Genomic DNA, 137,559 nt, shown 5'->3' with positions numbered 1-137,559 from the left:
CTGAATCTGAGGTGAGAACCATGCAGGGGGCCAGTTAATCACAGTACTGATACCATTTAATGCTTACTCAAAGGTAAGCCATCAAAGCAGCCAGACAGGTGGGGGGCCACACAGAGGGGGGTCGCGGGCCGCATGTTGGACAGCACTGAGCTAGGTGAAAGTTGATTGCCTAGAGTTTCAGTCTTTCTAGTGACAAATTTATACCCATTGTTTAGGACTTGTCTTAAGACTGGATCAGTCTTTAGAATAGTTACATTATTATTAATGATGTTTTCAATCATTTTTTGTTGAGGGCTGTGAGTTAAAATACAGGTCAGGAGTTGATTGTCATTTTTATGAACTCTTTCCTTTTCTTTAGATTGTGTAGAATTATACGTTTTGTATCGATTGAAGAGGCTGGATCTATCAAGAGATGCAGCCCTTTCAAAGGCTTTTTGAATGATGTTGATTGGGTAGCCTCTTTCAAGTAGTCTATGGAAGAGATCATTAGATTTAGAGATGAATTCGGATTCCTCAGAGCAAATATGTTTAATGCGTATAAATTGACTATATGGGATATTGTGAACAGAGTGCTTTGGGTGACAAGAAGTTGCATCTAATAGTGTATTTGCTGAACAATCTTTTCTAAAGATGGTGCTTGTAACAGATTGCTAGGGAGCCTTAAGACTAAAGGTTGCAGAAAGTGATCAATATATTCACAAAAGTTTTCTCCCAGAGAGCCAATACCAGCTATGATTGGCCGTCCTACTGGTGGTCTTTCCTTTTTATGAATTTTTGGTAAATGATGAAAAATGGCTGTTTTTGGAGTGTCATTTTTAATAAAAGAAATTAGTCTCTCATCTATAATGTTAAAGTTCAGAGCTTCCTGTAATAGTGTGTCTAGTTCTAGTGAATAGGAGGTTACTGGATTTTTTGCCAAGAGTGTATAAGTTTCTATGTCAGAAAGTTGTCTATAAGCTTCTGTAACATAGGTACAGGTAATCTTTTTAGTTTTTTTTATTGTTTTTTTTTTTTAAATCACTGACCCCAGGCAACCAATAAGCATTTTTAGCTGAATGCTGAAAAGATGCAATAAGGAAGGCTAATAATTTGGCAAAGCTTTGACCTCTTTAACAAAATGGATATCGGAAATGTTTTGCAATGTTTCAGGGAACTCATTTACAGAAAAAAAACTCTTAATCAAGAACAAATTCCAGGATATGGTACAAATCTTGGAGACTGTATTCCATAAAAATGTACATAAGCAAATCAAGAAATGATAATGGATCGAATTTATGACAACCCTGAACAGATGTGCGGAAGCACTAAGTGGTGCCCCCAGGGTCTAGCTGCATTCTGCACCTTGCACCAGTGATGCAGATTGTGTCACTGCACTTGGGGATGGGTGGGTACACCTATGCGCCTTTCCTTACCCAGCTTCTCTTAAATACAGAACTGTCAAACACAGCACGAATATTGCACTGCTGTACTCAAGCCAATATGCAGATAAAGGTGCCGCTGTACTTTGCTTTATACAGAACTGCCAAATGCAGCCACATGCTACAAGAGTATGCAGAGCTGTATAGCCTTGCAATGTACAACAGTATACATAGTGAGGACTTGCATTGTAATAAATACAATGAATAAGTATACATACACAGGTTGAGTGTCATGTGGTTTGAGACACAGTAGAAAGGAGGTCCCTGGTCCATATAGCCTACAATCTAATCTATGCAACAAAGTGGAAAGTAGGATGCAAAAAATGGCAGATGATGCCCTTAAGATAGATTTGTAGTTTTATACAAAAAGAGAACTTAGTTAGACTTAAATAACCAATGTGCATTTGCCAAAATCTGAACAAATTACAACACTTACCCTCATATGTAATAAATAGTGCAATAACACATAGCAATCAATGAGATATTTGCTTTTAAAATAATAACCAGTACATGCTACCTGTTAATAGTTTGCTTTTGGTGCTTAGACCTGTATTGTATTATGAAATGTAGGAAAAAGCCCTACTTTATCAAAGCAAGCTGAGGGGGCACACAGGCACTTTCTGCAAGTTGCTAGGAACATGTATGGGCTCAAAACCTTTTTGTAAATCTTGCCAGCATGGGCTCACTAACACACTTCTGCATGGAGGTTCATCTCTTACAGGTGGTGAGAGGTGAACTAAGGTGTTTTGTCTGCCACTGTTTAAAACTGAATGGCTAGATGTGCCATTTGCCTTAAACTATGGACTTTTTAACAATGTAATCATCCCACAAGTCACACACCATGTCCCTTCTGTAATCTAGACACCCTCACTCTCAAAACTGAATCACGTTTGTCTACCTAGGATACCCTTTTCATGGTTTGTAAATGTTTTTCACCATTGGCATTCAAAATGTACAGAAATACTGTAAACCAAAAATGATAAAAAGGAAAATAATTTGAAAACCATACAAATTAAACAATGAATATCAACTGAAAAGTTCTTAGAATAGTTCCATCTATAACATACTGACAGTAAATTTAAAGGTTTTAGAAATAAAACACACTATGTTAGAATCGTAACTGTTAAAGCCTGTGCATGATAATTAGTTGCTTCTGTTTCTCATAATGCACAACATTATTTCATATGCAATGCAGTGATTTAATAGTTATGTTGCTTTTGATAAGTAAAGGGAGAGTAAAGCATGAATGGTAAGAAAAGGAGTGGGTGTAGAAAGTAAGACCAAAAGAAAGAAGTAAGAATGAAAACATGGGGAAGGGGGGAGAGAAAATGGGGAAATGAGACAAAACAAAACTTTGTAACTTATAGGTTGCAAAAAAGACTTCCTTCATCTGTTGTTCCTCCTTAGCAGAGGCCAGTCTGGATGTCAGGGTGCCATGAAACAGATATTTTGTCAGGTTAAGGGTTACTCAGGACAAGGTAAGACTGGTAGTAAGGCAGAAATAGTCCAGACCCATACAAACATGTAAGGAAGTCAAAGACTGATGTGTTGGGCTGGGGCAAGTGCAGTTATAACTCCTTATGCCTTATGCAGATAGATAGAGGAGATAGTATATTATATCTATGTGTATTGAGAAGCCAGGAACTAACAAATAACAAGGTGGCAGGACTGGGATGGCACAGCACAGATTAGTAATCTAATAATCAGAAGCCTCAACACCCCACCTATTGTTTATAAGGTAAAATATAATAGTCAAAGACTCCATAAAATCCCTTGTTTTTATATGTTTTGTCCAAAATATATTCATCTTACTGAAACCTAGTATTCATATGAGCATTGGGTTCTAATACAAAACAATCCAACTAAATTGCTTTAACATTGTCAACAGGCCTGCTGCATTCCAGCTGGAAAAGCATAAAGGCCTCTTTCCCACCTTTAATTTTCAGTCCATCTGGCTAGTATTTATGTTTTCCACACCATTTTGGCATACAATTTAACATAAATAAGCAGAGTTTGATGCCTTTTCAGCATAACTCCCAGTCCTTATTACATATTACTTATTTATTTTGCCTTACGAAACAGCCTTTTATGTTGTCATAGCTAACTTTGTCAAGTGTAGCTTCAAAAATATGAATTTTTTAAAAATAAATAACACAGCTGGTTCTGATGCAATAATCATTGCCAGAAGGTAGAATTTTCATTTTCATGATGTTTTCAGTTATTTTAATCCTGTGCTAATGGAAATAATATTTTCTTAAAATGGAAATAACTTTGATCCTATAATATTGAAAAAAGATTAAAATATAAAAAATCGCAATATTTACTTTGAAAATAGACAACAGTCCATCAATCTCAACCCCTCAAAATGATAATGAGTCTGCATATAGATATATAGACAGATGATAGATAGGCCTAATATAATTGTTTTGGTATCATGTTTAATTATGATCAAGTAAAAAGCTAAATTGTAAGCTCTTTTAGGCAGGGCCATCATTAACTTTTGTACTGGCTATTTGTTGTATTGTATGTACAAAGCTGGGGAATATGTTGGGAAGTATGAACAAGCAAAGGGGGACCATGGTACAAGGTCAAATAGTATTGCACTGGGAACCAATACTACTTGTCCTGGCTCTGCAGTCTAGATTTATGTGGGCTCCCTTTATATATTTTAGAAATCACACACAGTTTGCTGGATGTGAAAATGGACACCAATTTTTCTCCCACATTACACAAATTTCTGCATTCTGGAAAATTAATTGGTGATTTGTGCTGGTTTTTGCCTCTTTTAATAAATTGGCCTATAATTTAAATTGTGTTTTGATGTCAGCTCAAAGTTTTGCAAGTTAAGGTATCCAAATAAATATTTGGCCAGCTCCTTGTTGTAGCTCCCATCATTCCCTGCTACAATCAAGTGATCCCAATGGTGGCCAATAAACAGAAACCATTTGAGAGCTTGAACCTAAAGCAAGCAAATTGCAGGTAAAACTCGGTCCCTGTGTAAAATGTATGTTGAAGCAGTAGAATTCTTAATGAATTACTTAAATGGGGAGCATTTTTTTTTATAGTTAAATGCATAGAATGTCTAAATGTTGCCACCTTTCTGGTTTTGACCAAGGCAGCCTGGTTTTCGGAAGGGCTGTCCGGGTCAAAACCTCCTGCCCAGTTTTCCAAATTAGAACAACCGGGCAGTACTCATTGAGATAGCCCCAGCCAGTGATACCATGGCCCTGCCTTTTCCCAGCCCCATGATTTCATGCCCCCTCCTCTTCTTCGCCCCCGTGACATCACGGCTGCCCCCTGACTGGCAACAAACACCGGCAGGGGTGGCAACCCTAGCTTAATGTCCTATATATATTGATAACAAGTGAGTGCAAAGGACCTATTGTTTCTGCCTGTATGAATTTTGTGGTCACAACCTCATTGCACCCCCTTAATGGTTAAAAATGTACTAGTGAGCACAACTTTTGCTTTTTTGCCATAGCAATACAGAGAACCCACAGGAAAACCATGCAAAAGAGAATGTAGAAACTTCTTGTGTAAAAGATCATTGATTACTACAATTTGTTTTTAGACCAGTGCTGTTTCTATGTTTATTTTTTAAAAAAAAACACTTCCATAGCCCCCAAACCCACTCTCTCCATCTCTCTTTAGAGAGAGAGGAAAACTGATTTTTTGGAATGTGTTTTATTAGCAAAGGAAGTTAAGGCAATCATTTACACACTACATGGCAGCTGTGTCTAACGTCAAAACAAGTAAATCAAACCCTCACTCACACAAAAAGTGCAGAACTCACATTTCTTTCCTTTACATTCCACATTGTATTAGCTTGCCTTAAAAAACAACTATTTGGTCAACAGCATCTGTTTCAGGCATCAGGGATAAGCTATATTTGGATTTTACAGAATTAACTTCAGTTCTTTCAAAGTGACTAAAATGTCCTCAAACTGTGTTATAATATTTAGGTAGGGGGAATTATGTCACTCAAATTGTGCAGTAAATCCACATACTATAATTAAAATGAAACCCCTGACTAGATCTAATGGTTTAAGATGTTTCTTTATTTTAAAGTATCACATTTCTAGTAATTATCTTAAAAAGAGTACTTGATCTGCTTGCCCTTCTTCACTTTTAGTGGCACCCTCTAGCTATCCTGCTTAAATTTTATGAGAACAACTTAAAAGACCATGGCTCATTTTTAAGGAGTCTTGTTTCTCAATACAAAAACTATCATCTTCCTGCCTTTGAGGCTGCCCTGCATGATTGTATGACTAATACATTGTTTAGAAAAGGACAGGCATATACACTATATTGTTTAACACAAGGCTTCATTTACTTATAATAACTTTTGGTACATTCCCATCTGCAAAATATTCTTAACAGAACATAATAGTGGTGACTGGATACTAAAGGAATGAGGATTTTGCATACAAAGCAAGGTATGCTGCTCCAGTATATACATAATAATTGTACAAAACATTTTCTCATTTCCACATAATGTGCAATGTAATATTTTGTAGCATCTGTTGTAATGCAATGTCATTGTTTGACTTAAGGGCCATTTCAGCTAGCTCACTTGTGATCCTTTAGGCATATAATTGTATTTCTGACTAATTGTGTTACTTTGAAGCATCGATTTCCAAATATTCATCAGGGACTGCTCAGATCCCAGGGGTTGTCCTGCGGGCTGTCTAAACAAAGGTTATTTAATAAGAAGATTGATTGATTTAAATAAATCTGTGTTTAAAAGAGAAAACCTGGCATTCTGATTTGTAAGTGGTACCTGAGGACAATTCCGTCAATCCATGGGTTTTTTCATTACTATTAAATGGCTTTCTTGCTTTAACAGTTAAATAATGTTATAATCAATGTATTTAATCAGCTAGTAACTTTACAATGTACTATTATCCTTGACTTACAGAGCCAACATATTCTACAGACTTTAACAACAATTATACATCATTTCACCAGTAGAGCTTACAATCTAAAGTCCCTATGTCAGTTTACTGAATGTTTTTGGAGTGTGGGAAGAAACCAGAGCACCTCTAGGAATCTCACAAAAGGATGGGGAGAACATACAAACTTCTTGTGAATAGTGTCCTGGCTGGAATCAGACCTAAGAACTCAGCGCTGTAAAGCGAACAATTGGGTCACTATGGGGCTGATTTACTAAGACACGAAAACAAACATTTTGCGACTTTTTCGTATTTTTTGCGATTTTTTCGGCGCCTTTACGACTTTTCGGAAATTTTCGCGACTTTTTCGTTACCAATACGATTTTCGCGAAAAAACGCGACTTTTTCGTAGCCATTACGATTCGCTCGTATCTTGTCGCGACTTTTTCGTATTGAGCGCTCGTAAGCGGTGGGCGAAACTTTCAGACTTTGCATGATTTTGGAAGCCTCCCATAGGACTCAATGGCACCCTGCAGCTCCAACCTGGCCCAAGAAAAGTCACCATACTGAAGCTTGAATGAATCCGAACGCTACGAAAAAAGCGGAACATTTTGCACAACTTTCGGAATGGCTACGAAAAAGGCCCGACTTTTCGCGCAAGTTTTAACGCTACGAAAAAATTGCCAGATTTTGCGCAACATTCGGAATGGCAACGAAAAAGTCGCGATAATTTTCTGAAAAAAACACCAAATACCGATCATTACGAAAAAAACGCAATCGGACGCATTCGGCCGGTTCGTGAGTAAGTAAATGGGCCCTTATGTATTTATTTATAGCAAAAGGGAAAGTTTTGCCTGCAACCAAAGTTGCAGATTCTACTCCTAACAATACCAATCTACCATCTTTAGTGGCTTCCCATTCCAATGGCCATTTTGGCTGCCCAGGACTGCGCACAAGTGCAGTATAATAGAACTTCAAATTTTAGCTATATTGCAAATAATCACAAGCAGCTATACTGAAAATTCATACTGTCCCAGACAGCGAAACGGGCAAGTGGGACTTGGCCAAAGATAGTGGTGTGTCTACATTAGAAGTATACCCAGCATCAATTCATTTTTCAGGAAAGAAGGACACTGTTCTGATGGTCATGTTTGTAAAATCAAGGATTGGTTTAATAAGGTATATCATTTTCTAGTACATACACCCGCAAGGTTCCCTGGGGTTAAGAGTAGTAATAAGGACCCAATGACCACCTCTTCCTAAAGATTTAAGGGGTAGTTCACCTTTTAAGTTTACTTTTAATATGTTATAGAATGGCCAATTGTAAGCATCTTTTCAACTGGTTTTCCTTTTTTATTTTTAATCATTTTTAATGATTTTCTTTCCTCTTCTTACTCTTTCCAGCATTTAAAAGGGAGTCACTGACCCCAGCAGTGATGGAGACACTGATGACAGGTAAGTTCTAAAAGGGACACCTGAGTACAGGTTCGGACTTAGATTTAAATTAGGCTTTGGTATTATAAGTATACAATGCCCCAAAGGGCCTACACCAGTCTAGACTGGCTTAAGACCCCCATAGGTGTCACCTGAAAGACAACCTAAGGCAGGTGAGATATATTGGGATACATAATACACAAATATATATATTAAATAATATACAAGTGTTGCATAGATGATATATACATAAACTATTCTGTGTTAGAGCATAAGGTGTACAAAACAAGATATGACTTAGCTTGCAGTTTTAGTTCAAGGTGTTAATGATGTCCATGCAGGATGTCTTTGGGTGGGCTAGTTTTGACCTATAGGATTCCTTGGGTGGGTTAGAATTAACCTATGAGATTCTCACAAATGACTTGGTACTTATGAATGCTAAATAAGTTGGTTCTAAAAAAGGTATGACTTCTAAAACTATTCTGAAGCCTTTTTGTGACACTTGTTATTCTGTGTGACTGAACGCTTCCAACAAGATCCCAACAGCCTTTTTCGGCTAAACTACCTTATCTCAGAGACTTGTTTTTAAGATAAGGTTTTGGTATGTAAAAATACCAACATACTGTATTTCTTGCCACAAACTTATTGATCCTTGAGGCTGCAATCTCACTGTCTCACTGTTTTACTCTTTTTTTTTACATATTTTTCTATTAAGACCCACTCCTATTCATATTAGTTTCTCATTCAAACAATTGGCTGGTTACTAGGGTAATCTGGAGCTTAGCAATCATATAGCTGCTACAATTCTAAACTGAAGAGTTGCAGAATAAAATGCTAATAATTAAAAAAATAATTAATAATGAAAAAAACACAAATAAAAAATTAAGACCAATTGCAAATTGTTTCACAATAGCACTTTCTACAAAATACTAAAAGTTAAGTAAAAGGTGAACAACCCCTTTAAAGAATGGGCAGGGGGAACAGTTCTATCCCAACTCAAACATGTTCTCGATGGGCGCCAAGTTATGTTAGATTATTGACTGACCCTTAATCTTAGTCTGCAAGCTGTCTAAGAGAGCAGGTGAAATCTAAAAGGTGCAGACATACTTATAGAGGGCTCTAAACACATCCCACATCATTTGTATTAGAGGAAGGTCTCATATAAAGTGCAATGTTAATATATAACCCTATATGTAATAAAAGGCACTAAGGGGCCCATTTACTTACTCACGAACGGGCCGAATGCGTCCGATTGCGTTTTTTTCGTAATGATCGGTATTTTGCGATTTTTTCGGAAAATTATCGCGACTTTTTCGTTACCAATACGATTTTTGCAGAAAAACGCGAGTTTTTCGTAGCCATTCCGAAAGTTGAGATTTTTTCGTAGCGTTAAAACTTGCGCAAAAAGTTGCGATTTTTTTCGTAGTGTTAAAACTTGCGCAAAACATCGCGCCTTTTAAGTTTTAACGCTACGAAAAAAAGCGCAACTTTTCGCGCAAGTTTTAACGCTACGAAAAAATCGCAACTTTCGGAATGGCTACGAAAAACTCGCGTTTTTTCGCGCAAATCGTATTGGTAACGAAAAAGTCGCGATAATTTCCGAAAAGTCGTAAGGCGCCGAAAAAATCGCAAAAAATATGAAAAAGTCGCAAAATGTTCGTTTTCCAATCGGAATTTTTCCAATTCGGATTCGAATTCGTGGGTTAGTAAATCAGCCCCTTAGTGTGCCCAGGAGCAGTAACCCATAGCAACCAATAAGATGTTTACTTTCAAACAGGTCACAAGTAAATTCTACCTGTTGATGTGTTGCTATGGGTTACTGCTCCTGGGCACACATAGTGCATCTTATTAAAAAATCCCAATAATGTATTTAAAGCAGAAGACTTTGAATAAATAACAGATGCTAACTGCATATTAGTTATAAATAAATTGATTTTCACATTTTACTATTATAAAAAAAAATAGTATTAAAAAATATGTTTTAAACAAAGTTTTCTTCATTATAAAGCTCTAATGTATCCTTGTTTTATTTGTACCCTGAGTACCTTCCACACCATCTAGAATTCATTTAATAAGAAATATTCTGTATGAATAGGCCCTACCTGCCCATAGGTGCTGCCTGTGTCTCCAAATTCCAAATACAGGTAAAGGACCCATTATCCAGAATGCTCGGGGCCAAGGGTATTCCTGGATAAGGGGTCTTTCCGTAATTTGGATCTTCATACCTTAAATCTACTAAAAAATCAATAAAACATTAATTAAACCCAGTAGGATTGTTTTGCATCCAATAAGGATTAATTATATCTTAGTTGGGATCAATTACAAGGTACAGGTATAGGACCCATTATCCAGAATGCTAGGGACCAAGGGTATTCCGGATAAGGGGTCTTTCCGTAATTTGGATCTTAATACCTTAAGTCCACTAAAAAATCAATAAAACATTAATTAAACCCAATAGGATTGTTTTGCATCCAATAAGGATTATTTATATCTTAGTTGGGATCAATTACAAGGTACTGTTTTATTTCTACATAGAAAATCAGTTTTAAAATTCTGAATTATTTGATTAAAATGGAGTCTATGGGAGACAGCCTTTCCGTAATTCGGAGCTTTCTGGATAACGGGTTTGCGGATAAGGGGTCTGATACCTGTACTGTTTTATTACTACAGAGAAAAAGGAAATCAGTTTTAAAATTCTGGATTATTTTATTAAAATGGAGTCTATGGGAGACAGGCTTTCTGTAATTCGGAGCTTTCTGGATAATGGGTTTCCGGATAAGGGATCCCATACCTGTAAATAGTTTTTAGTAAAGGACAGTTTGCATGTCAATCGCAAGCCATATATATGGAATACATGCTAAATATAGGTGTATCTTGATACCTTTAAAATGGAGTTTACAGACTCTGATAAGACATAGCAATATAACTGTAATTTTACCTTTCCATTTACTCCAATAAATTTTGCAGAAATGTTGCTTTTTTGTACACTATTCTATGGTTTCACAGATTATTCACACTAGTGAAATACGGCAGTTTCTCACACCACTAGTCAGTCACAATCCTTGTTAATACATTGTGTTCACTTGAATGTGTGCAAAAACGAATTATAAATACAATGTGATCAGACACACGTCGAGGCAGATTTACTAGAACTCAAATTTTTCTAAACTGAAAAAGCACATAAGGGAAAAAGTAACAGAAAAGTATCGATGACTGCAACTTTTTCGCTTTGTCTCACAATAACCGCAACTTTTTTGCAGTGTTTCACAAAAGCCAGCATCAAAAATTCTAAAACCTCTAAATATGGAAGCAAAGAATGATCTTCCAGGTTCAGGGAAAGGACATTTGCCATTGACATCCACACAATCTCGACAGGTTTTAGATGGAGTATTTTTGAATACTGAATTGTCTCAGTTTTGACACATAATAAATCTCAGAAAAGTTGCAACTTTTTTCATGACTTTTTTTTAGTTTTAGCGCAAAAAAGCAGAATCATGTGAAAAAAAAAAATTCTGCAAAAAAGTCACCACGAAAACACTCATGGGCTCCAATGTATTCTGTGCAAAACAAGTTACACAAAACATTCCCACAGGACTTCAAAGAGTCTGTTGATTATTCACAAAAGCCCCTGCCCCAGTGAAGCTTACAATCTTCTTCTATATCACATTCATGCATTACACATTGTCAGTTTCATCAGGAGTCAATTATCTTGAAAGATCCAATGAACTGTTGATATATTAAAGAAAATAAAAAAACAACTCCACATATTTTTTTCTTATAACAATATCCCCTGCTAGCAGGTTAAACATGTTATTTTATTATTGCAGTTTATTATTTCTTGTATTTCATGTTTTTACCATTACAGTTCTAGTATTCCATATTTATTAAGAAGCTATTTCCTTTGACTCTAAATTACTTTTTGTGAATGATCCTTGATGATATAAAGTAAATGTAAAGATTTTAAATGTGTAGTTGGACACTTCATGTATGAGTGTGCTAATTATATTAGACAGGAGTGGAATCATGTTATCTTAAGCCATGAGCTCTTTCCGTTCCTTTGATGTGGAACAGGCTAAGTAAAAGCATTATACGCTCATTGTTGTAATAATGCAAACGGCTTTTCATTTATAGTGCATTAATCTTAACAGAGAAGATAACCTGCTTGACTGCAGGGCATCCAAGATATTAAGCAGTTCAGAGAACTGTGAAGTGCTGAGAGTGATCATGCAGAGAACAGGCCACAGGAATGCAAACCATCCGCAAAGCCAAAAGTGGAACTAGCAGGTGGCCTCACTATTCAATTGATGTCAACACACTGCTAGATCAAGACCTTTTAACATCTCTGTGGGCCTGCTAGAGCTTTTAATTAAATGTAATGTAGTTGTTGAATGTCCTTAAATATGAAAAACCACACTACTAAAAGCGCACATATCTTTTGCTCACTACGGTTTGCCATAGTTATATAAATAAATAGCACAGTTTAAATTAGATTGTAAAGTTGTATATGTTTCAGATGGTTTCCATACGCTATTCACTGTTCAACACTGAGGAACCCTTTGAAATCCTTATGACTGACTATATTTCCTTGGAAAATATTCTGTTTCGTATAAAGAGCTTATACATTCAAATATATATATTAGACAACTGCTGTTTCAAATATTTTCCTCTTCAATGAACAAAGACATATTTGTTCACATATTAAGTTTAAAGGCTAGAAAAGTACCTGTTTAATCTAAATGTCATGGAAACTGTAACAAAACATTATAAAAAATATACTTTCTGCTTTCATTCCATAGTAGGAGCAAACAGACAGAAACCATTATATTTTGACCATTAATTTGATTTTTTTTGTAAAAATACAGACGAATAAACAAAATTTAGATTTATATCATGCCTATTAACATGGGTGGTCTTTACTATGTCAAACCAGAGCATTCCAGAAACCCTATTCCTTTCTACTATTACACTCCAGTATTTGAAATTGGTATACAGTATGTATGTATCATGTATGTATCATGCACTTATTTTGTCAGACACATGGTCCAGTCCATACTTTGTCTATTGTTAGCCCAGCGTACCATACAGCTTCTGGATACAGCAGTATCCGCAGCAACATACTTCTAAGTAGGTCTTCCTGTGCATCATTATGGAGGTGGGTGTACTATATCACTTCTGGCACCCCACTTTCCCACTGGCACCAGGGTTTTTATCTTGTTCTTGATATCTGCATTATCTTGTTCTTGTCTGCTATGTTTATACTTAAAAAATGTATGGATCCATCTTGGGCAGAATGGAAACTATTTTGGAGGCTCTTATCAAGCAACTAGAGAAAGATAAAGCTCATTGGATGTATCTATAACAGACACTTTGCACACTACCATCTAGATTCACTTCTAGTTGATCAGCATTCTCTCAAGTCTTGCCCTAAAAGGCCAGAAAACTTCAGAACCTAGGACAATATGTAAGTCAAGCACATTATTTCATATACTAAATCTGATACAAAATTGGATTAGAAAACAACCAATATCCAAGGCTAGATGAAAAAGGGAGGAGGTTTCATTCTGATCTATAATTTTCTAAAAATTCTTCACATGAAGATGAGGCTATCCAGTCTCCTGGAACTGTTTTACAAAGCATATCCTTTAATAATGTATGTGAAATAAGTACTTACACTAAAGGAGAACTAAATCCTAATATGGGTAAAATGTTTTACAGTATATATTCTAGAGCTCATGGATAACTATTTAACTAGTGATGAGTGAATATGTCCCAAAAATTTGCAAAAAGTATTGACGTAAATTGACTTTTTTCTTGTGGTTTTTTTTGCACCAAATATGTTCATGCCAACATTTTGTTGTTGTTTCACAGAAATATTTCCTGATTGCGAAACGTGGAATTTCACTCATCACTACTGTTTACTTTTATACCATGTATTCATTGGGGAAAAAATAAGATGAGATCCAAAACGTTTCATCTTCAGTTTCATATATAAAATATAAAAAAAAAATTATCTAAAAATTGAACCCCATTGGACACTGCTAGTGTGAGGCTTCGTTTTTTTTTTTAATTTCTTTTGAGGGTATCTGTAGTGCTACCAACTAGTCTTCAGTTATTACTTTAGCTTTGCACTATAAATTAGATCAGGGCTGTCCAACTTCTGTGGTACAAAGGGCTGGAATTTTTCTGGCCTACATGGTGGAGGGCCACTAAAGGAAGCTGCTTTTGACCACTCCCCTTTTTAAAACCACACTCACTTCAAACCACACCAATGTTATCACAAGAGCTTTTAAGACCATACCCACATTAATGGCAGCAAAAACCCAAATGGCTGATGGTCACTGTAGGGCTATCACACTTCATTCATATGTGGAAGAATTATATTATGTGATATTAAGACACACCCTTAAATTCATATGCCTCTTCCTCCCCTATGGATTGGTCTAATTGGTAACAATGTGAGCATTTCTGACCAGTAGTGGATCCAGTGCTGCAACCTTGCTTGAAGGCAATATAAGCAGACGGCTGCGGTCATTAGTTTTTGACCCCATAGTCGGAGGATGACTTTTGTGTTTGGGGAGGCTAAAGATGGCCCATACACAGACTGACCTACAGCTAATGTGACACTTAGTGGATTTGCTGCTGGCGTAAAAAGTTAACCTCCCAACTACCTCTTGCCGTTCCCACTGACTCCCAGGGATACTGTGCAAAAGTGCGGGTGGGGGTGCTTTTTTTTTTTACCCTAAAATGTTTAGTATGTAAAAGTATTCATACGCGCACTTCTGTTAGGGGATCTGCAAACATTTGTGTGTGGGATCAGTTAGCTTAAAGGGGTAGTTCGCATTCGAATTCACTTTTATTTTTAATGGTTTTTCAGTTATTTAGCTTTTTGTTCAGCAGCTCTCCATTTGGTATTTCAGCAGCTATCTGGTTGCTAGGGTCTTATTTACCCTAGCAACCAGGTAGTGGTTTAAACAAGAGATGGGAATATGAATAGTTAAGGGGCCTACTTGGAAAAATAAGTAATACAAAATTATAATAATAATAAAATTGTAGCCTCACAGAGCAATATTTTTTGGCCCCCATTTGAAATCTGTATAGAAGCAGAAGAGAAAGGCAAATTATTCAAAAAAATTAATTAGGAAGACCAATTGCAAAGTTGCTAGGAATAGGCCATTTTATAACATACTAAAGGTTAACTTAAAAGTGAACCACCCCTTTAGATGTGTTTATGTTAGTTTTATAGCAAGAAAGGCAGTGGATACTGACTCCCCATTATATACAGTGAGACGCAGTCCGTATTTACAAAACCAGCACATTATATACAGTGAAACACAGTGGGTACGGATGGCAGATATTCAGGCCCTGGCACTATAACACTGGCACTGATACACAACATTGGCCCCACTGTAACTTACTATAAATGAACAAAACAATGACAAAAAAAAAATAGTAAGTGCAAAAAACAACAACAAATATATAAACACACAATGAGCTTTTTCAGAGGGAAAGAGTTAACTTACCCTCCATGTGTTAGGGTAGGGGATAGATTATAAATTATTATAGATGTCAGGTCAGGCAAAAAACAATTTAATGTCAGCTAGTGATTCTTTAGAACTGTATAGTACCTGTGGGATGAAAACTGCAGCAAAAGTTGAGAGTTGGTTCTTAGGTAAAGTTACAGCTGCAGATTCTTCTTTTCAGTCTTCATTTCTGTTTCCAGTTTGCAAAATCTCCCGATCCCTGTGTGCATCTGTGCTCTGATTGGTCAATTTTACTGTCTGTCAAGGAAGCTGTGCTCTGATTGGAGAATCCACAAGAAGAAAGATCCAATCGGAGCACAGCAAAGCGGGCTTGAGGAACTCATTTCCAGGACAGTGCAGAAACGGAGTAAGGTTTTTTTTTGTTTTGTTTTGTTTTTTTTTAATGTGCCAAGCAGGTTTGGGGAGGCTTAGCCTCCTCTAGCCTTATGGAAAATCCGCCTATGTTTGACCCCCTAATATAAGCTTGTGATGCCCAAAAGTATTCCTTTTAAGGGTGTTTCAAATAGGGGGGCCACTGACTCCGGCAGCCAGAAATGATTTTTCTGTAATTTTATTGTAATTGTTACCTTTTAATACTAATATTTGTATGCAGGCCCTCTCCTTTTTATAATCCTGGCTCTTGTTCAACTGCTTGGTTGCTAGGGTAACAAATACCCTAGCAACAAGACATCTGCTAAATACCAAACTGAAAAGCTGCTGAGCAAAAAGTTAAATGAAGACCAATTACAGATTATCTCAAAGTATCAATGTCTACATTATACTATAAGGCACTTACAAGGCATGGATCCATCACTGTTCTAGCCCTTGTAATAAGTGACCCCTATGTATGATCTTAGCCACTTATCCTGCTGTAATCCTGGTGTCAGCCCATACCTCCTTTTTTTGCTGTTTTGTTAACTGCATTGACCTTGACCAATCAAACTTTCAGTCCATCTTGAGCATTTGTTTAAGAAATAATGAAAATAGTGTCATAATTTAAATAAATACTAATACTTGTATGAATAAAAGCTCAGGCTCCCACCAATTTCTCCTCCAGTCTGTTACCAAAACTACTGATGGGTGGACGATGTGAACCTGGGCCCCCATGCTGAGATGAGAGGTGACTTGACACCTAGGGGTGTGACAGTTGGTTCAGTCCGTTGCCTGGCACTGTGTTGAGAGCTAAGAGCACACAGAGATTTTATGCCAAATAATCCTCATTTTATCTTAAAAAAGGAGAAAATAGTAGGATACTGCCCCCAGACTAGCGGATTTTTATTCTTTGATTTTAGTGAATTTGCAGAATCTTCCCCTAAAATGGCCTTTAGAGATGTCTTTAATCTTAATCTGTCATGTGATGAGAGGTGACTTCACAGCTAGGGGTGTGACAGTTGGTTCAGTCCGTTGGTTGTCACTGTGTTGAGAGGTAAGAGCACATCCCTTCTGAGAGATTTTATACCACATAATCCTCATTTTATCTTAAAAAAGGAGAAAATAGTAGGATACTGCCCCCAGACTAGCGGATTTTTATTCTTTGATTTTAGTGAATTTGCAGAATCTTCCCCTAAAATGGCCTTTAGAGATGTCTGTAATCTTAATCTGTCATGTGATGAGAGGTGACTTCACAGCTAGGGGTGTGACAGTTGGTTCAGTCCGTTGGTTGTCACTGTATTGAGAGGTAAGAGCACACCCCTTCTAAGATTTTTTTGTCAAATAACTCTCATTTTAGCTAAAAAAAAAGGGTGTAAATAGTAGGATGCTGCCCCCCCCAGACTAGTGGATGTTGTTCCTTATACTGATTTTAGTGAATTTGGAGAATTTTCCTCTAAAATTGACTTTAGAGATGTCTTTAATCTTAGTGCTGTCATGTGATGAGAGGTGACTTCACAGCTAGGGGTGTGACAGTTGGTTCAGTCTGTTGGCTGGCACTGTGTTGAGAGGTAAGAGCACTCTCCTTCTGAGAGGTTTTATGCCAAATAACCCTCATTTTAGCTTAAAAAAAATGAGTAAATAGTAGGATGCTGCCCCCCCAGACTAGTGGATGTTGTTCCTTATACTGATTTTAGTGAAATTGGAGAATTTTCCTCTAAAATTGACTTTAGAGATGTCTTTAATCTTAGTGCTGTCATGTGATGAGAGGTGACTTCACAGCTAGGGGTGTGACAGTTGGTTCAGTCTGTTGGCTGGCACTGTGTTGAGAGGTAAGAGCACTCTCCTTCTGAGAGGTTTTATGCCAAATAACCCTCATTTTAGCTTAAAAAAAATGAGTAAATAGTAGGATGCTGCCCCCCCAGACTAGAGGATGTTGTTCCTTTTACTGATTTTAGTGAATTTGCAGAATCTTCCCCTAAAATGGACTTTAGAGATGTCTTTAATCTTAGTACTGTCATGTAATGAGAAGTGACTTCACAGCTAGGGGTGTGACAGTTGGTTTAGTCCGTTGGTTGTCACTGTGTTGACAGGTAAGAGCACACTCCTTCTAAGATTTTTTTTGTCAAATAACCCTCATTTTAGCTAAAAAAAAAAAGGGTGTAAATAGTAGGATGCTGCCCCCCCCAGACTAGCGGATGTTGTTCCTTTTACTGATTTTAGTGAATCTGGAGAATTTTCCTCTAAAAATGACTTTAGAGATGTCTTTAATCTTAGTGCTGTCATGTGATGAGAGGTGACTTCACAGCTAGGGGTGTGACAGTTGGTTTAGTCCGTTGGTTGTCACTATGTTGAGAGGTAAGAGCACATTCCTTCTGAGAGGTTTTATGCCAAATAACCCTCATTTTAGCTTAACAAAAATGGGTAAATAGTAGGATGCTGCCCCCCAGCCTAGAGGATGTTGTTCCTTTTACTGATTTTAGTGAATTTTCCCCTAAAATGGACTTTAGAGATGCCTTTAATCTTAGTGCTGGTTGGTAGGGCTGGATTTTTAATCTGGTTGGGAGACACAGACCCAGGATTTGGCAGCTTCTGTATGCAGGGCTGCCAGCAAATATACACCGTTTCCCACTGGAAATCCCCATAAAGTGCGTTAATTTTTATCCCACGCTTTTTTGCGTTAAACAAGATGCGACAATTAGCGCGCGACAACAATATTATCGCATGCGTTAATTAGCATGATTCACAAACACTTAGACGCGCTAAATATCGCATTAGACTATGCGAAAATGAACACCTACTTGAGGCAGGCGGTAATTATAGAAAAGTACAGTTAATGAGCTTTTGGCAATAAAATATGGACTTTGCAGTGTGATTTATTCAAGTCTGTGTTGGCCCCAGAGTGACGCAGCCTCCAGTTTGCCGCATATAAATAGTGCATATAAATAGTAGCCACATATAAATATTTATATGCTACTATTTATATGCACTATTTATATGTGGCTACTATTTATACGTGGCGACTATTAGCGCACATAATAATAGGCGTTAATTAGTGTGCATGCGGTAAATGGCGCATGCAATATCGTGCGTAAATTAGCGCAAGCATACTTATAGTGAATCATGCGTTAAATGGCGAAAATTTTAGACGCAATAAAATTTTTATCGCACGCTATAAATAGCGCAAGTTTTAACTCACTTTAGTAAATCAGCCCTAATATGTGCAAAACCATAAAATACCTTCTTTTTGTTCCCAGTTTTGACAGGCTTCATAGAATTTTGCCCCTCTGTCCCCAGGTACCTGCCCTGCTCTTATTTACCAACCTTAACATGTAACTGACTGTAACGGAATAAATACCAATACTCTGGGCTGTTTGTTTCTGTCCTTGCCCTGCATTAAATGTTTCCTATGGCAGGGGGGCAATTATCAACGGTGGGCAGTAATGCTTGGTGACTAGTAAATATGTATAGTTCTACATTCTGCCCAGGGGCAATCATGCCCAATGTTGATAAATGAACCCAACTGTATTTTCCATTTCTGCCTCAATCAGTGGATAAGAAATTATGGTGATGGCCCTTAAAGGACTGATTAAAGCTAAGTGCTGATTTGTTGCTACTAGCAAAATCACTTTTACATTACGGTGTCTATGATGCATAATATAAAATATTAACTGGTTGCTATAGTCATTAGCCCCGGCAACATCAAACCAAGCTTTATTATCTGGCAAATTAATGTTAATGTTAGAATGGTTTCTTCCTAAGAGAATAACACCAATGCACTATAGATGGGTGAGCCATGTCCTGTCCTCATTTTAATTGTACCAATGCTCAGTTCTGATTGGCAACTGTGAGCAAACTTACAGTATGGTATAAACTGAGTTCTAATGCTTTAATGTTACAGAAACAACTGGAAGAGCAGGAGAGGATTTATCTTATCCAGGACAGCAAAGCGCCTCTGTGTCCAGTAGTAGGTTATTAAAGGTAAGTGACCAAAATATAAAGTGCAGCAAGAGGATTTACCCATTAAGGTAAGTGACCAAAATGTAAAGTGCAGCAAGAGGATTTACCCATTAAGGTAAGTGACCAAAATGTAAAGTGCAGCAAGAGGATTTACCCATTAAGGTAAGTGACCAAAATGTAAAGTGCAGCAAGAGGACAGAAGATTTACCCAATGCCTTACAGACACACGCACCCACCTACACACACCCCCACACACACATTCACCGACCCTCCTACCCACCCTCCAACGCACTCACCACCATTCCACGAACACACACCCCCACCCACAAACGCAAACACACCAACCAATGCACAAATCTTCCCAAAAACGCACCCACACACACTCACCCACCCACACAGGCACTCAAACACCCACACACGCACCCACCCTCCCATTCAACCACCTAACACACACCCACCCTCCAACCCACACAAGCACCCCCACATGCAACCAACACACAAACCCACCCACGCACCCACCACCACCATTCCACCCCCACATGTATCAACCCTGCCACCCACACACGCACCAACAAACACACGCATCCCACCCACCCTCCCAACCTCACACGCACCCACCCACCCTCCCAACCTCACACGCACCCACCCTCCCAACCTCACACGCACCCGCCCACCCTCCCAACCTCACACGCACCCACCCTCCCAACCTCACACGCACCCACCCACCCTCCCAACCTCACACGCACCCACCCACCCTCCCAACCTCACACGCACCCACCCTCCCAACCTCACACGCACCCTCCCAACCTCACACGCACCCACCCACCATCCCAACCTCACACGCACCCACCCACCCTCCCACGCACCCACCCACCTTCCCAACCTCACCCACCCTCCCAACCTCACACGCACCCACCCACCCTCACACACGCACCCACCCTCCCAACCTCACACACGCACCCACCCTCCCAACCTCACACGCACCCACCCACCCTCCCAACCTCACACGCACCCACCCACCCTCCCAACCTCACACGCACCCACCCACCCTCCCAACCTCACACGCACCACCCTCCCAACCTCAACCGCACCCACCCACCCTCCCAACCTCACACGCACCCACTCTCCCAACCTCACACGCACCCACCCACCCTCCCAACCTCACACGCACCCACCCACCCTCCCAACCTCACACGCACCCACCCTCCCAACCTCACACGCACCCACCCTCCAACCTCACACGCACCCACCCACCCACCCACCCAACCTCACACGCACCCACCCAACCTCACACGCACCCACCCACCCACCCAACCTCACACGCACCCACCCACCCACCCAACCTCACACGCACCCACCCACCCACCCACCCAACCTCACACGCACCCACCCACCCAACCTCACACGCACCCACCCACCCAACCTCACACGCACCCACCCACCCACCCAACCTCACACGCACCCACCCACCCAACCTCACACGCACCCACCCACCCAACCACCCAACCTGAAACGCACCCACCCACCCAACCTCACACGTACCCACCCACCCAACCTCACACGCACCCACCCACCCAACCTCACACGCACCCACCCACCCACCCAACCTCACACGCACCCACCCACCCACCCAACCTCACACGCACCCACCCACCCACCCAACCTCACACGCACCCACCCACCCATCCTCACACGCACCCACCAACCTCACACGCACCCACCCAACCTCACACGCACCCACCCACCCAACCTCACACGCACCCACCCACCCAACCTCACACGCACCCACCCACCCAAACTCACACGCACCCACCCACCCACCCAAACTCACACGCACCCACCCACCCACCCAGACTCACACGCACCCACCCACCCACCCAAACTCACACGCACCCACCCACCCACCCAACCTCACACGCACCCACCCACCCAAACTCACACGCACCCACCCACCCAACCTCACACGCACCCACCCAACCTCACACGCACCCACCCAACCTCACACGCACCCACCCACCCAACCTCACACGCACCCACCCACCCACCTAACCTCACACGCACCCACCCACCCAACCTCACACGCACGCACCCACCCACCCTCACACGCACCCACCCACCCAACCTCACACGCACCCACCCACCCAACCTCACACGCACCCACCCACCCACCCAACCTCACACGCACCCACCCACCCACCCAACCTCACACGCACCCACCCACCCAACCTCACACGCACCCACCCAACCTCACACGCACCCACCCACCCAACCTCACACGCACCCAACCTCACACGCATCCACCCACCCAACCTCACACGCACCCACCCAACCTCACACGCACCCACCCAACCTCACACGCACCCACCCACCCAACCTCACACGCACCCACCCACCCAACCTCACACGCACCCACCCACCCACCCAACCTCACACGCACCCACCCAACCTCACACGCACCCACCCAACCTCACACGCACCCACCCTCACACCCTCCCAACCTCACACGCACCCAACCTCACACGCACCCAACCTCACACGCACCCACCCAACCTCACACGCAACCCACCCACCCAACCTCACACGCACCCACCCACCCAACCTCACACGCACCCACCCACCCAACCTCACACGCAACCACCCACCCACCCAACCTCACACGCACCCACCCACCTCACACACACCCACCCACCATCCCAACCAAACACGCACCCACCCTCCCAACCTCACACACCCACCCTCCCAACCTCACACGCACCCACCCACCCTCCCAACCTCACACGCACCCACCCACCCTCCCAACCTCACACGCACCCACCCACCCTCCCAACCTCACACGCACCCACCCTCCCAACCTCACACGCACCCACCCACATGCACCCACCCAACCTCCCATGCACCCAACCTCACACGCACCCACCCTCCCACGCACCCACCCTCCCAACCTCACACGCAACCACCCACCCTCCCAACCTCACACGCACCCACCCACCCTCCCAACCTCACACGCACCCACCCACCCTCCCAACCTCACGCACCCACCCTCCCAACCTCACGCACCCACCCAACCTCACACGCACCCACCCAACCTCACACGCACCCTCCCAACCTCACACGCACCCTCCCAACCTCACACGCACCCTCCCAACCTCACACGCACCCTCCCACCCTCACACGCACCCACCCTCCCAACCTCACACGCACCCACCCACACATGCACCCACCTTTCTACCAAACACCCACCAAAACAGGCACTTTAACACAACACACGCAACCCTCACACACAACCACTCACAGACATATGCACCATCCCTCTCACAGACACATGCACCCACCCTCCCAGCCACTCACAGACACATGCACCCACCCTCCCACTCACAGACACATGCTCCCACCCACTCACAGATACATGCACCCACCCTCCCACCCACTCACAGACACATGCACCCACCCTCCCACCCACTCACAGACACATGCACCCACCCTCCCACCCACTCACAGACACATGCACCCACCCTCCCACCCACTCACAGACACATGCACCCTCCCACCCACTCACAGACACATGCACCTACCCACCCTCCCACAGACACATGCACCCACCCACCCACCCACCCACTCACAGACACATGCACCCACCCTCCCACCCACTCACAGACACATGCATCCACCCTCCCACCCACTCACAGACACATGCACCCACCCTCCCACCCACTCACAGACACATGCACCCACCCTCCCACCCACTCACAGACACATGCACCCACCCTCCCACCCACTCACAGACACATGCACCCACCCACCCTCCCACCCACTCACAGACACATGCATCCACCACCCTCCCACCCACTCACAGACGCACGTGTGTGCGTGTGTGGGAGTGGGTGGATGGGTGCGTGTGTTGGTGTGTGAGTGGATGGGTTGTGTGGGAGAGTGTGGGTGTGTGTGTGGGAGGGTGTGTGTGTGGGGGGGAGGGTGCGTTTATGGGTGGGAGTGTGTGTGTTGCATGTGTGTGGGAGGGTGGGTGCATGTGTGGTTGCACCCTCACACGCACCCACCCTCCCAACCTCACACGCACCCACCCACACATGCACCCACCTTTCTACCAAACACCCACCAAAACAGGCACTTTAACACAACACACGCAACCCTCACACACAACCACTCACAGACATATGCACCATCCCTCTCACAGACACATGCACCCACCCTCCCAGCCACTCACAGACACATGCACCCACCCTCCCAGCCACTCACAGACACATGCACCCACCCTCCCAGCCACTCACAGACACATGCACCCACCCTCCCACTCACAGACACATGCTCCCACCCACTCACAGATACATGCACCCACCCTCCCACCCACTCACAGACACATGCACCCACCCTCCCAACCTCACACGCACCCACCCACCCTCCCAACCTCACGCACCCACCCTCCCAACCTCACGCACCCACCCAACCTCACACGCACCCACCCAACCTCACACGCACCCTCCCAACCTCACACGCACCCTCCCAACCTCACACGCACCCTCCCAACCTCACACGCACCCTCCCACCCTCACACGCACCCACCCTCCCAACCTCACACGCACCCACCCACACATGCACCCACCTTTCTACCAAACACCCACCAAAACAGGCACTTTAACACAACACACGCAACCCTCACACACAACCACTCACAGACATATGCACCATCCCTCTCACAGACACATGCACCCACCCTCCCAGCCACTCACAGACACATGCACCCACCCTCCCACTCACAGACACATGCTCCCACCCACTCACAGATACATGCACCCACCCTCCCACCCACTCACAGACACATGCACCCACCCTCCCACCCACTCACAGACACATGCACCCACCCTCCCACCCACTCACAGACACATGCACCCACCCTCCCACCCACTCACAGACATATGCACCCACCCTCCCACCCACTCACAGACACATGCACCCACCCTCCCACCCACTCACAGACACATGCACCCACCCTCCCACCCACTCACAGACACATGCACCCACCCTCCCACCCACTCACAGACACATGCACCCTCCCACCCACTCACAGACACATGCACCTACCCACCCTCCCACAGACACATGCACCCACCCACCCACTCACAGACACATGCACCCACCCTCCCACCCACTCACAGACACATGCATCCACCCTCCCACCCACTCACAGACACATGCACCCACCCTCCCACCCACTCACAGACACATGCACCCACCCTCCCACCCACTCACAGACACATGCACCCACCCTCCCACCCACTCACAGACACATGCACCCACCCTCCCACCCACTCACAGACACATGCACCCACCCTCCCACCCACTCACAGACACATGCACCCACCCACCCTCCCACCCACTCACAGACACATGCATCCACCACCCTCCCACCCACTCACAGACGCACGTGTGTGCGTGTGTGGGAGTGGGTGGATGGGTGCGTGTGTTGGTGTGTGAGTGGATGGGTTGTGTGGGAGAGTGTGGGTGTGTGTGTGGGAGGGTGTGTGTGTGGGGGGGAGGGTGCGTTTATGGGTGGGAGTGTGTGTGTTGCATGTGTGTGGGAGGGTGGGTGCATGTGTGGTTGCACCCTCACACGCACCCACCCTCCCAACCTCACACGCACCCACCCACACATGCACCCACCTTTCTACCAAACACCCACCAAAACAGGCACTTTAACACAACACACGCAACCCTCACACACAACCACTCACAGACATATGCACCATCCCTCTCACAGACACATGCACTCACCCTCCCAGCCACTCACAGACACATGCACCCACCCTCCCAGCCACTCACAGACACATGCACCCACCCTCCCAGCCACTCACAGACACATGCACCCACCCTCCCACTCACAGACACATGCTCCCACCCACTCACAGATACATGCACCCACCCTCCCACCCACTCACAGACACATGCACCCACCCTCCCACCCACTCACAGACACATGCACCCACCCTCCCACCTACTCACAGACACATGCACCCACCCTCCCACCCACTCACAGACACATGCACCCTCCCACCCACTCACAGACACATGCACCTACCCACCCTCCCACAGACACATGCACCCACCCACCCACTCACAGACACATGCACCCACCCTCCCACCCACTCACAGACACATGCACCCACCCTCCCACCCACTCACAGACACATGCACCCACCCTCCCACCCACTCACAGACACATGCACCCACCCTCCCACCCACTCACAGACACATGCACCCACCCTCCCACCCACTCACAGACACATGCACCCACCCACCCTCCCACCCACTCACAGACACATGCATCCACCACCCTCCCACCCACTCACAGACACATGCACCCACCCACCCTCCCACCCACTCACAGACACATGCACCCACCCTCCCACCCACTCACAGACACATGCACCCACCCACCCTCCCACCCACTCACAGACACATGCACCCACCCACCCACCTACTCACAAACACACGCACCCAACCACCCTCCCACCAACTCACAGACACACCCACGCACCCTCCCACCCACAGACACACCCGTCCACCCACTCACAGACACACGCGCCCACCCACGTGTGTGCGTGTGTGGGAGTGGGTGGATGGGTGCGTGTGTTGGTGTGTGAGTGGATGGGTTGTGTGGGAGAGTGTGGGTGTGTGTGTGGGAGGGTGTGTGTGTGGGGGGGAGGGTGCGTTTATGGGTGGGAGTGTGTGTGTTGCATGTGTGTGGGAGGGTGGGTGCATGTGTGGTTGGGGTGGTGAGTGCATGTGTGGGTGGGAAGGTGGGTGGGTGTGTGGGGGGATGGGTGCGTGAGTTTGTGTTCGAGTGTGTGTGTGTTGCGTGTTTGGGAGGATGGGTGCATGTGTTGGTGGGAGGGTGGGTACGTGTGTGGGTGGGTGCATGAGTTGGTGGGAGGTTGCGTGTGTGGGTGAGAGGGTGGATGCATGTGGGAAGGTGAGTGAGTGTGTGGGTGGGAGGCTGTTTGTGGATGGGAGGGTGTGTGTAGGAGGGTGGGTGGGAGGATGGGTGCGTGTGTTTGTTTGCGAGTGTGTGGATGGGAGGGTGTGTGTGTGTTGGGTGTGTGTGTTGCGTGTTTGGGAGGGTAGGTGCGTGTGTGGGTGGGTGCGTGGATAGGTGGAAGGCTGCGTGTGTGGGAGGGTGGACTCGTGTGTGGGTGGGATGGTGGGTGCATGTGTGGGAGTGGGTGTGCGTATGGATGGGTGTGTGTGTTGGTGTGTGAATGGATGGGTTGCGTGGGAGAGTGTGTGTGTGGGAAGTGTGTGTTTGTGGGAGGGTGCGTGTGTGGGAGGGTGCATGTGTAAGGGAGGGTGCATGTGTGGGTGGGAAGGAGGGTGTGTGTTTGGGTGGGAGGGCAAGTGCGTGTGTGGGTAGGAGTGTGTGTGTATATGGGTGGATGGGTGCGTGTATTGGTGTGTGAGTGGATGGGTTGCGTGGAAGAGTGTGTGTGGGAGGTAGGGTGTGTGTTGGGTATGTGTGTTGAGCGTGTGGGAGAGTGGGTGTGCGTGGGAGGGTGCATCTGTTTGGGAGGGTGCGTCTGTTTGGGAGGGTGGGTGGGAGGGAAGGTGTGTGCATGTGTGGGTGGGTGCGTCTGTGCGGGTGCATGTGTGGGTGGGAGGGCTGGTGCATGTGTGGGTGGGAGGGCTGGTGCATGTGTGGGTGGGAGGGCGGGTGCATGTGTGGGTGGGAGGGCGGGTGCATGTGTGGGTGGGAGGGCGGGTGCATGTGTGGGTGGGAGGGCGGGTGCATGTGTGGGTGGGAGGGCGGGTGCATGTGTGGGTGGGAGGGCGGGTGCATGTGTGGGTGGGAGGGCGGGTGCATGTGTGGGTGGGAGGGCGGGTGCATGTGTGGGTGGGAGGGCGGGTGCATGTGTGGGATTGTGGGAGGGCGGGTGCATGTGTGGGATTGTGGGAGGGCGGGTGCATGTGTGGGATTGTGGGAGGGCGGGTGCATGTGTGGGATTGTGGGAGGGCGGGTGCATGTGTGGGATTGTGGGAGGGCGGGTGCATGTGTGGGATTGTGGGAGGGCGGGTGCATGTGTGGGATTGTGGGAGGGCGGGTGCATCTGTGGGATTGTGGGTGGGTGTGTTGGTGGGATTGTGGGTGGGATTGTAGGTGGGTAGGTGCGTGTGTGGGTGGTTAGGGGCGTGGGAGGGTGGTTGTGTGTGGGAGGGTGGTTGTGTGTAGGTGGGTGCGTGTGTGGGTTGGTTGTGTGGGAGAGTGTGTGTGTGGGAGGCCATGTGTAGGTGGGAGTGTGTGTGTGGGTTGGAGGGTGGGAGTATGTGGGTGGAAGCGTGGGTGCGTGTGTGGGTGGGAAGTTGCGTGTAGGTGGAAGGCTGCATGTGTTGGAGGGTGGACTCGTGTGTGGCTGGGATGGTGGGGGGGTGGGTGTGAGGGTGGGAGTGTGGGTGGATGGGTGCGTGTGGGTGTGTATGTGTGTGTGTGGGTGCGTGTCTTGGTGTGTGAGTGGATGGGTTGCGTGGGAGAGTGTGTGTGTGGGAGGGTGTGTGTGTTGGGTGTGTGCTTGTGTAAGGGAGGGTGCATGTGTGAGTGGGAAGGAGGGTGTAAGTTTGGGTGGGAAGGAGGGTGTGTGTTTGGGTGGGAGGGTGCGTGTGTGGGAGGGTGTGTATGTGGGAGGGTGCGTGTGGGTTGGAGGGTGGGTGTATGTGGGTGGGAGGGTGTGTGAGTGGGTTGCATGGGAGAGTGCTTGTGTGGGTGGGAGGGTGGATGCGTGTGTGGTTGGGAGCGTGGGTGCATGTGTGGGTGAATGTGTGGGTAGGAGGGTGTGCGTTTGGGTGGGAGGGAGGGAGGGTGCGTGTGTGTGTAGGTGGATGGGTGTGTGTGTGGGTGGGAGGGTGTGTGTGCTGAGTGTGTGGGAGGGTGTGTGTGTGTGGGAGGGTGCGTGTATGGGTGGGAGTGTGTGTGTTGCTTGTGTGTGGGAGGGTGGGTGCATGTGTGGTTGGGGAGGTGAGTGCGTGTGTGTCGATGCGTCTGCGAGTGGGAAAGAGGGTGGGTGTATGGGAGGATGGGTGCGTGTGTTTGTGTTCGTGTTTGAGTGTGTGTGTGTTGGGTGTGTGTGTTGCATGTTTGGGAGGGTGGGTGCATGTGTTGGTGGGAGGGTGGGTACGTGTGTGGGTGGGTGCATGTGTGGGTGAGAGGGTGGATGCGTGTGCTGGTGGGAAGGTTGGTGCGTGTGTTGGTGGGAGGCTGTTTGTGGATGGGAGGGTGGGTGTGTGTAGGAGGGTGGGTGGGAGGATGGGTACGTGTGTTTGTTTGTGATTGTGTGGGTGGGTGGGTGTGTGTGTTGCGTGTTTGGGAGGGTGGGTGCATGGGTAGGTGGAAGACTGCGTGTGTGGGAGGGTGGACTCGTGTGTGGGTGGGTGCGTGTGTGGGTGGGAGGGTGCGTGTGTGTATGTGGGAAGGAGGGTGTAAGTTTGGGTGGGAAGGAGGGTGCATGTGTGGGTGGGAGGGTGTGTATGTGGGAGGGTGCGTGTGGGTTGGAGGGTGGGTGTATGTGGGTGGGTGTGTGGGTGGGTTGCATGGGAGAGTGCTTGTGTGGGTGGGAGGGTGGATGCGTGTGCGGTTGGGAGCATGGGTGCGTGTGTGGGTAATTGTGTGGGTGGGAGGTTGCGTGTGTAGGTGGAAGGCTGTGTGTGTGGGTGGAAGGGTGTGTGTGTGGGTGGATGGGTGTGTTGGTGTGTGAGTGAATGGTTGCGTGGGAGGGTGTGTGTGTTGAGTGTGTGGGAGGGTGTGTGGGAGGGTGGGAGTGTGTGTGTTGCATGTGTGTGGGAGGGTGGGTGCATATGTGGTTGGGGAGGTGAGTGCGTGTGTGTGGGGGTGGATGCGTGTGCGAGTGGGAAGGTGGGTGGGTGTGTGGGAGGATGGGTGCGTGTGTTTGAGTGTGTGTGTTGCATGTTTGGGAGGGTGGGTACGTGTGTGGGTGTGTGTGGGTGCGTGTGGTGGTGGGAGGTTCCTTGTGTGGGTGAGAGGGTGGATGCGTGTGCGGGTGGGAAGGTGGGTGCATGTGTGGGTGGGAGGCTGTTTGTGGATGGGAGGGTGGGTGGGAGGATGGGTGTGTGTGTTTGTTTGCGAGTGTGTGGGTGTGTGGGTGGGAGGATGTGTGTGTGTTGCGTGTGTGGGTGCGTGGGTAGGTGGAAGACTGCGTGTGTGGGAGGGTGTGTGTGTTGGGTGTGTGTTTGTGGGAGGGTGCATGTGTAAGGGAGGGTGCGTGTGTGAGTGGGAAGGAGGGTGTGCGTTTGGGTGGGAGGGAGGGTGCGTGTGTGGGTGGATGAATGCGTGTGTGGGAGGGTGCGTATGTGGGTAGGAGGGTGCGTATGTGGGTGGGTAGGAGGGTGCGTATGTGGGTGGATAGGAGGGTGTGCGTTTGGGTGGGAGGGAGGGAGGGTGCGTGTGTGTGTGGGTGGATGGGTGTGTGTGCTGAGTGTGTGGGAGGGTGTGTGTGTGTGGGAGGGTGCGTGTATGGGTGGGATTGTGTGTGTTGCTTGTGTGTGGGAGGGTGGGTGCATGTGTGGTTGTGGAGGTGAGTGCGTGTGTGTAGATGCGTGTGCGAGTGGGAAGGAGGGTGGGTGTGTGGGAGGATGGGTGCGTGTGTTTGTGGGAGGCTGTTTGTGGATGGGAGGGTGGGTGTGTGTAGGAGGGTGGGAGGATGGGTGCGTGTGTTTGTTTGTGATTGTGTGGGTGGGAGGGTGTGTGTGTTGCGTGTTTGGGAGGTTGGGTGCGTGGGTAGGTGGAAGACTGCGTGTGTGGGAGGGTGGACTCTTGTGTGGGTGGGATGGTGGGTGCGTGTGTGTATGTGTGTGTGTGGGAAGGAGGGTGTAAGTTTGGGTGGAAAGGAGGGTGTAAGTTTGGGTGGGAAGGAGGGCGTAAGTTTGGGTGGGAAGGAGGGTGTGTTTTGGGGTGGGAGGGAGGGTGCATGTGTGGGTGGGAGGGTGTGTATGTGGGAGGGTGCGTGTGGGTTGGAGGGTGGGTGTATGTGGGTGGGTGTGTGGGTGGGTTGCATGGGAGAGTGCTTGTGTGGGTGGGAGGGTGGATGCGTGTGTGGTTGGGAGTGTGGGTGCGTGCGTGGGTGAATGTGTGGGTGGGAGGTTGCGTGTGTAGGTGGAAGGCTGCGTGTGTGGGAGGGTGGACTCGTGTGTGGCTGGGATGGTGGGTGGGTGTGTGTGTGGGAGGGAGTGTGTTGAGTGTGTAAGAGGGTGTGTGAGAGGGTGCATGTATGGGTGGGAGTGTGTGTGTTGCATGTGTGTGGGAGGGTGGGTGCATATGTGGTTGGGGAGGTGAGTGCGTGTGTGTGGGGGTGGATGCGTGTGCGAGTGGGAAGGTGGGTGGGTGTGTGGGAGGATGGGTGCGTGTGTTTGAGTGTGTGTGTTGGGTGTGTGTGTTGCATGTTTGGGAGGGTGGGTGCATGTGTTGGTGGGAGGGTGGGTACGTGTGTGGGTGCGTGTGGTGGTGGGAGGTTGCTTGTGTGGGTGAGAGGGTGGATGCGTGTGCGGGTGGGAACATGGGTGCATGTGTGGGTGGGAGGCTGTTTGTGGATGGGAGGGTGGGTGGGAGGATGGGTGTGTGTGTTTGTTTGCGAGTGTGTGGGTGGGAGGATGTGTGTGTGTTGGGTGTGTGTTGCGTGTGTGGGTACGTGGGTAGGTGGAAGACTGCGTGTGTGGGAGGGTGTGTGTGTGGGAAGGAGGGTGTGCGTTTGGGTGGGAGGGAGGGTGCGTGTGTGGGTGGATGAGTGCGTGTGTGGGAGGGTGCGTATGTGGGTGGGTAGGAGGGTGCGTATGTGGGTGGGTAGGAGGGTGCGTATGTGGGTGGATAGGAGGGTGTGCGTTTGGGTGGGAGGGAGGGTGTGCGTTTGGGTGGGAGGGAGGGTGTGCGTTTGGGTGGGAGGGAGGGTGCGTGTGTGTGTGGGTGGATGGGTGTGTGGGAGGGTGTGTGTGTGTGGGAGGGTGCGTGTATGGGTGGGAGTGTGTGTGTTGCTTGTGTGTGGGAGGGTGGGTGCATGTGTGGTTGGGGAGGTGAGTGCGTGTGTGTAGATGCGTGTGCGAGTGGGAAGGAGGGTGGGTGTGTGGGAGGATGGGTGCGTGTGTTTGTGGGAGGCTGTTTGTGGATGGGAGGGTGGGTGTGTGTAGGAGGGTGGGAGGATGGGTGCGTGTGTTTGTTTGTGATTGTGTGGGTGGGAGGGTGTGTGTGTTGCGTGTTTGGGAGGGTGGGTGCGTGGGTAGGTGGAAGACTGCGTGTGTGGGTGGACTCGTGTGTGGCTGGGATGGTGGGTGGGTGCGTGTGTGGGTGGGAGGGTGTGTGTGTGGGAGGGTGGGAGTGTGGGTGGATGGGTGTGTGTGTTGGTGTGTGAGTGAATGGTTGCGTGGGAGAGTGTGTGTGTGGGAGGGAGTGTGTTGAGTGTGTGGGAGGGTGTGTGAGAGGGTGCATGTATGGGTGGGAGTGTGTGTGTTGCATGTGTGTGGGAGGGTGGGTGCATATGTGGTTGGGGAGGTGAGTGCGTGTGTGTGGGGGTGGATGCGTGTGCAAGTGGGAAGGTGGGTGGGTGTGTGGGAGGATGGGTGCGTGTGTTTGAGTGTGTGTGTTGGGTGTGTGTGTTGCATGTTTGGGAAGGTGGGTGCATGTGTTGGTGGGAGGGTGGGTACGTGTGTGGGTGCGTGTGGTGGTGGGAGGTTGCTTGTGTGGGTGAGAGGGTGGATGCGTGTGCGGGTGGAAACGTGGGTGCATGTGTGGGTGGGAGGCTGTTTGTGGATGGGAGGGTGGGTGTGTGTAGGAGGGTGGGTGGGAGGATGGGTGCGTGTGTTTGTTTGCGAGTGTGTGGGTGGGAGGATGTGTTGCGTGTTTGGGAGGGTGGGTGCGTGGGTAGGTGGAAGACTGCGTGTCTGGGAGGGTGTGTGTGTTGGGTGTGTGGGAGGGTGTGTGTTTGTGGGAGGGTGCATGTGTAAGGGAGGGTTCGTGTGTGAGTGGGAAGGAGGGTGTGCGTTTGGATGGGAGGGAGGGTGTGTGTGTGGGTGGATAGGTGCGTGTGTGGGAGGGTGCGTATGTGGGTGGGTAGGAGGGTGTGCATTTGGGTGGGAGGGAGGGTGCGTGTGTGTGGATGGGTGTGTGTGTGGGTGGGAGGGTGTGTGTGTGGGAGGGTGTGTGGGAGGGTCTGTGTGTGTGGGAGGGTGCGTGTATGGGTGGGAGTGTGTGTGTTGCTTGTGTGTGGGAGGGTGGGTGCATGTGTGGTTGGGGAGGTGAGTGCGTGTGTGTCGATGCGTGTGCGAAGGAGGGTGGGTGTGTGGGAGTATGGGTGCGTGTGTTTGTGTTTGAGTGTGTGTTGGGTGTGTGTGTTGCATGTTTGGGAGGGTGGGTGCATGTGTTGGTGGGAGGGTGGGTACGTGTGTGGGTGGGTGCATGTGTTGGTGGGAGGTTGCATGTGTGGGTGAGAGGGTGGATGCGTGTGTGGGTGGGAAGGTGGGTGCGTGTGTTGGTGGGAGGCTGTTTGTGGATGGAAGGGTGGGTGTGTGTAGGAGGGTGGGTGTGTGTAGGAGGGTGGGTGGGAGGATGGGTGCGTGTGTTTGTGATTGTGTGGGTGGGAGGGTGTGTGTGTTGTGTGTTTGGGAGGGTGGGTGCGTGGGTAGGTGGAAGACTGCGTATGTGGGAGGGTGGACTCGTGTGTGGGTGGGATGGTGGGTGCGTGTGTGGGTGGGAGGGTGCGTGTGTGGGTGTGTATGTGTGTGTGTGGGAAGGAGGGTGTAAGTTTGGGTGGGAAGGAGGGTGTGTGTTGGAGTGGGAGGGAGGGTGCATGTGTGGGTGGGAGGGTGTGTATGTGGGAGGGTGCGTGTGGGTTGGAGGGCGGGTGTATGTGGGTGGGTGTGTGGGTTGCATGGGAGAGTGCTTGTGTGGGTGGGAGGGTGGATGCGTGTGTGGTTGGGAGTGTGGGTGCGTGTGTGGGTGAATGTGTGGGTGGAAGGCTGCGTGTGTGGGAGGGTGGACTCGTGTGTGGCTGGGATGGTGGGTGGGTGCGTGTGTGGGTGGGTGTGTGTGTGGGAGGGTGGGAGTGTGGGTGGATGGGTGTGTGTGTTGGTGTGTGAGTGAATGGTTGCGTGGGAGTGTGAGAGGGTGCATGTATGGGTGGGAGTGTGTGTGTTGCATGTGTGTGGGAGGGTGCATATGTGGTTGGGGAGGTGAGTGCGTGTGTGTGGGGGTGGATGCGTGTGCGAGTGGGAAGGTGGGTGGGTGTGTGGGAGGATGGGTGCGTGTGTTTGAGTGTGTGTGTTGGGTGTGTGTGTTGCATGTTTGGGAGGGTGGGTACGTGGGTGCGTGTGTGGGTGCGTGTGGTGGTGGGAGGTTGCTTGTGTGGGTGAGAGGGTGGATGCGTGTGCGGGTGGGAAGGTGGGTGCATGTGTGGGTGGGAGGCTGTTTGTGGATGGGAGGGTGGGTGGGAGGATGGGTGTGTGTTGGGTGTGTGTTGCATGTTTGGGAGGGTGGGTGCGTGTGTGGGTGCATGTGTTGGTGGGAGGTTGCATGTGTGGGTGAGAGGGTGGATGCGTGTGTGGGTGGGAAGGTGGGTGCGTGTGTTGGTGGGAGGCTGTTTGTGGATGGGAGGGTGGGTGTGTGTAGGAGGGTGGGTGGGAGGATGAGTGCGTGTGTTTGTTTGTGATTGTGTGGGTGGGAGGGTGTGTGTGTTGCGTGTTTGGGAGGGTGGATGAGTAGGTGGAAGACTGCGTGTGTGGGAGGGTGGACTCGTGTGTGGGTGGGATGGTGGGTGCGTGTGTGGGTGGGAGGGTGCGTGTGTTGGTGTTTTGGGTGCGTGTGTTGGTGTGTGAGTGGATGGAGTGTGTGGGAGGGTGTGTGTGTTGGGTGTGTGCTTGTGTAAGGGAGGGTGCGTGTGTGAGTGGGAAGGAGGGTGTAAGTTTGGGTGGGAAGAAGGGTGTGTGTTTAGGAGGGAGGGAGGGTGCGTGTGGGAGGGTGTGTATGTGGGAGGGTGCGTGTGTGGGTAGGGGTGTGTGTGTGTGTATGGGTGCGTGTGTTGGTGTGTGACTGGATGGGTTGCGTGGAAGAGTGTGTGTGGGTGGTAGGGTGGGTGTGTGGGAGGGAGGGTGTGTGCGTGGGAGGGTGCATGTGTGGGAGGTTGCGTTGGTGGGTGCGTTTGTGGGAGGGTGTGTGTGGATGGGAAGGTGGGTGTGTTGGTGGGAGGATGGGTGCGTGTGTGCGAGTGTGTGGGAGGGTGTGTTAGGTGTGTGTGTTGAGCGTGTGGGAAGGTGGGTGTGCGTGGGAGGGTGGGTGTGCGTGGGAGGGTGCGTCTGTTTGGGAGGGTGTGTGCATGTGTGGGTGCGTGTGTGGGTGGGAGGCTGGGCGCGTTTGTGGGAGGGTGTGTGTGGATGGGATGGTGGGTGTGTGTAGGAGGGTGGGTGGGAGGATGGGTGCATGTGTTTGTTTGTGATTGTGTGGGTGGGAGTGTGTGTGTGTTGGGTGTGTTGCGTGTTTGGGAGGGTGGGTGCGTTGTGTGGGAGGTTGTGTGCGTGTGTGGGTGGGTGGGAGGCTGGGTGCATTTGTGGGAGGGTGTGTGTGGAGGGTGTGGATGGGAGGGTGGGTGTGTGTGGGAGGGTGGGTGGGAGGATGGATGTGTGTGTTTGTGATTGTGTGGGAGGGTGTGTGTGTTGCGTGTTTGGGAGGGTGGGTGCGTGGGTAGGTGGAAGACTGCGTGTGTGGGAGGGTGGACTCGTGTGTGGGTGGGATGGTGGGTACGTGTGTGGGTGGGATGGTGGGTGCGTGTGGGTGTGTTGGTGTGTGAGTGGATGGGTTGCGTGGGAGAGTGTGTGTGTGGGAGGGTGTGTGTGTTGGGTGCGTGGGAGGGTGTGTGTTTGTGGGAGGGTGCATGTGTAAGGGAGGGTGCGTGTGTGAAGGAGGCTGCGTGTGTGGGAGGGTGGGTAGATTCGTGTGTGGGTGGGTGCATGTGTGGGAGGGCGATTGCGTATGTGGGTGGGAAGGTGGGTGCGTGTGTGTTGCGTGTATGTTGCACGTGTGTGTTGGTGCCTGCATGGTTGGGTGTTTGGGTGAATGTCCTCTTGCTGCACTTTACATTTTGATCACTTACCTTAATGAGTAAATCCTCTTGCTGCACTTTACATTTTTGTCACTTACCTTAATGGGTAAATCCTCTTGCTGCACTTTACATTTTGATCACTTACCTTAATGAGTAAATCCTCTTGCTGCACTTTACATTTTGGTCACTTACCTTAATGGTTAAATCCTCTTGCTGCACTTTACATTTTTGTCACTTACCTTTAATAACCTACTACTGGACACAGAGGCGCTTTGCTGTCCTGGATAAGATAAATCCCCTCCTGCTCTTCCAGTTGTTCCTGTAACATTAAAGCATTAGAACTCAGTTTATACCATACTGTAAGTTTGCTCACAGTTGCCAATCAGAATTGAGCATTGGTACAATTAAAATGAGGACAGGACATAGCCCACCCATCTATAGTGCATTGGTGTTATTCTTGTAGGAAAAAAACATTAGGCCCTGTGTCTATAAGTAAAAGTGCCTGAGGCAGAAAGGGAAAATACATTTGGGCTCATTTATCAACACTGGGCATGATTGCCCCTGGGCAGAATGTAGACCTATACAAATTTACTAGTCACAAAGCATTACTGCCCAGTGTTGATAATTGCCCCCCTGCCATAGGAAACATTTAATGCAGGGCAAGGACAGAAACAAACAGCCCAAAGTATTGGTATTTATTCCGTTACAGTCAGTTACATGTTAAGGTTGGTAAATAAGAGCAGGGCAGGTACCTGGGGACAGAGGGGCAAAATTCTATGAAGCATGTCAAAACTGGGAACAAAAATAAAGTGTTTTATGGTTTTGCCCATATTAGGGTTGATTCCCTAAAGTGCGTTAAAACGTGTGCTATTTATAGCGTGCGATAAAAATTTTATCACTATGTCTAAATTTTCGCCACTTAACGCACGATTCACTATAAGCATACTTGCGCTAATTTACGCGCGATATTGCATGTGGCATTTACCGCATGCGCGCTAATTAACGCCTATTTATATGCAATATTTATATGTGGCTACTATTTATATGCACTATTTATATGTCACTTCTATTTATATGCGGCTACTATTTATATGCGGCTACTATTTATATGCTACTATTTATATGCACTATTTATATGTGGCTTCTATTTATATGCTACTATTTATATGTGGCTACTATTTATATGCACTATTTATATGTCACTTCTATTTATATGCGGCTACTATTTATATGCGGCTACTATTTATATGCTACTATTTATATGCTACTATTTATATGCACTATTTATATGTGGCTTCTATTTATATGCTACTATTTATATGTGGCTACTATTTATATGCACTATTTATATGTGGCTTCTATTTATATGCACTATTTATATGTGGCTTCTATTTATATGCTACTATTTATATGCACTATTTATATGTGGCTTCTATTTATATGCTACTATTTATATGCTACTATTTATATGCACTATTTATATGTGGCTACTATTTATATGCTACTATTTATATGCACTATTTATATATGGCTTCTATTTATATATGGCTTCTATTTATATGCTACTATTTATATTCTACTATTTATATGTGGCTACTATTTATATGCACTATTTATATGCTACTATTTATTTGCTACTATTTATATGCGGCTACTATTTATATGCGGCTACTATGTATATGCTACTATTTATATGCTACTATTTATATGCACTATTTATATGTGGCTTCTATTTATATGCTACTATTTATATGTGGCTACTATTTATATGCACTATTTATATGTCACTTCTATTTATATGCGGCTACTATTTATATGCGGCTACTATTTATATGCTACTATTTATATGCTACTATTTATATGCACTATTTATATGTGGCTTCTATTTATATGCTACTATTTATATGTGGCTACTATTTATATGCACTATTTATATGTGGCTTCTATTTATATGCACTATTTATATGTGGCTTCTATTTATATGCTACTATTTATATGCACTATTTATATGTGGCTTCTATTTATATGCTACTATTTATATGCACTATTTATATGTGGCTACTATTTATATGCTACTATTTATATGCACTATTTATATATGGCTTCTATTTATATGTGGCTTCTATTTATATGCTACTATTTATATTCTACTATTTATATGTGGCTACTATTTATATGCACTATTTATATGCTACTATTTATTTGCTACTATTTATATGCGGCTACTATTTATATGCGGCTACTATGTATATGCTACTATTTATATGCACTATTTATATGTGGCTTCTATTTATATGCTACTATTTATATGCGGCAAACTGAAGGCTGCGTCACTCTGGGGCCAACACAGACTTGAATAAATAACACTGCAAAGTCCATATTTTATTGCCAAAAGCTCATTAACTGTACTTTTCTATAATTACCACCTGCCTCAAGTAGGTGTTCATTTTCGCATAGTCTAATGCGATATTTAGCGCATCTAAGTGTTTGTGAATCATGCGTTAGTATTCTTTTCTGCGCGCTAATTAAAGCATTCGTTAACATTACCGCATGTGGTTGCACGCAAATTAACACATGCGATAATACTGTAGTGAATCACGCGCTAATTGTCGCATCTTTTTTAACGCAAAAAAGCGTTTTAACGCAAAAAAGCGTGCGATAAAAATTAACGCACTTTAGTGAATCAACCCTATTGTCTTTTTATGGGGATTTCCAGTGGGAAACGGTGTATATTTGCTACCAAATCCTGGGTCTGTGTCTCCCAACCAGATTTAAAATCCAGCCCTGCCAACCAGCACTAAGATTAAAGGCATCTCCAAAGCCCATTTTAGGGGAAAATTCTTTAAATTCACTAAAATCAGTAAAAGGAAAAAAATCTGCTGGTCTGGGGGGTGCTATTTACTGGGGGGTACTATTAACCCCTTTTTTAACCTAAAATGAGGGTTATTTGACAAAAAAATTCTTAAGAACACATAAAGAGTATAGATCTAAGCAGTTGTAGGTAGAGATGTAGCGAACTGTTAGCCGGCGAACGAATTCGCGCGAACATCGGGTGTTCACGAGTTCGGAAGTTCGCGAACTTTTCGCGTATGTTCGCAATTTGGGTTCGCGTGGCGTTTTTCCGCTGCGTTTTTTCTCGGCCTAAAAACGCCGCACAAGCCACACATGGCGTTTTTCAGCAAATCCTGTTTCCATGGTGCTAATAGTGCGAAATAGCAAAAAATGCAGCGTATTTCCGCTAGGTCTGCCAGCTGCCTTTGCGGTTTTACGCAACGCTGTGTCAACAAAGTATTTTTCAGATAAATTTTTGCCCTTGATCCCCCTCCTGCATGCCACTGTCCAGGTCGTGGCACCCTTTACACAACTTTAAAATCAGTTTTCTGGCCAGAAATAGCTTTTCTAGGTTTTAAAGTTCGCCTTCCCATTGAAGTCTATGGGGTTCGCGAATATTCGCACATTTTGGCGTAAGTTCGCGAACGCGTTCGCGAACCTGTTTTTTTGAGGTTTGCTACATCCCTAGTTGTAGGGGAAGAAAAGCTTACCCGTTGTTCAGGTTTGGTCCGGGTGCTCATGCCCCAGACCCTCAGCATAGGGGAGCCATATAGGAAGCAGATTAGTGAGATAGGCAGGCACTCCAGAAATCCATAAAAACTACTTGAAGTAAGATCAATAAGTGCTTTATTAAATAATACACATATATATGCTCTAAGCCTTATGCGTTTCGTACCATTCTGGGTACTTAATCATAGGCTGGATGGCATCCTATAAGCATTGAGTATTTAAAGTCAGACTGACCAATCACACAGTGGCAGTACTGACCAATCATTACATAACATACAATTAGAATCATAAGTTCGAACCAATAGTAAAAACTATGTAATTAAGGAGTAATTACAGGAATCAAGGTAAAAGAAAAAAAAGAGCAATCTATGTGTAAGCGTTATTGCAGTAGAAGAGAAAACAAGTAAATTATATTGAAAATTCACATATGTGCTAATCAAAATCTTAAGCATGTATAAATACAGTTATATATAAATACATAAAAAAAATTGTACATATACAAGTAGAAAAACAATTATGTACATTTGTTAGTTATTATAGTCTGTCTACTGTGTATGTATAATTCTTTAGCTAAAGCTTAAAGATAAGTAGGTTAAACATAGCAGGAAAATTCATAATAGTAATTCAATCCTTCAGGTTGTCTAGTGTGTAGATAAAAGATCCATTTAGTTTCTTTTTTTGTAAGGACATTAATGATATTACCTCCTCGGGGGTCTGGATACACTTTATCAATGCCGATAACAGAAGGGTTAGAAAGGGTTCTATTAGAGCAATCAGAGAAATGTCTTTTAACAGTAGTGTTACTATTTACATCAGTGATATTCAAAATGTGTTCTCTGATGCGTTCTTTTCATTTCCTGCTGGTTTGGCCGATATATTGTATTCCACATTTTTTACACATAAGCAGGTGTATAATGTACTTAGTATTGCAGTTAATATAGGGAGCAATATTATATGTTCTATATGTAACAGTAGAAGTGAAGGATTGGGTTTTCTGTATATAATTACAGGTAATGTGTGCCTTTAGTTGATAACCATGTGCTTGAAGCTTTATTAGACTGGATTAGGCTCAGAGATAATCTATTACCTATAGTTTCTGTTTTTCTTGTTACATAATTACGACCATTGTCTAAGATCCATCTAAGAATGGGATCAGATTTTAGGATACTCAAATTTCTATCTATAATATTAAAAAATTCTTAGATGTGCTCTTACCTCTCAACACAGTGACAACCAACGGACTAAACCAACTGTCACACCCCTAGCTGTGAAGTCACCTCTCATCACATGACAGCACTAAGATTAAAGGCATCTCTAAAGTCCATTTTAGGGGAACATTCTCCAAATTCACTAAAATCAGTATAAGGAACAACATCCACTAGTGACAACCAATGGACTTAACAAACTGTCACACCCCTAGCTGTGAAGTCACCTCTCATCACATAACAGCACTAAGATTAAAGACATCTCTAAAGTCCATTTTAGGGTAAAATTCTCCAAATTCACTAAAATCAGTATAAGGAACAACATCCACTAGTGACAACCAATGGACTTAACCAACTGTCACACCCCTAGCTGTGAAGTCACCTCTCATCACATAACAGCACTAAGATTAAAGACATCTCTAAAGTCCATTTTAGGGTAAAATTCTCCAAATTCACTAAAATCAGTATAAGGAACAACATCCTCTAGTCTGGGGGGGCAGCATCCTACTATTTAACCCCTGTTTTTTAGCTAAAATGAGGGTTATCTGACAAAAAAATTCTTGGAAGGGGTGTGCTCTTACCTCTCAACACAGTGACAACCAACGGACTGAACCAACTGTCACACCCCTAGCTGTGAAGTCACCTTTCATCACATGACAGCACTAAGATTAAAGACATCTCTAAAGCCCATTTTAGGGGAAAATTCTCCCAATTCACTAAAATCAATATAAGGAACAACATCCACTAGTCTGGGGGGGCAGCATCCTACTATTTACCCCCTGTTTTTTAGCTAAAATGAGGGTTATCTGACAATAAAATTCTTAGAAGGAGTGTGCTCTTACCTCTCAACACAGTGACAACCAACGGACTGAACCAACTGTCACACCCCTAGCTGTGAAGTCACCTCTCATCACATGACAGCACTAAGGTTAAAGACATCTCTAAAGTCCATTTTAGGGGCAAATTCTCCAAATTCACTAAAATCAGTATAAGGAACAACATCCACTAGTCTGGGGGGGGCAGCATCCTACTATTTACCCCCTGTTTTTTAGCTAAAATGAGGGTTATCTGACAAAAAAATTCTTAGAAGGAGTGTGCTCTTACCTCTCAACACAGTGACAACCAACGGACTGAACCAACTGTCACACCCCTAGCTGTGAAGTCACCTCTCGTCACATGACAGGTGCTGCTATTTAAGGCATCTCCAAAGGCCATTTTAGGGGAAAATTCTCCAAATTCACTAAAATCAGTCAAAGAATAAAAATCAGCTTGTGCAGCATCCAACTATTTTTTCCTTTTCTAAGCTAAAATGAGGGTTATTTGACATAAAATCTCTCAGAAGGGATGTGCTCTTACCTCTCAATACAGTGCCAGCCAACGGACTGAACCAACTGTCACACCCCTAGGTGTCAAGTCACCTCTCAAGTGCTGCTAAAGGGGAAGTGTACCCTGATGAGTCAGGTGTACATGGCATTTATGTACAGTACACACATAGCTTATTCTGCACACAGATCATTGCTTTGAAGGTGTGGCCTATTGAGCAAGTGCAGTTACTGTGCTCTTGGCAAGATCTGCTCATTCATCAGCCATAGTTTCACTCAGTGCTGCTGTTGCTAAGTCTGGTGAAAACAAGAGGGTCCTTAGCTTGTAGGGTGTCCCTTCCTTAGCCTGAATAGTGGGTAGAGATGGGAGTTACACTCAGCCCCTTAATTGGGGAAATGCTTTATACAAGGTATGTATTGTGGGCAAGTAGTAAGGCAGCAGATGGGTGGGACAAGCTGTACAAATCATTCATTACTCTGGCAGGGACCGGGCTGCTTGGCTGTTGGGCCTGAAACTATTCTCCAAGTAGAAGCTGTTGCATCTTGGGAAACAGGAAGTGATCCTGCATCCACCCTGATGTCAGTAACACAAAATGCCATACATATTACAGAAACCTCCATAAATCAGGGCTTTGCCTTTTATAGGCATTCACGTGGGAGGGGTAAGGAGTCACTTGCCATCCCCCCGAGTTCTCCCCACAAGGAGAGCACAAACAGGTGCCCCAGTCTCCATAATACAATAGTGATTCTCTGCCTCTCTCTCCTGATAACATTGCAGCTATAACTGAAAGCTGCTGCAGCCCCCATACTTGTTTCTTTTTACCTGGGCTAACTCACAGCATGGTCACTTGATGCTGTGTGTGAGAAGAAGAGTGTTGTACAATATGGCTCTGCCTTAGCGTGGACAAATGGCTATTTGTGCTTGTGTATATTTTAATCCAGTGGCAAAAGTACTGGAGGTATAGTCGATGCGATTGCACCAGGACCCACAGGAGACGTGATTGGGGATGTAATTGTATAGTATGATAGTATAATGTAGGCATTAATATTTTGAGACAGTCTGTAATTGGTCTTCATTTAACTTTTTGCTCAGCAGCTTTTCAGTTTGGTATGTCAGCAAATGTCTGTTTGCTAGTGTCATTTTTACCATAGCAACCAAGCAGTGGTTTGAACAAGAGGCAGGAATATAAATAGGAGAGGGCTTGCATACAAATATTAGTATTAAAAGGTATCAATAACAATAAAGTTATAGCCTTTAAAAGGAATACTTTTGGGCATCACAGGCATGCAGTAGGGGGTCAAAAACTAATGACTGCAGCCTTCTGCTTATATTGCCCACTAGCAAGGTTGCAGCACTGGATCCACAACTGGTCAGAAATGCTCACATTGTTACCAATTAGGTCATGCATGTGGCTGGCCAAATTGTACTGATATGTATGTATGTATGTATGTATGTATGTATGTATGTATGTATGTATAACTGTATAAAGCACCACAAGGGTACGCAGGGCTGTACAATCTTACAATATACACAATTACACACAGGGAGGACAAGTGTCATAATTAATAAATACAATAAATATATATAAATGCACAGGGAATAAGTGCCATTTGGTATGAGACACAGTAGGAAGGAGGTCCCTGCCCTGTAGAGCTTACAATCTAAGTGGTTGGGTAACATACAGGCACAAATTGGGAGGTAAGAGTGCACTACGTATGGACATTTGCCCTTAAGAGCAGGACTAAGCAAAATAATGTTTTAGTGCTCCAGAAGGTAACAGCTGAGCTTTTTCTTAAAGAGAGTTAATAAGTGTTCCCTACGGAGGGATTCAGAGATAGAGTTCCAGAGGTAAGGAGCAGCAAGATAAAAAGGTTTAAGACAAAAGAGCACAGTGGGTGTGAATCATGTAAAAAGACGGAGGCTCTGAGAGGAGTGGAGGAGATGACCAGGAAGATGCAGAGACACCAGTGAAAAAAATGTAGTGATATGACTATTCAGCATGTTAGCCACTCCTTATGCAGTGGTATAAGGATAGCAGGCAGCATTTTTCCCATTCACCGGAATGTAACATTGGCCTAAGGCAGTGCTGTCCAACTGTCGGCCCGTGGTCCACATCCGGCCCATGGCCCACCTCTGTGTGGACCCCACCTGTCTGGCTGCTGTGACTGCTTACCTTTGTGTAAGCTTTAAATGGTATCAGTACTGAGATTAACTGGCCCCCTGCATTGTTCACACTGCTGATTTGGGCTGTATTATTTAAACATGTATTCCCTGTACTGTTCACACCTTTTAGTCCCTGCACTGTTCACACCAGACTATAAGACCCACTTTTTGCACCTGTTTATATTTTAGAAAGACTGTAGGAGCCATGCCAGCATTGTGTCACTACATGTACTGCCTGTCCTATGCTGCATGTGTGTATGGCACATACAGGCAGCATAGGGCAGAGCATGGCACACACAGACAGCATAGGGCAGGCAGAGTATCCATTTAAAGCTTACACAAAGGTAAGCAGTCACAGCAGCCAGACACATGGGGTGCCACACAGATGGGGGCCGTGGGCTGCCAGTTGGACAGCACTGGGTTAAAGGATTTGTTTAAAGTAATTTATGGAATTATACACCTGAAAAATAAACACCATAGTTAGGGTCTGCAATTGGTTGTACAAAGAAACCACTTTAAAAGTCAGCCACGAGGAACAAAACTGCGATATGTATCAGCCAGCAAAGACATCTAGATTTTACAATACATGTGAGAAGACTGAACCCTTTTGAATTTCAAAGAAACCTGGAAATGTGAAATGATAGAACTTTTATGTTTGCATCATATATTCTATGTCGCATGGCATGTACAAAAGTAGTTGATGGGACAAGTTGGTTTAAGCTTGTTGTTTTCAATATTTATCCTAACTATATAGGGATGAGCAGATCACATTACAGATTCCTCAGTGTATTAGGGTATTATTTTAGAAATGACAATTAAATCTTAATTTCATATCATGGAAGTAAGAAACTTTCAAAATATCAGCTTAAAATGCTGTACTGTTTCTACAATAATCAAGTTCCATTTCACTATCCCCCTCAACTCTCTCTTAATGGCCTGTGTCGGAGTCAGTTGTTTTGAAATACATTTAGCTCTGATACATTGTCTAGGCCAAGGTAGTACATGCCAATGCATTTGACCTAAGTGTCAATCAAAATATGATTCCTGCATATAGAAATATAAATTGCAGAGAGGTATAATACTTTTGGTCGTTCATGGCCATTCCCTAAAAGTATATGACATTAAGGATTCACAGCAAAACTCTGCATTTCACCTTTGGCAAATATTTTTGCATAACTGCCACAAAAAAATGTTGTGACAAAATGCCAGTAGACCACAATATATTGCAGCAAGAAAATGCTCATAGTCTCCAATGTATTCTGCATGGAAGTCTTGCCATGGGAAATAATGGGATGTGGTCTAAGAGAAATTTGCATAATCAAGGCATATAGTAAAGAAGGCCATTTCTTTTAAGACGTTAAGTGGACATCTTTAATAATAGTGTTGAAGGAAAATTTAGGAGATTTAATTTAAGCCAAAAATATCTGGAGGAAAATATTTTTACCTTGTGTACCTTATTTTTCTGAATTATTCAGTTGACCTTTAAGGTATTATATTTTTAATGTTCTAGTTTATTTCCTCTAAACATCTAAAATGTTTAAATTGAATGTGCTGCATATTGCAGCTGTCATTGAAAGACAAACTGTCTAATAGTTAAATGGACACTTCTTTTGCAGCCTATAGAAATAATGGTGATATTCTATCATGTGACAAAGGTTTGGAGCAAGAGACAGACACTGGTTGTCTAACTTCCTTCTAAAAGCCAGAAGGTTCAGAAATTCATCTTGAATTGTAAAATTGCTAAAAACATATTTTAGAGTATATCAATCTTTTAATTCCCCCCCCCCACCCCTGCATTAAAAGTATTTGCATTGACAAGGAAGTATAGAAGCGTGTACTCCTGTATATCTCTTGGATCCTGATGCCGTTGCATTTGCTGTACCTCTTGTTTATATACAGTAGTAAATAATGTAGCCCACTATTGTAATATATAAGGATATTAAAAGTCACAGAGGAGTTTTCATGACCATATAAAGGCATGAGACTAAAGGTCAAGTGCATTTATACAGGTCATGGAATGCCGAGGTGACTTTTGATATCCTCATATTTCACAACAGGGGGTACAGAATTTATCATAATACACAAATTTGAGCAATTCATGTGACAGAAATTACATCACTAAGCTCCGTTTACAGGATATTCATGGCTCTTGTGTATTATATATTTATATATGCAGGTACAACACAATATTACTAGTATTAATAGTACTGCCATGTCAATACTATTTGTGACATTAATATAATCACCTATAGTTCAAAAACGATTCATTTTTATTCCAATTAAATCATTTCTTGCCCCAGTGAGCATTTTGTCTGATTTTATTATCTTTGTAATTGGTCATATACTTTTTCAAATCTTTATAGACAATGAAAGCTTTGAAATGCTCTTATCAGTCACATCCTTGGATTACAAAACCGACCACATAAATAACCCAAACCCAGCAGTATAAATACTCAAAATGTGCACAATTCCGATTCCCTGATGAAAATCTTACTTTGCTTTCCTGATGTGTTTTTAAAACAGTGACCAACGTAAAGTGCAGTTATGTACACACTGAACAAAGGGTTCCCTTTAATGGCATTGCTTTCTTTTGGTATCCTCAATATCACAGAGCACATGCGTTTCAACAGGCTAAAACAGACTATATTGTTTGAAGAGATCTAAGGATGAAAATACTATGAAATAAAGAGCTGTAATTGAACCTCCTATCTAAAATCAGAGGTGCTGAAGGAAAGGAAGGTGGGTGGATAATTAACAAGAATAGCTTGAAACTAGGCTTTGTTAAAGAGTAAAATTAGCCCGCTGAGAACCTTGACTTTAACATAAGTTTTTTAATGAAGAATTTGTTTACATATTGCTTTCATAGAGATCTAGCCACATGGAGGCAATAGACAGCAGCCCTAGCTGTTTTAAAAAAGTTTTAAAAGTAAATTGAACACTACTGTAATTAAGGCAGCGCCTTTTTATTGCTTTATAAATGAACAAAACTCTTCCTCCTTTAATATTACATTGTTCTTTAACGTCATAATTCCTAGTGTATATCATTCTCATTACGATTTTTAGTTTCAGAACACATTATTGTCACTGTAATGTGTCATCACTGTAATGAAATGCATAAAGATAAATATGCTTTAGAATTATTATTAATATTATTTGGCAAATGTACATTATTTATAACATTATTGTTCATATAGAATTGGAAAGTATACATCACTGTTATCATTTCATTTTTCTAAAAACCATAATCAGTTTTAAAATGTTTAGTTGGTCAGTGTAATGCCCTTTTATATTGAATGCATTGCATATACATAACAGTAACAGTGTGAATCTTTTCAAAGAGTGATTTTTCCTAACTTCCTTGGAAATGCACTGAATTACTTTAAGTGCCCATAAATAAATATTACAGGATGCTAAATAAGTGAATCTTTGGGCAAATTAGGCAAAGAAGTGCTAGGCCAAATTGAGCTAATAAAACTACTGGATCACAAGATGTATATCAGGAGCCATGGCCACAGACCACATACTACGTTATTATAGTTTTATATTGTAAATAGTTCACAGTGTATATTTAAAATGTACATGTATAGGATCCCTTTTCTAGAAACTTATTATCCAGAAATCTGTATTATGGAACCATGATGGGGCCATCTTCCACAGAATCCATTTTAAAACAGTAGCTTTTACTTCATCTTAACTAAGCTGCATAAATTCATATTCCTAGCAAATGGCAATAAAATCATTTGGGCTTATTTAAAGTTAAAAAATTTTTTAGTAGACTATGGGGCCCATTTATCAAAGTATGATTGTACCATTTCGGGATTCGAACTCTTACTTTGATGAATCAGCCCCTTAATATATGGTGATCCAAATTATGGAAAGACACCTAACTGAGCAAATCTGTCCCATTTCGCTTTTCTGAAAAATTTGTGAATCTTTCAAATGATTCTAGAAATGGCGGAAATGTTGCACATCAAAAAAAAAAATTGTCTTGACTTGGATGACAAAAAAACAATACTCCAATGCCGAAACACGGAAATTCGACGCAAATCCATGCCTGCCAAATTATTTCGCCCATCACTATTTACTATAGTCAGCTTAAAATAAGAGAGCATAAGAAACATTTAGTGGCATAAGTAGAATTGAATTTTTCTGTACCATTTAGAAAATTCTATGCTCACTATACCAACAATTTTTGTGGGAATGTATATTAGTTTTGTCCAAATCATTGAAGTGTTGGAGATCAGCTGCCTGAAAATACAGACCCAAGATCTCTTGGAATACCAAAAGCCAGGTAGTAAGTAGTAAGTTGACTTCCGGTTCTATGTAAGTTGTCGTGTCTGTGCTGTTCTAAGTACATGAACCACTAAAATAGTGCAGCAGTAGTTTCCACAATGCCTTTTCACATTTGTGTAAATCTTTTTCTTTTCTTAATATCAAAACAAGCAAGCCACATGGAAACTGGAGTCTTGACTGGAGGACTGATGACTATACTATATACAATGATACATGTATTTTGCTGCTAAATTGTATTGGTCTCAAGTAAAACTAATAAAAATATAGCTGCAAAGTACTGCATTTTGTGTTGCTCTTTTCATACTTTTGCTATATTGTCTATTATGGTGAGACCTAGTGAAGGTTGAGCATTAAGTTAATATTTTTAGGTGGTGTTAGGTATTTATTGGAATTCAATATCATGTGTCTGGAAAAGAAAATAGAAATAATGTTGAAAAAAACACTAAACAGTTCTAGTGAATGTATGTTGGAAAGTTGGTTAGAATTATAGTTTCTTTAATTATACAAGCATTTTTTAAATTATGTTTTGATTGTAGATATAATTTATGAACACATTACCAGCACTGTATAACATCCTCACGCTCCTCTTAATCTTATTATATGTGATGTATTACTATGATAAAAAAAAAATGACAAAATCATAGGCAATTCTAATAGGAAGGGTAGAAAATGGGGCAGACAGATACTGCTTTTGATAGCTATAAAGTCTTCAACTACACTCAGACTTGAGCATTATTTTTATGCATAGAGGTCCATTTGTCACCACTCCCTGTGTGTCAGCCAGGGTACTTGTCATTAAAGAGCATTAAGAGCGGTGACATGAGGTGAGTTGCATTTTGACCACCACAATCCTGTGCATGAGGGTTATGTTGATCAAAATGCCTCTAGCCAAGTTGCATTTCTGAATTTTTTTCAAAGGTAAAGGCTCCACAAATTTGAGAAGGAGACAAGGTGCCATATTAAGACAATGACAAGTTTATCCAAGACTTGACGTTCAAGCTGACCCAGTAATACCTGCATAAATGTTAGAGGAGGAAACGCCAAAAGAAAATATTATACATTTACCTTAGCATTTCTGTTAGACAAATGCAAACAAAAATGTATTGTTTTTCACTAAACAGTCTTTTTGAATTCATAAAAAAAATGAATGCATTAAATCAAATAAGATCGATCACCCACCTATTACAGAACTTATTTATTATTGCTATGCTAGATGCCAAGATGGTGCTTAATTGCACCCTTTCAAACTGTCCTTCAGGTGTCCCTTTATACTTTAGCGGTGAGCATTGTCTGTAGAATAAGATGAAAAGTGTAAGGTGTTCTACCACAGGAGCCTGCACAAATGACGTTATTGATAGCACAACCTCAGAAGCAGGCACGCCTTTATTCATTTGCAGGAAGCAACTTTTTCTACATTGTTGACTACCAGGCACAAAAAATGTTCTGTGCAATATATTACAGCAAGTGCAATTTCACTGTTGCACTAAGGATAAAAGCATGGACAATTGTGCTGATTTGTATATAGCAGCAGTTTACTAAATAAGCTCTTTTGTGTTAAATATCAGTGTACTTTCTAGTTGATATTATAACTCAATTAATGTGATCACTCTATTTATTATAATAATAAACATAGCTGTTTGTTCCAAGACACCAGCTTCCTTGGGTTGTATTCCGATGGCAGACTTTTTGTAATGTAGCTGTGCAATAATCGTGGTGCCTTTGTTCTTTTGCTGTCCTTTGTTCTTTAACTCTGGGAAATTCTAGAACAATTTGTATTCTCTGTTGCTTTAGTTACTAATAAATGGTTTTTCCGCAGACTCACCTTCAGTAAGAAAGCAACAGTCCCATTACTCCAAATAATTGTTTCTTCATTTTCTGATTTAAAAAATTATCTTCTTGAAGGAACTTTGAAAAGAAATGCCTACAAAATTAAAAGCCCCTTAATAAATTCCACCGGTGTCTGAAAATGACTAAATTAATTTTCACAAGCACTTATTGTATCCAGAAGACAAATAAAATAGCAAAAACTTTAAATAGTTTTAAAATGGTTGAATATAGAAATATACCAGTGGTTATGTTGATTTGGATTCCTATTTAGAAGGACAGATAGACAGCAAAATCATTTCTAATAAGAAGCACCAATAGCAATGCGCAACATTCAATAAAAACTCATTTGAAAAAAAAGAAAACTTCCACTTGTCCAGAACAGACAATAAAATACATGATATGATATCTATAGAGTGCAAGGTGAATAAACAAAAGGCTATTTTAGTAAAGGGGCCTTTAGTAATGTTTTATTTCTTTTTTCACAATTTGTGGGGTTTTTTTGCACCAGAAAACCATTTTATCACAGCAAATAAACACAATTTTTTGCAGTTTATTATGCAGCAAAACCATGACAAACATTTTGTGCCCACTCGGCACTGACTCCTGAATCAATGTTGCAAGCCAGCTGACTAACAGACCAGAAAACATAAAGGGATACACAAACACTGCTTTTCAATGGTTTTAAATATATTTATAAATGTAATTCAAACGAGGGTGTGCCCCTGGACACCTTGAGACAGCCCATTGGATGCCGTCAGCCATGCACCTGTGTTTACCTTTCCAAGCTTCAGAGTGGGATAGGGGGCGCAGTCTGCGCTAAAAAAAATTTACAATTTACAATTTAAAAATCTAAATTTTGGACCAGGAGTGGCTTTTTGCCACCCTTGGTAACTAGCGGAGCATTGCTGCCTAAGGCAAGGTTTTCACTTTGCTTCATGGTAGTAGTGCCCCTGGTTTCAAATATATTTCATTCACACATAACTTTAAAACCATTTATATTTAGTCAAGCAATTTATATTAGAAGGTTGTTTAGAATTACATTTTCTTTCATTATGCAAAAATAAGTAGAGGACCCCTTAACCAAATAAGGAGTACCTTAGTGTTATGTATATGGATTGTAGTAATGCCTGCTTTTATCTCATTTTTTTGCTTTTATTCTTTAAAGAAATAATTGTCAGACAGTGGGTTCCTTGATTCCATCATTCTATTCATTAGGCTTTCACAATGCCATTCAAATAATAGCTGCCATAGCAATTCTGTAATATTGATTGTGGTGCATGAGTGATGCACTCAGGTTTCATTGTGGATACTGTTTCATGTGAAACATCCACAAACGCTTTCTTAATGCTTGTCCTATACACCTTGTAATTTCAGAATTTCTGTTACTAATACTGATATTCAAGTGGATCCTTTTTCTTTGATATTTCCCAATAGGCAGCTACCCAGAGGGGCCAGATTTGAGTTGTTGCACTCTTTTTTCTAATATCTACTCAGCAGCTACAGTCTAGAATGCTTTCCTAGACATATTATTTACTGTATATATATAATCTGTCTGGTAAATTCAACTTAAACTTGAATAACAGAGACATTTTATAGTCCAAAAGACAAAACTTATCAGGATGGGCTTAGAAATCTTAATATTTATAGCTTGGAAGGGAGGATGCAGAGGTAAGATATGACTGACTTAAACGAAAATATCATAAGGAAACATTTTTTTCCTGAGTATGAATAGAAATAAAATAAGGGGTCATGTTCCAAAGATGAAAAACAGAAGACTCAGGAGTAATGCTAGAAGTACTTAAGGGGTGACAGGCTCTTGGAAAAGCTTGTAAATGACATAAACTGTGAATGAAATAACGACCTGCAATAAAATTTCAAGCAAAGAAGAAAAGGGTCAGTGGGTGAGAGTTGTCATATTCTGTTTCTATACAAATTTGTACTGACTTCCCTCTGCTGGTATCATAGAAACCAGTACAGTATTCCGATGCAGTGGTAGAATGAGTTGACATAGTATTGTACTGTACATGTTCGCCAATATGTTATTTGTTGCAATAAAAGGTGCAAAGTTTGCTACTGGTTTAGCCACCTAAAGGAACCAGTTACCAGGAGAAGGAAAGGCTAATAAAGAGTTAATCTCAAGCTGCAAGCATACCTTCAGTTCTCTCAATAGTGCCTTTAAGTCTCCCCATATTTCTCCCCTTTCACATGATTAGAAACCTCATAGGAAAAAAAACCCCCTGAGCTCTGTAAAGAAAGTTCTCATAATGCCTCGCCAAGACCCCTGTACATGCCCAGTTTGTAAGACTATGAGGAAGCTTCCTGCTGATTGGCTCAGATCACACAATCCTAAGGGAGGGAGGGAGTTCTTAGCATTCTTGAGGGAGGGGGGAGCAGGAGAGTAGAGAGAGGAGAGAGCTGCGTGTCTCTGGCACAGGAAAACAAACAGACAAGAAATCCTGTTTCTTTGACACAGCGTTTCTGTGAGTGCTTATGGCTGTATTTACATAGACCTTTCTGATAAAGCTTACTTAGTTTTTACCTTTCCTTTAAAGCAAATATATGATTGGTTGCTCTGGGTCACTAAGCTTTGCACCCTATATTATGTTACCCCAAAAGAGTTTTAATGTATACTTGTCAGAAATCTTTTGCCATTTAGGTGAATCCTTACAATATACAGTTAAAAGTGAAAATTTAGACAAACTTGCCAAATGTCTTATTTTAATTTTGAATCAGTGTGTTAAAAAAGAACATATTTGCAAATGTGAATGCACAGTTACATTTTATTTCATGAACTTTAACATATATGATAATAGTAATAATATAGTAATATTAGTACAGGTATGGGATCCCTTATCTGGAAACTCGTTATCCAGAAAGTTCAAAATTATGGAAAGGCCATCTCCCATAGACTCAAATTTAATCAATTAATTCAGATTTTTAAGACTGATTTCCTTTTTCTCTGTAATAATAAAACAGTACCTTGTACTTGATCCCAGTTAACATATAATGAATCCTTATTGGGGGCAAAACAACACTATTGGGTTTATTTAATGCTTAAATGATTTTTTAGTAGACTTAAGGTTTGTAGATCCAAATAACAGAAAGATCCCTTATCCAGAAAATCCCAGGTGCCAAACAATCTGGATAACCATACTTGTAATAATATAGATAATATTAATTGTGACATGTACAAAAGTTTGGAAAACTTTCCAGTTGTCCAGTGATAAACACTGTTGTCACAAGGTGCCTGACCCTAATTAAATAATTAGGTCTTTCAGGGGTTGTTCACCTTTAAATTAACTTTTAGTATGGTATAGAGAGTGATATTCTGAGGCAATTTGCAATTGGTCTTTATTTTTTATTATTTGTAGTTTTTGAATTATATAGCTTTTTATGTAGCAGCTCTACAGTATATACAATATAATTATATCATAGCTGGGATCAAGTACAAGGCTCTGTTTTAGTATTGCATAGAAAAGTTTGAATCATTTAATTTAAATGGAGTCTATAGAAGATGGCCGTCCTGTAATTCTAAACATTCTGAATAATTGGTTTCGGGGTAATTGATCCCCGATTTAGTGCATAATGCATAGCACTGCTATGCACTTTCCTTGCACTACAATGCATTTATAATACGTATTTAGACAGGATGTGCAAGGGTCAACCAGCATGCATTTGTATAAGCAGGTTCCTGGGTTTGTATGTAGATGGTAGTATTTTGCCCTGCAATATGTATTGATTATGCTTACCAGGTTTAAAAGGAATGTATACACCTAAAAGACCATTGTCCATCAAGTTTAACCCATCCGAGTAAACCCAGCACACAACCTATACTAACCAATCTATACACTCACATACATAAACTATATATATACAACCAGTAATACTAACTGTAGATATTAGTATCACAATAGCCTTGGATATTCTGCTTGTTCAAAAACACAGAATCTGCCATTACCACATCACTAGGAAGGGCATTCCACAGCCTCACTGCCCTCACCGTGAAAAACCACCTACGCTGCTTCAAATGGAAGCTCTGTTCCTCTAATCTAAAGGGGTGGCCTCTGGTGCGTTGATTGTTTTTATGGGAAAAAAGAACATCCCCCAACTGCCTATAATCCCCTCTAAAGTGACTTGTCCCTATAAATTATTTGCACATGTGACTAAGAGTATGCAATAAGTGTCTTTCATGCTTGCCTGTCTATATTATGCAACAAACAATGTGTATATTGTATTAATTAGGACATGTTTATATATAAATTGGTGTGTATGTTTTCTGAAGATTCATTTATGTTTTAGTAAGTAGTTCAAAATTGGAGTGAAATCCATTGTGAAATATATGATAGTGTCACCATTTAGAGTTTAATGCATGTGTGTCCTTATATCCTGGTCTGCCTGTACACATTATAATAAACCATTGTATAATATATATTAAATTAAATAATATAATGATCATGAGAACTATGTGCCCCAAGTGATTCTGTCCCTTACATTTATATAAATGACAGAAACTGCATTGTAGCTGTACAATTATGATGAACAAACTGTACTGCATAATCACTCCTAATTCTGTGTTGTAAACCTCTAAATCTCCAACACTAATAATAATAATGACCAAAACATGGTGTTTAGAACTTATTTATGGTCTAGTTATTCTTCTCCTGTGCACTGATGGATTGGGGTTTATTTACAACATTGCAAAGCCTCATGAATGCTACAATTCATTAATGGCTACAACTGATCCTATGTCAGCAGATTCTGAGTTAGCCATAAATGCGTAGATAAATTCCTACCCACACCAGTCTTTTCTGGCACCTCAGCCCTTTGGACCCTGTTTTCACCACCTTGAAAACTAGATACCATAAGATTCACGTGTATCACAAGGGGAACAGAATTAAATCACCATTAAAATAGAACCAAAATAGACAACATGGAGATTAATGATAGAATATTTACCATTAAAGTGTTTTTAAAAAAGGATACAGGCTTGCTAAAGCCGTAATAATATAACTGGAGCTCACTTCACTGGTTGTAAAGATTATTTATTTTGCTGCATTTGGCCTTTAGATTGTATTGAGGCACTAAGTTTGTTGTTGTAAGGGGGTGATGAATCACTTTCATGTGTGTGTTAATGAGCTGGGGCTTAAAAGCTCCCTGCTTTTCCACTAGAGCCTTTTTGAGCTAAAGGTAGGTGCAATAGGTCTTAATACTCAGTCACATTGTTTTCTGGGGGACTTTATTTTAATTGCATCACAGACTCAAAGTCATTAGACAGTGTAGGACTCACGTACAATGAGGGGCCTTGACGTGGCACGTGAGCTTACATATTTTGGCCAAAGTGTGGTACTAACACCTCATTTTTTGTAAAAATTATTTTTTAAAGGCAAACTAAGCGCTGGCAAACTTTCTTTCTCTTTGTGTATAATTAATGGCTTTTTATTGTTTATAGCAGCTGGTCAACTCCAGATTGTGGGTTAGACCGAGCGCTGGCACAATAGTGTGTTTCTAGCAGCTGGTCAACGCTACAGCGTGGGTTAGACCGAGCGCTGGCGATTTCTTTCTGTGTTTTGTGTACAATTTGTAGCCAAATTTTGCTTCTAGCTGCTATGTAGCTTTTAAACCAATGAATCACTTTCATGTGTGTGCTAATGAGCTGGGGCTTAAAAGCTCCCTGCTTTTCCACTGGAGCCTTTTTGAGCTAAAGGTAGGTGCAATAGGTCTTAATACTCAGTCACATTGTTTTCTGGGGGACTTTATTTTAATTGCATCACAGACTCAAAGTCATTAGACAGTGTAGGACTCACGTACAATGAGGGGCCTTGACGTGGCACGTGAGCTAACATATTTTGGCCAAAGTGTGGTACTAACACCTCATTTTTTGTAAAAATTATTTTTAAAGGCAAACTAAGCGCGGGCAAACTTTCTTTCTCTTTGTGTATAATTAATGGCTTTTTATCGTTTATAGCAGCTGGTCAACTCCAGATTGTGGGTTAGACCGAGCACTGGCACAATAGTGTGTTTCTAGCAGCTGGTCAACACTACAGCATGGGTTAGACCGAGCGCTGGCGATTTCTTTCTGTGTTTTGTGTACAAGGGGGTGATGTGCCTGGCCAAAATGGCCACGTCTGCATGTGCATTTCATCCCACATTGAACACTGAGCGATGTTGAGCGCAACTATAAAGAGGTGAAAGAAGCACATTTTGACGCAAGTACCTTTAATGAAAGTAGTCTTACATGCAACTGACTGCAGGAATAGCTAAATGTATTCACTGTAAAATACTTTGGGGAAATATTTCCCAAATTAAGAAGCAAACACCATATTAAATGCCCCAAAATGGTATTACATATAAAAACATGGCAAGGACAAGAAAAGTAGTTGTAAAAAAAAGATTTTATCAAATGTTTCTAAATAAGATTATATTATGTTCTGTAGCATATATTTCAAAACAAAGGTGTCATGTTGGTTTTATGCACACAGGAATTTAGGAACCATGCCCAATTTGGAAATACTGAGCTTTTTGATTTTCAGTTACCATCAATGCTAATGCAGTGTAATTGTTGTATTAGCTATCAAGATAAATAAGAAACATTCCCTTATCATTATATTACTTTTTCCACCAAATGTCAATATTGACTCATTCTGTTTCCTTCTTTCTTTTGTTCCTTTATTCGGGCACGAGGGTTATTTCACTAACTAAATATGCATGTAAGTGTTTTGATGTTTTTCTTTTCAGGTGATGCTTTCTACCTTGATGGACCTCAAAAGAGGCTGTTGAAGCATGAAGTTATAGCAAATGAGGACATTGCTCTTTCAATTCTGTGGATCTCCACTTGCTGGAAGAGCCTGAGATGCGGGTAGGCCACTGTGTAATAGCTCACTTTAGAAGTGAAAGATAGAATCAGGGTAGTTAGTAGAGCAGCCAGAGGCTCCAACAATGAGACCAGAAGGTTAGTATTATGCATAGGGACTCAATTGATTGGGATCAGACAAAGAAGATGCCTAGTATTGGGACAAGTTCACTCATAAGTGAATACTACCTCTGAGGTGTTGCTAATTCCATCCCTATGTAAGTATACCTTCCAAGGAATGAGAGAGTCTGAAGCAACTGTGAAGTGACTGGTTCTTGTACCATCTGAACATCTGAACCTAAGAGATCTTGTAACATCCAGCAAATAAAGAGTTTATTATTTGTTGCAAGAAGAACTGATTCTGTGAGTGTAATTCAGTGTGAAAAAACCTGTGGAAAAGACACAAAAAAACACAACTTTTTTTGTTTCTCAAAAGAGCCAGCTTAAAAAAAAAGAGCCAGTATAACTACTAATACCATGAAACAAAGAAAGATCTTCCAGCTGTAAAAGGGACATCTGCCATTGACTTCATCTGAACAAATTTTAGGGTGAACCACCCCTTTAATTTGCAAAGCAAATAACATTCTGATATCTTTTATATCTGTGTTCCTTAAGTTTATATATATTTTATTGCTTCATTAAACAACATGGGAGGTATTTAACAAATATAATCCTAGTCTGGACACCGTGGTATCATTATTAGGGGTCCCTTGTTTGAGAAAAAAAAAAGATAACCTTTATAATCATAGAAAATAATTACTAGTTAAATACCAGACAGGATTCATTTCCACTTCATTCTCAAAAAGATACACAGCTGGAAATGTGCTGTTCTCCCAGGCTGCATCCTGTAAAGTCTTTTAACAGGGTTTATATCATTCATGGCATTAATTTATCATTGTCTAAATGTTGTGCTTTGAAAATTTGTGTAAAACATTTTCAGAATTTGAAACAATAACAAAGATGGCAGAAAAGTCTGGAGCACAAAAGCAGAAAACTCCCAGCTGTGAACTTGTAGCAAAAGACTGCTCTGTATCAGGCACAGAGAATAAAATGTGCTCATACTTTATTTTGGCTTGAAAAGTTTTATAAATAATCCCTTTTCGTGCTCAGCCCCCCAATCCGAATGAGGTTTAAGTTTAAAATGAGGAAAAAATAAGCAAAATATGACACACAAAATGTGAGCCTGTTATAAAAAGAAACAGAAGGATATTTTTCGAGGAATGATTACATAGTAATATTGAAGGCAAAGGAAAAGCTACAGATAAAGTTAATATAAGACATAAAGGGTCATTTACTTTACCCTAGAGCACAAGTGAAAGAGTTCTAAGAGGCACAAAGTGCTCACTTACAAAGCACTTGAACCACCGGAAACACTGCCAGGAGGTTCAGCTATCTCTGTCCTTACTGATAGTCTTTGGCCTGGTGCCTCCCCCTGACCACCCCTCTTAGATCAAGTCCTACCTAATGCATACAGCACTTAATCCAAGAGGCATGCCATAGGTTTCTGCCTTCTGAAGATGTGCGTAGAGGCCTGTAGCTAATTACACAATGCAGGATGCAGTGGGCAAAAAGCCTTTTTGTGTGCCTTTGAACCCTCGAATTATTAGTAGGTCCAACCTCATGGTAATGCTATAGTTCCCTCGCCAGTAAGTGCAAGTGGGCATAACTCATCAGAACAGGTGTTGATGAGGTGCATGGGTAAAATTATCTTTATGAACAGCATTGATGCACGCTCACTTTTGCATCTATTATTTCACCTTGCACATTCAACCTAATGAGACCTTTTTTAAGGCTTATGTACTTGCCCAAGGTGACCACGGTTCTTTTGCAGGGAAGATCTGTGACTTGAAAGATTCATCCAGTAGCTCTCCATCTTTTCTTCTACAACATTTGCAATATAACAATATACTGTATATATAATATAAAAGTGCCCATATAAGGCCAGTTTGTAAAATATGGCAGCTCAGAAATCAGTGCATTCTGCAACAGAATGTGGTAAACAACCCTGTAGCATCAGCTTTTATGACTGGTGAACCTCCTATGCTTGAAAATTTCCAACAATCCCAAAACTTACCTTCTCAGCAGCAGTCAAGAGCATCCTGAGCATGTACAATGTCACTGACACTGAAAGGATGGACTAAACAAGATCCAAGATAAGGAACTTCTTGTGTAGTGATGAGCGAATCTGTCCTGTTCCACTAGAAAAAGTTTTACGAAATGCGGCTTCCATCCACTTTTTTTGACGTGTGCAACTTTTTTTTTCTATGCATGCAACTGTTTTTGACACAACTGCGACTTTTTTGCAATACAGTGACACACACCACTGATGTCAACAGCTACCAAGCCGCCTAAGCCTGGTCCTACCCCCCCCTTTTCTATCTCTATTGATGGCACCCTCATCAACTGGGGGTGATCTTTGACTCCAGTCTCTCCTTCTCTGACCAAATTAACACCACTGTCAAAACCTGTCACTTTTTCTTATGCAATATTGCCAAAATCCGACCCTTTCTTTCTACTGCAACAGCTAGGCTGCTCATGCATGCTCTCATCCTATCCCGACTTGACTACTGTAACCTGCTACTAACCGGCCTCCCTAACTCCAGTCTCTCCCCCCTACAGTCTATATTAAATACTGCTGCCAGAATTCTCCTCCTCTCATCCAGGAGAGTTCAGGCCCTTCCCCTGCTAAAGTCCTTCTCGTGGCTTCCTATTAAACAAAGAATATCTTACAAACTCCTTCTCTTAACCTTCAAAGCCCTCCATTCCTCTGCTCCTCCCTACATCTCTTCTCTTGTGTCTCCGTATGTTCCTGGCCGACTCCTTCGTTCCTCGCAGAGCAATCGATTGGTTGCGCCCCCACTACTACTGCTGTTTCCCACCTTAAACCTTGCTGCCCCTTACATTTGGAATGCACTCCCTGATTTCCTCTGAAGAGAATCCTCCCCCAGTCTTTTTAAAACTAAACCTAAAGACTACCTTTTGGAGCACTCACCCAGCACCTGATCTGGAAATCAGCACTTATATTGTAGTGTCACCCACTGTGACCTACAACACTTATACCGCATTTGCCTATTTGTGTCTGTAAGTTACCCTCCCATATAGATTGTAAGCTCTACGGGGCAGGGACCTCCATCCTCTTGTGTCTTTGACTCTTAACTTATTGCAACTGTATTTATCTTCTATCTATCTGTATTTATTGTTGTACTTTGTATTTATCTATTATTATTTTAATAACCCCCTGTTTGTATTAATGTATTCTACTGTACAGCGCTGCGTACATAAGTAGCGCTTTATAAATAAAGATATACATACATATAAATGTTAATGTAAATACATACATACATACATTTGTAATGGTCTAGCAGAATGTTTCAGTACAAAGACTTTTGGATATCAAATTGACCAACTGCAGCCTACACTTGACTTCTAGCAAAGAGCTCCAAATTACCGGAAAGCCATCTTCCATAGACTTGATTTAAAGCAAATAATCTTAATTTTTTTTTATTAATTTCCTTTTTATTGTTAATCGCTAAACAGTACCTTGCATAAACCTGTTTTGGCGGATAAGTAATACTGTTGGGGTTATTAAATGTTTTTAGTCAACTTGAGGTTTGAAGATCCAATTTACAGAAAGATTCCTTTTCTGGAAAAGCCAGAGGCATTCACTAGAAAGATGTAATGCTTGCTCTGGAGAGGTAATCCAATTTTGTGGGCAGTCCAGTATTTATCTATTTATCACCATAAGATCCCAAAAAACGGCAAAACATAGGATCAAGACAAATAACCAAATAAGTTGGTAAGACACTGATTGGTCTACTTTAGATATGAGACTATTAGATATGAGGCTTTACCAATATTATTAATGTGCTTTAAAAATGTTGCTGTTATGTTGTATGGTTCCCATTGCAAATCTCTTGTGAAATCACTTGAGAAAGTGGGAGAATAGAAATTTAAAAACTGGCAATGGCAAATAACATATTCTGTCTCATGATAATAAATCCAGATGTTTCTTCTCATGCATTAGTCTTTTTATCACCATATCTTGACAAAAACTGGCCAATTTTCAGGAATGTGTTGTCACAATCCTTTAAAATAAATTACTTTATTATCAATCATATTGTCACCATTATTTTCTTGTACTTTTGAAGTAGGGGTGTCAGGTAGAATATTTATTCGCTGAATATAGCCCTTGGGTCAAGTAAAACACTAAAGAAGTGCTGAGCAATAAGCTTAAAAATGGATGTTCTCATGATTCAGCCAGAAGAAACAAACGTAGGAATGACGACTTCTGGGCAATGTGTATTCTACTTTATAACAATTCAGGATGTGTTTTACCTTCTACATTGCTGTGTCTGAAAGGAAGACCTCAGTAGATACTGAGATGCCCGGGGCAAGAAACACTGGGAACAGTAATATAAAAAGTAAAAAGGTTTGCTGATAACCCTGAGATATATAAACTTTTTAGTTTTAGTTTTTTGAATACTTGTTAAAGGTGTCATCCCTCTTGTAGCTGTAGGACAATCTAAAGGTCTAAAAATGTAAGAATGAAAATTTCTATTTCCCAGTCAATGAGTTCTACAGATGTTTTGGACAATGTTTTGCTTCTCTAAGCACACTGTCCATATTAGAGAGATAATATTAGAGTCCCCAATGGCACAGAGTGAGTAAATTACTCTAAACTAAGGACCTTAATCATTGGAAATTGGGCATTATGGTCCCCTCTTTTACACTTCACTCCGCTAGATGAAGAAGGGGTCAAAGGATACTAGGTATGAGGGAGATGCCCTTAGATATTGTGGGGACCAATATTTGTTTTATTAGACTGCTGGTGGGGCAAAATGTGGGGCATGGGCAGCAACATTTGACTTTATTAACATAACATTATTTCAGCTGCTAGAGGTTTGGGGCATTGTGTGGTGAAAGCATAATTCTTCCTCTCCCTGGATAATGACTTGTCAGGGGAAGAATCAGTGCTGAGTGTTATCCTCTTTACCTATCACATTTTACCCATGGTTCAGTAGGAGGTATATGGTGGAGCATTTCAGATGAGTACCACACTCTTTTTCTCTGCAATAATACAACAGTACCATATACATGATGGGAAATTAGATAAATAAATCCACATTGGAGACAAAAATCTATTGGGTTTATTTAATGATTAATTAAATTATTTTTGGCATGGTGATCCAAATTATGGAAAGCCTCCTTACCTGGCAAACCCCAGGTCTCATGTGTTCTGGATAATATATCCTCCTATACCTGAATATATACTGTGCTGTAACAGAGTAGCATTTCCCTTACATTTTTTATGTTGTCAGATAAAACCCAAAATTGTACAACATTATTTTTTCATGAGGATTTCTTCAAATTAGTCATGATTAAACTGACTGGTTTGGGTTATCAAGTTTCCTTGCTAAAGTACATAATCACCATAATTTTGCTAACACATTTTATGTAGAATTCATTCACAACAGCAGCCCACAAACTCCAGTGATTTCTCTACCTGCTGTTGTTTTGCATCCAATTTCTTGCAATTAGTGTTAACATGTAAAGAGCAGCAAAAACAGGTGCAATGTGAGTTTTCTTGTATGAATCTTGCACCCTTTGCTGTACTTAATTTAGGTCAAATATGGTACAGATTAGTATATTTCCCTGTGTATCCATTCTCTGGTATGTGGTACATTATAAAATAAACTCTCATGTGAGTTGCTTAATAATATCTCCAGTATGGAAGCACCTGGTAAAATACTTGTACATGTGCAATGTGGCAATCCTATAATCATATAGAACACTTCATTTATCACTGAGAAAAAATGTTAAAAAAACAGCTGGCAAACACAAGACACAGCAGGACATTTAAAAACATGTAGATGCAATTTTCTACTGCGCCTTAGAAAAGTATTAGTATAACATTCAGAGCTATGGTTTAAGATCTAAGAACCAAATTCAAGACATAAATGTGGAGTGCTATCTTAGATATGCTCCAGAGCTAGAATCAGGACTGGATTACCAATGTTGCTGCAGACTGTGTTGCAACTCCAAACCCTGTAGCAGAAACAAGAGGCAAACAGTTATAGACAAGGACTGTGCCTGTGTTATTATTATGTAAATAATTTGCTTTAGTGCTAATGTATTAAAAATAGCATGTTGTTGTACTGAAAGAATGTGTAGAAAAAGTGTGTCTGTGTCAATATAGCTGTTTTATGCTATGATATAGCATAATATATTGTTATCTTATCATATGTCTTTTTCATCTAATTGAATCTGCCACCAAGTCTTCTAGAGAAAACTCACATAGCGTTTACAGTTATTAATTACATCCGGGATGGAAATAGGAAAATTCAGGGCTTTGGTGCTTTCTCCTGAAGTTTAGAAAATACTGCTACATTTAAACCAGAGATCCCCAACCAGTGTTGCTTCCAACCCCATTTGATGGTGCTCCCAGTGAGCTCAAGGTAGATGCCCATATTTAAATCCCTGGTTTGCAGGAAAGTTTTGGAAGCACAGAGACACAGTTTTACTCCAAGCAGCAGCCTTCTGTTGGCTTGCAGTCCACATAGGGCTACCAAATAGCTAATCACAGCTCTTATTTGCATCCTCAAGGAACATTTTTTCATGCTTGCTTGGCTCACCAACACCTTACCAACACTTTTTTCACTTGAGTGTGGCTCATAAGTGAAAAAGGTTGGGGGTCCCTGATTAAACACTGAAACTATAAGGGGTTGTTTAAGGAAAGTAATAATTAGCTTGCAAAAGCATCATGGAGGTGGAAATGAGATTCTGTCTTGCTTCTTATACAAGCATTTAACAAGTGGAACCAACACCTGAAAATGCAGTGGAGGCACTAGACAAAGGGTAACAGAGACAACTGGTATAGACATTTTTTAGAAAGTTGTGAGTAATATGCCTATTATTAATTCACATAAAGGTAAAGCAATTCTGTAGAATATGAAGGCCCCTCATCGTGTGTATCTCAAGCACCTGTGTCCAGTGTACAAACATAAATTCTTTTTCTCAAACCCACTGTTATAAACTATATATAGGTATATATAGTATATATTAGCTGTGGTAGCAATAGGATTGAAAGGATTAGACATTTTTATTTTGTAACTTATGTTATTTAAGTTATGTAATTTAAGTTATGTTTTTTAATACTCCTTCCTACTGAGGAACAAAAATTGAGATGAAGAAAGAAGGAAAGTGTAGGAAGGGTTATTTTGTTGGATTTTGCTTTTTTATAGCCACCTTTATTCTGGAGCTAATTTATTTGTTGTAGTCCAGTAAAGCAATAATGGGCCTTGGAAATATTCCTTCAGATTCTGGTATTTTCAAGAAACTTTTCATGACAGCTAGGAAGTGTTTTATTTATTAATACTAATGAATACACAATATTTTTTTTTTCCTTATGGAGAGCTTATTGTCTTACAAAGTATTATTTTTCAATATGGAACATTGTATTATAACTCACTTCTGAGAAAGGAGCCTTGTGTTGCTTTCTTCCTGCTATATCATGTACTTGTTTGTTTTTAAAGGACTCTAATAAATTTGCTTTTAACTATATGAATGAACAGTTTTACTGCCTGTCCAGCCCAAAATGTAATGCACTCAAGCAGGTTTGGATTTATGTGTACTCATCACACTCATCATGACCCACACTTTTGATTTTTTTTTTTTTTTAATTGTATGAATTTTGTTTTTGAACTAGATAAGAAAACATATAAAATACTGTATTTCATTACATTGGGACAGGTCAAATGAAACTGTGGTCCTTGACCTTTGTCAAACTTTGATTCCTGTTGCAGAGGTGACTTCTTTATGTGTTTGGAGAATATTTTTTGTGTAGCAAAAAACTGAACATGATAAATATGGGAAAATGTCACAGCATTTTGTATGAGGCAAAAACGACAGACATTCGTGCAGAAGGGTTTTTTTTGTCTTGAATTGTATATCTTCTAGCAAGCTTCTCATCTACAGGGATTTATTTGTTATTCACTTAGTATTAGTAGAACCCACCAAAAATGTTTTTGTGTATTTATATATATATATATATGAGGGCATGGTGACTTGGTGGATAAATCCCTTTACAGAGTATATGATGGCTTTCTTAAATGAAGAGAATTCTCAGACCAGATCAAGAATGTATTTTTTATACATTCTAATATGAATATTACCAGAAGGAAGCTTCAGTAACTAAGAATCCTTTTAACCAGTCACTGTAGCAGACATATAGAGTAGTAAGGGAACCATGGAGTGAGCTAAAGAGGGTAGAGCTGCCTAGGTGTTGCTTGAGTTATGTTAGGGTTATCATAACCAAGTTTTGTCCAAACACACCTACAAAATCCACAAAGATAGCCATAATAGTACTAAAGAAAATTAAAATTTCACTTTACTGTTTAGCTCACTCCTTGAAATGGTCATTTCTCTAGCTATCTGTTCAAATTAGATAATGTTTTATTCTTTGGTGGATTAAACTATCCTAATCTAGGGAATTCTTTCTACTTATATATATGCAATAATCAAAGATTAAGTTAATAGAAGCATAGGAGACACACTAAAGAAAAAACAACTGCTTATAGGAGAATCCTTTCTTTAGGTCTTCTCATAACTGCTCTGAAGAGGAAGCCAGTAAGATTTATATTCTGTTTATTGAAGTTAATGGACTAATAATTCAGTTCACAACATTCTTGGTGGGGTAAAACTCTTTGGAGTGACAAATACTTCTGATGGTAGTGAACACATGGTTGTGGCAGCTTATAAATAATATTCTTATTTAGAATGTATAGCATTAGTATTGTAATTTAAGTAAATCCTAATGGAGTATGATCTTCTTATTCATGAGCAAGTAGTCTATGATCATTGTATGGAACAGTGAGGGAATTAGAAAAAACTGATTCCTTATTAAAAAAAAAAAAAGTAATATTGCAGCACAAATAAATAACTCTTTACTAACACCATCCATATAAAAAATGTAAGGACCTCCCACAAATCATTGTTTCAATCTTTAATGGTGTTTTCTAAATAAATACTATCTGATTCTCAGCACTGAAAAATGGAACATAAGCAACAGTGTCTAAAAATTAAAAAATAATTGTGAAAAAAGATTGGGATAAAACAGTTTGTTATCATCCTAACAACATGAGGTTCTTTTCTCCTGACCAAATTAAATTATCATTTTGCAGTAACAATCAAAACAGCATATAACTATTACTATTATTTAAACATTAGAGTGTATTAAAATAAATTACAAAAGTCTATTATATACATAACACTGTACACACATATGTATAATGTAGTGAAGTAAGAATCTGCAGACATTTTCCTTTTGTGGCAGTATGTGTGAATACCCATTACTTTCTCTATAAATAGCCTAATGGCACCCACAGGACCTCACAACCATATTTCTGTATTTTTTCAATATGACATTAGAGCTGTCATCAAAATACAACACGGAGATAGCATTTAACTTTGTTGGGGCACAGCACGGCTTAGGAACATGGTCTGGAAACATCAAGTGGACCTATTAAATAAAAAACGGGTTTAAAATAAGATAGTTAGAATAAATGTTATATTAAGTATTAAATACCACAATTTCTCTTACAAAATGCATCATGAAAATACATTTGCACACATTTTAAAGGAGAAGGAAAGGTAACAACTAAGTAAGCTTTATCAGAAAGCTCTATGTAAATACAGCCATAAGCACTCACAGAAAAGCTGCAATGAGTCCTCTATCACATGTTCTTCTGTGTCAGACTTCCTGTCTCAGAAAAATTCTTCAGGGTATGGCACAAGTCTGCTCAGTTTGCTCCTCTCTCCCCCTCCCATCTCTTCCTCCCCCTCCCATCTCAACTCTCTCCCCATCCTAACTGTGCTGTGTAATCTGATCTACCAGCAGCCAGAGCTGCAGTACAGGAGCTACTGAGACCAAGCTAAACTGGCAGTTGCTATCTTAAACAGAAGGAGCTTCTAGGGCTGTTTACTCAGGTATGGTAAACCTTTCTGCAGAGTAAATATAGTTTTCTAGCTTTCACTATTGTGGCTAATCTATTGCCAATGAAATGCCAAAATGCCAAAATGCCATTCCTTCTCCTTTAATATGAGATATTGATATACATTTTAAACAGTAGACAATGACTTGCGTTCGTGTTACTAGTATACCCCCTTCTGAACATTAATTTAGTGAATAGGGCTTTGGAAAAACATAAAATCTATTGTTACAATTAAAGAAAAACTATACGCCCAGAATGATTACTCAACCAAAAGACAATTTATATCCTTAAAAAGTGACCTATTAAAGACTAAAAACTGGAATATTTATATCAGTAAATATTGTCCCTTTAGCACCTTTTGCCTTGAGCCACCATTTTGTCTGTGTGTTACCTCAGAGATCACCTGACAGGAAATAATGCAGCTTTAAGTGTAAAAGTAAGAAGTGTGGGAGTTCTTTAAGTTCATTGGGCAATGTATTCTAGCATGCATGTATGGCACATACTACTAGAAAAGTATATTTTTATGAAAACGGTTTATTTCAGTAAAGCAGGGTTTTACATATGGGGTGTTTAGGTGATATATTTTTTATTAAGACCTACATTATTTAGGAGTATAGTTTTCCTTTAAGAAATGTTAACAGTTTCTGATATTTCTAGCACTAAACAGGGAAAAACCAAAAACTGAATGCAAAGTCACATTCCACTTGAGCACAATGAAAACAAATCACCAGTCAACCAAAAATCCCTCTTCATAATGAGCTACTCCTTATCTCACAGCTGGTGAAAGGGAGGGGTTTGTTTATGCAGAGGCCTTATCAGAGGACTGGTGATTTGTTTTGGTTTAAAGTAGAATGTGTCTTCACTTTCAGTTTCAGAATTTGGTCAAGAAATATAAAAAATAGATATTAAATGTTTAAAATAATAGGCAAAAAGTATAATCATTTTTAAACTCGCATTAAAAAAAGAAGGGAATGCTGTCTCTTTAAGACAGAACGCAAGCTGCTGAGGTAATACCTATATACATACATTCCTCTGTGTCTTGGCAGGAGGGGAGAGAACTTTTTTTTTTTGTGAAACTGCAAAGCCTGACAGACAAATACCACTACATCACATCTACATGTCCAATGTAAAAAATGTGCTATGCAAATGAATAAACAAAATTAATTGGTGTATCAATATTAATCCTCCCTCATTCCTCCTGCCCAGACAAAGACCAAGTTTTTCATGTTTAAGAGTAACAGTTCCACAATTTAGACTGATGACACATGAGGAGTTTAGTGGGCCAAGGTTAATCTCCTCTAGCATCAGAGACTAATCTCCTCGAATGCTTTCCTACTGGCGAGAATGTAAATCCCTGGTAGGAAAACATAAGTATCATTTTGTTTTTCCAAAATTGCCCTAAATTTCCTAGCGAGATAACTTGCAGGGCGATTAATTTCTTAGTGTGTCATCAGACTTAAAGGGGAATTTTATCTTTTAAAATAACTTTTAGCATTCCAAAATTGGACACATTCTAATTAGCATTTCAATTGGGCTTCATTGTATCATTTTATGGTTTTTGGTTATTAGACCAACCATTCTAGGCCTTTCCAAACTACAAGTGCTATCTTTTTGTTAGGGTCACTCACCCCTGCAAGCAAAATGCATATTGATTGTGCAGCTTTGTATGTATTATTTTATGCCCTCTACAATACATCTTAAAGCAAAGCAGCTCTCTGGTTGTTATGGAGATTTAAAAACCTAGCAACTAAATGTTATGCTGCAGAATAGAGCTGCAGAATCAAAATCAATAATTGAATTAATAACCCCTTTAACTTCTTAAATGAGCCTGAAACATTACATTTTGGTATCAAAACAAAAACTGAAAAATAGGCAGATGGTAAAAGTATAAGAGAATATAAAAAAGATGGAGCTAAATATGAACATATAATACAGAAAAAAAGGAGCACCAAGCAAGACTTTACATATGTGAGAAAGGCTAGCAAATAATGGGAGAGAATAACATGGAATAAGAGGAAAGCCTGACAAGAAAGACACAAAAGGGGGAAGCAGAGAGAAAGGTGAAATATTAATGGCAAACAGAGAGGATATGTGAAGTGGAGGGAATGGAAACAAATGTACTGTAGGGCACAAAAAAATTGTATGTGATTCTACAAGAAAGCATAGAATGGCAAGAGATCAATACACTGAAATATACATAGGTCACCTAAAGGGTTCTCTTCATTCATTCTCTACACATTCTTTACTTATACGTTAAATGGTAAAATGTATAGGACAGAAGGTTATTACTACCTAAAATAAAAGAATAATTTAGTCCCAGCAGTAGAGAGAGAGAAAACCAATATTTGAATGTGTTGTCCTTATACAAACTACTTACAAGAGTTTGAACTATAGCATGGTTTGTGGCATTCATATGAGCATTAAGCGGAAATGAACATTCTCCATCACAGTAAAATGCTGCATAACCTTCTGGAGCTATTATCCAATCCTGGAAAAAATAAAAGCAAACAAAATCTGCCACAGCATATCAAATAAAATATAATGAAATATTTCTGCGATATATTGGAAGCAATGTAGTAAGTGGCTTGTTCCTTTGCACCAAATAGTAAGTGCTTTTAAAAGAGTGACTCTACAATAACAATGAAATGAGAACTGTAAGACGCAGACGTCTAAATGATGTATCTTTGGGTCAATATTATCATTTTCATTTATATAGATATTTACATAGACACTCAATGGTGTAACTCCAACTCTACTCTAAAGTGCAGCCTGGAAATCACAATTCTACTGCCTTTGGTGACAATAACATAGTAGGAAAAACCTGGAGCTCACTAACCATGGCATGTGAAGATTTTCTTCTTGAAGCTGCATATACACAAGCAATTAGGAGTGTTTTTAATACCCAATTAAATAACACATCTTTTCTACACACATTAAGAGCATGTCCTAGGCAGCCTCTTCTTTATAAGGGGTTAGATTATGATATGGTAAATATACAGTAAATATACTTTTACATATTGCATATCCAAGTCTATACTGCACAAATGCATATATTATCAACTGGACCACTGCTCCTAATATAAAGAGCAGTTTACCTTTTGTGTTTAAGGTGCTCTCAAATGCATTGTGCCTTGAAAGTAAAAGTGCCACTAAGCAAACTATAACTTGGCATCCTTCATATGGTAACCTGAAAAAGAGATTAGTAGCACGTTTAATATGTATTCAGTGCTTATTGCATTTAAAAGCACCTTGTGCATACCCATCAGAAGGCCTGAACAAAATGCACTCGTGTCATGTGTTCACATGGTAATGTATAGTGTATTTGAATACCATTCAGTTAATAAAGAGGTCCCTAACAGGATTCATATGTAAAGAAGCCAGCCATATTACATATGGAAGCTGCAGATAACAACGGTGACACCCCAGCTTGGCACATATAGTAATCATCTCAGAATTGCTCAATGTTGGGGTTTAACCACTTGATGGGGTGTTGAATACTGAATTATAACACCCTATACAACAGAATAGTGTTCAACTGCTCAGAGCAGTAGAACATATTACAATGTAATTATACATTCATCTGCTTTATTATTTGTGTCAACTTATTAATCACTTTCCGGACAAGTAGGAAAGTGTTAATAAACGGGTGAAAATCCTCCCTGAGTTTGTCACTTTGATATTTTGTAAATCTGCCTGTTATGTTGTGGTGAGTGTCAAACGACAGTTTTTCTTTGAAGTAAGCTGATGAAACTGCAAGATAAAGTGTATAATTTTGACATTGTGCTATACTAGAGGGTATAGAATAAAACAAAAAAATAAATGTCTATGGGAAACTAGTTCGGCCTAAAGACATTGTGCTTTCTTTTATGTTGCATGCTTCCACTTTAAACGTACAGTATATTAAAAAAATCAGCTTTCTCTTTATGCAAGAGTTTCTAATACAGTTCTACAGTTTTAGCCCTTCATCTTCCTGAAAGAGGTTTGCAATTTCATGCCAATGATTTCAATGCAGAACCTTTTATACAAAAACTCCTGGTTTTTATTTTAGTGTATTTTCTTTACTTCCAAATATCTGATATTATTTTATGTGTTGCATATGCATACTTACCAGTTTCTTTTATTGTTTTCACCAATTATTTTTTTTACAGTATTTGAAGTTACTTTTATCTCTTTCTATATTTTTATCTTATTAATATTTATTAACAGATGTTTTCATGTGCCAATATCTTGGATAGGAGCTTGTTATATGGAAGTAGTCTCCCGCAGGCCCTCTCCCTACCTCTCCCTTACAGATAAGATAATATCTGGGACCCCATGGTGCTGACACAGGGACTATTTTACTGATCACTCAAAAAGCCTGACCATTTTGTTTCGATTTCTGATATCAGAACAGTATATTAATGGTCTTTTAATAAAGCATTTGAAAAGTAATGCCACAGGTACATGGAAGGTGATGTTTTACATATATAATTCTTTAAATGCAGGGCCATCTTGAGTTTAATTTTTGTCTTTAACAGGAAAAAAAACTAAAGTCAATAATATGTATCCACAGTTCCCAAGTTCAAGTGCCAGTTTAAACCTCCGTTCAATGTGAAAGAAAAACAATAGAAATTATAGTGTTTATATTTCCAAATATATCCTCACTATTCTTTTAGTTAAAAGCCTATTTTCATTTCGCCATTGGCAAAAATTCGGCACAGAAAATATATTGTGTTCTCCACGCTTCTCACCCTCAACCCTAAAAATGTAACCATAGGGTTAAATCTAAAGGTGATAATTTAAGAGGGCTGACAGAGGATGGAGGAAAAACATAGAGAAGACCTGATACCAGATGGATGATGGAGGATGTGTGACCATGGAGGGAGGATTGTGCACCCTCACAACTGATCAAATTACAGGAAGGCAGCAGAAAAGATGACAATGTGTACATGAGGTTTCCCTAAACATCTTCAGATACTGTATCTCATACCTGACACAGTGAAAGGAGCATGTGGAATAATGAAATTGCCTAATACAGACACCATTTCAGAATGGGGTATCTTAAAAAGAGCAATAACCTCCAATGAGTACTCTAAAACCACTTTTTCCAGACTGGGTCAGGTCATCAACAGAACTTATTTAAATTAACCAGAGGAAACATGTGTTACCTGCACATGCCATTAACCCACCCAGCACAGTGTGTGTTGCCTGCACATGCCATTAACCCACCAAGCACAGTGTGTGTTGCCTGCACATGCCGTTAACCCACCAAGCACAGCAGCACTCACAAGACAAAGGACAAGCAAGAATTTCACCCCCTAATGAAGACAGAGCTGCCAAACACAGGCAGCTCCGTATTCTGGAGTGCAAGGACCTTCACCCACAGATGCTGATGGCAGGGCAGATTGCAAGATTAGACAGACTGGCCGATAATTAGAGGGGAGTGTAGGATCCAAAGAAGTTTTTCTAAGTATAGGCTTATACTAACTACATGTCTGCTTGTTTTTTTCCATGCCAAATGAAATGCCTTAATTAAGATTGCCACAAATCTGCAAATAGCAAAAAATAAATAAATAGAATAAAACTAGCATTGCCCATTGATTATAGGGCTACAACTGTTATTCTGTATGTTGGTCTAACTGTGGTTCACCTGGTAAGCCCAGAGGCATAAAAGCAACATTATAGTTCTTACCTCCCAGCCCAAGTCACGAAAGCTGACATAAAGTTCATGTTTTTTACATGCTTGCTTCTGTTCGCTTGTGTTATAATCTATAAGAATACACAAAGTCTTAATATGCACAATATTACATTCAACATGGTTAATACTTTAATTATATGTAGAGATGGGTTCATAGCTATTCATCATTTGGTTGCATAAAAAAGTAACATAAAATTACCATTTGACTAAACATACTTTGAATAAAGCACCAACACACTGGGATGATTTCAATATGATCTGGCCAGATCTGATAGACCGAGCTATGTGCAATTTGACTACATAAGGGTGGCCACATCACATTGCATGGGAAATGTGTGGATGAAAGGTCTGTGCCATTAAATGGGACTGTACTTTGGAGTTACCTGTTGACAAATGACATTAAAACAGGGCACAATTTTAGGCTCCTGTGGCAAAAACACATATGTTTCCTCTTTACACGTCTCTGATAAGTTGAAAAGTTAAATATAAATATAAAATATAGGGGACAATGTATGAAAGCCTGCTACATGGCTGCTCCCTTTCAACAGCCCACATCATTTTTATTGTCACTATTATGCAGCAATGCCAAAAACAGCTTGTGTGCATAGGCTTAGCTGTATAAATTGTTTATAAAAGGCATCCTTGTTTTACTGTGCTACACTAATCTTCCTGCATATGTAATAAATCTTATGCCTTACCTCCAATACTTGGCATCCTTGAGGCGTCATGTGAAGTTGTAGATTTGTTTCTGTCTTGCTTTTTCTTTTTTGTGTTTGTAGCTCTAACTGAGCGTAACAAGACTTCACTTGCTTTGAAGAAGGCAACCAGAAAAGGTTGTTTGGACTGTGGGCCATGTCTTCCAATGAGGCCGGCTGACTTAACACTAACACTCCGACCTTCAAAACAGAATGAACTCTTTTAAATGAAAGTGTGGGCCCAATGACTTGCAACATATATAAGACTCAGCACAGCACTAAATATTAGTGCAGAGTTGCACCAGTCAAATTACAATTCACAACATACTACTTGTGCTCAAGTATGCTTCTATATATGTGTCAAGCCTGCAAGAAGATTTCAAGTGGAATACACTGCACAATTCAAGGGGTTAGGAAATAGGTTAATGTCAATGATTGCAGTAAAAAAGAAAAACAAATCAAAACTACTTCATCGGGTTTCCCCACAAAGTGAACAAAAACAAATCCTCCCCCTCTTTTGAAATAACACACAATGACAACACATCTATATGTCATCAAAAACTCTTTCAAAGTAAACGGTATTTTTAAACAGACTCCAATCACATAAGCTTTCATCCTATTCACCTATGACTGGTGAAAAGCTAATAGTGAGTAAATTAGGAGAGCTGATTACCAGGCTTATTGGTTTAAATAATTCTGTTGAAATATATATGGTGTGTTTTGTATGAATTAACCAAAATTTCCTTCCGAAAACACAATTAACATGGTCTGGGTATGCTTGGGCATGCTTTTAAGTGCAGTTAAGATTTGACTTGAGTTGTAAATATGATGTTTTTTTTCTTGGTATGTTATTTTTTCTGTGCAATATTTTCATACATGTCTATTCACACCACACATCATTATTTTCTCATTCCACATTTTTTGCAAATTTTGTTTCCTGTGTATTGAGAAGTATTGTAGCCATCACATCGCCCCTTATCGTTTATATATTTAACATGTTAAGTGCAAACATATATGGGCGTTGCATAAAATGTTTCCAAAAAACGCTCTGTGTCTCTAAAGTGGGGGGGAGTCAGTCCTATATTACTATGTGTTTATCTTGTATTAAACATATACTTCACCAGGGAACAAAAGAAAGCAAAACAGGTCACTAAAACTGCACCAGGGACATTATTACAAATAAACCTTTGGCAACTTAAATAGCTTTGTGTGTCCACATGAAATACACACAGTGTCATGTGAAGCTATACAGCTGTTCCAGACAGGAAGGGACACAAAGGTCCTTTAAATAAGAAGAATCTTGGAGAAAACTATGTGTTGATCTGTGCAGTATCAATGCTCTCAGTTTTTTTTTTTAACACATCAAAAAAAATGTGTTCAATAATTGAAAAAAAAAAAAAATCCACAGCACTTCCACTTCATTGTTACAATACAATAGAAATCAACTATGCGGAATTTAAGAGGGCATCTGTGTCCCAAATGTTTCGCAATATTAAACAAAATCGCACTCATTCATAGACATAAACCTTAAACAAATAAGCAGAAAAGTTTTGCTTTAAAAACGTACAGTGGCTCAACGCCAGGGTCCGTAATTCTTAGAAAAACCCTATCAATGGCATAAAAAAAGAAAAAAGCAAGTTTGATTGCGGTAAGTTTTTATTCTGCTTCCCCTGTAACAAATGTATTAATTCAGCTCAGACTTCCTCCTTTTGGCAGCCCGAGTTGCTGTAAAAAGAGAAATGAGGAGTTCCAGCCAACTGCCATACCTTTAACTGACCCACTTTAATATATAAACACTTATACAAGATGTTTATTCAGGTGTATAGCTCTTTAAATTGGTTTAAGATGTTTCCAGTGACAAAAACTGAAGAATGAGAAAAAGCAAAACATTAATGGCAGCACTTAAAAACAATTATTGTTGTCTTCTGTAGACCTTAATAATTGCTTCATTCCATGTCTAATTTCTTTAAAGATTCAGTGAATTTCATCAGAATGTTGGACTCACAAATAGTCATTATAAAAGTTTTTAGTTTCTAGTTAGGGGAAGTTAGAATGTGAGTTGGATTTAGAATGGCATATTCATGGTAAATTTTGCACTGAATTCTCAGAAACATTAAAACACCTAGGGGATAATTTACTAAAGTAAAGGCAGTATGCAAAATGCAAAAAAAGGCCCCAATCTCCCATCTTTTTTGCATTTTGCCCACTGCCTGCCTCTGTTCCTGAATTTCCTGTGGTGCTCCCATGATTACAACAGTGTCTGTGTTTGATAGCTTATGTTCATAAAGGGTGGCTGGTTGATGTTCCCACCCCATCCTCTAAACTGCATGGGGTTCAGATGCTCAAGTTAGTTAGCAGCAGTGGAGTAATTGCTACCTGCCCTTTGATGCTGCACTTTTGCACCTTGTAACAAAACATCCTATGCAAAGAGCACAAACCAAGAAACATTTCATATAGGATAGTTTATAAAATAAATGTTCTAACTTTGTTTTTTCTGAAATTTCTGCCTCTTCTAGCTGAAGGTCTGGGGCTGAAGCACTGTGACCCTACATATTATATGTTGATTCTTATGACCAATCTATTCCCGTGTACTCTCATGAACCCTATGAAATCAGACATAAGCCCTTTCATCGAAGTAGAAGAGGAGGGCAATTTAGATAAGTAAAAAGTATGCAGAGCATGGGGTCAACTTGGACCTTAACAAATGGCAGGTGTGCTTACACCGGCCTCACATTTTTAGAAAACTCTACTTGTCAACATAATGTCAAATGATGTTACTTTGTTGTATCATCCTGTGTTGTTAAACAACGTTTTTCAATTTTTGTCTATATTACAGGCAGTTAGGAGATACTTCGCAATATCTTGCTAATGATGAATTGGGTTCAGCAAGCATTTGAAGTGGACTCTTGTGATCCGTCCTTTTGATACAGTATAAATAGAATTCTTTAAAATCAGTAATAGTCTGACTATAGGTATGGTGCCAGTAAGGCTTTATAACAGAAGCAGAGTAAATAACACCACATTTTCTAACACCATTGTTACAAGAAACTTGGACAAGGCTTACTGACAACTACAGCTTTAAGTCTAACTGCAGCTTTAAGACTCAATCCCGTATGGAGGTCATTGATTGTCAACCAGTACAGAAGATGTCTTCCACAAACACTTTCTAAGAACAAGAGCACACAAGGCATATGCTATGCTCCACTTCTCTCCGCCTGCCTTATTAGCGAAAGCCCACAGGCATTTAATAAAATCTGCCAGTCAGACAAGATCTTTGACTCAGACATATGTATGTATGTATACCTTTATTTGTAAAGTGCTACTTATGTACGCAGCGCTGTACAGTAGAATACATTAATACAAACAGGGGGTTATTAAGATAATAATAGATAAATAAAAAGTACAACAATAAATACAGATAGATACAAGATAAATACAGTTGCTGTAAAGCTAAAATGATACAGGCCAGCTACCCAATCAGGGGAGCACTGTGTGTTACATCTACCTTGTCACAATTAGTACATATATTGGTGAAATACTTTTACTGTATCACCAGATATTTATTGATATATATTTCATTAGAGAATGACATGTTGGGATACATGTTAAAGTAAAGGTGCCCATACACTATAAGATCCGCTCGCTTGGCGATGTTGCCAATTTCACCTGATATCCCCACCTACGGGTGGGCGATATCGGGTAGCAAGTAGCTTAAAAAAAAATAATCCGATCGTTTGGCCCTGGGGCCAAACGATCGGATTACATTTGCGGCCATGGGGCAGTCGGTTCGGGGACCGCATCAACGAGCCAATGCGGTCCCCGATCCGACTGGATTTTCGACTGAAATTTCAGGCCAGATATCGGTCGGCCAGGCCGTTCGGTTCTGCCCATACACGGGCCGATTTGCTGCCAAATCGGTCCAAGGGACCGATATCTGCGGCTATAATCGACCCGTGTATGGGGACCTTACGTTGCATCATATTTCAGCAAACATGCATTTAAAAGTTTCCAGTGGAAAAAAGACATGATATTGTATGTACAGGGAATGATCAATAAATAATGTATGTACAGGGAATGATCAATAAATAATGTATGTACAGGGAATGATCTATAAATGATATTTGTTACTATTTCAAATAAGTGCTCATTTTATTACATATATCACATATATCACATTTAAGCAAAGACAACTATTAAACTAAAATTTTTTTGGGTGGGCCTGTTCAAACACCTTTTCAAATGGCGATCATTATTTTTAAATTGATGCTGACCCTGGAAACCAAAAGAAGCAGACTGACAGTTTTATTTTTATTCTTATTATTAATTGTCTGTCTTTCTTTTCAGGTCATGTTTGGTGCTACCAAGCCTTTTCAAATAACTAATATGACCTAAGGGCAGACACTGTAGAAGACCTTATAAGAAAAAAGTGAAATAAAATTACAAAATTTTGGATAAAGCATCCACTTTAAGATGGTCTGGCTGAATTTTATCTCATGTCAGGGTTTAGTTTCAGCAATCTGTGGTTAAAGATCCAGCCAATGTTACCAGCTCAGCATAACACTGTAGACTTTTAATTTACCAGAACTCAAAGCAACCTAGACTTTCTGGGCATAAATGCAAAACATTATTCAGATTTCACTGGTTGAATGGGGTTCTAAGCTTTAGTCCTGTTCATGATCAAGCATTCACATAAATCCCTTATAGACTGAGGCTCCTGGATGTTAAGGTTCTAAACTTAAATGAGGACCAAAACTGGGCAATGCTAGAAAGAAAAAGCATAAGACATTCTGGCTCATTTACTAGTATAGGTATTAAAGGGGTGGTTCACCTTTGAATTAATTTTTAGTATGTTATAGAATAGCCAGTTCTAAACAACTTTTCAATTGGTCTTTATTATGTACTTTTTTGTAGTTGTTTTAATTATTTACCTTCTTCTTCTGACTCATTCCAGCTTTCAAATGGGAGTCACTGACCCTGGCAGCCAAAAAATGATTTCTCTGTGAGGCTGCAATGTTATCGTTACGGTTACTTTTTATTACTTATCTTTCTATTCAGGCCTTCTCAAATTCATATTTCAGTCTCTCATCAAAACCACTATCTGGTTGCTAAGGTATTTTGGACCCTAGTAACCAGTTAGCTGATGAAATTCCAAACTTTATTTAAAATAATATTATAAATATTAAAAATAATAAAAGGCGCATCATACTAACAGGTGAACACAAGTGCATATGTGCATAAGTACAGTTGCCAGTAGCAACCAATCAGCAATTAACAGTCTACTACTAGTTAGGAAACAAAAGCAATTATCTGATTGGTTGCTACTGGTAACTGCTCTGGTGCAGTTTAGGAACTTTGATATATAATTCCCATTTCCTTTCACTTACTTATGAAGGCTAAACACATAAATAGTACATTTATATAATATGGGCATCTAATATGTATATTGCAGCTGCCTGCGCATTCATCTACTTTGCAGCAAACTCTCCATCACTTCAGAAGATTTCAATACAGATTTATAGTTAAACATAAAGCTTTCTGTAGTAAATTTGCCACACTCATAGGGACCATTGGTGTTTGACATATTTTAAACATGTCAGATGCAAAAAGGTTCCTCTTTAACTCTTTCTATACTTGCATTAATTGATGCTGCCCTCTTAGAGTGTATTTAAGCATACTAAAGGACAAGCTGGCAAGACGTTCCATGTCTGCAATTTATACTTCTTTCACTTTTAAAAAGTATTGTTAATACTAATAGAGCTCAACATCAGTTAAAATCAATAGTTTTGCTTAAAATCGAAGGAAATTAATCAAAATAGATTTTATAACGTGAGATTCCTTTATTAGCCCTAAGACATAGAAGACCCAGATGTTTTTCTTTTATGGAGCAATGGTTTGCCAAATCCTAAAACTAAAGGTGGTGATGACAACTCCTAAATAGAAACCATGAGGAGTTCAAGGGCTGTGGGCCAACTTTAAGGAAAGTCCCAAGAAAAACACCTTTAACTCTTTTTGTGTTAAGGGACAAGGATGAAATAGTGAATGTTGCCAAAGAACATGTTTGCAATTACAGAAGGGTCCACTTGACAACTAAGTGCCAGAATTTCTTGGCAGTCTTAAGATGAACTGCACACAGTGCTTGTATCAATACCCCTCAAAGCATATTTCCACAAAAGAAACATCCGTCCGCTTATTGTTAGCATATACAGCCGTATTCATACATAACTTTCCAAGGATAAAAGAGTTCAGGGGTAGATATAACGCAGTTACACTAGTTCTGAATCCCTAAGATCCAAAGCAATTCATTTTCTTCTCTGATGTCTAAATCCTCACAAAGCTCACTTAATTCACACTGTTTTACAAAGAAAAGAAAGAAAAATGTAGAGAAGTGGGAAGAGACAACATATAAAAGCTGTGCCCTGTTTTGTTTCTGTGTAACTGTGTAACCCTGTATTTGTTTCCTAGATAGATAGATAGATAGATAGATAGATAGATAGATAGATAGATAGATAGATAGATGATAGATAGATGATAAATGATAGATAGATAGATAGATGATAGATGATAGATAGATAGATAGATAGATAGATAGATAGATAGATGATAGATAGATAGATGATAAATGATAGATAGATAGATAGATGATAGATAGATAGATAGATAGATGATAGATAGATAGATGATAAATGATAGATAGATAGATAGATGATAGATAGATAGATAGATAGATGATAAATGATAGATAGATAGATAGATGATAGATAGATAGATAGATAGATAGATGATAGATGATAGATAGATAGATAGATAGATAGATAGATAGATAGATAGATAGATAGATAGATAGATTCCAGGGGTGTCTTTCTGCATGCAGCCAAAAAAATTATACTAGGTCACTGAGCTCCAATCATGGATTCACAACCTAGGGGCCTATTTATATTGCTGTGTAAAACAAAATTTGCCAAAAAACTGTGGTAAAAGCTGTGTAAAATAAATAGAAATGTTGCCACCTGAACACCAGATTTCTCACTGTTATTTTATATAAGTTCTGGCGGAAGAAAAATATGTAAAATATTTACATTGTTTTTTAACATTGCAAAGCCTGGTGCTGTTTGCCAAATGTTGCTGCTGTTTTTTACACAGCATAATAAATGGGCCCCATTGTGTAGCATGGGTTACTTGGAATACCAATACCCAACATGTTCACACATTATTGACCCAGTGCACACAGCAATTTTTGAGTGCATATAAGATTTTCTGTGAACATAATTCACTACTTACCTGTACTCAACTATGCTTTGAGCTCAAACTTTGCAAAAAATACTGCAAGAAATTACTTTGCAAACATGGCCTACACTCGAAGGGATTATGTCATGATTTTACAGTACTCTTTTTATTTCTAACGCTCTCTGTTTATTTTGCAAATAACTCACTCAACCATTTAAAATTTTATTCTTAATCCAACCAATTTATTTTTTAGCTGTAATATTGCTGTGTAGGCAGCCATCTACGTGCATTGTGCCTGACTCAATGAGTTTTCAGAAGGAGCCAACACTGCAACACTGCAACTGCTTTCAGATAAGCTACTGTTTTTCCTACTCAATGTACTGTCAATGCGACCCAAGTCACATAATAGGGAAAGCATTAATCCTGCTAAAAAGCATCCTAGGGACTGAGGTTTTTTTTCCTTGAGATCTTTAATTCCCCAAGCACCTTAATTTATTTGCATGAAGTCCTTGGAGCTTCATCTTTTGGATCAGATAGAGCACTGTGGTGCTATGGCTGATATCACTTGTTTGTCCTGGATCCATGTGCCCTCCTGCGGCCCTCCTGATAGCAGGTCCGGTGACAACAAGTGCTTGTCCCCCCATCCATGTCCCTTATTGGCTTGCCTAAGTGCCAAAGTGTCTGGCAGCAGTGGTGTATGTGCCTCTACACCCCTTATGATTTCTATGGATGGAAGAGGGAGGTGGCAGTTAGCTAATTTCCAAAAGTTTCAGTTCGTATAGCCCATTGGGTGACCACTCCTGGTCAGGAGTCCCAGGTTGCCCTGGGGGCATGGGATTAGCAGAAATCTCTTGGAGAGATTTGTTTAATTAGGGGCCTGGGCCTTATGGCCTCTTATTCTTTTCCCCTATGCATCATTTTTTATAGTTATGTCCAGGTGGGCCCTTTCGTTTCAAAGTTATGTTGCTTGGCTGTCCAACAGAGCTTCTTTGTGTGGGTGCTCTTAAATTTCCCTGCAGTATGCTTGTTTAGAACCCTGTGTGAAGGTTGTCTGTGAATTTTACTAGCAGTATGCTTCTAAGCTAGTGGTTTTCTTCACATGATTTCTTGTATGGTGTATGGCTTTATGGTCTAGGACAGGGATCCCCAACCTTTTATACCCGTGAGCCACATTCAACTGTAAAAAGACTTGGGGAGCAACACAAGCATAAAACATGTTCCTGGGGTGCCAAATAAGGGCTGTTATTGGCTATTTGATAGACCCTATATGGACTGGCAGCGTACATAAAGTTCTGTTTGGCAGGACATCTGGTTTATATGCAACCAAAACTTGCCTCCAAGTCATGAATTCAAAAATAAACACCTGCTTTGAGGCCAATGGGAGCAACATCCAAGGGGTTGGAGAGCAACATGTTGCTCACGAGCCACTGGTTGGGGACCACTGGTCTAGGATAAGTACAGGTTCTTTAGTGTTGGAGAGACATATTTATCTACACTATAGAAATTCATATATACAGGTATTTTATAGGAGGCTATCTGCAATAGTTTAGTTAGAATGTTAGTGACTGTATGTTACTTTCCTCTACTAACTCTTTTCCTGCCTTATTTCTAGGCTCACCTATGGGGGTTTCATTTGTCTTGGGATGTATCAGGAATAGAGTTACATTCTTTGATCCAAATTTCCTTCTCCTTCCTTCCTTGGAAATGTTACCCTCCCAATTGGGAATATTAGCTTGCTATGTCCCGGTAGTATGACATGGTGATGGACAGGAAAAAAAGAAAATTGTATCATAGTTACCATAATTTTCCTTTCCTGGACAACTCCATGTCATCAGTTTCCCCACCCCTTTTTTTAAGCTTATTACTATACACCAGATTGGGGGTAGGGTTGGGCTTTTAAAGCATTGGGGAGGATCCTTTTTGATGGGAGCACTGGGGTGGGGCTATCAATTAGCATGACATGGAGTTGTCCACAAAAGGAAAATCACAGTAAGTATGATACACTTTTTTCTTTTCATCTTCTTTGCTGTCAGGGACACCATAGAGGGGGAGGAAGTATAGTGTTGTGCTGGGCCACGTGAAATCTTCTTCTGTAATAAATGGTTTATGCATGTATAGATAGTGTATAGATAGGTCAGAATAGGTTTGTGTGTGCTGGGTTTACTAGGAAGGGTTGAACTTGATGGGATGGACTTTGGTCTTTTTTCAACCCTATGTAACTATATAACTATGTAAGGGGGCCGAGAAATTTATGAAAATTAAGTTTTGTCTAAAATTGACACAATTTACGTAACTTCCGCAAAAACTGCCGTAAAAGAACGACGTAACTTAACTAGAAACTTAAGTAACTTGTGTAACAAACAAAAGACAATGCAGAGAAGCTTTGCAGGGACAAACTCCACTGCCCCCAATAAACTGACAAGCTTATTAGCACATTAATTGTTTGTTTATTTATATGAACTGTTTATTATAGAGTAACATCAGCTGTTTATATTGGGATCTATTTACTGAATTACATCAACATCTTCTATATGAATAGTGATGAGCGAATTTTTTCGGTAGGCACGGATTTGCAGCAAATTTCTGCATTTTGCCATTGGTGAATTGTTTTGTAAAAATTAGCTGTGGAAAAATTTCTCAAGCGTCAAAAATAGTTGCAGATGTGTAAAAAAAGGACGCGATAAAAAAAACGTATTTTGCGGGAGATTTGCTCATCACTATATATGAACTTTCCAGAAGGGGAAAGACTGGCAACTGGCCCCACAGCAACATCATTGGACCCCCTACACTTATGCAATTTACGTAACTTATCCAAAAACTTTACTTTTTACATTACTTTTAAAGCAACTTATGTAACTTACATATTAACTCAACTGAACCAATTAAAATACTGACATGTTAGCGCATTAATTATTTTTACTATTTTTATGAACTACTACTGACTAGTTACTGGGCCCCACAGCATTGTTATTTGGCCCTTAAACTTATGCTTAGTTGCGTAACTTCCATACCATATGAACTCTTTAGATTTATTGGTCCCCACAGCATTATTATTTGGCCCCTAAACTTGTGTAACTTCCATATCAAGCAATGACAGCACAGAGCAGGGGCAGGTAGATGGGTAGAGATTAAACTTAGGGCAGACTCCATTGACCCCCTTTAAATTGAATTAATTATTAGCACATTCATCAATGGAACTTTTTATATTAACTGCTTATTATAGAGTAACATGAGCTGTTTATATTGCGTTGTGGCCAAAATTTTGTTCATGGGGGGCTCATATTAATAACTTGTGTGCGGACTCAAAGTTTCTGATGGCGGTCCTATTGGGTGTTATTATCATGTCTACTACAAGGTTGGGCATGTGAGCACATTTAGCAATGCAAATGATTTCTGAACTAATTTTGGTCTCTACAATGCTGAAATCTTCTCCAGCCTTCAGGAAACCTGCTTTTGGATGGGTAAGGGGGTCTAGAGTATCAGTAATCATTTCCTCTCATTGTATTTAAAGTATTTGGAGCTAAAGCTTCCACTGCTTCTCAACATATTTAATGTATTTTGTATGCCTCTACTTCTGTCCCTCACTATGTTTAATGCATTTTGGGTGCCATTACTTCTGCCCCTCAGTATATTATGCATTTAGGATCTGGAGTTATTGTTCATAGATGTCAATGTACTACAGGTATAGGACCTGTTATCCAAAATGCTTGGGACCTTGGGTTTAACGGATAAGGGGTCTTTCTGTAACTTGGATCTCCATAAGTCTACTAAAAAATTATTTAAATATGAAATAAACCCATTAGGATTTTTTTTTTACCTCCAATATGGATTAATTATATTTTAGTTGGGATCAAGTAGAAGATTTCTAGTTTTATTATCACCAACAAACTGCACGAAACCTCTGTTGATAACAGTGCACAGAGAGGTAAGGAGAATGTCAAAGTACACGTTACCCATGATGTATAAAAACAAGAGAACTAGTTAATCCCATAATTGTTTTCAATTTCACACATTTTCAAGGGGAAGTTAATCGCATCGTTGTTTTTGTATTTCACACATTTTCAAGGGGAAGTTAACCCCATCATTTTCTATTTCACACATTTTCAAGGGTAAATCAATCCCATCATTTTTTTCTATTTCACACATTTTCAAGGGGAAGTTAATCCTATTATTGTTTTCCAAGAATAAGCTCCAATGCTCCTTAAATGGCCACTGGAGTACTCCTTGTTTATGAAAAATAAAGAGGATTCATGGAAATGAATGTCCATCTAAATTTCATGATTTTTTCATTTTAATTGTGACTATTAATAAATGCATTAGTGATCAATTTTTTTAATCAAAAAACTCTCAGGAGTTTATATGAGTTTTTAAAAACAAAAGAATCCAAATTTTAAGTAAATCTTCCCCTTAATATCAGGTTACATCTAATAGGTAAAAATAAAGAATAAAAAATAAAAATCATGCCAAAAATAAATAATTTTCAAAAATTAATTTTAAAAGGTAAATATTGTATAAACGGAACTTACCATCACTAGTTTCAGCACATAGTTGCAACCCAAGATTGTTCTGTGGGTTGATAACCCAGTGGTTACTGGTTACAGTAATATCAAACACAAGCCAGCCAACATCATATGTCTGAACTCTCTGCGTGTCTAGCAAGAAGAGATCAGCATCCCTATTAAAAGAAAGTTACAATAAATAAATACATATTCGAGTATTTCATCATTCATCTTAACATTGTATAAATTATACGTTAATTGGAGGCAGTTTAGAGTTACTTCCATGTAGATGAATAATTGCATCTGCCAAGTGTCACAGCCTTGTAGCCCAAATGAAATAGCTGAGTTGTGCTTGAATTGTTGTCAAGAACTTTAACAGAATTAAAAAAATATATGTATTAGAGCCACATTTATTTTACTAAGATAGAATTTTAGGGTAAAGCCTGGGGTTAGAAACATCCTTGGAACAAGTGCAAATTATTCATGATTACACTGAAATAATTATAAAGTGTGTTTATGGGACGTTTTGCCTTACATTATTTTTTTTTTTTTTGTTATTTGTTTAGTGAAAGGAATCCACAAATTTAGATGAGGTTTTAAATACAGTAAAAGACTTTGGGGTGGGATACATTTATCAAGAAAATCTAATGCCAAAATGTAATTCATTCAAAATGTACATAATTGTACTTAACTGAATTTCTATTGCAGCCTTTGAAGGCATTTTGCTGTGAGATTATCAATGTTCTTTTGATAATTACTTTAACATTTCTCCTTGTTTGGCTGAATAGAGCCAACTAAAAAGTTTGAAAATCATGTGACCCTCAATCTATGGAAACTGATACCCTAAAAAAAGTTTTGTGCCATCAAAAAAAACCCCCAAAACACTTCACTTTCAATGCTAACTAAAATTAATCAGAATACTATATCACTTAAGACTTCATTAAAGAATGATCAGTTCATTCCTACTCCTCCCTTTACTCTCAAACTATCATCCAACTCTCGGCCAATTCATGTAGAATGCTTATGACTTTTTGCTAATATCTCTTTTTTGCTCATATTTCTGTAGCTAACATTACAATAAATTGTGGAAGACTACTTCAGCTACTCCTGATGCCCCCACAACTGCACTCCAAGAAAACCTCAGTAGTCTGGGAGCTTTAGATTAATTAATATCCTAAATTAGCAGTATGCACAGGGTTTGCAGTGTTCTTCAGGCCTGGACTGGGATTCAAAATAGGCCCTGGCATTTCAAGTACACAGAGGGCAAAATAGCACCCTACTATTAAGCATACCACTTAATAGTAACTGTCTATAGCATCTTAGCATTTGCCAGAATCCACAGATTGACAGTCCAGAAATGGTGTCTTTTTATTTACTGTACATCATTAGCTTACTCACTCTCTCACATACACACACACTACCCTGTAAAAAATGGAGGACTGCAAAACCTGCAAGATGTGTTCTTTTGCACAGGCACAATTTAAGTTTAACTTGAATAGACCAACCTCTTTGTGCATGCAGATTTGAAAAGTGCTCACAGCACAATTAGTGGGGATACTGCTTTGGGGCCAATAAGCACCACCACCTCCAGATTTGGTTACCTTGACGTTAAACTCAAGTACTTATTGCCACAAAGAATGCCATCCCTGCTGTTAGTTATAAACCCATTCCACTCATTTTTGATGGGTGATTTTTCTAAAGTTTTTAAACAAATGTTCTGGTACATTTCCATCTTAAAGCAACAAATGTGCTTAATTAAATCAAAATGAAAAAAAAGGTTATTTCGTCTTTAATTTTAGAAAACAATACCCACATGCTATAGTCATTAGCTTCTTTAAATGTAACATCTGGTGAAATTAGGACATTTGTCTTCGACATTTAGAAGAAAGTGCTAACACATAATATATATCACATTAGTAAGAGAACTTTTATTTCCAAAATTTCTTCACAGTCTTTTATGTGGGTGGCAATTGGCATGTACTATGATTTTAGTTTGAAAAATATGTGCCACAAAATATATTGCTTACCAAAAGCAGAATCTGTTTAATAATTTACACCGTATTTGAGAACATATTTCTCGCTTAACAGTGCCATGAAAGCATGATTCATACATTTCTTTTGGGAAATTAGCAACAGATTGATACATTTTCACCAATAAAAAACTTCATTTGATATAATAATGTTGATGGGACCGGTAATGGGAACTATAATTAACAGCAACACTTTAAAGCTGCAATTTTATTAGAACACGTGACTTGGTAAAGAGCAATATTTAACATTGCTTTAAAATATTGGACTGTAAATCAGCTTTTTGTAAATTACTATAAGTAAACAATGAAGATTTTTGCTTTGAAACCCTTTTTAAAACGTTACGTCAGATGGATTGCAGCTTGCTTTACTGTGCCAATTACATCACCAGGCAATTTTTCCAAAATAAGCTCTGTTGATCTTTATGGCAGATCCCCCTAGTGGCATTTTTTTCTAGTGTAGGGATGTAGATTTGTCCTATGGTTGCTGGCCTGTGTAAGTATGGCTGGAAATACAGGAATAAGTTTATAAAACAACTAGGTAGAGGCATTTCCATTGGGAACAGGAATAACAGGATGCAACAAATGTTTTCTAAAGTAGGGATGCAGTTATGTTAGTTCTTTTGGACTCCCCTCATGGATAAGGTGAAATAAATAGGGTAAATAAATAGGGTGGCAGTGATCCAGTGAAAAGAGTACCCTTCAGACCTCAGGGAAAGTCATGGAAAAGGGACACCATAAATGAGGACTAGATATTCATCTGATATGTAGTAACTACATGTAAAGGATAGGCACCATTATTTAGGCCTGAATGTCCTCTAAGAAATACATACGGTTAGTTTTGCTTGGATCCTTTAACCAGTGGGGGTTCAAGTGTTTTCTGGAGTTTGCTGGGAGAAGGTGGTAACAGGCAAAAAAAATAAAACTATTTAACTATTTACAATCAGCCACCCTTATTTGACTAGAGGAGTATGGGTCCACTGACAAAGTAGGTTACGCAAAGCTGTTATCTAGTGTCTATTTCACTGTGAGCTAATAAAATGACAGCCTAGAGTCTTATTAAGTAATGTGTTCTTATTGTTGAAAATAAGAATGGGGCAAATAGTAGGCTTAATAGTAGGCAACAGTAATGCTTTCCCTATATAAAAGGTACAAAGTTTGCCCAGGTTCAGGAACCCAAAAAACTCCCCACAAATGCCCTCTCTCTCCCACTCTGCAACTATTGTCTTGCATTACTGGTCTGCAACTCTCTTCCCAACTAAACCCCCCCCCACCCCCCCACTCAACAACCCTCTTCTACTTGGTCGCTGCTCACTTCTCTCTCCTAACTAGTCTGAAACTCCTATCCCCCTGTCACCAAACTCACAGCAGCTGCTGATTCAATGCACAGGCTGGCACAAGCAGAAATGGTATGTGTCTAGGGTACTAGCATCCCCCACTCTTGTGCCCTAGGCATGTGCCTTTTCTGCCTACCCCTAGCTCCGGCCTTGGCTTCCAGCACCCACATTCCATAAAAGCTAGTCCTAAAAATGAGTCATGCACTAATGTAATTAATGTTCTATTTACTTTCATTTCAAGCCCTTCTTTGGGACCCTCCTCGGACCATCGCCTTGTATTAAAGAAACCCATGTCTATACCACCCCAGGAATGCCAAAAAATGTATTTAAAGGGAAAGAAGGAACTTACTACAGTAACCAAAAACCATATTTACTGGTATAACCATATTTAATATTTTTCACTATTTATTTTTGTTTATTGCTTATGTTCCTTTTGAGATCTTTTACTATTCACCTTCAATTCTGCCTTGTTAACTGCTGTCTGGTTTTGTGAATAATTAAGTCCTAGCAACCAAACAGCTTTTAGAATCCCAACCCTGGCTGCACAACAAATGTAAAGTAATAAAAAAACATAAATACAAAGGGCAGACTTTGTAGCATACCTTGAACAGGTTATCCCCATTTGACTTATGGGATCTTACTATAAGGTAAATAATGCGCTACAAATAATACTGTGGCCTTCAAGTTTAGTCAACAGCTATTTTAAGTTCATTTAGGACAGTGTTAAGCATTACAAAAACACCTGGCTTTTTAACTGCCTATAAAAATCACTAGACATCCCATAAACACTTATGCTACATGCAGTTACTCACTCAAAAACGAATTCATTCATTGTTTTATTGACTTGTTGGGTAATTGTAGTCATACCTGTCTACCAACTTCATACGAAGTTATTCAGTGGGTACCAAGATGTAGGGCTGGTACCTTAGGTAACCTGGGGTAGTTGCAGGGGAGGTTCATCCTAAACACCATTTACAGTTAATTTGGAGATCAAGCCCAGGGTTATACTGGGTTGCCAGGACACAGGGAAAAACCCAGGTGACCCAGACCTGATCCCTGTTGCCACTTCCCCATAGTCGCTGATGTCCTCCCCTGACGGGTTTCACTTACGCGTGCTCATGGAAGGACATTAGGCAGGGGCCCCTGCAGGGGGTTAGGGGGTGTGGCAGGGGCCCCTGCGAGGGGAACGTGGCCGGTGGGGGCACCTTAGGGGGTGCGGAGCCCCTGGGGTGGCAGTGCCAGTGGACCCTGCACCCCAGTCTGACCCTGATCATGCCTATTTCCTCTACTAGATACCCCTGGTAGGTGGTTGTTAGGATAAGACTTCTTGTGCTTTGCTGTTTTGTACATTTTTTTAAATTTAGCTACGTGGCTTGCATACAAATGTTTTCCTGTATCTGTATCCTTGTTATGACCTATGGGGGGAAGACATGAATAAAAACTGGTCCTCTAAGAAATGCTTAAACCAAAGAAGTCCAACAACCACCGTCTTCTTGTAAGCGAAAAAAGGCATCTACAAAAACCCAAATCATTTTTCATTTGCTGCACCTCATTTACTTTAAAGAATGTGAACATTTTTGGTTTAACAAAATTATATTCTTTTATTTTGAGTCTAGAAAGGATAATAGGAATATCATTCCAATGAAACCATTATTTTGAATATTTAAGTGGTGAACCAAGAAAGAAACAGGAATTTCAAAAGGTTTAAGATAAGCAAACCTTGCCATAAACTGCATGTGTTTTGTTCATCTGTAATATATATAGTGCAGGACAGGGAAAACAGACTATCTCTACAGTCCCTAAACAATAATACATTGATACAGTTTCAAATGATTATTTACTTTTAAGGGCAACGTTTAAAAAAGTACATTTTTGTGAGAGACGAGGAAGAGATTGTATAAAATGAATGTTTCTGTATGAAATCTGAATAAAGAAACGTGCAATTATTTGATATCAATCTTCTGAACTATATAAAAGTTATGACATGGAAAAACAAGACCTACAATTATTATTATTTTATTTCTTTTTCAGAAAGCTGCTGCACACAGGAATGGAATTATATCTGATTCCAAGCCAACCCCTTAATCCAAAATTCTCATTGACAAGTCAAACAGTAGCTGGGATTGAATTCTTCGTTTACCTCTGATCCCTCCAACTCTGCACTCCTGCTACCTAAAAGTGAATGCTTTCAACTTTCAGAATTCATAAGAAGTTGAACTAAAAAGAAAAAGTTATAGAAGTATTTTAAATCTAAAATATAGAAGCTGATTCAAATATTACATTATGCAGAACCATCATTTTACATTTTAAAACTATGGGGCTGATTCATGAAAGGTCGAACTGGGGAATCCAAAAGGTTTAACAGCAGTTTCATCTCTAAAGGTCCCCATACACTATAAGATCCGCTCGCTTGGCGATGTCGCCAAGCGAGCGGATCTTTACCCGATATCCCCACCTACGGGTGGGACCGATATCGGCAGCTTCTATCGGCCCGTGTATGGGGGCCTTTAGTTGAGTTATCAAATCTTTTCTCCTGACAATAAGGAAAAGTTTATAGACTTGACACATACAGCACTTTTGCAGAATTTGTTTGACTGCTCTGTGCAGTAGACACAGTTCTGGTTTACCGGGTTATAGTGCTCACATGTCCGAATCCTGACTCCCAGATGCATATGAAATAAGGGAAGAAAGGACTCAATTATATATTACTCTGGAAAGAATCGCTACAGTGTAAAAATCTATTCTGAAATATTACGTCTCAATTCTGGACATAAAGAACTAATAAATCACCTCCTTAGTATCAATATAGCCCATTTCTATAAAGATGTGCTGTAAATAAACATTTTTTAAAAAATATTTGTAATAAATATAAATATATATATATAAGAAATAATAATTACAACAAATAAACATTTATAGTAAAAGAGCTATACCTGTTTGAATAGTCCTTGATGATCTGATAAATACTAATTTTAAGTGTTTCATTCCCAAAACGATTGTTGCTTCGATCCTTGTAAATCCTGAATTCAGCGGCTGTCACTGCTTCTCCATGTGGGATTTGGGTAAGATCAAAACGAAATTCTTTATAGTGCCTTCGATTGTGTGAAAAGTCCTTGTCTCTTTCAACTAAAAGGGAAAATTCCAAGGATAAGTCCTAAATACAGTCAATGATTAACTGTGAATTTACATGACTTTGAAATAAAAACATTCTGGCAGTCTGCTATGACAGTGGGTAAACAGTGAAACCACAAATCCAGACATTGCTTCCAGGTAAAGGAAGCAGTAGTTCTGACTTCAAAAGAGAGAGAAAAAAAATTAGCAATTTACTAAAATTTCATGAGTGCAACTGGAAATAAGACTGAAACAGTTTTAACAGTCCTGCCATAAAAGTGGTCTCAGGAATAGGCAAAGTTAAGGGTATGAATGAAAGAGGACACTGTTGTGAATGGGAAACACCTTTATGGAAAATGCAAATCTTAGCAATTGGCATAAGTATTTTAATAAATAAATCTTTTCCCCATACAAACTCTAAAACAAACAGAATTCTGCCAAGTCTATGCCAATCTTTGACTGAGTATGTAAACATTTTTTCCTCTCGTATTTTCTCACTTAATATTTTTCAAATGAAGTGCCAACGTATTCTGTTCTATCCCTGAACATATTCTTTAACTTCTAGAATATTATACTGAACATTTAGGTATATTTACAGTAGATTATCTGGTGCCCCAAAAATGTGCCATAGTTTCTGAACTTTTTGCTTAGAAAGAATTACTTGGTAAAGCCCAAGGACTATTCTGTCATTTAACATGCCCCAATAGACACCCATGGACATTCTTTCCATGTTCACTGTTTCCAGGTTTCACCTTTTATATTTCCAGGAAATTTTAAGATGATAAGATTACTTCAACAGGTTAGAGTGTGAGAGTGGAAAAGTACACTGCATCACTAATTGCAGACAATAGGGCTGATTCACTAAAGTGCGTTAAAACGTGCGCTATTTATAGCGTGCAATAAAAATTTTATCGCGTCTAAATTTTTGCACGATTCACTATAAGCATACTTGCGCTAATTTATGCGCGATATTGCATGCGGCATTTACCACATGCGCGCTAATTAACGCCTATTATTATGTGCGCTAATAGTCGCTGCGTATAAATAGTAGCATATAAATAGTAGCCACATATAAAAAGTGCACATAATTAGTAGCATATAAATAGTAGCCACATATAAATAGTGCATATAAATAGTAGCATATAAATAGTAGCCACATATAAATAGTGCATATAAATAGTAGCCACATATAAATAGTGCATATAAATAGTAGCATATAAATAGTAGCCACATATAAATAGCAGCATATAAATAGTAGGCACATATAAATAGTGCATATAAATAGTGCATATAAATAGTAGCATATAAATAGTAGCCACATATAAATAGTGCATATGAATAGTAGCCGCATATAAATATTTATATGCTACTATTTATATGCGGCTACTATTTATTTTCTACTATTTATATGCACTATTTATATGTGGCTACTATTTATATGCTACTATTTATATGCGGCAAACTGGAGGCTGCATCACTCTAGGGCCAACACAGACTTGAATAAATAACACTGCAAAGTCCATATTTTATTGCCAAAAGCTCATTAACTGTACTTTTCTATAATTACCGCCTGCCTCAAGTAGGTGTTAATTTTCGCATAGTCTAATGCGATATTTAGCGCTTGTGAATCATGCGTTAGTATTCTTTTCTGCGCGCTAATTAAAGCATGCGTTAACATTACCGCATGTGGTTGAACACAAATTAACTCATGCGATAATACTGTAGTGAATCGCGCGCTAATTGCCGCGTCTTTTTTAACGCAAAAAAGCGTGCGATAAAAATTAACGCACTTTAGTGAATCAACCCTAATATATTTTGTGAACCCTACAAAATATGTTTTTACATAAAGGTAGGAAAATTGTTGCACATTATAATTAGTACTGGATTATTCCATCCTTCTGCATTTGCTAAATTCCACACTGGATAGTTATATACAGTATACAGGAGCACTCACCGGTTGAAATCCCTCTGGCGTGCTACACATGCAAACCACTCCGGATGGGTATTGCAGTTCAATCAATCCATAGCATGGAGCACCAGCCAACGAGGTTAAAAGTAAAAAAAAGTCCTTATTTGTATAATAAAAAGCGGGTGACTATTTGGGGTGAAGCTTACCATGTTTCCTTAATGTTTTTATTATACAAATAAAGACTTTTTAACCTCGTTAGCTGGTGCTCCATGCTATGGATTGACTAAATTCCACACTGGCAACTGGGGAAGTTGTCACATCTTGCATATTTTCTACATTTTATATTAGTGATTTATACTGACATAACTACAAAGGAAAAAAATATTTTTAAATGAAAATATTTTACAAATCATGCATTTACTCCTAGGGGACCATTTACTAATACTTGGATTTTTTTCTTCTGATTCAAATTTTTTTGAATATGTTCAAGATTTCCTAAGTGTAAAAATGGTTACAATTCGAAAGCTAAAACTTGCTGAGAACATGTAGACGTCATGGCAGATGTCCCTTTCCTGTAGGATCCTTCTTTTGCTTTGAAACTTATTAGGTTTTGGATTTTTGACGCTGTTTTTTGTGCAAAAATTTGAAAAAGTTGAGGTTCTTGCACAAAAATTAGAAAAACTTTTTCCCACGTGGACTTTTCAGTTCAGACTTTTTAGTAATGTAAGACATCCGTGGAAATTAGTTTATTCGAATTAATACTAAATCTGCCCCATAAGTTAAGTTTTATGCACCCAATAAATGCTTTTTATGGGTGAAACTGCAATGTTTTGTACATGATATACTTGATATACATATTTAGTGCTTTGAGCAGTAGCCCACACATTTGATTGATGGTTCTCTCATATATGCAGGTATAGGCAGGGGCATTTCTGGCTCCTGAGCGGCCTGAGGTGGCTCCTGGGATTCCGCCCCCCCTAGAGTAAATTACTGAAGGTCCGCTTATCCAGAAAACCTCACCAAGCCTGAACATTCTGAATAACGGGCCCCATACATTTATATTTTTAGATATCAGTTATAGGTTAATAGAAGTAGCATACATTTTTAAACACAATATTACAATAATAACAGAAAGTCTACTCCATTACATATACTCCATATATTAACATACAGCTGCTCAAAAAAATAAATTCCCTACAGAGTACTAAGTCTGTTTCTATACTGGTAATTTAAGCAGTACAACAGAGTTCATTGTGCTTGAACTACATAATTTACCCACTGTGTGTGTGTTTGTTTACAACATGTTGTCGCATATTTTAATATGTTCAAATAATCAAACACGGGAACAGACGAAGCATAGATTCACAAATTGAAGTGTAAACATTTAACAGGTCACAAGGACAAAATCTAAACTGAGTAAAACTCCCAAGTGCAAGAATGTTACAATATTTTTTCATGTTAAGAGATAGAATTCAGGATATTACATGTTGGCTTAACCTTTGTGGTTAGAGATCAGGGCTTGTTCAAAAGAAAACAAGTTTCCAGGGAGTGTGCAAAAGCATGTAGATATTCCTAAAAGTCTTTATAAATTAATTGAACACATACAAAAAGCATTTCAAAGTGACCATGTCAGAAAGTTATGTTTCCTTGCTCATAAAGGAATTGAGTCAAAAGGAGCAGTTTGAATGAATGGTCTTTTTGTAGCCCCTTCCCTTAGTGTCATTTTCTCACTTTAATGCTACTCTGTAAGATTAGTGTAAGAATTTGCCACACAAATTTCAAAATGTTACTATCAAATTGATTTAGACAGGATTTGTGTCAGGAACATCACATTTAAAATAAAAACTATAAAGTACTGTAGATATTTTATGTGTATATGATAAAAGTTGGGGCTTATGTTAATAGAACTGGAAGTAGATAATAGTTATGCAACCTCCTTAATAAAAAGTTTCTCTTCCGATGTAAAAGGCAGCAACTGATTTGTTGTTAACTGGAGGCCAATTATATGATACATTATATACTAATATACCTCTGCTCATATAAATCAGCTCTATAACAAATGTAAAAAATAGTATATTAAACATATTGTAATTGAAATGTAATTAAAACGGAGATTGACAAATTATAATCTAATCAAGATCAAATGCTTTAGCTCTTTTTTATTTCTGAAATTCTACCTCTTTTATCATTCCTGTAGGCCAGGCTCACCCCAATAACTATTCCCCAGCACCGGTTTGAGATGGTCCGTGGCAACACTATATTGTTCCCTACTCACTGAAGGGCTCTGAAAGCAACAAATCAATTTAATAAAGCCTAGCATCATGCCTTGTTCAAAGGTGAAAGCAAAACATTGCCACAATTTCTATAATGGATATAGTACAGGTATGGGACCTGTTATTCTGAATACTCAGGCCATTGGTTTTTCTGGATATGGGATCTCTCCATAATTTGCATCTCCATTCCTTAAGGTCTACTTAAAAAATCATTGAAACTTTAATTAAACCCAATAGCATTGTTTTGCCTCCAATAAGGATTCATTATATCTTAGCTGGGGTAAAGTACAAGGTACTGTTTTATTATTACAAAGATTTAAACATAGTTTTAAACATTTAAATTATTTAATTAAAATGGAGTCTATAGAAGATGGTTTTCCTGTAATTTTCCCAAACAATTGCTATGCAGTTGTCTTTGAGGAGACAGTTCTTTTTTAAGTTTTCATACAAACTTAATTCTTTCTCATTAGAGACTTCTCTTGCATTATCAAAATCAGTCACACAAAATAACCAGTAAAATAACCAGAGATGTCCTATGATGGTAGTTACCAAATAGATGCATTTAGATGCATTTTATATAAACAGATATATACATTGTTGTGTATTGACTGTTAATGTGTGATCACTAGATGGTGCTGTTACATGTAAAAAACTGATATGTGTCATCCGGTTGTGCTAATAATTGTTTCCCCTAGCATTGCCTGTCTACCTTTGCCTTCCTCCCAACTTGTTGGCAGTTCAGCCATGTTTTGTTCTAAGTAAAGCTTGTTCCACTACCAGCTGCTGTGAACCTCTTTTATAATACTGTGTCCAGAATACAACATACATATTACAAAGATAACATATAAACAGATGTATTTTTGGAATATTCGGTTAAGCAGTGCTTATTTTAAATATGAGGGCATTGCTATGAGTAAAAGCACATTTTCATGCTTTCTTTAAAGTGCATACTCATGATAGATGAAAAGTCAATCAGAAGTACACCTCTTTTCATTTAGCTGAATAGAACTTATACTGAACATACTTTTTGACTATGGTTTTATTTAAGAACTATCTACAGTTTCTGTTATTACTTTGGTACTTCCTGATGCTTCTGGTCCCAAACACCTTCAAAGGAGCTGATTAAAGTAATTACCAGTCCACTGAAAAGCCCCTGATAACAAGCCACTCAAAAGCTGCTGCTTAGATAAAGAAGAGGTATGCTTATTTAATTTTAGGGAGCTCTAAACAAACTACCCTCTTTATAAAGGAAGGGGTAGATGAGTTCAGTGAACAGTAAAATTAGTGCTTTATAATGGCAAAATAAAACACCAGGTCAGGTAGATGTGCTCATTTTATTAAAGGTTTTTTTAGGTGTGTACTGTCCCTATAAATCCTAAAGTGTCAGTATTGTTGCAACTGAGAAGATAATTGCGGTAACTGAAGCAAGTATTTGGATGAATATTGTTGTACAGCTCTGCAGCTGTGCTGTGCTGCGCTGTGCACTAATACCCCATAAAAAACAATGGCACCAGCACCTTCAGTTTATCACCAGTATGTCTTTATGGTTATTATGCCAGTTAAGATGGACAAGCAGGTTTACCAAGAAATTTATGAAGCCGTGTACTATGAATTAAAAAGTAAGGTTTTGTATTATTTATAGGCTAGTGACAGAGCCGCTGTGCATTCCTGTCTCCCCTCCATTATCACCAGATGTACCTGAGGACATTGAAAACAGATGGTTTCAAAGAAAGCAATAGGCAGGACATTAGCCTGGGACTGGAAGAATATCTGTGTCCCATCAGAAGGATAGGTTAATAGGAAGGTTGCTGCCTGCTACAAGAAATGTGTATGCGACAATAGCCTGTGAGTAAGGTAAAGCTCTCTGATTCATGGATTTTACATTGTTGTTTAATTAAATATATCTTAACAATTTAAACAATACATTCTGAGCCTTTTTACTTTTCATGCAGATGCAGCAGTAGGAGGCATGGAACTAGCTAAAGGCAATGTCAGACATAGAAATTTGTACCCCATGTGGCAGAAGGCATTTTCCTTAAAGTAAACCAGTTCAAAGCACATAAAGTGTTTTTCATGCATTGATCCCCATTTATGTGGATTTAATGTTATTTTCACACAGGAAATATGACCCCCTCGTGGGAGACAAAGCCCAACATCGCCCTAAAGAAATCAGCCCTAAGGGGCAAATTTACTATACTAACCAGACGTAAGTCATGGGCAGCTAATGTGGATGCAAATTCTTCTGTCAAGTCACATATAGCAACCAACTAGCACTTAGCCTTTAATGAATAGCTGTTTAAATACATCTTATTGGTCACTATAGGTTAGGATGCTGTGGCAAAACATATGACTGATTTTTATTACAATTAGAAAGCTTTGCATTTAATTCAGCACAATCCCATTGTGCACTCCATGGCACATAAATCCCCCTAGGATTTCAAATAAATATACTTTTTCATTTAAAACATACCATTTATAACATAGCAATTGCCAAGCACACAGGGGGTATCTGTTTTGTAAATAATAATAAAAAAACAACAAAACACAAATACAAGAGTATTGTAGAAATGATACCTATATTTGTATTTTGCCTGATGAAGGGGCCTTAGAGCTCCGAAAGCTTGCAATGTATTTTTATTGTTAGCCAATATAGGTATCATTTCTACAATACTCTTGTATTTGTGTTTTGTTATTTTTTTATTATTATTTTTGACACTGGCTAACATGGTGCTACAGTTTTTGTTTTGTGTTTTGTAAATGGAATTGAAGCTCAACTTGCAACTGCATGCTGCTCTGTACTTTAAGCCTGGCCATTTTGGGGTTATTCACTAAGTTTGTCCAGGAGTGAGCAGTAACCCTTAGCAACCAATTTGCAGGTAGCATTTACTGGTCACTTGTTTAAAAGCAATCATCTTATTGGTTGCTATGGATTACTGCTCGTGGGCAAACTCAGTGCCTTTTATTATATTTGGGGTTTGTGCCTTTGTGCACTGTGCCTTTACACTGTTGTTATTAAATGAAGCCTACTGGGAAATACAATGAAAGCTGAATTTACTTATGATTATAATAATCTTCTCAAGGGTTTTATTTTATTATTTGGGTAAGTTCTTGAACTATTCCATATATGGTCAACAGCTATTTCGGCCGTGATATGGAGTAAACCATTTATTCTTTGCATTACATTCGTCACTGTTTGTATTTAAGCACACAAGCATAATAATCACAACACAGATGTATATGAATATACACAGACTTGTCACAGTATGAGCATTTCTTGCAATTATTTGCTTCTCTGCTAGAACCTGGGTGGGGCTAATACCATCTTGTGTCTAATCACAATATTAGAATGTTTATACCACAAAAGTTAGGAAATAAATATGCTTAATACAATAGAAATAGAAAAATATGGGAGAAATTTATTAAAAACAGTAAAAAATGCACCAAAATGTGAAAAAAGTGTTCAAATATTTGCAGATGATTTTGCAATATTTTAACTTTCTAAAGGCAACAGGCAGAAATATATTCACAAAAATTTGATTCATTATTTTACATTGACCTTTCCCCACTCACACAGCTGGCAATTACATTTTTCTACGGATACAATGACTACACTGATAATTGTGGATATTTCATATTTTCACTTTTGAGTAGACTTTTTAAAGAGTGAAGTGTGGAATGCAAAGAGTTCCAAGCAGTTTAATCTGTTTGTCCTATTTAACAACATTTGGCTATCATGAACATTTTTCTGACAGTCAGGAAAGTGTTAACAAATTGACAATTCTATCAAAGCTGTTATGTGTGTCAGTTCCTCACAATAGGTTTGACTGCTTCGAACTGGAATGCAATACATGCATACATATTAATGGTGTTTTTGAGCACCAATATATAAGAAACCCACATCAACAAAATATATAACACGTTGCTATTAAAGTTATTGTAATTGGTAGCTGCTATCCAGATGTTTGATATTCTTATTGTACTGTATTATAGAGTAAATGCTCTAAATCTATTCAGGGATAGCACTGGCTCTGGATTATAAGTATCACTGCAGTTTTAGTCATTCTTTGACATTTTATGCAGAAAATGTGATGCTCCGGAAAACAAAGTCTATAGTTTTAGCAAAAGATGTTTATGTGTTTGTAGCGGGACGAATTACGCTTTCTGTAAATGGCTGTAAATGGCTGATCTTTAGTTACATAGTTACATAGTTAGTTACATAGTTACATAGGGTTGAAAAAAGACCATTGTCCATCAAGTTCAACCCATCCGAGCAAACCCAGCACACAACCCACACTAACCAATCTATACACTCACATACATAAACCATACACACAACCAGTAATACTAACTGTAGATATTAGTATCACAATAGCCTTGGATATTCTGCTTGTTCAAAAACTCATCCAGGCCCCTCTTAAAGGCATTAACAGAGTCTGCCATTACCACATCACTAGGAAGGGCATTCCAGAGCCTCACTGCCCTCACTGTGAAAAACCACCTACGCTGCTTCAAATGGAAGCTCTGTTCCTCTAATTTATAGGGGTGACCTCTGGTGCGCTGATTGTTTTTATGGGAAAAAAGAACATCCCCCAACTGCCTATAATCCCCTCTAATGTACTTGTACAGAGTAATCATGTCCCCTCGCAAGCGCCTCTTTTCCAGAGAAAACAACCCCAACCTCGACAGTCTAACCTCTCCAGCTCATTAATATCCTTCTTAAGGACTGGAGCCCAAAACTGCACTGCATACTCAAGGTGAGGCCTTACCAGGGACCTATAAAGAGGCAAAAATATGTTCTCATCCCTTGAGTCAATGCCCTTTTTTATACAAGACAGCACTTCATTTGCTTTAGTAGCCACAGAATGACACTGCCTGGAATTAGACAACTTGTGATCTACAAAAACCCCTAGATCCTTCTCCATTAAGGATGCCCCCAACACACTACCATTCAGTAGATAGTTCGCGTTTATATTATTTCTACCAAAGTGCATAACTTTGCACTTGTCCATCATTGAACCTCATTTTCCAGTTTGCTTCCCAGTATTCCAATTTTGTCAAATCGCTCTGCAAAGCGGCAGCATCCTGCATGGAACTTATAGTTTTGCACAATTTAGTGTCATCAGCAAAAATAGAAACAGTACTCTCTATGCCCACCTCCAGGTCATTAATAAACAAGTTAAAAAGCAAAGGACCAAGGACTGAACCCTGCGGTACTCCACTAACCACACTGGCCCAATTAGGAAATGTCCCATTTACCACCACTCTTTGTACTCTATCCTTCAGCCAGTTCTCTATCCAATTACAAATATTATGTTCTAGGCCAATATTCCTCAATTTGATCATTAACCTTCTGTGAGGTACTGTATCAAACGCTTTAGCAAAATCTACAGAATGACAACTGGGACTTGTTTGCTCAGAGTAAATCACACTTACTTCTTTATAAATGGGTCTTACCTTCCAGCTTTCCTTATATAGAAAGAACTCCAACTCTGTATGGGATGCCACCACAATATTGAATCTATTATACTGAATTAATCCTAATACAAGCAAGAAAAGGCCCTAAGCCTCTAAAAAGCAGTGAAGGTTATCATACATGTTAAGACTTAGTCAGAAAGTACAACCATCTGGGCATGCATGACACATTTGGGGGGGAGGGGGGGTCCCACTGAATCACATACAGCCTATCTAAACTAAAATGTAATTGGTATATGAGAAAATGAAAGAGTTTAGTTATATATCCAATATACAGCCTGGGCATGGTTGTCTATAGTTAGATTTATTATTTGCAAATGAGTACAGGTCATGCAAGGACTGGATATAACACATATAGTTTATGTGTGTATTAATATATATAACTATATATGTGTATGAAAGAAAAATTCTGCTCACAGAGTATGTTTTTATTTTCTAGCATTCACATTTGGTACCAAAAATAACCACTAAACGCATTTTAATCTTCAGTGAGAGAATGTTCCAACATGGTTTACACAAAGTCCCCTTTGAGTAACAAAACCTCAGCCTCTTCCAACAACAAACACAAGGAGGGAAATGGTTTTAACAGCCCCTTTGACTTCAAATGTGAAAATGATTTGAGATTTTATTTCATGTAAAGGTTAGCGGGAGGAGAAATGAGACAGAAAATAGGCTGACTTATAGAGCTGGCCACACTCAACCCTAAGATAAATGAGCTGTCTGTGAAGTGAAACAGGATATGGTACAGCATGCCTTATGATCACTATCACTAACTGCTAAACTTCTGGATTTTTTTTTTTTTTTTTAAAGAGCCAAAATCAAAAGTAACATACTCACTGCCATTAAACGTTTAATCTCTTGATTTTCACTATGGTTTCAAGGCAGTAAATGAGAACAGATACCATTGTTGGCGAGGGAGGATTTTAGTTTCCTTGTGTGACATTAGATGCAAGGCAAGGGAGTGGCTCTTCTGACTAACACACTCAGGCTCTGGTTCGATTGGCGTGTCAATTTCTTATGACACCTAGTCAGGTTACATTGGAGAAGCTGTATTCAAAGTACAACAATAAGAAGAGTTGAACACGCATACCCTTATGACATGTTTGTACCTCCTTGTTTCCCTTTAGAAGAAAAGCCTTTCTCACTTTGCATAAAGATCCGAGAATGAATATATATATAATATATATAAACTGTATATATATATTGCATACTGTAGCTTACATTTGAAAAAATGTGAAGCTCCCAGTTCTAATAATGAAGTTATAATAAACTGCTGAAAAACTGCAAATGCTTTTAAAGGCTTTCATGTAGGCACTTTCTGGGAAAAAAACAGAAATCCGCAAATGTACTGCCTTATAAGACGCGATGACAGGAAAAATCATTGGCAATGCAGTATATAGATAAAAGCAAAACTAAAAATGCAGACTAAAGTCAAATGAAAGTACAGCTGTCCAGCAGAATGATTTAGTACACATGCTTCTTGGCTATGAGAAGGTGTCTGGGCTGTTCGTCATGTGTGATCTTGTGTAGGTTTTGCACATTTTCTCAGATTTTCTCAAAGTTTTAAGAAACCATTAGAAAACATTTGGTCCTTTTTCAGTTTGGTTGGATTAGGTAATAATTAACATGACCAATGCTATGACTACAGTTTTTCACAGGAGCCTGGCCACAGGTATTTAGTCACTCATCTACCTGTTGAACATGATTCCTCACTGTAATGATGGACCCTCTGTGGCTTTAAAATATTTGGATATAATCCATAGCTTTCCCCAGTAATATCCCAGTAATATCCAAAATCCCTTTGGGATGCCATGCATACAGTCAATCATATGGGAAAATCTTGAAAGGATTTGGATACTTCCCAAACTGCACAAATTGAAAAAAGAAGTGTTCAAATCTCTTCCATCTTCTGATAATAACTTTTTCAACACGTTATTGAATGTGCAGTCAAAACTTTCAGTTAGCCCATTTGCTATAATACTAGTTACCAGCTGGTATTGACTATGAGGAATATAAGAAACAATTAATGGTATGTGAGCATTTGGCATTTTCCATGTGTCATGTTTAACTGCCATTAAAAAGTGATTCTTTAAGTGTAAGTGTTTGTGAGATTATTAACTGCCGGTTATGGCAACCCTGGAACTACTGCCACATTCAGGGTGGTGTTAGCTCGAAGATTTAGGCATGCAAGCGCACTATTCATTGTGTTCAGTGCAAGTACTTGCAAGTCCTTCGATGAATGCCATCGATATGCACAGCACTTGAGCCCATTTTACCATGACTCCATTTACATTAATACTTGTAAATGACCCTTACAGTATGTCAGATTTTCAATATATTAATCTACTTGTTCATAATTTTCTCAAGATATAATTTTTTTCTAGCTGCACCAATACATTAATGCTGTCACTGACAGATTTTACCTGATATAGATAGATAGATAGATAGATAGATAGATATAATATAATGTACGGTTTAAAACTTGCACAAAATTCTATCATTTAAATTTTAATTCCTCAAACTTGAAAAGAAAAGTGAAAGAGTGCTCTCTAGAAAGCATGTCATTGGCTACCAAATATTTAGTAATGTGCTTCTCTCTTCCTTTAGAGCAGGGGTCCTCAAATTACAGCCCCCCCAAGGTCCTTTACCTGGCTGCATCCTCACCCCTGGCTACTATTTGTCTGCCTCAGCATTGTCCCAGTGTCATTGGCGTCAGCCAGTGTAATGTGGTGACATGACATGCTGGGGCCGAGGACCACACTGAGGCAGACAGGTAGTAGCCAGGGCTGAGGATGCAGCAGGGGTGGAGGCCGGGCCGTAGTTTGAGGACTAACTAAAGTCCACCCCCCAACAGTCTGAGGGACCGTGAACTAGCCCCCTGTTTAAAAAGTTTGAGGACCCCTACTTTAAAGAAAAAGAAAAAAAAATAAACAAAATGAACACAAATTTAAAGGTAACTGAATTATACTGCTGTAGCTTATTTTGCCTTCTTCATACCCACATTGCCCTTTAGTCACCAGCGGTTTGGTTGACAAATAATTTTTTTGGTTAACCGATAATTATTCACAGCTACATGCTTTTCACTGGCTTCTAACACAATTGAAAGCAGATAGAAGCTTTAAAATTACTATCTATTTATGCACAGATAATATGGCTGTTTTTTTTAAGCAAGTTCTGGTTGTCCAAATCCGTAAGTAATTCTGACTCCCTGCTTCTGGTTCTGTATTCTTCTGACCAGTTACTTATATTCATCATAGGAGCAGTTAGAAGTTAGCACTGAATAATACTTGATCTGTTGATGGCACAATCTGGTGTGGGATTTGAAAAATGCTAATTCATAGTATATATATACATATATATACAGGTATGGTATCAGTCCCAGGGTAAGTCCTGAATTACGGGAAGGCCATCTCCCATAGACTCCATTTTAAGCAAATAATTCTAGTTTTAAAAAATTATTTCCTTTTTCTCTGTAATAATAAAACAGTACCTTGTACTTGATCCTAAGATATAATTAATCCTTATTGGAGGCAAAACAATCCTATTGAGTTTATTCAGTATTTCAATGATTTTTAGCAGACTTAAGTTATGGAGATCCAAATTACGGAAAGATTCCTTATCTGGAAAACACCAGTTCCCGAGTATAATAGGTAGCATATAAAAATAAGGTTATACATTGCCACGAGAGTTCCACAGTAGCTGCATCCATAGATGTTTCTGCTGCTCCACAAATTCTCACATCATCATGACTTTTTGAACTTTAAGAAAAACAAATTTTAAAGTACTACTAGTTTTAAGTTGTGAATACTTCAGACAGTGACTGTGGCACAAATGGTAAAGCCAAAATTGCTTATAAAGCATCAAACGTAACATGAGGGTTGTGAACTATAATGACTTTTAGTATGACTTTTGAAAATATAAAATTCAGCAAACTTGAGATGAAGATATTCTTTATAGAATTTTCACAATAAAACATTGGTTAGAGAAAGTTCCCTACATACCAATTTGTGTCATTTTAACCCAATGCTTATTTAAGGCCTGGATTACATGGGCATTTAATTGCATGTAACTACATGTGATTATAAACCGTAACAAGAAACCCTACTAACACTATAATATGTGATGGTAGCTATGACTGTTGCTGTGAATTTTCAACAGGGCTGTGTTTGGAAGGAAATTGCTTAATATCAGAGCCAAAAATAATGTAATCAAGGGTTAGGAACAAATGTTATTTTCTTTACTCCAACTAATAAATGGGTAGCGCTGTCTACTTCTGATTTTCCAGTTTGTGTGGCTTGGCTGCACAGTAAAATATATATTTCTGTTATAGAAATCCCTACTAAAAATGAACATGATTTCAATTAGAATTTTTTTTACATTCTATGATTAAAAGCTGATAAAAAGATTGTTCCACTATAAATGAAAGATAGCAGCATAAGATTTGCCTGTTTTTTTTATTTTTCAGTTTGTCAAATTTCACTTCCCTCAAATAGCGTGTAATATTGAACAACATCTTACGAGCTGCAGGCAGCCAGTACCTGTATTATTCCTACAGAGGGTATGTAGGCTTCCTAAAGTATTGTGACCCTTTTTTGTTTTTCATTTGTAATGCAGATATTTTATGCAGGTAGTCAAGGTGCAAAGTTTTGTGCTGGTTAGTACACTGCAAGCAAAGATTTGCTTTGGTGAATTGAGAACAAATGGGTGCAACTTGTACCTGTGAGGGCATGGGACATAGCATGGTTTGCACATAGGTATGATCATACACCTTCTTCAACTGCATGTGATTCATTTGGTGGAACCAGAGCCAGGCCAGCACTGATCAGAGCTTTATACTTGCCCCTAGCCCTATAGGCCTCAATATGCTTGCCTATTCTCCCACAGACAACTCTTCTCCTTCAGCTGCTCCCCACTGCTCAGGCCCAAATCTGTGGATTCTGGCAAATGCCAAAGGGGCTGCTGTAAGATGCCATAGACAATCATGATTTATTGGGCTGGTGGGAGGATGTTTCTGCCTCTGCGTAATAGAAATACCAAGGTCTATTTTGAATCCCTGTCCCGACAAAAATTTGGTGAAATGTGGGTACCGTGCAACTATTTTTTGGTATGACTGCCTCTTTTTTTGACGCAACTTTGAAATTTTTTTACTTTTCTGCAGCAGTTTCACAAAAAGAATTCCCCAAAGGTGAAATGCGGAATTTCGCGTATATCTATGATTCCAGCTGATAGCTATGTACCATAGATATTGGTCAGTTTTTTGATCAGAGATGTTAAAAATTTTTATCTGCCAATGCACCATTGGGCAATGCATGGTGAATTGGTAACAACAGAAACATGCCCATACTGTGTATATAACAGTTCATTTGGTATCCATCTGTTTGACTCAATTGGTCAGATGCTTTACAGAATCACACATGTGTATTGCTTTAATGTATACTGCTTAAATTAATAAATGCAAGTGGAGCATGTGAATTGCAATTTAAGAGTATCTACTCAATACAAAGTGATTATTTAATAAACTGAATAAATGAAGGATCTTTAAACTAACCTAGCTTGAGGATGAAAAACCTAGTTTTATAAACCTATACTATGTATTCAGATCGATTTTCAGAGCTTTTTAACCTACTGCTGTAAGTTGAGAAACATTTAGATCCTGTGAAAGTCAAAGGTCAACTACACTAATCTCACTTAATTTCACTGTTTGACCTCTCGAATTCTTGTGCACAAGCTCTAAAGTAAATCAGGCCATTTTAACCACTTGAAGATGACAGCAACTACAGTAAGCCCAGGCACTACAGAGTACATATATTTTTATCTCCTATATGACAAAAGGATACTTTATCACATGTAACAGTTGCTTTTATCAAAGAAAAAAATGTTCGGAAGATCTGCTAGTTATCATAGGAAACTACAAATAAACTCTTAAAAATAACTTCTGAATAGGCGGTTTGTGATATATAACCAAGCCCCCAAAATAAGGTGCTAGATCATGTTTTGAAAAATTAAGGGAAATAAATCATGCAAATTATCAATTGTGTTTTTTTTTTTTAAATTAATACAGAAAAAATATATTATTTTTCAATACACTTTTAATGTCCTGAAAGGTAAAATGTAAAGCATATCCCATAGGAATGAATAGAATGTGGGTGAATTGTATGACCCTCGGGCTCCTATTAGATATTGGGCCAGATTTAATTAGATGAGAAAAATATATTAATTAGATAGAGTTAGAAAAACATTTTATCACAGGAAAACTCTATGAAAGCCTATGGAAAAAGAGGGCTGATTTCAGTCTAACTTAAATGTGCATTTTTAAATCAAAATCTGCCCCATATGTGCAGCTATAGCAAGTTGCTTTTAAAGTCAATAGCTGCCTGTGGTTTAGGGCACGTTCCCACTGGTGATAATTGTGAAATGAGCCTAATCTCACAGCAGTGAAGAGGTTGCAGCATAGCCATGGCACTACACCCACTTCCAATTAGAAAAAGGCTGAGCATGCATTGGGCCCCATTACATTACATTACATTAACATTTATTTATAAAACGCCAACATATTCCGCAGCGCTGTACAATAAGTGGGTTACATACATTGGACATACAGAGTAACATATAAAGCAATCAGTAACCGATACAAGAGGTGAAGAGGGCCCTGCCCAAAAGAGCTTACAATCTACAAGAGAGCTTGCAATCTACAAGACCCCATGTACAAAGAGTTACAGTAAGCACAACTGCATAGCCTGCAGCAGTCATATACACAATGTCATGTTAAAGAAACACATTACTTAACGCAATGAGCAGACAGACATTTACTTTACCCCTTGATGCAAGTGCTTGAGTGCTAAGGGACGTAAGAGTATTCCTGCTCTGCCCACCCATCTTATATAGAGTGCTGTCTAATGCAGGCATCACTCTATTTAAGGGCAAGCCAGAAGTGGTGTAGTCTTTTTTGAATGCTGCATAAGATGGGAGCCTGTGAGAAGAAATTCCATGCTAATATGGTCTAACTTTTTGGAATGTTGGTAAAATGATCCAATGATGTATGATTTGGACTCTTGGACACATGACAATAAACTCTAGTATCATGTCTAGTTATGTGTCAAGTCATGATGTGAAACCCTCACCTTAAATGACAAATTTCAACCCATAGGAAACATAATATGCATTCCCATGGTGCGCAATAGACTGTGAAAAGACACTCACTTTTTAGGGCACATAAATTGTAACCTAAGTTTAACAGAAACCAACATATAAATGTTTAAACCTTCCTATTTTCAATAAAAAGCCTGTTTGGGAAGGGGAATTTTTAATTCCCTAGTCAAAAGCCCATCTATCTGTAAACACGACATTTAGGTCTTTCTTTAGGTGTCTTCAGGTGTCTTATTTAAACTATTTTACACAGACTTCTCAAAGTTTGGCCAACTAGTAGCTGTGTCCAAGGTAATTCTACTTGGCACTACAATTCACTACTTCCTGAACACTCCCCCCCCCACTCCCTGATCCGCCAGGTGCTACAAACTGACTCTCACTTTACCACCATTACCTTAACAACCACAGCCACCGGACATTGCACAGTTACCCACGCAAGTTCTCAGAAAGTGTACCCCTTCCACTCTACTGCTTACCTCTAGCTCCAGCCCCACTCCTTCAGGTCAGATACAGACTAAAGGCCACCAGTTTTTGTTTTAGCTCGTGGATGTTTTGTTGACTTGGCCAAGATGTGAATATTTTATTGTGTGCTGTAGGTTTAGTTACTTATATTACAAAATAATTTATGGGGAATATAGTATTCTGTGTATTTCTGAATAAATATATAGATTTTGAAAACATGCAACATGCAATTAAGTCCCATTCAGCTGCTAGATTAATTGTTTTCTTAAAAACTTATTATAAGGTTTGCAACTAAAAAGAAAATAAATACAAACTATACACTTAATAGCACTTATCAAAGCCCTTCCTCCTGCCTGATGGATACATCATGGTATGTAATTACTGAAACTCCAGATGTATCCGATTTTTCTCTTCCTAACAGGCTGAGGCTAGTCAAACAAACTGACTTGGCTCTTCTCTAATCCAATGACTGAGGTGCATAAAAATGTCTGTATCCCTTTAAGCAGCATTAAAGCCTTAGCAATGCTTACTTACTGTTTTTTGATGATCTCGATAAAGGTATATTACAGTTTTTGTAAAAAATATTGTAGGGACCCATAGCGTTAAGCTATGGCTTTAAACCTCTTCACGCCTTTACTGTTATTGGGCAAAAGCCTCTGCACTAAGTTACAGTTCTAAAACTATTCCTTATAGGTATAGTCAGGTTGTACACGCCCCCTGCAGACTGATATAGTGTCTAGCAGGAGGGTGTGACTTCCTCTTTGGCTGAAGGCTGGATAAGTAAGAACCAGCAGATTTGTCATAGCACTCTCTAAGAGAGTGAGGTAGTCAGGCTTATTTAGCCAGAGCAGCTCAGCTCCAACAGGATAATAGATTTGAAAGTACTCTTTCCATCCGGCAATGTTGCTTCAGCAGTAGGGCCATGGATAAGAGATAGGAGACAGGCTAGTATAAACCCTGATCCCTACTCACACGGAAGACTCTCAAGCTAGGGGTTATCAACCTGAGGATTGAGGTAACTATTCAGACTATTTCCAAAGTGGTGCCAAGCTGACAGGTGCATTTACCCTGCCCAGACTCTACCAAGAGGTGGGATAAACCAGTGTGCATCCTCTCTTGTCCTCAGAGTACTGCTACCTATTACTTAACATCTGCATCTGCATGTCTGTGAGTATTGATAACCCTGTTTACCAACTGTGTCTTGGACAATAAACTTGTTAATAGTTCACCGCAAGAACCTTTATGGCGTCCATTCTTCCATAACTGCACTACACAGCTACAGTGAGTTGTAGTTTAACTAAACCCTCAGCTCCGCTCAGGTCTCTTCCACCTAAGCAAAGGCAAATCCTTAGAAAGAGAGTTGCATGTAACACATGCTCTCCATATCACTACTAGCCTGATTTAACCATTTCCTAGCCAAAAAAATGTTACATTTGGCGCCCAACGTGGGGCCTACTGTCTGCTCCCAGGCACAATGGAAAGCAGCCTGCAGCCAAAGAGATAGTCACACCCTCCTGCTAGACACTATATCAGTCTGCAGGGGGCGTGTACAACCTGACTAAACCTATAAGGAATAGTTTTAGAACTGTAACTTAGTACAGAGGTTTTTGCCCAATAACAGTAAAGGTGTGATGAGGTAGGGTTTAAAGCCATAGGGAGTTTAACCCTATGGGTCCCTACATTCCGGTGCAGCTTGGAATGTGTCAGCACCGTTGGCCATTTTTAGGTTTTGACCATGCTGTCTTGATAGTATTATGTGTTTAAAGTCCTGTGGATCTCACTATTAAAAAATCCCTTCTCTATTTTCAATGTTCAATGCAGCACAGAGAAAGATGATTACACAAAAACATGATATATGGATTGAAGCAAAAATTTATATCTAGCAAGAACATAGTTTTTCAGCAAACATAAACATGACATTAACACGAAAGACAAGCATCGCTCATCATGACAGAAATGATTCCAACAATTTGTAGTGACATGACAGGAACTTCTTCAGCCTTAAACATTGAAATATGTCAGCGTAGAACCCTTACTGAATCAAGCACTAAGTGTTATAAATAACTGGGTCTTATCTTGTACATAAAGTTTTACTGCTCTGCAGTCTTAAGCACTCAAGATAAATGTTGCTGGCATTTCAAGATAAACATAACAAATTAAACTAGCAAAGCAGCTTATGTGAAGATTTTAGAAATAATTCAGTTAATAGCATGGACATTGAAATTCGTGTAGCTATGTTATGTTCCAGCCTCACTATGGAAAAGTGTAAGAATACTTTTCTTTGAGAGTAAAATGCTTTGTATATATATATTGATATAGGGCAAATGTATGCCATATCTGTGTGCAGAGTGGTACTCAAGAGTCAAGCCATGAGCTTTAAAGGTCAATCAGATTGCTGGTATTGGCACAAAACACTCTATGACACCACTAAGTACAGCCATCATTGACAAGGTAATATCTGCATCAGCAAATCATTTCTTCAAAAACATCATATACATTTTAAGTTCTAATGTGTAGTACTGGCTCCATCCAAAAGCTCAGAATCAGGCACAATGCAATGAGTTATTGAATGGGTAGAATAGCAATAAGACAATACTGCACAATGATTATAGTGAACTTGAGACATTGTACATTTAAAGACCATCCACTTATTTGCCATTTGTAATTCGATTTATATTTTATAACTATACATAAGTCTACACTCAATATTTGCATTTATCTAGACACAATATTTATATAAACTGCTTTTGCACATACAGTATATAGTGTTTTACAAGCAACTGGTTATCAAATTTATTTTATTAGTACTTGCTATGTACTTAATTGGAACTGTCAGTCTATGAACAATAATTTAAATCACATGTCCGTCTTTTTTTGTTTAAATGTGAATTGCCAAAAGGCTTAGCAACAGACTGAAATTTTACTTTACAACAATTTCCCCATTATTGCTTGACCATAATTTTTATTGTTTGTTAGAAGTGAAGAGGTTAAACAGTTCCACTTTGGGCAAACAAGCAATCCTTTAATCACTTTTCCTTTGCTTATGTAATTTAGCATTTGTGTGAAGGAACATATAAAAAATATATACACTACTGAAATGAAATCATTCACATTAATTTTAAAAGTTAGGTGGCCTTCAAAGTGATGAATGTTACTCTTCCCAGTAAGCTTTGGAAAATGTGCTCAGTTCTGAACTAACGTAGTACATCTCATTGATGCAAATAGGCATTTGCATTATATATTTGTCTTATTCATTGGGTGGCCTCTTCACTTGATTTAATGCATTCCCAAATAGGCAGTGTTTCCAATGAGGACTGGAATTATATTACTGAGATCACTGAGAAGGAGAAAAACAAAGTGCTGCACTGATTCTATATGAGACATTTGGGGTTTATTTTTCAACACTGTTCAGGCCTTGGTAACAGAATGAAACATTGAATATATTTTTATTATTTTAAAAAGTCAAGCTGTGGGCTGGATTATTATTATCACAATTAAAGCAGCATATTGTGCAGCAATGTACATTAGAAGGGTGTATTTATGTGTAGGGACCAATAGAGTTAACAATCTCTATGGCTTTATTCCCTACTACTTCCTTGTTTTGTGCATTTATTGGCCCATAGATAGGATGACCACTTCCTCCACACTGCAATATAGTGTCAGGCAGGAGGTGGGCACTTCCTCCTTGGCCTTCCTCTTTCCAGCTGAAGGTTGTGTTCCAGGGAGCCTGGCCCAGCTAGGCACAAAAGGCATCACTCTAGAGATAAGTCGGGGCGCAAAAGGCATCACTCAAATAAGGGTAAGCCAGTGTGCAGGTTATCTATTCTAGGAGCATGAGTTAGCTCAGCATTATTACATATCACAGGATTGTTACATATCAAACAAAGATTTCAATACAAATTAGAACCAATACTAGAGGTAGAGGACCCTGCTCCTTACAATTTTAAAGTGTATACATACATTTGTGCCATCTCCAGTGTTCAGTGTGTGAGTAAAGTGTGCAGCCTATCCTTTTGATGCAACTGCACTGCGGTGATTGACACAGCCCAATGTGGGAGGTAGCTCCAGGGTTCTCCTGCTATTATAGACACAGCAACTCTCAATACAGAACAGGAGGCAGGAGGATGGCAGTGGTGCTAAGCACAACTTGACACAGCTACCTTTAATGAATGGTATTTTTCACACAACTGACAGAGGGGAACTCTTACTCACAACTTCGCCAACAATCATAAATGAGCCCTACGGTCTCTTTGACAACTGTAGACAACTAAACATAACCAAAGAAAATTGCTTCATCTGTAGTTCATTGTTATAAAAGCTACTTTCCACTATGCTACAACTGCTCTATATAGAAAAAAATAAGTCCTCAAGTCAGGTTGGCCAATACAGGTGTCTTTCCGAGTGCAACCAAGCAGCAGGTCTTTAGATTGTGGCAGGCTGGCCACTCCAGTATAGAGAAGAAGCACTTACTTTAATGACTGGAATTGGTATGAATGTAAGTGTCTCTCCAGTTTTAACACACAGGCAGAAAGTGTTCCACAAATTCTACATGCAGTAGGTTGTTTAACTTCAGCAAACTCCTGCACTACAATAGCTAAATTCTCTTATAAAAGCTCCTATCTCCTTCTCTAGCCACTAACTACAACGTTCTGAGCAATGGTCACCTTGCCAGCTCCTTATATAGATATTTGGAGGGATCTCAACTCATTGCTTCATGTAGAAGGCATGTGTTGAATAATAATGATGTTGGCAGTTTTTTTCAGGGGTTTTCATCATTTCATTCAATTTTTAGAATTTTATCTGACTTTTATAAAGATTTCAATGGACAAAAAAAAACATATCTTCCACAGAATGAGTGTCTGATAAATGAGTGGGAAATTATTTGAAATCATTGAGAAGGTTTAAAATTAATGGAGTTTCATTTATTATATCGCAATTTAATGTTGCTAATAATATTTGTTTTGTTTTCTTTTGGGTGCAACTTTTCCATATTTCCTAAATAGGCAATTCTATTTCCCAGTACCATCAAACTTAATTTTGATGGTTTATAAATAGGGTCCACTTATAAAATTTGGGAAGTTTATATTAGGTCTAATAACCCATAGGAACTAGTGAAGAGCCAAACTGGTGCATTTCACTGAAACATTTTTGAAACTGTGGAATAATTTGCAAAAATGCCATATTTTGCCAAAATGCATTTGAATTAATAGAAAGGAGAAAGACATTGCATTTCGGGAGTTTTTGTTAGCTGTGTGCTAACATATACATTGCCCTACACTGTTAGAGAAGCTCCTTTCCACTATGGTACAACTGTTCCTCACTGGAAAAAAAAGGCTCCCATGTTGCCAGTTTCTTCCAGACAGGAGCCTAGACAATTCCTTAGGGCTGGGGGTGGGCTCAGATCCCATTGGTGGATGTAGAATGCAAGAAGCAGATAATAATGACATCTGTGTTTTTTTTTCTTTTTTTGGAACAACAGATTACTTTTTTTTCAGATGAAATAGAATGCATTGGAAATTTGAAAGACTATTCTTTTATGACATTACCCTACCATGTTGGTAAAATAGCTGGAAAAATAGTGTTTTTTTCTTCATAAAACTAGATAAAAAATATTAATTTTCACTATATGTTTGCAACAAATTAAAAAAAAATATTTCAGAGTTTTTCAGAGTTAGCTAAATGCCACACTAATTTATAGTTATGCCACAGTAAGTAGTTGCATGATATATATCTATAGTCCCAGCTCCCCCTATACCCACCACTCAAATTTTGAAGTGGATGGATAATGGAAAATTTATTGCAAGAATTTTCCATTCTTTGTATTATAGCTTTAATCAATGTGTATATATATTAATGACCTAGGCACTATCTGTAGTGCTTTTCTATAGGATTCAAGATAATGGCTTATTCAGGATATCATTATTTCTTGTGTATACTTGATCTTTAATCAAAACAAATCTTTTTAGCAATTTATCCTAAGTAAATTAATGGATGAACTTTATTCTAAGAGGATGGTAGTGCTTGCTTGTATGTGTTATAGGGTTCCTTCCTTTGTTATATATCTATCCCCTTGATGCAACTTTATTTATGTTGAAAATCAACCCAATGAATTGCAGACCTCATTCTCTAAATTCCTTTTCCCTGTGACATATGGGCCTGTGAAGAGATGCTTATGTTATACATTTCTAATCTCTGCTTTTTCAATCAGCCTGAACCTCAGTGAATCTATATATTTGCACTTGTAGTTTAGAAGCTGTAACTATTGTCTACCTTTTCTGCCATACCAATACCTTTTAATAAACTTATGAGAAATGTATAACCAAATACTTTTATTCGCAGAGCACAGTGCTTAAAGGAAAATTATACCCCAGGAAAGAATACTTAGCCAACAGATAGTTTATATTATGTTAAACAACCTATTAAAGAATCTCGTCAAACTGGAGGCGGCGGTTAATTCTTAAAATGGCAATTTTCTATTTAGAATTACCCAATAGCACATACAGTCATGGGGCCTGTTATCCAGAATGCTTGGGACCTGTCGTTTTCTGGATAAGGGATCTTTCCATACTTTGGATCTCCACAATTTAAGTCTGCTAAAAATCATTTAAATATTGAATAGACACAATAGGCTTGTTTTGCCTTCATTAAGGATTAATTATATCTTAGTTGGGATCAAGTACAAGGTACTGTTTTATTATTTATTATTTTTTAAAGAAAAAATTATTTGCTTATAAAAGAGTCTATGAGAGATGGCTGTTCTGTAATGCGGAACTTTCTGGGTAACGGGATCCATACCTGTACTACTAAAAAATAATATTTTTATGAAAATGGTTTATTTAGATGAAGCAGGGTTTTACATATGAGCTTGTTTATGCAATATATTTTTATAGTGACCTACATTGTTTGGGGGTATAGTTTTCTTTTAAGGGGCAATACATCCCCTTAAGTGCATGGAGCTATAACAGCCAAGATTTTGTGCCCTTAGCGATTTGCAGTTGACCCAAGCCCATACCAAATGGGCTAGTTTTCCTTAGTTTTGTAAGCATGCGTTCACTTATAGTTCATCCTACCTTCCAGCTTGTTCCCAGAAGGAGAAACCTTAATGGAGCAGACTAGTTTTAAGAAAAAACACAGAGAAGCAGTGACTTACCATAACAGTAGAAGATCCACTGGGGCCCCAAGTATGACAATCTCTGACCATAGACATAGGGACTGCTCTTAAGAGCAAAGCATCTTGTATTGACTGCTGTTGGTGCAGAGATATTTATTTATTTATTTGGTTTCCGGTACTTTGTGTGATGGTTTAATCTGTGCATTGCACACCTTCTTTACAATTAGAGGGATGGCTTGGACAACAACTATTATAACTGCAGTTATGTTAAAAACAAAATGGATATTTTATTTTCGGTATTTCTATGAAAAAATATATTTAAAGTAAATTTTCTACTAATAGGTCATATTTCTGCTTTGATCTTTGGTAGTAGGATTTAATCATGGTGCTTTAATTCAGTTGCCATTATTTAACATATTATACCAGTATTTGCAAATTAACAAACTGTAGATATGCAAGGAAGTGTTATTTTTAAATCTATTGTTGACATTCTGCACTTTTCTAAGCAACAGTTTCCATGCCCCAGAGGTTACATAAATGCCCTCTAGTGTCTGTGATAGCGCATTACACTGCAATATTAATTATCTGCCTGCTGCCTATTTCTCTATACAGAATACTAGTAGAATTTGTTATTTTAATGTACTAGCATTTATTACTGCACCCCCAGTCTTATTAAAGCATTATAGGAGAGGTGGTCTTTATATAAATAGTAAAGAAGGAGAAAAGTTAAAAGTTAGAGTTAGAAAAGTTAGAATTATCTATTATCAAGATGCCTTGGCATCAAAATGACATCTGCACATTATTCATTAGGCATAAGTTCCCTGTGTGTATTGATGAAGGCCACAGTGGAAACCATGGAATTATCACTAGCTTAAAGACAGCAGTAGCTTCAGGATTGCCTGGTGTCAAAGTGTGCACTTGTTCAGAACAGGAGGCAGGATGTATGCACCACTGTCATGCACCACTATAGGGTAGGGCTAGCACATATGAAGTATGAAAGTAGTGTGCTTTTAAAGAATTGCTTCAATTTGTGCTACAACTGAATCTATATTCGTGCAGTTGTAAAATGTCCTCAAATATATTAAAATGCCCTGAATAAGGCATTAAATACAGTCCCTGTGCTCTGACCTTTAGGTGAATTGAAATACTGAAGTGTTTGCTACATCCATGCACGTTGCCTTCCCCAGTGGCCAGCTGCACCTACAAGCTGAGACCATTAGGCTTTCAAGAAGGCATTTTCCAGTATTCCTAGTTTTACAAACTGTTCTGTACACCCTTGCAAAATGACTCTTGAAACTACAAAGTAATCTATTTTAAACAGACTGAGAGTTTATTTTCCTACAAAATATACTAGAATACTCAGCCAGTAGAGAAAACAACATCACAAATGTAAGTAAACAAAGCCAAGGTTACATGTTACTTTGTCAAAGAGATACTGGTCTTCTAGAAAGAAATAGGCATATTTATCAAAATCTCCAAATACAAAGTGCACCAAAATGTTGCTTAGTATTATGAATGCTATTCTGGGTCCTACATCACTGAAACAAGGCAATGGAGTATAGGCACAGTTCTTTTTTATTGCTTGCTCCCAGCCCATAGTAGTTCACAGTGCGTTTGCTTATAAGCATTGTAAATAGTCAGTCGCTTTGTTTTATAGACCTTTAAAGCATGCATTCCCACAAGTTCTGTTGGCATTAGTGACAATAATGTTATTGAAGCATTGACCAATTCACTAAACAAAATTGCAGAAGGAAGCAATTAAACACAATTAACAAAGGGGTCAGACAGTCATCTGATAAGAGTCGCTTGGAAAGTCAGGGTCACAAAGGTTATAAGAAGCTGGAGACACTGGAGACACAACAAACAATGTACTTCGATGGTAGAAGAGAGTGAAATGTATACATATACATAGTACATATTAATAGTATAAACTAGAAAACCTACACTCAAAGATCCTTATGTGAGCAAAAGCTTTTATCAGGGCGGAACTAAGGGCAGACTTAAGAGGCATAGGCCTAGGAAACACAGTGGGGTGCCTGGGCATGTACCTCTTCTGCCTGTGTTGCTGTTGGATCAGGCCCTCACTGAGTTCGGCACACCAAATCTCCCATTCATCTACGTAACTTCTGCAAACTCATTCGCTGTGCAAGTTGGGGACATGGGGGGGCAAGGGTGCAAGGCAGGCCGAGCTGTTGTTCTGAGCTGTATTAAGCACTGTTTTACAATTTGAACCTACATCAAGGAAATCAACAGAAGCAATAGGGCTCATTTATAAACACAAGCACAAATGGAGACAAAATTCAGACCACAGTAATACTATTCATAGTTACATAGTTAAGCTGGGTAGAAAAAAAGTCCATCAAGTTCAACCCTTCCAAGAGAACTCAGCACACACATAAACCTATACTGACCTATATATACACTCACATACATAAACCATATATACTAACATCAATATTAATTGTAGATTTGGATATTATGTTTGTTCAAAAAATCATCCAGCTCTTAAAGGCATTAACAGAATCTGCCATCACCACTCGGAAGGACATTCCACAACCTCCCTGCCCTCACTGTGAAAAACCACCTACGCTGCTTCAAATGAAAGTTCTGTTCCTTCAATCTAAAGCGGGAAAAAATAACATCCCCTAACTGTCTATAAACCCCTCTAATGTACTTGTACAGAGTAATCATGTCCCCTCGCAAGTGCCTCTTTTCCAGAGAAAACAACCCCAGCCTCAACAGTCTCACCTCATAGTTTAAATCTTCCATCCCCTTTACCAGTTTAGTTGCACGTCTCTGCACTCTCTCCAGCTCATTAATATCCTTCTTAAGGACTGGAGCCCAAAACTGCACTGCATACTCAAGGTGAGGCCTTACCAGGGACCTATAAAGAGGCAAAATTATGTTTTCATCCCTTGAGTCAATGCCCTTTTTTATACAAGACAGCATTTTATTTGCTTTAGTAGCCACAGAATGGCACTGCCTGGAATTAGACAACTTGTTATCTACAAAAATCCCCGTATCTTTCTCAATTAAGGATCCCCCAACACACTACCATTTAGTATATGACTCGTATTTCAATTATTTCTACCAATGTGCATAACTTTGTGCTTTTCAACTGTGAATCTCATTTTCGATTTTGCTGCCCAGTTTTTCAATTTTGTTAAATTGCTCTCCAAAGTGGCAGCATTCTGCCACTTTGCACAATTTAGTATACTATACAGTTCAGAAAAGTATTTTCATTCATACATGCCCCTTTGCAACCCGTGGTGAGAGCCAATGTGTCTCTTCAGCCTGTTCTTAGGTAATGTCCCATTGAGAGTGTAGTCACCCGCGATAGGTCTCTGCTACTGCAGGCTGCTTTTTTTTCCAAAAAAAACCTTTCCAGCAGCAACTGAGGGAATCACTGGTGAAAAGGCCTACACATCATTTTGGTTTTCCGAAGTCATGCAAAGTTCCCTCCTGCAGACAACTTTGTGTGACTTGCATAGGCATTTCCACCCTTCCCTTTGTTGCTGGTGGAAAGGCATTTTGGAAAATAAGTAGGAAATAAGATAGCAGAGATCTATTGTGGGCAATCAAACTTTCCATGGGACATTGCCCTTAGAAATTATGTGCTAGTGCAAGTCAGTCTGGACTTGCCAGTAAGCCCAAGATTCCCTCAGTTGGTTGCATCTGAGGGAATGCAGTTTTTAACCCTAATGCAGTTTTTAACATATTCCAACACAAATTCAGTGAAATGTGCCACAACTTCCATGCAATTTACTATAATGGACACTTATTTTCATATGTAAAAGTTTAACATGTGCAAGTTGTGGCAGATGCAAGTGCAGTGGTATAATTCTACAGGAAGCAGAAGGCGCGCATCACTTCCCTCGTGCCCCTCCAAAGATTTTTTTAACAGGGGGCCTGGCACATTCTCGGTCTCAGCATTTACAATAGAATTCAGAGCAAAATTCTGCATTATAGATTAAAAAACAAGGTGTTCTGTATCTGTAAATTTGAGTGCATCAGCCCTGTTAGTGTAGAAAATGTATGGCTGCATTAATATACAGGTTAAAAACAAACTTCTCTCAAAGGACATATAAACCCTACATTTTCCCTACTGACAATGGAAATATGTGCATGCACGTGGCTGCACACTAATGAAGGGGAGGGTGAAAACATGAGAGACAGGGGCCTAGGGGCATCTGCTAAATAAATATAAGAACTGGAAGGTGTTTGGCAAGCTGAGTTGATAAGAACTGAGCATGCTCAGTTAGCCAAGAGTAAAGTCCATTCTTAATGGAGGAGGCAAAGTGGGTAAGTGGAGGAGAATAAATCCTACATGATTAAGGGGATGCTGCAGTCTTGCTATTAACCTTTGAACAATCTTTAAAGATTTCAAAGAGGCTGTTTGCTGAATACATTTTCCGTGGCGGGGTTTACATGTCCTTTAACATAATAATATAATATAATGTTAATGTATTTGGCTTTCGCCATAGCAAGGACAATAATATCTCCTTATATGGCTACATTTTATAGGGATTTTAAATTTATGTTTTTGAATACACTTAATTATTTTCTCCTACCAGGCCATGTATATTAATTTTCTTTATATTGTATATATTCATTTTTTCAGTTGATTATTTCTGTTAGCGGTAAAGCTGTGTTCTATTAAATTTGAAAAATTACTTTTAGTGCAACTTAGCTTGCCCCTAGTTTTCACGTTCTAACACAAATAAACATCAATTAAGAAGCTAAGCTACTTGGCAGAAAAAATAAATATAATTAAAACTTCACAAAAATGTTGACATCACCACTATGCTCAGGGTATGGAAATCCAAATAACTGTAAATGGCTTAATGGCAAGGAATGAAAGTTTAATGAAGTCTTTAACAAGGTTCTGCAGTAGGGCTACTATGAGCCCCTCTGCCTGTGTAGGGCTAAATCCTTCTCCCTCAAAAGAGAAGGGCAAAGGAGCAAAGAGATGTGATCACATCCAATAACAATTGAAAGGGTATAACACAGGCACAGGGCAATTTATACCAAGTAGGTTGAAAGTTGAGAAGCATGAACAACAGAGACGGGGGAAACTACAAAATAAATGAGATTTAACAAGTAAGCAACAAATCTGTTATTTATTTGATAAGTTGATAATTAAAGCTTTCCATTTTTGTGTTAACATTAATTTATCGTTTATAAAAGGAAGTAATTTGAGTCAATCACTGGACTTCTTGAATATTGTTTTCAATATAACTATATAACTGTAAAGTGCAAGAACACAAAATAATAAATAAGTAGAAAATAAGTAGAAAACTGGTTAACTAATAAAGCACTACCAGTAACTATAATGCACTACCATTGTTTATCTCTGTGAGAAATGTTGCCCGTTAATAAATAACTTGCCATGATTAGTGCAAAGGTATGTAATCTTGTCTTGCTATTTTCAATAAAGACATATTACCAGGTTTGTATAAATGATGAAATATACACAGTTCATTATAGTGGGCTACTGTATATTCACTCCACTTGGGTAGTATGGCAATCTCTTTTTAATCACTACTAACATCTGTTTTTTACTTTAGAATGTATTCATAAAACACTTTGGTTAACACAAAGCTTATCATCTGTGTGCTAGGCCCCAAAGATAGTTACTCAAAACATCTTTGCAGCCATTAAACAAACATTAGCTGTTTATACATGTCAGTAATATACAGCCCACAGGTACAGAAGGCCATTAAAGAGATACTGACACCTGAAATTAAACTTTTTTTAAATATATCATTACACTGTCTTTGCATGAGCTTTAAAATTTTGCCATAAAAGTATTTGCCCGATGCTTGAACATTACCTATCCTGATCCCCATTGTTCTCCATGAGGGGGCTGCCATATTTGTGCAGCAGGAGTCTGTTACCATTAGAAGCTGTAACTGACAGGCTGAGATGGGACAGTCAGGTTGGCAAAACAGTCAGGTTTAGGAACTTCAAGTAACAATTACTTACAAAAGCAGCCCTATCAGTGAAAAAAAGATCAACATGACCTATAGGTAACTTTTTATGTACATTCATATTTTGAAGTAGTTTTTTTGTGTCAGTGTCACTTTAAATCTCAGTAAAGTTAAAACCCCACAAATATATCTTTTGCACCTACACTTGAATCAGCGCTCTTCTGTGTCTGCACTTAAAGACACTACATCAGCCCAGGCACAGGCACATGGAGTGCATTTGAGTAACGAAATGCATACTCATACAGTATGTTTCGGAGCAAAAATCAGCTTTGTGTGTCTGCACCCGGGCTGACACAGTGGTTCCAGGTTGAGACACAAAAGAGTGGCGATTCAAATTTAGGAGCAGATTCTCTGCCTGCATTTATCCACCATGTGTGGCATGTCTATTAGTTTGATGCATAACACTTGCTCTGCATGCCACGTGCCAACCCAAAATTCCAGCTAGACATGATCAAATGTCCCTCAGCACTCTCTGCACACATGTTACTAATATAAATGCCCTAAGGGGGTGTAGGAGTGGATTATTATAGCCATTAGTTTCTCCTCAAATTCTAGTTCTTATATGAATAAAGAATTGATAGTATTAAAGGGTAATATCATACAGCATATTGGTATTATAGAAAAGCTTATAAAAATATAAATTAATTCCAAAAGCATCGTCATCATACCAACATAATCTTGTCCTAGAGTAAGGATACAGCCTCACACAGTAGTATTTGATCAGTCATTTCTTTAAAACAACTCAACCTATTCACCAGCTGTACATATGACTAAGCTAGTTTTAGTTTACCTCAGGACAGAGTCCTCAAGGGACCTGAGATCTTTTTCAGGATGATGGTCCACCTTTTTGGCTTGGTATCTTTGGCAATTTTTTCCTTCTCGATTGACATAAAGCATTAATTCATATTAAAGATCTCTCTGCTGGCTCTTTTATACACTTTTAACAAACTTGGTTGTGATGATAGAAATGTGAAACTGTTGAAAAGCTGTTTGTTGTCTTCCATAAGGGACAGGCAATTAGAAAGAACAGAAAAAAAGTCTGCCTTGATGAAATCGTTATATATACAGTCATATGTAGAACATCTGTATATGCAGATTTATTTGAAAGCCGACCATGCACAGTTCATGGGGCTTAAAACTAAAGACGCTGAACTGCTTTTTATTCCCAAAACCCAAATTGCAATATAATATTACAAAGGAGAGAGGGAACTCACTCAAAGTTCTTCTGTAGTTATTAGAGCATCCAAAAATGGCAGCTGAGATCTTTGTTGATCAAGCTGCACTACTAGTCTCTTTAATTGCATTTCTGGGCCTACTTTATGCCATGCAAGAAAACTAATAGGCTGTGCCCATTTGCAGTACAGGCATAGGATCCATTATCTGGAAACCCATTATCCAGAAAGCTCCGGATTACAGGAAGACCATCTCCCATGAACTCCGTTTTAATTAAATAATTTAAATGTTGAAAACTTATTTCCTTTTTTTCTGTAATAATAAAACAGTACCAAATAACTTAAAATAAATCCTTACTGGAGAAAAACAATCCTATTGGGTTTATTTAATGTTTAAATTATATTTTGTAGACAAAGTATGGAGACCTAAATTACAGAAAGATCCCTTATCCAGAACACCCCAGGTCCCAAAGCATTCTGGATAACAGGTCCCATACCCTTATTTACAAGGGTTTCAAATCAATTTAGATTTATTTATATATTACAACATCAAGGGTCCCCCCTCTTCACACACACCACATAGTGTACCTCTTACTTTCTTGTTCCTTCTTAACTTGCTGCTGTTGTGGGTTTTACTTCTTGTTTGTCAGCAACAAAAATAATGTGTGCAAACTTGCTCCACTGACTGCCACTAGTGATGTTACTGACAAACAGAAAAAAAACGCCTGAGTGATTTATTACATAGACTACACAGCACTGATATGACTTAAGTAATATTTTAAAGGAGCATCCGTCAAGCATTTTATTACAGAAACCATTAACTTAAAATTTTGTTTTTTACTTTATGGGGAAGTAGAGGATGAAGTAAACAAAAAATAAGAGTAGTATTAAAATGATCCCTGTGAGAGAGATGCTAAAAATGTGGAGAGGAGTAACACTAGTCTTATAAACACACAAGCGAGTGTTGCCTAAAATGAAAACTGCGAGGGTCTTGCTGAGTTGCAAACCTGCACTGTTGACTGTAATGCAGAGCTGCAGACTGGGCATTATGTAACATACTGAGCCCTTGTGTATATGATCTGGTAAAGTGTTTTAAAAACAATTTTATTTAAATTCAAAGACGTCTAAAGGTTTTCACTTGCCCCTTTACCCATTATCCACTTCATTGGAAATGACCTTAGAGGATAAATGCTTTCCAGAGAAGTTACCAATAGTCAAGTACAAAGAAAGTATTGAATTAGGTGACTTTGAAATTGAACAATAACTCATGAGACATTTTGATTGGTTGTGATTACCACAGTCAAAATTGGATATAGGGCAACTAATCACTTTTTGTGGTCTGGAGTAGTTTTGGGAGCCATATAAACCTTTTAATCAAGATGATTCAAAATGATTAAGGGGATTGTTAAACAAAAGCAAAATTATAAACATAGGGGCTCATTTATCAATACTGGGCAAATTTGCCCATGGGTAGTAAACCATAGCAACCAATCAGTGATTGGCTTTTTTCAACCAGATGCTGGTGGAATAATGAATTCAAAAACTTGATTGGTTATTGCTTTTGGACAAAAATGCTCAGTGTTGATAAATGACCCCCAGCGACTGTGAATTTTACTTTAATTCTAGTTTTATGCTGCTAAACTGAATTTGAGTGTCCATTTAAGCCCACTTTTCTTTGCAATTGGATCCTGTCAGCATACTGTAGGACCTAAAGCTCAGAAAAGACTGTGTGCAAATTTACTTTAATCTTATTTTGGGTTAAAAAAAAAGGGGTTCAGAGTTAGAGCATACTGCAATTTTCACCTACATTATCTTATATTAGGTGTGAATTTCTGCATATCCACATAAAAATATCAGGACTGCAATGGGAAAACTCTCCCCTTCTTCTCCTGTTCATAAACTGTGAACATGTTCCCAGATTGAGCAGGAAGTTGCCTATTTCCTTTTAGATTAAGTAAACTACACATCATAGTATATTTATTGTGTACAGTACGTAACCTGACCTCTTTTTCTGGTAATTCAGAAACCAAAGAAACCTTCTGAATAAAATAATATTACCAACTAAAAGGCAGTTACTTAATGGATGTAAATTGCTGTCTAAAGTTTATGTTTTAAGAGGGAACTGCATAAAAGTTTGTCATCCATTCAAAAGAGGAAATTTACAATAAAACATACATAATGGCAAATGAACTGTCCAAGCAACACATTTCATTTGGTACTGAGATATTCTAGAATAGTTTTCATGAATTCACAGCTTTCATTTGCTAAGCTGTATTTGACATCTTTTGAAGAGAAGTGAAATGGTGATTTTGTTTTTTTTGTTATTTTGATGTAAGATCCCAGTTTATTATAATATTATTGTAAAGCACTGTATAACTTTCTGCTATTATATAATTAAATATTAATGATCATGGTTATGATGATACAGGTATGGGATTCATTATCCAGAAACCCATTATCCAGGAAGCTCAGAATTATGGGAAGGTCATCTCCCATAGACTCTATTTTAAACAAATAATTCTAATTACTCTAAAGTGATTGACTTTTCTCTGTAATAATAAAACAGTACCCTGTACTTGATGGTAATTAAACTGCATGAAACCATATTGGTGACAAAAAAATCTTATTGGAATCTTTTGCATATTTAAGGTAAAGTGATCCAAATAACGGAAAGATCTCTTATCCAGAAACCCCCAGGTATCTGGCATTCTGTAAAGTAGATCCTATACCTGTAATAACAGTGGTTCACTACCACAAAAACAATTAGTGTTTGCATTTATTGCGAGTTTCCGTGAAAAGTGTTAGGAACCTGGAATGGATGAATTGATTACATGAAGGGCTCAGTGTGCAAGTGCAGTTTTTGACACAAATCTAATTTTGGACACTCAGAATGCAGCATGTTTTCAAATTAATTAATTTTGGTGTACTATATAATCATGGTGCAGTGAGATATATTGCCTGAGGCATAATATATATATATAACATACATATAACATACATATTGTGTTTCATGTTTAATTAGCAAAGGACTTTTTTCTACAGCTTTTTATTTGTGGGTTTCTGGTTTATCAGAGCATATGAAAAACTAGAGAAAATTCAGAAGGAAGTGTTGAATTCAGTCACTTGAAACCAGTACAGCACAGTAACTTTCACTTATTGGACGTGAACCTTATATTAAATAGCATGACACGGGTTTTAAGACCAATAAGACCACAATATTTTGGGCTAATAGCACTATTTATAAACCAGTTCAATAGCATTTGCAATTCTCCATGGGCCAACATGGCTATTTAGTGTTTGCTGATATAGTAAACTGGGCTATTAATGTACTCAGATTCTAAATGAGCAGAGGATTATACTGTAAATGTGTGGTTCTGTTCCTGAACTTGCTTACTCAACACAAGCATACAGTGGAGTTTGGTTAAATAACTTCCAAAGCCATACAATTTATCCACAGAATAACAAATTAACAAAGTCCCACCCAGTGCATCAGGAAAAAAGTTGCCCTGGGGTGGGATTCCCCACATTATTTTTAATTCTAATTTATGGACCTGTCCAAGTCACAGCTATCTTACCTTGTGTGCTTCCAATGACTTATTCTTGTAGTACTCCTGGTCATTAAAAGGTGACTGATGGTACCCCCTTTTATATGCTGTCTCTGTACTTGATGTCTCTGTGTTGTTTAGAATCATTGCTACCTTGTATAAAGTTCCCCTTGGAAAACTTGTTAATCTCAAAGTGCTTTTGCAAATGTAGAGAGGAAACAGATCTTGACTGATGGCCAGGTCTCCTCTCTACTTTCTGATTTATCCTATGTCTTCCAGGCCTTGCCCATTGTCAGCAGGTCTCCACTAGCCTCTCTGTGGGGACCTAGTGTGGGGGCATTTTGACAAAAATTGTGGTCAATGTAGGCTGATGATCATTGATGGCATTGGGGGCTGATACATATTGCAGGTAATGGACCTTGCAAGCATACTTGTTTCCTTCTGCCTAATTTGTATTTACAATAAAGTTTATTTTTCTTATACCACACTTAATTTGGGTTCTGTAAGTGCCTGCTGGATCTTATGGTATGGATTACCTCCTCAAACTGAAGGTCTGGGGTATGACCCAATAGCCTGTGTTTTAACTGGAGATCCTCTAACTGTGAGGTCCTCTTACTATTATTTTGATTGCCCTCTGAGGAGGTAGTTGCCAATGTATTTGGACAGAATATCTATTCTTTGGTTGGGATCAGCATAAGCAGGCTATAAGCTAAATAAGTGAATGTTCTTTTTTCAGTGTAAACAGTCAGACTGGTCCTAAACATTAGCATCTGGGCAGCTAGGTCAGAAAACACTGGCCTGTATGTGTTCCACTTAAATAATTCTGCCAACAACAGCATTGTTATTCTGCACTGTCAGCCCTTTTGATTAAGTAATGTACCCCCATACAGTCCACATTTCATTCTGGCAATGTTGCACTTCCCCACATTCAGGCCAATGGCACAATAGGTTGTTACTTCATCAGTGTGCATCGGTTCATGTGCACACATAGAGTGATAACACCAGACCAACAGATCGCCAAACAAGCTGATCTTTCCCTGATATGTCCACTTTGAGGTGGGCAATATTGGGCTGGTCGGTGGCATCGCTTCATGTGTCCAAAGGCCAAATGATTGGATCACAGTAATGGTATGCATATGGGAGAGGACCACATCACCATCACAGACACATAAACTGCTGACTTGGTTTGAATGAGCTGAATCAGCAGGTTAAATTTTCCAGTGTATGGCCACTTGTAACTGAATTGCTAGCCAACACAGTGAATGCTGTGGACTGAATAATCACACTACTATACTAGAAATAACTAATACTATAAACTTCAGGCGACTTAGCGATGCATATACCCTCCCACCATTGATTCACATTATTGCCTGTGGGAAGGCTTTTTGGGGAGATTAGTCCCTTGCAGTAGGAGAGATTTATCACAGACCACTAATATCCTAATCAACTCAAGACTAATCTCCGCATCAGACATAAGAAGTATTATGTTAAGGGTTCATTTTGCTAAATTGCTTATTTTGGCACAGCATAGGGGAAACTTTTGAAAATTATAGCGCCCATTTAAGACCAAAAACTTCAGCAAATAGGAAGTCATTATCACAGAGATACATACTGAAAATTTGAAGTGGTAATTGCTATTGAATCTGGGTGTATAGGTAAGCGAGTCTGTTCTCCACTGGAAGTGTCATCTGGCTGTATATGCCATAACAATCTGTTCATCAAAAAACTCCTTTACCCCATCCCCACAAATACATACATTATGGTTCCTTTATTTCCTAAGAATATTTCTCTGTTCATTCCTCCACAAAAACATGCAGATAAAATGATCAGGTATAGAAAAGTCACCAGTTTTATCTTTGGAATAAATTACTGGGGAAAATATGCCAGCTCTAGGCTTTATAGACTTACAGTGAATTATTGGTAAACACATTTCATCGAGTATTTTAACATGTGAATTCATTTAATAACTAAAAATGCAGGAATGCATTGGTTATTGAGAAAGCTACTGATACTGGTTAGGTGTCCAGTGACCAATTTCAACCCTGTTGCATTATCCTATGAAGCACTGACACTTTTTTATGATATTAAAAGTGTCATGATGTTGTATACATGATATTAAAAGCATTAGCTTATAAGTAGAAAGAGGCAAAGGGTATGTCTGAAGCTGAAGGATGCACAGTTTAACAAACTGCTTCTAGCCAACATGGCCCCCCTGCAGTTAAAAGGAAGATGTAAACTGTGGCCCCCTCCAGCTCCAGCCATTCATTGCCTTTCATGGGAATAAGAACTCGGCTCCAGTTGGAATAACTCATAAATCTTCTGAAGAGATAATCTTGTTAAATAAGGTTGGTTCTTTCATTCCCAGCACGGTGTAGGTGCATTTCCCCCCCTGCCAGACCGGTGTTTCATTTTATTAGATGAGCAAATGGGGAAACCCTACGCCATAGCCAATAAAATATAATGTATGAGTGCAGCGTGAGTCATTCATAAATACAGAGAGAACAATGGCGCCTCTTGTTCATTTCAGGCCTCTCCTCATGGGCGATCCCGGCACCCACGCTGCCACTTCCACTAACAGCAACAAGAGCTTTCCCACGGCTCAGCCAGTGTTATTGAATGGGGATTAAGGGATGGAAGGGAACTAAGGGGAAATATGCCAGGCTTCTACGGGACAAGGAGGGCATTTGTGCTGCGCCAGTGAGGCGCTGATACAGACCAGGCCGCAAATAGTGACACAATAAACTCCTTGAAATGTTACCTGTAGTGTAATATTAACGTTTGACCAAAAGAGAGTAATTATTATTATTGTGTTTATATTTTTACAGAGGGCTTATGGAAAACCTAAAAACCAGGTGCAACTGGAACTATAGATGATATTATGTTCGGTATTTCCTATAGTACTGGTGCCGACCGGGCACTGACACTAGGGAAGGCAGGCTTCTAGTGGTTGCATTGGGAAAGCTTATTCACCTGAATGGGCCAGCTCTGCTCGCTTGCCTCTGGACATATCATATGGACGAGCAATAAAAGGCATCTGACTTTATAAGTAGAGAACAAAGGGATTTATAAAAGAAGGCAGGGGTGTGGGAAAACATTCCAAATGGCAGTGTCCCAAGACAAGCAAACCCAGGGGAGCCTTACTGCCACTTCATAAACTGCTCATTTTCTCCTGCTTGGGGCTTAATCTAAACCTTGATGGATAAATTCCAAGCGGAACCGATTGATTTAGAGTGTGAGTCCCCCCAAGGGGTTGCTGGGAGGAATGTGCTCGGGTGAGTGACCTCTCTGCACCCTGTGTAGCTCCCGGACTGGGCGGCGGCTCCACCACATCACAATGAGAAAGTCGGATCCTTCCTTCTGTCCCTCTTTGTAGCTTGGGGATCATCTTGTTTTTCAGCTGGGAAACCTGCTAGTAACGTGTTTCAATTAAAGGCAAGAATGTGATGGGAGGAATCAAGTCAGATCTGTGCTTGTCGCAGGAGTTTTTGATCTCTACTGCAATCCCTCGAACCCTTTCCTTACGGGCGAGAAGTCATTTCTCTGCTTCACACCTTCTCTCCGTAGCCAATCATTACCTGAAAGGCGTTTCACCCATCACCTTCTAACTTTTATCTTGGCTCACCTAGTAATTATTGGTAACTTATCCTATCATTACACCTGGAGATGCGGTCAATCTGCGGCCCTGCAGTCTGTTACTAAACTGCAACTCCCATCACTCCTTGCCATCTATTTAGAAAAAAAGCCATTAGGGGGATTTAATTGGGAACATCAGCGAGGTATTTTATATCTGTCGCAGGGCGTATTTACATTAAGGCATTGTAATTTCGACAGTCACACTAAGTCAATAGATCAAAACTATTCTGCCACATTTATTTATTTATTTATATTCCGATTCAGCCAAACCGTCATGCCTTTTTTATATTGATCATTCCTAGTGATCATTTTTTATGTCTATACTGTACAAAGGGACGGTGACTATTAAGTGACTGTCCTGGGTATCAAAAAATGTTCTGGGGTCTTCAAAAGGTTGTTTTTCCTTTCCGTTCTGGATGCAGAAGGATCCTCTGCAGAGAAACAAGGTCTATAAAAATGCTTTAAGGTCTAAGAAATAAGGTCTATAAAAAATTTTAACGCAATTTACCAAATCAATGGAAAAGATATCAGAAGAGACTCACTCCCAATGTGCCAAAACAGTTGCTTTTCTACCTGTCTTTCCCCTACCTGCATTTTTCTTGCTTCTTCCAATAACAATAACCGCTTCCTAATTTCACCTTAGAAATCGAAAATAAAATAATTTTAGTTATTAGCAGTGATACTATGCTCTATTATACGCCAGCACATAGATGATTTATAGATGACAGGCAGACAGATAGGTGGACCGCCCACTTTATTAGGTAGCAGAAAATGTATTTTCTAAAAATGCATTTGTGCCTCATATATGTAAACAAAGTTAATTTATATTGTATCATTTAAATAAATACCACTTGTGTTTGTCAGACATGTAGGAATGCCACACTAACATCAGAGTACTAATGTATCATGTTGGAATATCACACTAACATCAGAGTACTAATGTATCATGTAGGAATATCACACTAACATCAGAGTACTAATGTATCATGTTGGAATATCACACTAACACCAGAGTACTAATGTATCATGTTGGAATATCACACTAATATCCCAGTACTAATGTATCATGTTGGAATATCACGCTAACATCCCAGTACTAATGTATCATGTAGGAATATCACACTAACATCAGAGTACTAATGTATCATGTAGGAATATCACACTAACATCAGAGTACTAATGTATCATGTAGGAATATCACACTAACATCAGAGTACTAATGTATCATGTAGGAATATCACACTAACATCAGAGTACTAATGTATCATGTTAGAATATCACACTTATATCCCAGTATTAATGTATTATGTTGGAATATCACACTAATATCCCAGTATTAATGTATCATGTAGGAATATCACACTTATATCCCAGTATTAATGTATCATGTTGGAATATCACACTAATATCCCAGTACTAATGTATCATGTAGGAATATCACACTGATATCAGCGTACTAATGTATCATGCTGGAATATCAAACTTATATCCCAGTACTAAAGTATCATGTAGGAATATCACACTAATTTCCCAGTACTAATGTATCATGTAGGAATATCACACTTATATCCCAGTATTAATGTATCATGTAGGAATATCACACTTATATCCCAGTATTAATGTATCATGTTGGAATATCAAACTAATATCCCAGTACTAATGTATCATGTAGGAATATCACACTAATTTCCCAGTACTAATGTATCATGTAGGAATATCACACTTATATCCCAGTATTAATGTATCATGTAGGAATATCACACTTATATCCCAGTATTAATGTATCATGTTGGAATATTACACTAATATCCCAGTACTAATGTATCATGTAGGAATATCACACATATCCCAGTATTAATGTATCATGTAGGAATATCACACATATCCCAGTATTAATGTATCATGTAGGAATATCACACTAATTTCCCAGTACTAATGTATCATGTAGGAATATCACACTCATTTCCCAGTACTAATGTATCATGTAGGAATATCACACTAATTTCCCAGTACTAATGTATCATGTAGGAATATCACACTCATTTCCCAGTACTAATGTATCATGTTGGAATATCACACTTATATCCCAGTATTAATGTATCATGTAGGAATATCACACTTATATCCCAGTATTAATGTATCATGTAGGAATATCACACATATCCCAGTATTAATGTATCATGTAGGAATATCACACTCATTTCCCAGTACTAATGTATCATGTAGGAATATCACACATATCCCAGTATTAATGTATCATGTAGGAATATCACACTCATTTCCCAGTATTAATGTATCATGTTGGAATATCAAACTAATATCCCAGTACTAATGTATCATGTAGGAATATCACACTAATTTCCCAGTACTAATGTATCATGTAGGAATATCACACTTATATCCCAGTATTAATGTATCATGTAGGAATATCACACTTATATCCCAGTATTAATGTATCATGTTGGAATATTACACTAATATCCCAGTACTAATGTATCATGTAGGAATATCACACATATCCCAGTATTAATGTATCATGTAGGAATATCACACTAATTTCCCAGTACTAATGTATCATGTAGGAATATCACACTCATTTCCCAGTACTAATGTATCATGTTGGAATATCACACTTATATCCCAGTATTAATGTATCATGTAGGAATATCACACTTATATCCCAGTATTAATGTAGGAATATTACACTAACATCAAAGTACTAATGTATCATGCAGGAATATGATATTAATATTAGAGATACTAATTCACCATGTAGAAATATGACACTGTTACTGGGGTACCACAGCATCAAGTTTGAACATTACACTAACTTTATAGTACTGGTGTCTATGCCGGTTTTTAATTCAATAAGTTGTCATGCGGCGCTGAGCAATCATATTTTTATTTAAGATTGGTATTTCACTGTTTCATGTAGATGAATGCCCCCGCTTGTTGCTGCCTTCCTTTTATTTCAAACTCAAAGTGTCACTTAATGGGCTTTTTTTTAAAGGTGAGAAGTTCAGCGCTGATTTTGACTGAGGGGGTCTATGAAGAAATCGGAATACAACTGCACCTTTTGTTCTCAATATCTGGTTCTGTTTAACGTTCGAGGAATCTGTGTTGTCTTATGTCATAATATTATTAGCAGAGAATTGCGCTCTGGAGGCCAGTGCCCGCTCTAATCCTGCCCGGTGCCCTGTGGCAACTAATCATTTCCTTCCTTGCTTTCACCAAGCACAGACCCAGGAGCTGCCATTTACAACAACTTGGATGTATTCCCCATGGACAGTAGAATCAGCACTGGCTGCAGTTCCTGCTCTCTATACAATGCGTTTCTATCCAAAAAGCCTTAAAAGCGAAATGTTATATCAGCATGAAACAGTTTTATACATCTGCACTGCGCAACATCTCAGTACATTAATGTGTGCGTTTTATTTATTTTTTCCTCAGTAATTTTAAATACTGTTGTGTGTAATTGGGCTATATATGATCACATATTATTATTTAGTATTTTAGCACATATAAATACGTTTTTATTCTGTTCGTAAACTCTTTATTTATCCTTTAAAAGGCAGGTGTAGATCCCCATTATTTTAATATACACCGTTAGTAATACTGTGCTATTAAGTATAAATTACATCAACACAGTTAGGCTGCAAATGTTTTGCATGTTTTCAACATTAATTAAATGAATTCCCTTAATTAGATTTTCGGTACAGTACTGCCTATTATAGTGTCTCTGTGTAAACAATAATGACTATGATGATGATGATGATGATGAAAATGGTAATTATGATTGTTGTTATTATTATTACTACTTCATATTTTCGTACTACACTTTAAGGCAGATATATCAGACGAGTATTATGATTATGTGAATATAAACTGACAGGGATGTATAAGTGTCTCTTAACAAAGTGGTAAGTGTTTCAGTTTGGATTCCGTGAAACGTGCCTCGTCCTCAGTTGGTAAGAACCCCAGGCTGTACTGCATGGTTTGTGCCTACATGATCCCTCTACTGATGTGTATAGGAGGTCATAGGGTTTGCACTAATTCCCTGATGTCATTCGTACTTTACGATATTTATAGTTATAGGCAATTGAGGAAAATATTATGGACAAAAAGCAAATTGTTGAATCATTATAATCCTTCACATTGTAACATTTACTGAGTAAAACAATTGTTCTTTTATGAAATGTAGATCAAACAAGTAAAACCATGAGGGTAAATAATGTCAGCAGCCTAAAGCGCCTGTACTGTACCTAAACACTAAATACTGTAACCAAGTACTGTACCATGGAACACATGTGCCGAAGGCTCCAATCTAAAGGAAAGCAAAGGGCTCTGATCAGTACAATATGTGACCTGTCAGATGCTGTTTCAGTCTGATGTAGGAACTTTGCAGTTTGAGTCGATTTAAGAAATTGGATTTCTGGTGATTTGGCAAGATAATATAGTTAATCTGTCAGTCCTTAAATGAGCGCCCCGCACAGCTATTAACTAAAGCAGTCAGATAATATCTCACAAATACATATGGAGCAGTCAAGTGCTGAAAGAAGTTGCACAATGATATCTTGGGCAAAAATACATTCTTTGGCATTGATACTATATTGCACTGAAACATACAATGTGACTGATTGTTATGACAGGAAGAACTAGCTCCCAAAGATAACATAATTGCAGTATCAAGATACTATCACTCCATAGATATTACATGTTCTACATAAACATAAACATGGCTCAGATAGACACACAGGGGACTGTATATGGACTAATGGAAAAGAAGACAATTAAATCGTGTAACTCTTGTAGTAAGTATAACATTTAAAATGACTTCTGAACCCAAAAAACTGTATTTTTCGCATAATGAAAGAAAATATAACTCTCATCTAACTCTGTGTTAATTAAACATTTCTGGTCATGACTTTTGAAATCATGTATTTGAAGCCAGTTCTCCTCCGGGTCTGATAATCAGCTGCCTTCTGCTGCATAGTTTCAGGAGTCAAAAGCAGTCGTGCAGAGAATATAAATATCAGACAGATAGTGGTTTAATCGCAAATACATTTGCAAAAACTTTTAAACCATTGGACATGTTTCATTTGTATTGAAGTTTCATTGTACAATAGTAAAACTTTTGGCTGGGTGGCACCTTTAAAGGGCATTACAGACAATTAGAATTTTTTCCTGCCTCTGTCTAACAAGCCCCCTATAACTTATAGCTTTCACATCTTCGGTACTGCAAGTGAATATAAGAACAAACCACACAAGGGCATTTTTACAAGATGCTGAAATACCAGCAATGCTCACACCTACCTAGGTTGACGAAGCTCATGACCATATCTGCATCGTTGAGGAAGTTGGAATCCTGCAGGCTGGCTAAAGGTGGGCGCTGGGTGGTAAGTGGAGCGTTCCGGTAAGCCTGGGCTTTTCGCGAGTAGCCGTTGGCAACGACAGGGTAACCCTTTCTCAGACCCCTACTCTCTAACATTGCCCCACTTAGTGTGTACCCCAACATGCTGTGGTCATCTTCCTTAGCCATAGCGTTGTACAAGTCCAGCATGAAAAGTGGGGCAGAAGAGGCCTGTTTCCCGGGGGAGAATGGTCTGGGTCTGTGGGGTAAACCCAAAATAGACAGGATTTCCCTTTGAATCTCCTTTCTTTCATGATTCCGGAGTCTTCTGTAGATGAAGCTGGAGTGGACATGGTTTCCAGGCAAAGCGCGCACAACATGGCAACTGCAGAACAGCACCACCAGCACCCTAAGGAGATAGGTGTCCACAATCATTTTCTCAAGGGATAGGAGTCCTTGGCAGCTTCCCTTTCAGTTATCCAACCCAGTAAAGTCCTCACCTTAAGGTCAACAATGCAAGCCAATCTATCTTAGGTCAATGCCAATCCCGACTGGGACATGTTCAAGAATCTCTTCTAGAGGTCCCAATAGCTGTTCTGGTGCAATCTAAATACCATATGAGAAGTCTCCTTCAGGCAAATGTCCATGATTCAGTCATTCCCATCTCCCGGGCACCCCCTGTAGTGAAAGCTCAGAGTTACTACATTGCATCAAGTTCTCTGCCCAAGCTCACTTTGTACTGAAACCCTAAGCCACTCGCACATTAAACCTTGCTATTTGCACTCAGCAAACGCCCTGACAACGTTAGCACTTGCTCCTCTTGCCAATGGACATCCCGTTCTTACAGATGAATTACTTTGCAAAATGGATATAAGTGCATTAAACGCCTTGCGGTGTCCCTCTCCTATTTGCACTTACATAGAGCGCAGTCACAGACACAGAGCAAACTGCCAGGGAGATCTGAAGGCGAATGTAGTGGAATGGAAGCAGGACCCTGCTGGGAAACAAGAGGCTTCTCATTGTAATCTGAAACTGAAGAGGAAAAGCACGCTTAACCCCTTTTCCTCTGCTTGCAAGCTGCTCTTCTATACAGAGTACTTGCCATTTACAGCATAGGTAAAGCTAAAGTCTGCCTCTTCAGCTTCTGTAGCACTACAGCTCCCAGCATCCCATTAGAGATGCTTCGGGTTAAATTTTGCAGAAGGTGAAGAAGGTTGGTTCTCTGGGTAACATGTAGACTTAAGTGTATATATATGTATATATATATATAACACATTTAGATCTCCTTTTATACAAGTGTGGCACGCCCTTCGCGTAATTACGCACGGAGGAAGTAAAATTACTGTATTTAGTTTAAGTATCAAATTCAGTTTTCACTTTCCAGCAATTGTTGTGTCATTTCTATTGCACAGATGCAAAAAAGGCATTACAATACTTTTTTACCTTTGGTAGCTTCCCGTTAATATTTATAGTACCGCATGACATGATTTTACCCCCGTTCCACAAAGAACAGCGTTAGGATGAAAGTGTCCGCATAGTGCAGCTTCATGCGACTGTAGCTGCCGCAGCCTTGCTCAGGTGTTCTCCTTTGGGGAATCGCTTTGGCTAAATTCAGATCACAGGTGACTCCAGTACTCGTGTAATGTAATCTGGAGTCAGGCCTTTGCTTTTCATTCTTTTCTCAAAGGGAATCGCAATTTTTTTTTTACTTGATGCCAATAATTTTATCAGCATGATACATAATATCGTAATCTTTTGTTTATTCTGGGGGGATCTCATTCTTTTAGTTAAGTATCGTAGCACTTTGAGGCCGATTCTGTGTACATTGCAACATTTTGTTTTTTTTCCACGCACCTACATGACAGAGTTTCAGTGCTGCCAAAGAAGTTTTATAACATGTTATGCATCATTTGGAATAGAACAGCATTTCCATCCCAGTATTTAGCACCTTGAGCCAAGACCATATGTTATGTCATGCTTTATTCATCACTTATCTGCAACGTGTAAAGTTTACCAGAAAGATTTACAATA

At 39.5% G+C, this 137,559-nt stretch overlaps 1 protein-coding gene across 1 annotated transcript; it reads right to left on the bottom strand.

The window, feature by feature from the left end:
- Positions 1–65,532: 65,532 nt before the first annotated feature.
- bmp5 (bone morphogenetic protein 5) lies at positions 65,533–136,653 on the bottom strand. Its single transcript, XM_004914496.4, has 8 exons — positions 136,447–136,653; positions 135,492–136,206; positions 91,288–91,480; positions 85,018–85,166; positions 73,271–73,468; positions 72,567–72,643; positions 69,273–69,383; positions 65,533–66,423 (listed from the first exon to the last, which is right to left on the bottom strand). Exons 2-8 carry the CDS (start codon positions 135,961–135,963, stop codon positions 66,274–66,276), a joined length of 1,350 nt encoding a protein of 449 aa, XP_004914553.1. The 5' UTR covers positions 135,964–136,206; positions 136,447–136,653; the 3' UTR covers positions 65,533–66,273.
- Between the last annotated feature and the right edge of the window lie 906 nt (positions 136,654–137,559).

Source organism: Xenopus tropicalis, chromosome 5 (genome assembly GCF_000004195.4).
Source record: "Xenopus tropicalis strain Nigerian chromosome 5, UCB_Xtro_10.0, whole genome shotgun sequence".
Classification (NCBI taxonomy): Eukaryota; Metazoa; Chordata; class Amphibia; order Anura; family Pipidae; genus Xenopus; species Xenopus tropicalis.
The sequence above is the reverse complement of the archived record's forward strand: the minus strand, read 5'-3'. Positions and strand labels throughout refer to the sequence as shown.

Bases quoted from the DNA above. Each gene is read 5' to 3' on its own strand.
- bmp5 (XM_004914496.4), bottom strand. From the start codon at position 135,963: ATGATTGTGGACACCTATCTCCTTAGGGTGCTGGTGGTGCTGTTCTGC. The intron at 85,167-91,287 runs GTATAGCTCTTT...TTCTTTTAATAG, and splicing joins ATCAAGGACTATTCAAACAG to GGATGCTGATCTCTTCTTGC. The intron at 72,644-73,270 runs GTAAGGCATAAG...GTATTCTTATAG, and splicing joins AAGGATGCCAAGTATTGGAG to ATTATAACACAAGCGAACAG.